General features: G+C 44.9%; 1 protein-coding gene across 2 annotated transcripts; it reads left to right on the top strand.

Moving 5' to 3' along the window:
* The first annotated feature begins 46,580 nt into the window (after window positions 1–46,580).
* On the top strand, window positions 46,581–134,010 carry LOC143774566 (G protein-coupled receptor kinase 5-like). Of its 2 annotated transcripts, none has more exons than XM_077262287.1 (16): window positions 46,581–47,159; window positions 72,864–72,959; window positions 97,369–97,481; window positions 98,298–98,375; window positions 100,055–100,155; window positions 101,402–101,494; window positions 102,146–102,209; window positions 106,787–106,927; window positions 107,581–107,771; window positions 109,097–109,134; window positions 121,184–121,273; window positions 124,509–124,717; window positions 126,704–126,841; window positions 127,037–127,174; window positions 127,827–127,958; window positions 133,262–134,010. In XM_077262287.1, exons 1-16 carry the CDS (start codon window positions 47,108–47,110, stop codon window positions 133,361–133,363), a joined length of 1,776 nt encoding a protein of 591 aa, XP_077118402.1. In that variant the 5' UTR covers window positions 46,581–47,107; the 3' UTR covers window positions 133,364–134,010. The 2 variants fall into 2 exon arrangements, with proteins under 2 accessions (XP_077118402.1, XP_077118403.1); XM_077262288.1 differs by lacking the exon at window positions 46,581–47,159 and adding an exon at window positions 63,821–63,839.
* Window positions 134,011–144,179: the final 10,169 nt, after the last annotated feature.

Raw genomic sequence — 144,179 nt, 5'->3', positions numbered from 1 at the left:
CGCGGATTCTTTACTGTAAGAGCAGTGAGACTATGGAACTCTCTGCCGTATGATGTTGTAATGAGTGATTCATTAATTAAATTTAAGAGGGGACTGGATACCTTTCTGGAAAAGTATAATGTTACAGGGTATATACACTAGATTCCTTGATAAGGCGTTGATCCAGAGAACTAGTCTGATTGCCGTTATGTGGAGTCGGGAAGGAATTTTTTTCCCCAATGTGGAGTTACTCTTTGCCACATGGTTTTTTTTTGCCTTCCTCTGGATCAACATGTTAGGGCATGTTAGGTTAGGCTATGGGTTGAACTAGATGGACTTACAGTCTTCCTTCAACCTTAATAACTATGTAACTATAATGGAGACCATGTCACAAGGCAGAAGTGGCTCAGTGAAGAAAATACTGAAAGTTTGGGTCCATGGTCAAGAAACTCCCCAGATCTCAATCCCATAGAGAACCTGCGGTCGATCCTCAAAAAGTGGGTGGGTAACCAAAACCACAGAAATTGTGATAATCTCCAAGCGCTGATGAGACAAGAATGGGTCATCAGTCAGGATTTGGTCCAGAATCTGATATCAAGCTGGCGGGGAGAAGTGCAGAAGTCGGGTAACATAATGGTCAACCACAACAAATATTGAATCTATAACCTTGATATATTTATCAATAAAAGTAGGAAATGCTGATAATTGTACATCAGTAACCACAGAAACAAAAGATCGAAAAACACTGAAGCTATAAACTGTGAAAACCACCGTTTGTGTCAGTCTCAAAACTTTTGGCCACAACTGTACAATAACATGACACGGATAAGATGATTCTGCAGTTCTTCTAAGGAAATTCTTAGCTGACTTTTTTACGTAAGACTTTTCTTGAGAGCATCTTGGGCCTGGAGCTAAATTTAGAAAAGTATGTCCTCAGTCTTGTCGCATTGACGATATCTTAACAGCTATCAGCTTCCCGGGGTTGGTGGGACCAGTTTGACCATTTTGAGTGCTATGTATAGCAGCGCTGGAAGGTTTGTTGTGTGTGGCATACACGGGGTTTGAGGCTGGAATGCTGATCTATAGTAAGGACTGGCCCGGCGGGTTCGTCAGGGACTTGGCTTGTCCTACTATGGAAATAACCGTGGTCGGTTCTTTATGGCTTTTAGGAGTTTATTTAAGCAAGTCTCTGTTCTGCTGTTTGGAATATGGATTTCTGGTCACATTTATCAATCTAAAAACATACATCTGACACTCAGCTACCACTGAGCAAGACACAGAAGTACAAGGTGTTCAGTGCTCAGAGACATGGCCGAGGTGAGGAGGCTGACACCGACCACCACTGACCAAGACACAGAAGTACAAGGGGTTCAGTGCTCAGAGACATGGCCGAAGTGAGGAGGCTGACACCGACCTCCACTGAGCAAGACACAGCAGTACAAGGTGTTCAGTGCTCAGAGACATGGCCGAGGTGAGGAGGCTGACACCCCATCACCACTGATCAAGACACAGAAGTACAAGGTGTTCAGTGCTCAGAGACATGGCCGAGGTGAGGAGGCTGACACCCAACTACCACTGAGCAAGACACAGAAGTACAAGGTGTTCAGTGCTCAGAGACATGGCCGAGGTGAGGAGGCTGACACCTGACCACCACTGAGCAAGACACGGAAGTACAAGGTGTTCAGTGCTCAGAGACATGGCCGAGGTGAGGAGGCTGACACCCGACCACCACTGAGCAAGACACAGAAGTACAAGGTGCTCAGTGCTCAGAGACATGGCCGAGGTGAGGAGGCTGACACCCGACTACCACTGAGCAAGACACAGCAGTACAAGGAGTTCAGTGCTCAGAGACATGGCCGAGGTGAGGAGGCTGACACCCGACCACCACTGAGCAAGACACAGAAGTACAAGGAGTTCAGTGCTCAGAGACATGGCCGAGGTGAGGAGGCTGACACCTGAACACCACTGAGCAAGACACAGCAGTACAAGGTGTTCAGTGCTCAGAGACATGGCCGAGGTGAGGAGGCTGGCACCCAACCACCACTGAGCAAGGCACACAGGGTCAGACTGGCCTGACGGGGTACCGGGGAAATCTCTGGTGGGAAGGAAATTAACTTGATGCCTCCTGGGAGCTACTGGCTTTCAGTCATAGAGGCGCGGCTTCACTCTCTGCTCAGTACACAGTGAGCTGCAGCGTGTAATTATGCCCTGGTACTTTAATTGACATCCTGCCCTGCAGCGATGCCCTGCAGAATTAGCTATCAAAGTGCCTGGGCGTGGTTACGACAGCTACTGACTGTGTAATGAGTGGTGACCGAAACCACTCCAGCCTCGCCTCTATGACTGAAAGCCGGAGGCTTACAGGAGGAATAAAGTCCACTTCCTCCCAGTAGCTGCACGTTCAGAAATTTGGAATGCTATTAACCTGCAGATTAACACTATATCTGCAGTTTAATATTATTTGGGTACATGACAAACTCCTTGTATATATAATTTTTCTTAGTCGATGTACAAGCCCTGGCAAAAATTAGGGAATCACCGGCCTTGGAGGATGTTCTTTCAGTTGTTTAATTTTGTAGAAAAAAGAGCAGATCACAGACATGGCACAAAACTAAAGTCATTTCAAATGGCAACTTTCTGGCTTTAAGAAACACTAAAAGAAATCAAGAACAAAAAATGTGGTAGTCAGTAATGGTTACTTTTTTAACCAAGCATGGGGAAAAATTATGGAATCACTCAATTCTGAGGCAAAAATTATGGAATTGAAGGAACAAACAAAAAAAAAACACCAAAACATCACTAGTATTTTGAGTAACAAAAAAAAAGATAAAAAAAATTTGCTCAAACAGTAACAAAAAAATTATTAATGGCAGGAATTAAACATTTTTTTTAAACTTTGCTCCAAACTCACGAATCGCGTGTGTAATTTTGATGAATTTGGTGCAATAAACTTTAGCAAATATCTCAAGACAAATGAAAAAAAGTGAGCTTGTCCAAACAAGCAGCATATTAATGCAGAGCTGTTACAAAACCATGTATTACTTCATCTGGTGTTTAGATAAAATCAGGGTCTATAAACTCCAGACAATATGGCAGCCATGGAGACCTTGAGTAGGTGCTTAGCTGCCAAGGCACCCCAAAGTCACCCTGCGATCATGACCCACAAGACTGCATGCCTTAAAGAGAACCTATCAGCTGGATTTATCACTATAAAGTAAAGCATGGCCACAATGGCACTATTACACTGATTAAATTGACACCTTTGTTAAAGGAATCCTATCACTGGTTCTTTTTTTAATCGTGAATTTAGGCTTTCTTCTGATAACGTCTTCTGTGCATCAGGGTGGGCCTGGGGGGGGGGGGCGAGTCTTCTTCTGCTCCGACCCTCCACCTGCCTCCTATGTTTCTAGAGGTCATTGATTATTCAGTGACCTGCCTCCTTTTGAAATTTCACGCCGCCACCATCATTGGGTGGGAGGCTGATATGGAGTGTGACATTTCACATCTGGTCTTTGGGTCCTCAACAAAATGGCACCGGAATCGGCACATGCACAGATCAAGATGCCTTTACTTTATAGTGATAAATCCTGATGACTGTCTCTCTTTAAAGGAAATTGTCTCTTCAGAGAGGAAGAGGACTAGAACTCTAGTGCCACCTATTGGAAGTAGCAATCCTAACAGTCAATGTCGACCCTTTAACGAGCCTTGTAACATGACTTAGGATAACAGCCAAACCAGAATCTCAATTTGCAGACACTGTGTTTCGGGGTACTGCCCCTCGTCAGTGCAAAGTGGAGATCTGGTTTGGCTGATTGAGAGGCGTCTGACCGGGATCCAAGAAGTATCATTTCTCTCTGTAAAGGAGTATTTTTCAAACTATGGGATCTATCCCCTATCCATTGAATAGAGAATAACTTTACAATCGCTGAGGATTCATCTGCTGGGAACCTAGTTTCCGATAATTAGATATCTAAAAAACCCCTCGTGAATGAAACGATTGTTTGTTATGCACATTGCAGCTCATTTCATTCTTGCCTGGTCATTCCCATTGAAGTAGTTTAAACTGTAGTAATATAATCAACTCACTGAAAAGTGGACTAACTGTGAAGAATAATGGAGATATCATTTCATGTCAATCATTTGTATCCGATTTGCCATGTGATTATATATCCTCCCTTTCTTTGTGCAGCAGTAACAGGAAACCTGGTTCAGCAGGTTGTCCAGCATTCTCAAAGCCTCAAGGAGAAAGTTGGCGCCTGGTGGTGGTCAAGCCTCAAAAGGCTATGAGTCACAGATCTCACACCATGAACCAGCTAAGCTCATGACAAAGACTTGCTTTCAATATAGAGTCATACTGAATCAAAGATAAAAAGAAAACCACCTAGAACATTCTAGAAACATACCATAAGGAATTATGGAGATCCTCCTTCTTCACCTCTCACTTCCTAAAACTCAATGTAGACAAAACTGAACTCATGATTTTTCCTCCTTTCCTCCATCTCGCGTATCTCCGCTACCTGACCTATCTATTATGGTAAATGGCATCACGCTCTCTCCTGCACCTAAAATCCACTGCCTTGGAGTAACTCTCGACTCTGCCCTGGCCTTCAAACCGCACGTCCAAACTCTTGCCCCCTCCTGTCGCCTCCAACTCAAAAATATTTCCAGAATCCGTCCCTTCCTCAGCCCTTAATCTACTAAAACTCTTGTGCATACCCTCATCTTCTCCCACCTCGACTACTGCAACATCTTTCTGTGTGGCCTCCCTGCTAACTCTTGCACCACTCCAGTCTGTCCTCAACTCTGCTGCCCGACTAATCCACCTGTCTCCTCGCTACTCGCCTCTGCAAATCCCTCCACTGGCTCCCAATTCCTCAACTAATCCAGTTCAAACTACTAATATTGACCTACAAAACCATCCACAACCTGTCCCCACCTTATATCTCTGAACTAATCTCCCAATATCTTCCCTCACGTAATCTTCGATCCTCCCAAGACCTCCTACTCTCCTCCACACTTATTCGTTCCTCACACAACCGCCTCCAAGATTTCTTCCGAATATCACCCATTCTCTGGAATTGTACGCCTCAACATGTCCGATTATTCACCATCCTCGGATCCTTCAGACGGAACCTGAAAACCCATCTCTTCAGGAAAGCCTACAGCCTGCAATAGCCATTCTGCCGACTCACCACCAGAGCTGCTGCACCCCCGACCTTCTGTCTCTTCCCCATTATCCCGTAGAAAGTAAGTCCGCAAGGACAGGGTCCTCTCCCCTCTGTACCAGTCTATCATCATAAATTTGTTTACTGTAAACCATATCTATAACTTTGTATGTAACCCCTTCTCATGTACAGCACCATGGAATTAATGGTGCTATACAAATCTATATATATAATTGTCTAAGGGTTTTTCTGTCTGTCTGTCCTGGAAATCCCGCGTCTCTGATTGGTCGAGGCCGCCTGGGCCTCGACCAATCAGAGACGGGCACAGTATCGACGTAGATGTCATAATGGTTGCCATGGCGACGATGATGTCATAAAGGTTGCCTCGACCAATCAGCGACGGGCATAGTCTGCCGCGAATTCTGGAATCATCATTGTCCATATACTACGGGGACATGCATATTCTAGAATACCCGATGCGTTAGAATCGGGCCACAATCTAGTAAATAATAATACTATACGTCCTAGCCTTACATCACTTACATTTCCAAGATCCCCAGAACATGGCAAACCTCGTCCAGGGTCTCGATCCATTCTTGCACTGCACAGTGGTGAGATACTATAGAATGGCTAGTAGGGGTGAGGAAGCAAAGCCAGGTTTGGTCTCAACACATAGCAGCAGCCCAGCTGGATCCAATGGCGCTAAAATCGCATCCCTAGAACTGTCCAATAAGGAGTTATGACCCTTCTTAGGTTTTGAAGCTTTTAGCTGCTAGAGGCAAGGGGAGGAAATTTAGGTTAAGCCCAAGGGGGCAAGAGGGGAGTGACTCAAAGGGGTTAAGTGCTCATGCAAAGCATGGCCTATAAATTTTCTCTGGGGTCTCGCAAAGACATATCGTGTGGGAAAAAGTCAAGGAACAGCAGGGACCACCAGCCTCCCATTTGGCAGTCCCTCCACGGCAAGCCAGGCCTTTCATCTGACTGGTAACTGACCCTTACAATCTGCATACTTTTGTACTACCACTATTTTTATTTGCATATCTGACCATTGTATATGTATAACCATTGTGTATATAGTTTTTTGTCTAGTGTGTCCTTAAGGTGATTAAATATATAATTTAACCTTGGGCTGCTCTTTTACCTCGATCCACACGTCCATGTTCTCGGCTGAACTTTCCATGCTACTCGGGCAGGTTTGTGACCCGATATAATGCTGTTAACAGACCAGGCTTATCTAACGAGGAGCGGCTAGTAGTCATTCCAGGGTTGGCAGTGCTCTGTTTCACTGGTGCTAGTTAAAGGGGCCTCTCATCCTGGGTTGGGAGTGAGTGTGGTGCCATTCCCTGGCTGCATGGGCCATGGAATTGGCCACTGCTATGGAGGGTGGGGAGAAGGTAGAACCTGATGTTGCCCAAGCAGAGGGGGAGTCCAGCGCAGGTTCCACAAGGAGTCAGTCGCCGGCCGTCAGTCCCGCAGTCAGACGCCCATCACCTGCCCGTCTCCCCAGCCAGTCAGGTTCGGATACCCTCCTGCCAGCTGCCCTGGCCAGACTCGAGGCAGGAGACAAAGCCTTGTCATGATGCAGCAGCAGAACGTTGCGAGGAATCCAAGTGAGAGCACCAGTGACAAATGCTGAAGCTCCTGCCGCAGAGCCCAGCCAATTGCGAGTCTCCTGAGATCCGGGCCCCAAAGCTATGGGCAGAGGACTTGCCTCTGCTGGACAAAGGAGGGGGCTTGGACACTTTCTTGCATTGTCCTGAGCTTATCTGGCTCAGTGTGTGAGATCTCTCACTCACAGCCTTTTGAGGCTTGACCACCAGATGAGCTAGGAGCCAGCTTTCTCCTTGAGGATTTGAGAATGCTGGATGACCTGCTGAGCCAGGTTTCCTGTCCCTGCTGTACAAAGAAAGGGGGGTTTATAATCCCATGCCAAATAGGATACAAATAATTGACATGAAATTATGTCTCCAATATTCTTCACACTAGTCCTTTAATGACTCTTAACTTTGGTTAATAATGGGGTCCTAAGAAGGTGGACCCTCTTCAGTGATAACCTTATGGACAGGACAAATTGAAGGGGTTTTATAGATAAAAATATGGTGAGCAGCTATTGACTGGTGTTTGCAGGTGCTGTGAGAGCGGCAGGTGCACAAAGCACAATGTAGTATGATCTGTAGAGACCTCCGTTTATTAAACAATTTATAGAATATGAGGACAATTTTGGATGGGACGGTACCAGCTCATAAGAAATAGTGATAATTTATCTCCAGTGGGTTCACTTGCTAAATTTGTCTGCCATCGGATAGAGCAAACAAATGGGCAACCAAGATGTTCGTAACAATAATATCCTCATATTCCAAAATAAAGAGAATTTTAAGACAGAAAAGCGCTGTATAAAGTCAGAGCAAAAAGGAACAGCCGGTCTGACATTATGTGTAGGATGCTGAAGGTTTCCACAGACAGATAATCAGAGGATGTTCTCTACCACTTGGCTGTAAAGAGGAGGATGCGATGTCCGGAGCCAACTAGCTCGAATTATCCTTTGGTGTATAATAAAGCTTTCTCTGTTGTCCATCACCACATTGATATATCGCTAGTGGATGTCATCTGTCACTGGAGGTATGACCATTGCCACCCATACTGGTTTCTAAAAGGGCACTAAGCTCTGTGTAAAATATAAAAGCCTCTTTAAAAAAAAAATTTCTGGACGGCGCAACTCTCGTCACGGCACAAGAACTTCACAGGAATGAGGCCATATTGTAATTCACTGGTGATAAGGGTGCAAGAAAATGTCGGAGGGGCCATTGCATTTGTGCAGGTCTTAAGGGTTGGACTTTTACTGATCAAATTTTTAGACAAGGCCTACTGCTAGACTCCTACTTCCTAAAAAATAAAACAAATCCTAGGCATTAGACATGCTCCTCCAAAGGGATCTTTATTAGTTACTGCATACAATGGATACAAGATACATGCAATGTGCCTTTTTCAAGCATTATAAGATAAGAGCTATACATCTAAGACTCCTACTTCCTGTTCTTCACATGGACATTAGCAGCTATAGACTGATTGAGGCCCTATTTATTTGTATAGGAGAGTTATCTGAGCATGCTCTAATCTGGACAAATGTCATTATAAAGGGAAGGGAGAAGGTGAATGGTGGATCCTATGTTCTCTAATGTGTGGTGTGAGTTCTTATCCATCATTGTAATCTTGTCTGCGATGATAATGAGGCTGCTGAAAAGTCTTCTGTACAGAACAGGAAGTATTAATCTTAGGCTTAGAAGTCATTATGAAAATTGTAAGATTTCTTTTTTTTTTTTCTTATATATAGATAGTTATATGTAAAATTGAAACAAAACATTATCATTTATTTTAAAGGGAGCCTGTGAAAAAATTGTACACCCCAAACTATTTATATGCCTGTGTAACCATTTAACCCTGCTGTTCTGTTTAGATTTCACATACACTTGTACTGTTCCCGGTCATTTTTGACCGTCCTTATAAAATAATCATTTTTAGCTAATCTAAGTGGTTTTTTTAAACAGTTTTTGCACTATTATATTGCTTGTGAAGATGGTTGTTCAAATACCAGAAAAATAAATAAATACAAAGCTTGTTTTATATTTTTTTTATATCCAAAAGGGAACATGGTATTTTTTCGATTTTTGTAAAAATTGATTATTTTTGCAGATAAAAAAAAAATCTTGATCTAAATGTTAACTATAAGTAATAATATCAAACATTATGTAGATATACTTTTTTCAAAGGCAAAAAAAAAAAAAAAAAAAGCTTTTTTCTCTATAAAATGGCAAAAAACGTTGTTTTTTATACACTTATACTGTTCCCGGTCATTTTTGACCGGACCTAACAAAGTTGTGATTTGTACCTAATTCAAGTGTTATTTGATTACCTGTTGCATTGTTTTACTGTATGTGAACATGGTTTTCAATAATCAGATGAAAAATTAAATCAAAAACTTTAATTTTTTGAATCAAATAAATTAACATTTATGTACAGTGTAATACTGTACAACCAGCAAACACATGGAAAATCAGAAAATCATGATTTACAATATGAAATGTTGACAACTGAATGGAACTAGATCTATATGAACAGCAGGGTAAATAAAAACCAGTGAAATAAATTGCGCATAGCTATACTGGAAGCGAATCCGTCGGCTGTATCGCAACTTGAAAATGTTGGTATGTGTAAATCTGTTCTGACCAAAAGTAGTCAGATACATTGATAAATAGTAGTAGATGCAATATATAGTTCAAAATGAGGTGATAGCACCTTTATTTTTGTCAAAAATTGTCTGGAGAGCTGAATAAAGGCCTATCGGTCATTTTTGACCGAACAGTACAAGTGTAAAAAAAATTGTACCAAATAAAGTAAACAAAAATTAAAAAAAATTCCCACAGAGAGTACCCCCCTAATGACGAAAAGTCAGGGAGCCTCAAGTCTCAGAATCACACGCTGAATTTTTATAACATTATAGAATTTCAAAAACGGTCATTTTTGACCTAACAGAACAGCAGGGTTAAAAGATAAGCAAATTGATCCCTACCTGGCCCCAAAGCCATGTCGCAGCAGAGAGAAATCACATTATTCTTTTGAAGAGCTGTATATATGTGTCTGGAACTGCATTGGGGCGTAACGATGCACTTACAGCTCCTCAGCCTCATGGCTGTGTTCCATGCCTTGTGTCAGAGTTAACGACCTTTCAGTCAACCAGAAGAGAGTTGTCACGTAATTGCCAGAGACAATGGGTGTCATGAAATATGACGTAAGCCTCATTGTGCCATGACTCATACAGAGCTCTGCTACATCTTTTAGGTTTGCTGGTCCAAACGCACAGCTGCATAGCCCCCCGGTTTGCCTCTGTAATTCTAAACCACTCATTCCCCCTCCCTTCTGTGCAGCTGTGAAACTGGCTGAAAGCAGTTCTACTAGCCATGTGCTCTCTTTGTTGTAGGATATAGTTATTCAAGATGAAATAACTCGACCCCAAGTAGTGACATAGGTATGAAAGTTACATATTTGGAATGTGCATTAATAGTGCCATCACACAGTGGTTATTCTGAGCTCAGCACCTGGCAGGATCTGAGAAACACATTACTACTTACCCGAGTCACATAGCCAAGTCATGTTTAGACTTGTAATATTTCGATATGTAAGCTAATTTTGTGAGAAGTCATATAATACGTTTGTCGTCCTTCTACGAGGTTCATACCCCGAGATATGTTTAATAAATGGTTTTCCATACTTTTCCAAAGGGGGCATATCCAGCCCCTCAGTGATGTCACTACCAGAGGGTATAAGAGGTTCAACCTCATTTTAGGAATTGTCTTTTGCCGAGGGATTCAGCTATGACAGGCTGTGCAATCTGACTGAATAATTTGGGAAGGTCCTCTCCCCTACACAACCACATGGCATATCACTATCTTGGATGACTGTGTTTTTTCACCTTTAATCTCTTATTTTGAAATTGTCTGTACATACTAGATTGTCTCATTTTGGTAATATATTTTTACATTCTTTTGTAAACACTGCCTAATCTATTTGGAGTAAGTTATAATATTTACTAGTCTCGTCCTCCTTGATCTAAAACGTACCTCCAACGTCCCCTGAAGTAAATTACGCTACTGATTGGGTTGGCTCCAGACCCGCTATTGGTCATAGGAATAGGAGCTGGTGGCAGAAGATTGTACTGAGCTCTTTGGGTAACGCTGGCAGTGACAGAACGGGGTTTATAAGTGTATGGCCTGGCTGCGGCTGGGAATAGTTATATCACCTTCACGGCAGCGTGCCCAATAGCGAGTACATGACTGATCAGCCTTTCTGGTGACTAATTATCCTAGGTTCAGTTCCCTGACTGACCTGAGGGTAAGGGGAGCACCAGAGAGCTGCAAGTTCCAAACCGGAACTGGGAAGTGGGATATAAATTAAACCCTGAAGAAAGAACTGGGGCAACCAAACACCCCCGGTTCATGACATATTGGAGGCAGCGGTGGGATGATAAAAATATCCCTCCTGTGATTCATGACAATGGGCACTTGCCTTGTACTTCAAGAGAGGGGATCCCTAGGCTATCCCTGTCCCCTGGATTACTCCTGATGGTAGAGACGCCGGGGTCTCATAACTTGCTATGCTCCTATACGAACACTGATCTGTTCCCTCCCCCACCCAGGGAGGTTTTTGATGGAAGTGTATAGGATAACACAAACCAGACAGGGGTAAACAGACAGGAATAAAAGAAAATTACAATCACACAAATATATGCACAAAACAACTAAGTGGAAAACAAGAGAGGTGTAGATGGGAAAAACCATATGGGAGAGGATAGGGGGAAAAACGTGCAAAGCAACTCCACTCAGAAATCTCCTGAAAATCCTCTTAAGAGGGTACTCCTGTCCCTCTACCCCCGGTTTGTCAGAAGTTGAGGTGTGAAAGTTCCAAACCAACCTGGTCACATGAACATTAGCCTCTGGTTCCCGCATTCTTTCCTCTGGACCATAACCCTTCCAATGCACGAAATACTGAAGAGATTGACAAACTAAGCAAGAATAAACAATTTTAGCTATCTGGAATTTCAGATTAACAATGACAGGAGAAGGTGGTGGTAAGGATCAATCTGAAGAGGCCACATATTTTTTGAGAAAAGAAAGGTGGAATACATTATGGGTCTTAAAAGTAGATGGTGAAGAAAGGTGAAACGCCACTGGTTTGACGACGGCAACAATCTTATAGGGACCAATGAACCTGGGTCGTAGGTTCCAAGAAGGAACCTTTAATTTAATATTCTTTTAGGACAACCACATGAAATCACCCCCACACAGGTCTGGACCGAGCAAGTATTTCCGATCAGCAATACTCTTGTATCTGGACCCCAGCCTCCATAAATTATTAAGAAAACCTGCCATACCGATGTAATAGATGATTATACCCCAGATGAATGATTGCTAATGAAAGCTCAAAACTGAGAATGAAACATATGCCCCGAAAAACGGGAACTTGCCAGTTGATTCATGACAACGATCATTTACAGCGAACTCTGCAAGGAGTAAAAACAAAACCCACTCCTCCTGATTCTCGGATGCAAAGCACCTAAGATATGTTTCAAGATTTTACTTCACTTGCTCAGTTTGCCCATTAGATTGTGGATGAATGGCGGATAAAAATGAAAGATGAATCCCTAAGCGAACATGAAATGCTTTCTAAAATTTAGATTTAAATTGAACCCCCCTGTCGTAAACAATATACCGTAAGAGGAAATCCAATGCAATTTCAAGATCTCCTAAATAAAAATTAGTGCCAAAGTCTTGGCATTCAGTAATGCAGGTAGCACAGTGAAATGAGCCATCTTGCTGAATCTATAGTGATTTTTGCAATAGGTCTTAACAACTTATAAGGATAAGGCCCTGGGGCTGGATGGACTGGGCATCAACCAGATGAAACCGCGCCCCACTGTCCAAAAAGGCAGAAATAGACACCTTTCTACTTCCCAAAATAATTTTGGCGGATAGAAGGAATTGTTACCTGCCAACGGAGGAAATATGTACACCAAGGTTGCTAATCTCAATGCAGCCTGGGCTTCTTAGTTTTCAGGCAGCTGTTTGCGGTTACGTATTTATAGGCAGGTACAAAGAAAATGACCCATCACAGCACAAAAAAAACTAAAACACTACCCTGCTGGAAGACCGCTGCAACAAGTGCCCCACACCAACTGCATGGGTTCCTCAGTGGACTAAGGCCAGATTCATTAGATACATGATTCCCCGAAGATTGAAGTGTCTTTTTTTGTCTCTCTCTTAGACAGCAGACTATACAGATCACTAAAAACATGGCAACCTCCAAGGACACAGTTGTCTCATACAGAACAAAGGCATCTTTTACCTTCTCTGAAAGCCCCTAAGAAAACTGACTTAGGAGCATGGGATCATTCCACCAAGTGTTTGTGGACCATTTACGAAACTCAGAGAAAAACTCCTCCACTAGTTGGTCTCCTTGCTGAAGTTGACGTAATTTAGATGCAGAAATGGAGACCCGGTTGGGATCATCAAAAAAAGCACTAAAAATTCCTTGACTTTCTGGAGCGACTGGGAACCAGACTCAAGGGAAAATGCCCAGGCTTGGGGGTCCCCATCGAGCAGGGAGATGCCTATCCCCAACTGCTGCTCCTCAGTACCAGAGGAATATGGACATAGCTTAAAGTACAGTTTGAAGGCCTCACTAAACACCAACTTGTTCCAACCTCCAGAGAACTTATTTGGCAAGGCTAGTCTGGGATCAGACAGGTGTTGCCCAGGACCAGCCAAACCTAAACTTGGAGTCAAAGGTGGGAGCTGCAAAGCAACTGAACGGAGGTCTGCCACTTCCAAAGTTTTTGCAACGCTGAGCCAGAGCAGCCACAGGATCCATAGTTGATCCAGATAAGGTGCAGCTAGTGATAATGTTATGTTATTGCCAGAGACAATGGGCACCTACCCTGTCCCCCGAGGTAGGGGAACATAGGCTATCCCTGCTCCCTGCTACCTTGCTATGCTCCCATAATAACACTTATCTATTCCCTCCCCCACCCAGGGAGGTTTTTGACGGAAGAGTATAGGATACCACAAACCAGACAGACAGGGGTAAACAGACAGGGATACAAGAAAACAGGGGAGGTGGAGGTGAGAAAAAAAGAAATGGGAGAGGATGGTTAGGAAGGCGTAAAAACCAACTCCACGCAGAAATCTCCTGAAAATCATTCCAAACACCTGCTACAAACACTAAACTTCTCCTTCAACTCCAGACCAGGTAGTGGAAAACCATCACTGGCAAAGAAGGAAGCCAAGAGGTGAGTTCTTAAATCTGCGGGAGTAACAAACTCAGAACAGCTGATACAACAAAGACAGAGAACCCCAGAAGTCCAAATAAGCAGTTTAACCCTTGCAACAACAGGGCAATGAAAGCCAGAACTACTAATATGATGGTGAAACCATTCTAACTACCGAAGGTGTATGTGTCATCGTATGCGGCGATTGTCTACCCTCACTCTGTTGTGGTATCCCCGTGGTGCCAGGTAGGGAATACAGCATGAGGCTGTGGAGCTGTAAGTGCACCATCACGCTCCAATGCACTTCTAGACACATGCAGTACTGTGTTGAAGTTTTAGGCAGGTACGGTAAAATTGTTGTACAGTAAAAATTCTTTTAAAAATAGAAGTCTTAAAGGGAATCTGTCACCCCAAAATTTGCCTATAAGCTGCGGCCACCGGCATCAGGGGCTTATCTACAGCATTCTGTAATGCCGTAGATAAGCCCCCGATGTAACCTGCAAGATAAGAAAAACTCGTTATATTATACTCACCCAGGGGCGGTCCTGGTCGGTTTGGGTCCGATGGATGTCGCGGTCTGGTCCAGGGCCTCCTATCTTCATAAGATGATGTCCTCTTCTTGTCTTCCTGCCGTGGTTGCTGCGCAGGCGTACTTTATCTGCCCTGTTGAGTGCAAAGTACTGCAGTGTGCAGGCGCCGAGCCTCTCTGACCTTTCCGGCGCCTGCGCACTGCAGTACTTTGCCCTCAACAGGGCAGACAAAGTACACCAGCGCAGGAGCCGCGGCAGGAAGACAAGAACAGGACGTCATCCTATGAAGATGGGAGGCGCCGGACCGGACCGCGACACCCATCGAACCCGAACCGGGACCGCCCCTGGGTGCGTATAATATAACGAGTTTTTCTTATCTTGCAGGTTACATCGGGGGCTTACGAGTCGTATCTACAGCATTACAGAATGCTGTAGATAAGCCCCTGATGCCGTTGGCCGCAGCTTATAGGCGAATTTTGGGGCGACAGATTCCCTTTAATAGTTTATTTTTATCAATACAATGCAAAGTGAATGAACAAAGGAGAAATCTAAATCAAATCAATATTTGGTGTGACCATCCATTGACTTCAAAACAGCAAAAAAGCATTAATTCTTCTAGGTACACTTTTAAAGGAGGTCGGTAGGGAGGTTGTTCCAAATATCTGGGACAGGGGCACAACGATCGCGGTCACAGAGGGATCGTCTGCAACTGGTCCTGCGCAGGAGGGGGTCCCGTCAATGCCAGTATCTATTTCAGCTGGATATGCATCTTCAGACTCACATTCAGTTGAACTGCATAGTAGCGCAGAGAACCACCTGATCCCTGCACTGTAATACACTCTACCGGCCAATCAGAGATTGGCAGCTGATGTCTGTGTGTATGACCATGCTCTGCCGATGGTGAGCACACTGACATCAACTGCTGGCGTCTGAGCTGACTATGGAAAAGGACGCTGTACTTCGTGGAAGTGGGGGAAGGTAAGAAGAATCATTTAATTCTTTTAAAAATATGTTGGAGAAAAGCAGCAGCAATTAGGAGGCCTGTGGTGATGTATTGTGTGGTGCACCAAATTGGTGACAATCCAACAGGCTTGGTAATCGAAAGAGGAGCTGGGGATGCCAACAGGTAGGAGGCCGTTCACCAGGCTCCCGTCCAGTGGCCAGAGACTACTGACCTATGATAAAGAAAAATTCAGTAAGATCGAGGTGCTGGTTGATTTTTGAGTGCGGTCCCCGAACTCAGGTCATGGAATCATCCATCGAACTCTCCAAGCTTAAAGGCAACATAAATTTCTGACGTTTCGATGCCTTCTGGGTCTTAATCATGTAGTCTTTGTCCCGATAGAGAAGGGTAAGCACTCATCAATCAGTCAGTGGAACTTATGGAAACTATTGGACACAATTGTAAGGAGCCAAGGATGGTAGCCATGAGCGAACTGCTGTGTTAAGACGCCATGGTATTTTACACACAAATTATGTCCCAGTCCATAAGTGTTGTGCTATGTGCACTGCATTGTACTCACTGTCAGGCTGGAGGACTTTGCTGTCAACACTGTACATTTCAATCATTTTCTTACGTACAGACTATCCCTACTTTAACAGGTCCTCTTAGCCCTAGGGATTCCCCATCCGACACCACGGTATTCTCGAAATCCTCTACGTTTCCCTCACGCAGTTCCACGTTCATCTTCCTCTGTACGGAAGGGTTGTTTGGTGCTCTCTATAGCCCTGAATTGAGCCTTGGGCTCCGGACGTTGGAGAAATGTCCGCTGAGAGTTTTGTACGACCTCATACCATCAGAACAATTTGCCACCACAGTGCTTTGAGCCCACTGCAACTTGAACTACACCTCGCCTCCAAAGAACTTTCACTAATTCTTACTGACTAATTCAGGAAGTAGTTCCCTTTTCTACTTGATCTAGCCCCTCCCAATCTGGGCTATTCCCAAAATATTAACTGTATCTATCCCCAATGTACCTACTGTAACTATTTATATCCTAAGAACAAAACTACATCCTATACTTTCCCTATACCTGAGCTGAGTGTACCAGAGTTACCTTAGGTGTTACCTTTGCAGTACCCACACAGTAGCATAGTACCTATCACACTTTACATGACACCATAAAACGCAGTAAAAACTCATGACATTATTCACGCTACACAATTGTGGTCTTCAGGAGCAGGAACACAACAGTCTCTGTCACACCCTTACACAATCTCTCAGCGGTTTCCATACTTTTAATATTCGACAGTGATCCCAATGTGCAGCCAGTCCTTTGGGGTGTAAAAGACACTAAATGCTACATGTAGCCCTACTTTCAAAAGTGGGATTCGGGGGGGGGGGAAATGTAATGGGACAGGGTAATACTGTTCAATCTTGTCTTAACTCTAAAAAAAATCCAGCTTGTAAGGAGCGATCTTACTAATCGGCTGCACGCCATGTTCTTCTTACCCCTAGTTTTAGTTGCAGAGTCAACTGTTGTGAAGATCTTCAGGTCATCCAGGAAAGTAGCAACCTCAGGCTTTCTGCCACCGTGACCAATGGGGGACAATTATAATAAGCAGAACTAAAATGTAGCATATCTCTTATCTCCACTTTCTGGAGTGGCACATGATCATGGAGGCCATATGCATAGGAAGTCAGCAGAACCTCCCTATCTTATGTGTATGGCAACCCTACAAGAGCTGGGGGTGGAAGAGGAAATAACATGTGTCACGCATTCGTGGACCATGGACCTACTGTGCCACAATCCGAGCCTACCAGGGAAGCATGTATTAAATACTAGATGCCTCCCAGCTATAGGCGAGGGACATTTCCAAAGAGGGCGCACTGCGCCTTTAAGAATTGGAGAGCACCAAAGCGCGCGCAGTAGGCACATGGCCAGGAAACTAGCAAGCCATGTAGGACAGGGAGGCACCACTGAGCAGCTGGGACAGTATGTTGGCTTCCCTGCCGAGAGGAGGAGAGCAATCATGAAGGGGCGCCGACATAGCATTACAACAGGTTGTTGAAGATCTACGATTGTGCCTTTTCTTCTTAGGGAAGATATAAAATGGTAACCAGAGGTGTCTTGCCGCTACTAATCTCAATATCCCCATGAAGAACTTGTACACACTCGGCTGAGGTCAGGAGGAATACCGACTGGCCAAGTGAGCTTTCGGGTAACGGCTATTGAGGGTGTATGCAGGAGTGTAACTATAGTGGGTGCAGGAGATGCAGTTGCACCAGGGACCTGGAGCCTAAGGGGCCCAAACCGTCCCTTTAGACCATATGTGAAGACCAAAACTATAAGGGGCCTTGTTGAAGATTTTGCATTGGGGCCCACAGACTTCAAGTTGTACCACTGGGTGTGCAGGAACACGTATAGTACAACTGATGAGCACCCCATAGCTTGCTGCAGGCATCTTCTCCTCTTCTTCCTCCACACCAAAGATACCCCTGCTGTGACATTTCACTAATGTCTTGAGCCCTTGTACTATGGAGTGGATCAGTTACCATCACTGCGTAATAATTACATGCGGTGTCACTTTCTGATAGTTTCGGTGCAAATCAACAAATCTTAATGTGAACAAATGTGAACAGGTAGAAGATGCAGTAAATCCAATCTATAGAAACCAAGGAGCCCATCAGCCACTTTGTGGGACAAATATGAAGAAACATGGAATATATTAGTTTTATATGACATAGAGACTTGTCATATTTGTGAAATTGTGGAACTTAGCGCACAAATTGATCTGATCATTTTGGGTTTGGATTTTGGGATCCTTGTGAAACAAAGGGTTACCCCAATACTAGGCCTGGCGGTTATATCTCTACAGACCATAAAAACAATATGGAAACACACAGGGACAATATGGAAAGAAGGGAGGAAGCGTTAGAGGCGACAAATGGGTCTTAAGTATTTACATAATGCAAAGTCCTCCTATGGTGTGTTACAAAAGGAGCTCCGGGAAAACAGATCCTTATTGTTCTCAACTTGTTGGAGGAAAATGAATTGGGCGGCTGGAGAGTCACCGATAGCGTCATAATGAATTGTGGGATGGGAGAAGATGCTAATAATTCATAATGACGCTATAAGGGACTTATACTGAATGATGGGGGGACACAGGACAGGGACTAAGGCTATGTGCACACATTCAGGATTTGCAGCAGAAAATCCTGCTGCAAATCCTGATGTGTTGGCAGGAAAAACGCTGCATAAAATATGCGGTTTTACTGGGCTTTTTAAAGGCGTTTTTGTGGCAGGTTTTTCTCCACTGGTTAGAATGGGTGAAATATGCTGCAAAAACTTCAAGAATTGACATTATACAGATTTGAATTTGCTCCAAATCTGCAAGGGAAACACAGACATTGATTAATTTCCAGCACCCAATAAATAAAAATTAGAGTTAATGGGAGACGTAGAGTTGGGTTATCACTTTATATTTTTAATGGTGCGTGGCTGATTGTATACAAATGGTGGGGTACATATCTGTATTCAGGGGTGCAGTGCGAGGGAGACACATGGATGTATACAATATAAGTAATCATCGTGACAAGACGAGTCATGGCTGGGAGATGTCGATGTAAAGGTCTGACCAGGTGGAGAAGAAACAGCAGAAAACGGCTCTAATCAGACGAGACGTGAGCGGTCACTGGATGTATTTATTGTTTATCTGCACTGTATGACGTGGAGTGATAATGTTATCTGTAACATCCCTTAGGCCACATTCTCACATTAGTGTGAAATGTCCATGACCTGACATATTTTCTTATTGGACGACACATGGACTCAGAGATTCAGAGATCCATTCACACATCTGTGATGATCACGGTTCCGAGAATGAGATCTGCGAGACTCAGAGCCTGTCCTGTCCTGTTCTGATTTTAAGGCCAGACTACGACTTACTCAGTGGGTGTGGGTGCTGTTTGAGAAAATCGAGATGGACACTGATACAGAAATGTAGCCTTACAATACATAGCACCATCCCTTAGTGTATAGTGTACTCACTTAGTATGTATAGCGCAGTTATTAAAGGGGTATTCCCATCTCCAAGTTTCTTTCCCAATATGTAGTAGGTGTAATTAGCAGATACCTCCAATTAGAAATGTAGCATAGTTCTCCTAATTAGCTATGTTGCTTACTCCATGTGCAGGCATTGCAGTAGCACACACAGAGACAGTTAGTCAGCTGTTATTCGTCATAACCATGGATACCTAAGCTACTGCAATACCTGCACATGAGGTAAGCAACTTAGCTAATTAGGAGAAATATACTACATTTCTAATTGGAGGTATTTGCTAATATTATTATTATTACACCTACTACATATTGGGATAGGATCTTGGAGATGGGAATACCCCTTTAATTACGTAGTTTCCTCCTTAATTATATATAACACCCTCCCTTATTACGTAGCATCCTCTCTAGCTATGTATAGCGCCATCCCTTATTACATAGCATCCTCTCTAGCTATGTATGGCGCTGTCCCTTATTACGTAGCATCCTCTAGCTATGTATAGCGCCATCCCTTATTACATAGCATCCTCTCTAGCTATGTATGGCGCTGTCCCTTATTACGTAGCATCCTCTCCAGCTATGTATGGCGCTGTCCCTTATTACGTAGCATCCTCTCTAGCTATGTATAGCGCCATCCACTATTACATAGCATCCTCTCTAGCTATGTATGGCGCTGTCCCTTATTATGTAGCATCCTCTCTAGCTATGTATAGCGCCATCCACTATTACATAGCATCCTCTCTAGCTATGTATGGCGCTGTCCCTTATTACGTAGCATCCTCTAGCTATGTATAGCGCCGTCCCTTATTATGTAACATCCTCTCTAGCTACAAGTGCTTCTCACTAAATTAGAATATCATCAAAAAGTTAATTTACTTCAGTTCCTCAATATAAAAAGTGAGACTCATATATTATATAGAGTCATTGCAAACAGAGTGATCTATTTTAAGTGTTTATTTCTGTTAATGTTGATGATTATGGCTTACAGCCAATGAAAACTCAAAAATCTAATGATCCATGAAGCTGGACCCGTAGAAGTGCTGATTGCACGAAACGGCCGTCGTCCTCCTGCACTCCGCGCACCCTCGCTATTTCTCACTATGTGTTTGAGATAATCTGCATTTTGGATTAAACACATTGAATCTGCAAACTGGTGAGTGCCGCTATCTTTTAATCTCATGTCTTGATAATGGGTATGAATTGCTCCCACGTAGCAGAGCACCAGAAGTCCAGTTGCTTTTGACTTGTCAGCAAGTGTGTGGAGAAACGTGATTGAAGTGTCTCCGGCTGCATATTGTATGAACCCAGTGCCATTCCGTTCTTTGAGATTAACTGGACGTATTTTCAGAATAATTTGTAACACCAGCTTGAAAAATGATTTTAAAATCCGAAATGTTGGCCTACTGAAATGTATGTTCGGTAAATGCACTCAATACTTGGTCAGGGCTCTTTTTGCATCAATTACTGCATCAATGCGGCGTGGCATGGTGGTGATCAACCTGTGGCACTGCTGAGGGGTTATGGAAGCCCAGGTTGCTTTGATAGCAGCCTTCAGCTCGTCTACATTATTTTGCTCCTCACACCATCACTGATTGTGGAAACTTCACACTAGACCTCAAGCAGCTTGGATTGTGGCCTCTCCACTCTTCCTCCAGACTCTGGGACCTTGATTTCCAAATGAAATGCAAAATTTATTTTAATCTGAAAACAACACCTTGGACCACTGAGCAACAGTCCAGTTCTTTTTCTCCTTGGTCCAGGTAAGACGCTTCTGGTGTTGTCTATTGGTCATGAGTGGCTTGACACAAGGAATGTGACACTTGTAGCCCATGTCCTGGATACGTCTGTGTGTGGTGACTCTTGAAGCAATGACCCCAGCAGCAGTCCACTCCTTGTGAATCTCCCCCCAAAATGAATGTCCTTTTCTTAACAATCCTTTCAAGGCTGCGGTTATCCCGGTTGCTTGTGCACCTTTTTCTACCACACTTTTTCCTTTCACTCAACTTTCCATTAATATACTTGGATACAGCACTCTGTGAACAGCTGGCTTCTTTAGCAATGACCTTTTGTGGCTTACCCTCCTTCTGGAGTGTGTCAGTGACTGCCTCCTGGACATCTGTCAAGTCAGCAGTCTTCCCCATGATTGTGGAGCCTAATGAAACAGACTAAGGGACCTTTTTAAATGCTTAGGAAGCCTTTGCATGTGATTTTTGTCACTTATTCCATTTTACTGAGATAATGACTTTTGGATTTTCATTGGCTGTAAGCCATAATCATCAACATTCACAGAAATAAACAATTTAAATAGATCACTCTGTTTGTAATGACTCTATATAATATATGGGTTTCATTTTTTGTATTGAAGAACTAAAATAAATTAACTTTTTGATGATATTCTAATTTAGTGAGAACCACTCGTATGTATGTTGCTGTCCTTTATTGCATAGCTTCCTCTCAAGCTGCCTATAGCGCCATCCCCTTATGTAGCATCCTCTCTAGCTATGGATGGTGCTGTCCGTATTACATAACATCCTCTCTAGCTATGCACAGCCATAACTTATTATATAGCGTCCTCTTTAGCTATGTATGGCGCCTTCCCTTATTAGGTAGCATCCACTCTAGCCATGTATAGTGGTGTCCCTTATTATATAGCATCCTCTCTAGCTATGTATGGCGCCATCCCTATTACATAGCATCCTCTCTAGCTATGTATTGCTATGTCCCTTATTAAGTAGCATCATATCCAGCTATATATGGGGCTGTCCCTTTATTACATAGCATCCTCTCTAGCCATGTATAGCGCTGTCCCTTATTATGTGGCATCCTCTTTAGCTATGTATTGCTCTGTCCCTTATTACGTAGCATCCTCTCTATCTATGTATGGCGCTGTCCCTTATTATGTAGCATCCTCTCTAGCTATGTATGGCTTGGTCCCTTATTATACAGCATCCTCTCTAGCAATGTATAGTGCTGTCCCTTATTATATAGCATCCTGTCTAGCTATGTATTGCTCTGTCCCTTATTATGTAGCATCCTCTCTAGCTATGTATGGCTTGGTCCCTTATTATACAGCATCCTCTTTAGCTATGTATGACGCTGTCCCTTATTATGTAGCATCTTCTCTAGCTATGTATGGTGCTGTCCCTTATTAGGTAGCATCTTCTCTAGCTATATATGGCACCATCCCTTATGACATAACATCGTCTCTAGCTATGTATTGCTCTTTCCTTATTATGTAGCATCCTCTCCAGCTATGTATAGTGCTGACCCTTATTATATAGCATTCTCTCTAGCTATGTATCGTCCTGTCCCTTATTATGTAGCATCCTCTCTAGCTATGTATAGTGCTGTCGCTTATTACATAGCATCCTCTCTAGCTATGTATGGTGCCGTTCCATATTACATAGCATCCTCTGTAGCTATTTATGGTGCTGTCCCTTATTATATAGCATCCATTATAGCTATTTATGGTGCTGTCCCTTATTATATAGCATCCATTCTAGCTATTTATGGTGCTGTCCCTTATTATGTTGCATTGTCTCGAGCTATGTATGGCTCGATCCCTTATTATACAGCATCCTCTCTAGCTATGTATTGCTCTGTCCCTTATTACGTAGCATCGTCTCTAGTTTTGTATTGCTCGGTCCCTTATTATACAGCATCCTCTCTAGCTATGTGTGGTACTGTCCCTTATTATGTAACGTAGCATCCTCTCTAGGTATGTATAGCTTGGTCCCTTATTATATTGCATCCTCTCTAGCTATGTATGGCACTGTCCCTTATTACGTAGCATCCTCTCTAGCTATGTATGGTGCTGTCCCTTATTATGTAGCATCCTCTCTAGCTATATATGGCACTGTTCCTTATTACGTAGTATCCTTTGTAGCTATGTATGGTGCTGTACCCTATTATATAGCTTCTCTGTAGCTATGTATGGCACTGTCCCTTATGACATAGCATTGTCTCTAGTTATGTATTGCTCTGTCCCTTGTTATGTAGCATAGTCTCTAGCTATGTATGGTGCTGTCCCTTATTATGTAGCATCCTCTCTAGCTATGTATGGTGCTGTCCCTTACTATGTAACATCCTCTCTAGCTATATATTGCTCTGTCCCTTATTACATAGCATCCTCTCTAGTGTTGTATGGCGCTGTCCCTTATTATATAGCATCCTCTCTAGCTATGTATGGCACCATCCCTTATGACATAGCATCGTCTCTAGTTATGTATTGCGCTGTCCCTTATTATGTAGCATCCTCTCTAGCTATGTATTTCTCTGTCCCTTATTATGTAGCATCCTCTCTAGCTATCTATTTCTCTGTCCCTTATTATGTAGCATCCTCTCTAGCTATGTATTTCTCTGTCCCTTATTATGTAGCATCCTCTCTAGCTATGTATTTCTCTGTCCCTTATTATGTAGCATCCTCTCTAGCTATCTATTTCTCTGTCCCTTATTATGTAGCATCCTCTCTAGCTATATATGGTGCTGTCCCTTATTATGTATTATATAGCATCCTCTCTAGCTATATATGGAGCTGTCCCTTATTATATAGCATTCCTGCTAGCTATGTATTGCTCTGTTATTACCTAGCATCGTCTCTAGCTATGTATGGCTCGTTTTTTCTCAGACCCAATAAAGGCACATGAAGTGTACACAGAACAATAATAAAGTTTATTTTAAACAAATATCCATAAAATCATGTATATAATGGATGCCTAAAAAAAACGACCAAAGACAGATAGCAAAATGACACACCCATTCACATAAAGGTATATCCCATCAATTGGTATTGTGATCATATAATCACCACAACAGGAAAAGACACATCAATCTAGCCTTTTCTAGCCCCCGGAAGGAGAATAGGGGAAACACGCGTCGGGATGAGATGTAGCAGCACTGGCACAACACACAGGTATTATGAAGTGATCCAATGCACTTTATTTTGGTAAATAGAGTAGTATTATGCACTTAGACACTTTATCATACCATGGTAACCATTATAAATAGATTGGTAAAAGATTGAACCGTCCAATTGCTATAAATGGTACTTTGACCTATATTAGGCTAGATTGATGTGTCTTTTCCTGTTGTTATTATATGATCACAATACCTATTGATGGGATATACCTTTATGTGAATGGGTGTGTCATTTTGCTATCTGTCTTTGGTCGTTTTTTTGAGGCATCCATTATATACTGTTAACATGATTTTATGGATATTTATTTAAAATAAACTTTATTATTGTTCTGTACACACTTCTTGAGCCTTTATTGGTTCTGAGAAAAATCAGTTATGTACGGAGTGTGACTTATGGTATTTAGGTTAATTTTGTGGACTAGGGCTCGGTCCATTATTATGTAGCATCATCTCTAGCTATGTATAGCTAAGTCCTGTGTTATGTAGCATTCTCTCTGGCTATGTATGGCTTGGTTCCTTATTATGTAGCATCTACTCTAGCTACAGTGGGGAAAAAAAAGTATTTAGTCAGCCACCAATTGTGCAAGTTCTCCCACTTAAAAAGATGAGAGAGGCCTGTAATTGACATCATAGGTAGACCACAACTATGAGAGTCAAAATGAGAAAACAAATCCAGAAAATCACCTTGTTTGTTTTGGCAAGATTTATTTTGCAAATTATGGTGGAAAATAAGTATTTGGTCACCTAAAACATGCAAGATTTCTGGCTCTCACAGACCTGTAACTTCTTCTTTAAGAGGCTCCCCTGTCCTCCACTCATTACCTGTAGTAATGGCTCCTGTGACCTTCTTATCAGTATAAAAGACACCTGTCCACAACCTTAGTCACACTCCAAACTCCACTATGGTGAAGACCAAAGTGCTGTCAAAGGACACCAGAAACAAAATTGTAGCCCTGCACCAGGCTGGGAAGACTGAATCTGCAATAGGCAAGCAGCTTGGTGTGATGAAATCAACTGTGGGAGCAATAACAAGAAAATAATATGGAGCGACCCCAGTAGGGCAATGGGGTACTCAGAGCCGCGCCCTTCGGTTCTCGATGGGGAAGTCACGGTGGCTGACCCGGTCCGTGGCCCTAGGGACGTCCGTTGTAAATTAAGGGAAAGGTCTTTAAAGGGTTAATGTTCGTAACGCCACCTGTGGTATTCGGTCAGGGTGACCGACGCTGCTGTAAGGGGTCCGCTGGGGTGATGTTATGGCAGCTAGATGGTATACCTTCCCACAGGTGAAGTGTTTCCCCAGGGCTTCCCAAAGGTGTAGACGGTGGATGGTGGATGATGTAAGGCACAGTGAATAATGAGGACACAAAGGTGCAGTCTCTTTACCTTTACTGAAGGCTTCAGCATCCACAGTCCAGGGTACAGACCACAGGGCAGGCAGAGTCCGGCCGGTCTGAAGGCAAATCCAGAGTCCCCTTATCCAGGTGGAAATCAGTAGCCTTCCTCTAGCGCCTGTGTGTTGTAGTACCTCCCTGCTGAGCTTCTCGGTAAGGTCCTCACAACTGATGTTGGTGTTCTAGATGTTATTTCTCTTTCTCTCTGTCCCCCAGATGGAATGGATAGGACAAACCCGTATGACTGATGGCCTGAGGCTTTTTTACAGGGACTCTATCACGCCCCAGCCCCCACAAGTTGCCACCATGCCTCCTGGGTATATGGTCGGGCAGTCAACGTGGAATTAACTGTCCTGCCGGTCTCTGAAGCAAGTCTTGGAGACGATTGCTCCCTCGGTGTTCCGGCTACCGGATTCTGCGCCTCAGAAGGAGGCAGCCTTTTGTAGGGCAGAACTCCTTCTGTATTACTCTCCTTGTGCTATGACTTCGTTTCTCACCCGCTACAATACAATTCTCTTTCATGTCCTTTCTTAGGATGCTGCCGCACGTGGGGCAGGCGCAACTCCGTGGACTTCTGTCTAGGCCTCTGACAGGATCCCACCCCTGTCAGGGACCTCTGTCTGCAGCTTAGATGTTCCTCCTTCCCCTCTGGCTGCCCGACAGGATGCTGCCTGGGTGAAGCCCAGTCAGCTTCTGCCTCACAGGGTGCTGCCTGGGTGAAGCCCAGCCAGCTTCTGCCTAACTTCCTATCCAGCCCACCAGTTTTACCTAATTGTGAGGAGTGCCCCAAGAGATAGGAGCATAGCTCCCCCTGGTGGACTGGAGTGTGAAGTGTGGTGTATGGTTTTTGATACCTGGCAAAGAGATCTCCTTTATTGCCCTCAGACGTAACATCACTCCCCCTGGTGGAAGAATGACATTACTGCAACGACCAGGACTCTGGGGCGCTGCAAGAAGACATACAAGACTATTGATAATCTCCCTCGATTTGGGGCTCCATGCAAGATCTCACCCAGTGGGGTCAAAATCATCACAAGAACGGTGAGCAAAAATCCCACAACTACATTAGGGGACCTAGTGAACGACCTGCATAGAGCTGGGACCACCATAACAAAGGCTACCATCAGAAACACACTACACCGCCAGTGACTCAGATCCTGCAGTGCCAGACGTGTCCCCCTGTTTAAGCCAGTATATGTCCGGGCCCGTCTGAAGTTTGCTAGAGAGCATTTGGATTATCCAGAAGAGTATTGGGAGAATGTCATATGGTCTGATGAAACCAAAGTAGAACTGTTTAGTAGAAACAGAACTCGTTGTGTTTGGAGGAGACAGAATGCTGAGTTGCATCCAAAGAACACCATACCTACTGTGAAGCATGGGGGTGGCAAATCATGCTTTGGGGCTGTTTCTCTGCAAAGGGACCAGGATGACTGATCCGTGTATATGAAAGAATGAAAGGGGCCATGTATCGTGAGATTTTAAATGCAAACCTCCTTCCATCAGGAATGGCATTGAAGATGAAACGTGGATGGGTCTTTCAGCATAATAATGATCCCAAGCACACCGCCAGGGCAACATAGGACTGGCGTCGTAAGAAGCATATGAAGGTCCTGGAGTGGCCTAGCCAGTCTCCAGATCTCAACCCCATAGAAAACCTTTGGAGGGAGTTTAAATATATATTTGTATATAACAAAATATTGAGATGAACTTTTGTTAATGACCAAATACTTATTTTCCACCATAATTTGCAAAATGAATCTTGCCAAATCAGACAAGGTGATTTTCTGGATTTCTTTTCTCATTTTGACTCTCATAGTTGATGATGTCAATTACAGGCCTCTCTCATCTTTTTAAGTGGATGAACTTGCACAATTGGTGGCTGACTAAATACTTCTTTTCCCCACTCTATGTATAGCGCCGTCCCTTATTATATAGCATCCTCTCTAGCAATGTATAGCACCGATCCTTATTATAGCATGCTCTCTTCCCATGTATTGCTTCGTCCCTTATTACCTAGCGTTCTCTCTAGCTATGTATGGCTCCATCCCATACATTGAGTATTCTCATTATTTTGGTTATTCACAGCTCCTTCTCTCTATCACATAGTCCTCTCTTGTTAGATGTAACATGACTGCTGATGGGGCAGCATCTGACCAGAAGACCAGTCCATCAGAAAAAAAGCTTTACCATACTCCATCAACAGTCAGTTCAGTTTATATCTAACAAGAGCAGACACTATGAAATAAAGGCATAAAGACAGGGTGCTATAAACAACAATTGTAATGAGAATCCGGTATGTAAAGGACAAGATAGAGAACTATGTAAAATTATATTATAGATAGCTTTGTGGCCACAAAAGGACAAAAGGAGTGGGGCCCAGACATATTTCTTGCACAGGGGCCCCAAGCTGTCAGTGTGTGTCCCTGAAGTGTACAACGACCTCTCGAATTGAATGAAAAGACTGAATATAATCAGGAGGTGCTGTACTCCAAGCATAATCTACCACAAAAGGATTACTGCTGCAGTCTGTTGGGGTCTGTCCCTACCAGCTTTGCACATCTAGAGGTGACATTTATGCCCATTCTTTGTACACTCACTCTCACTCAGTGAGATGAGATGGAGGTGTCTGTGATCAGCGATTTACAAGTCATATCACAGATTCCCAACGGGATTTAGGTCTGGACTGTGACTGGGCCGTTCATACACATGAATATGCTTTGAATAAACCAACCATTGTTGCTCTGGCAGTGTGTTTAGGGCCATTGTCCTACTGGAAGCTGAACCTACTCCCCAGTCTCAAGTTTTTTGCAGCTTCTAGCAAGTTTTCCTCCAGCATTGCCCCGTATTTATCTCCATCGGCCTTCCCATCAACTCTGACCAACTTCCCTGCCCCTGCTGAAAAGAAGCATCCTCACAGCATGATGCTGCCACTGCTATGGGATGGTGTTTTTAGGTTGATGTGCAGTGTTAATTTTTCACCAAACATAGCGTTTTGCATTTAGCCCAAAAAGTTCTACTTTTGCCCCATCTAACCAGAGCATTGTCTTCCACATGCTAGGGGTGTCCCCTATATGACATTTTGAACACTGCAAATGGGACGTCTTATGGCTGTAAAAAATGGCTTTCTTCTTGCCACCGTTCCATAAAGGCAAGTTTAATGGAGTACATGATTAATAGTTGTCCTGGGGACAGATTCTCCCACCCGAGCTGTGGATTTCTGCAGTTCCTCCAGAGTGACCGTGGGCCTCTTGGCTGCATCTGTGATTAGTGCTCTCCTTGTTTGGGATGTCAGTTTAGGTGGATTGCCATGTTTTGGTAGGTTTATACTCCTTCCATTTTTGATTGATTGATTGAACAGTGCTCTGTGAGATATTCAGAGCTTGGGCTACTTTTTATAACCTAACCCTGCTTTACTCTTCTTCACAACTTTATGCCAGACCGGTCTGGTGTGTTCCTTGGTTTTCATGATGCTGTTTGATTCCTAATGTTCTCAAACAAACCTCTGTGGCCGTCACAAAACAGCAGTAGTTACATTGAGAATAAATTGCGTTACATTTTTTGTGTTTGTCTAAGGGCTCATTCACACGTAAGTTGATTTCACATACGAGAAAAGCGGACATAGTTTCAGCAGTGATTTTCAGTAGAATGTCATCAGAGTTTCATCAGTTTAGTTTGATTTTCTGCAGTTTTTCTCTTATGGAAAAAAAAGTTTCTCCTCTTTTACCCGACAGTCCATAAAAATCAGACCGCGCTTGGATAGCATCCAATGACGCCCGAAAAAGCCCTAAGGAGGCAGTCAGACGATCTTATAGATCAGACCGAGATCAGAATGCAGTGCATGGACTGGCTGGCGGCTCTCCCGATCCGAGCGTGACAGCTGCATAGAAATGCATGTACTGTAGTTTTCACGCTTGAGTCGGGAGAGCCGCCAGCCAGTCTGTGCACGGTGTTCTGATCTTGGTCTCATCTATAAGGTCGTTTGCCTGCCCCCTTACTCTGTAAAAATACATTTTAACTCTGTGGGTCATTACATTTGTAGAATCTTTCTTTTGTCTTTTTTCTCTAAAGAAAAGGGCCTTTCTTTAACCCCTGGCCACCATTATGTCTCCGGTGGCCTCTCCCTTATTTAGGCGTAACATCGTTCAGACCACTTAGATTCTGCCGGCCCTATTAACTGTGGCATATAAAGGATTTGTTAGCCAAGATCAGAGTTACCGCTTATCTTGGTCGTTGCAACGTGAAGGCAGCTGTTCTTGGCTACTGTAGCCCCCATGGGTGATGATTTTGTGAGATCCTGATGCTCACATTTACTTCGCAATTCCAGCACTGTGATTGTATGTCGAGGGCCGATTCTGCAAGTTTGCCTCTAAAACAGAATGGAGAGGTCTGTAATTTTTATCGTAGGTACACTTCATCTGTGAGAGACGGAATCTAAAAATGAAAAAAAAAAAAAATCAGAAAATCACATTGTATGATTTTTACATAATTAAATAGCATTTTATTGCATGAAATAAGTATTTGATACAATGGAAAATTAAAACTTAATATTTGGTACAGAAACCTTTGTTTGCAATTACAGAGGTCAGATGTTTCCTGTAGTTCTTGACCAAGTTTGCACACACTGCAGCAGGGATTTTGGCCCACATAGAGATCATTTAGGTTTCAGGGCTGTCACTGGGCAACACTGAGTTTCAGCTCCCTCCAAAGATTTTCTCTTGGGTTCAGGTGTGGAGACTGACTAGGCCACTCCAGGACCTTGGAATGCTTCTTACGGAGACACTCCTTAGTTGCCCTGGCTGTGTGCTTCAGGTCATTGGAAGACCCAGCCACGACCCATCTCCAGTGCTCTTGCTGAGGGAAGGAGGTTGTTGAACAAAATCTCACAATCCCTTCAATACGGTCCAGTTGTCCTGTACACTTTGCAGAAAGGCACCCCCAAAGTATAATGTTTCCCCCACCATGCTTCATGGTTGGGACGGTGTTCTTGGGAGTTGTACTCATCCTTCTTCTTCCTCCTAACACGACAAGTGGAGTTGATACCAAAAACTTCTATTTTGGTCTCATCTGACCACATGACCTCCCATGCCTCCTCTGGATCATCAAGATGGTCATTAGTGTACTTCAAACGGGCCTGGACATGTTCTGGTGTGAGCAGGAGACCTTGTGTGCCCTGCAGAATTTTAATCCATGACGGCGTAGTGTGTTACTAACGGTAATGTTTGAGACTGTGATCCCAGCTCTCTTCAGGTCATTGACCAGATCCTCTAATGTAGTTTTGGGCTGACTCCTGACCTTTCTCAGAATCCTCCTTACCCCACGAGGCGAGATCTTGCATGGAAGCCCCAGACCGAAGAAGATTGACAGTCATCTTGTATTTCTTCTAATAATTTTGCCAACAGTTGTTGCCTTCTCACAGAGTTGCTTGCCTTATTGTCCTGTAGCCCATCTCAGCCTTGTGCAGGTCTAAGATTCTGTCCCTGGTGTCCTTAGCTCTTTGGTCTTGGCCATGGTGGAGTGGTTGGAGTGTGATTGATTGAGCGTGTGGACAGGTGCAATTTATAAAGGTAATGAGTGCAGAGTAGGAGGGATTCTTAAAGAAAAAACTAACAGGTCTGTGAGAGTCAGAATTCGTGCTGGGTGGTACAGTTATATGAAAAAGTTTGGGCACCCCTATTATTCTTAAGCTTAATGTTTTATAAAAATTGTTTTTTTTTTGCAACAGCTATTTCAGTTTCATGTATCTAATAACTATTAAACACAGTAATGTTTCTGCCTTGAAATGAGGTTTATTGTACTAACAGAAAATGTGCAATCTGCATTCAAACAAAATTTGACAGGTGCATAAGTATGGGCACCTCGCCAGAAAAGTGACATTAATATTTAGTAGATCCCCCTTTTGCAAAAATAACAGCCTCTAGTCGCTTCCTGTAGCTTTTAATGAGTTCCTGGATCCTGGATGAAGGTATTTTTGACCATTCCTCTTTACAAACCAATTCCAGTTCAGTTAAGTTTGATTGTCGCCGAGTATGGACAGCCCTCTTCAAATGATCCCACAGATGTTCAATGATATTCAGGTCTGGGGACTGGGATGGCCATTCCAGAACAGTGTAATTGTTCATCTGCATGAATGCCTGAGTAGATTTGGAGCGGTGTTTTGGATCATTGTCTTGCTGAAAGATCCATCCCCTGTGTAACTTCACCTTTGTCACTGATTCATGAACATTATTGTCAAGAATCTGCTGATACTGAGAGGAATCCATGTGTCCCTCAACTTTAACAAGATTCCCGGTGCCGGCATTGGCCACACAGCCCCAAAGCATGATGGAACCTCCACCAAATTTTACAGTGGGTAGCAAGTGTTTTTCTTGGAATGCGGCGTTTTTTTTTCCGCCATGCATAACGCCTTTTTGTATGACCAAACAACTCAATCTTGGTTTCATCAGTCCACAGGACTTTCTTCCAAAAAGAAATTGGCTTCTCCAAATGTTCTTTTGCATACCTCAGCCGACTCTGTTTGTGGTGTGCTTGCAGAAACGGCTTCTTTGGCATCACTCTCCCATACAACTTCTCCTTGTGCAAAGTGTGTTGTATAGTTGACCGATGCACAGTGACACCATCTGCAGCAAGTTGATGCTGCAGCTCTCTGGAGATGGTCTGAGGATTGTCCTTGACTGATCTCACAATTCTTCTTCTCTGCCTTTCTGATGTTTTTCTTGACCTGCCACTTCTGGCCTTAACAAGAACTGTACCTGTGTTCTTCCATTTCCTTACTATGTTCCTCACAGTGGAAATTGACATGTTAAATCTCTTAGGCCGGTTTCACGCGTCAGTGGCTCCGGTACGTGAGGTGACAGTTTCCTCATGTACCGGAGACACTGACACACGTAGACCCATTAAAATCAATGCATCTGTGCAGATGTCATTGATTTTTTGCGGACCGTGTCTCCGTCTGCAGTCCGTGTGGCGTGCAGGAGACAGCGCTACAGTAAGCGCTGTCCCCCCCACATGGTGCTGAAGCCGCGATTCATATCTTCTGTGCAGCAGCGTTTGCTGCATAGAAGATATGAATAATAGTGTTTAAAAGAAAGATCTATGTGTCCGCCGCCCTCCCACCCCCTGTGCGCCCCCCCCGCTGTTCTGAAAATACTCACCCGCTTCCCTCGTTGGCTGTCGATGCTTCCTGTGCTGGCCGCCCCTTCTACTCTATGCGGTCACGTGGGGCCGCCGATTAGAGTCATGAATAGGCGGCTCCGCCTCCCACAGGGGTGGAGCCGCCTATTCATTATTATTATTATTATTATTCATTTTTATAGCACCATTTATTCCATGGCGCTTTACATGTGAAATACGGGGCAAATATAGACAAATACATTAAACATGAGCAAAAACAAGGCACACGGGTACATAAGGAGGGAGGACCCTGCCCGCGAGGGCTCACAGTCTACAGGGGATGGGTGAGGATACACTAGGAGAGGGTAGAGCTGGTTGTGCGGCGGTTCAGTAGGTTCAGGATCACTGCAGGCTGTAGGCTTGTCGGAAGAGGTGAGTCTTCAGGTTCTTTTTGAAAGTTTCTATGGTAGGCGAGAGTCTGATGTGATGGGGTAGAGAGTTCCAGAGTATGGGGGAAGCACGGGAGAAGTCTTGGATGCGGTTGTGGGAAGAAGAGATGAGAGGGGAGTAGAGAAGGAGGTCTTGAGAGGATCGGAGGTTGCGTGTTGGTAGGTACCGGGAGATCATGTCACAGATGTATGGAGGAGATAGGTTGTGGATGGCTTTGTAGGTCATTCTGAGGGTTTTGAACTAGAGTCTCTGGGCGATAGGAAGCCAGTGAAGGGCTTGGCATAGGGGAGAGGCTGGGGAATAGCGGGGAGACAGGTAGATTAGTCGAGCAGCAGAGTGTAGGATGGATTGGAGTGGTGCCAGAGTGCTAGAGGGGAGGCCAGAGAGTAGGAGGTTGCAGTAGTCGAGGCGGGAGATGATAAGGGCATGCACTAGTGTTTTTGCGGTGTCGCGGTCAAGGAATGCGCGGATCCGGGAAATGTTTTTGAGTTTGAGGCGGCAGGAGGAGGCAAGGGCTTGGATATGTGGCTTGAAAGAGAGGGCAGAGTCGAGGATCACCCCGAGGCACCAGGCGTGTGGGACTGGGGAAAGTGAGCAGCCATTGACATTGATGGATAGGTCTGGTGGAGGGGTAGAGTGAGATGGGGGAAAGACAATGAATTCTGTTTTGTCCATGTTCAGTTGTAGAAAGCGAGCAGAAAAGAAGGCTGAAATAGCAGACAGACATTGCGGGATTTTGGCAAGTAAGGAGGTGAGGTCAGGTCCGGATAGGTAAATCTGCGTGTCATCAGCATAGAGATGGTACTGCATACCGTGGGATTCTATGAGCTGTCCCAGACCGAAGGTATAGATGGAGAAGAGTAGGGGTCCTAGAACAGAGCCTTGAGGAACACCGACTGACAAGGGGCGAGGTGAGGAGGTGGTGTGGCAGAGGCAGACACTGAATGTCCGATCTGTCAGATATGATGAGATCCAAGAAAGGGCCAAGTCTGTGACGCCAAGAGATGAGAGGATTTGTAGCAGAAGGGAGTGGTCCACAGTGTCAAAGGCAGAAGACAGGTCCAGGAGAAGGAGGACAGAGTAGTGTCGCTTGCTCCTGGCAGTTAGTAGGTCATTGGTGACTTTAGTTAGGGCAGTTTCAGTTGAGTGATGGGAACGGAAGCCAGATTGTAATCGATCAAAGAGGGAGCAGGAGGAGAGGTGAGAGGACAGTTCAAGATGGATGTGTTGCTCCAGCAATTTGGAGGCATAAGGAAGAAGAGATATCGGGCGATAGCTAGACACAGAGGATGGGTCGAGGGAGGGCTTTTTGAGGATGGGTGTGATCTTGGCATGCTTGAAATATGAGGGGAAGACACCTGTTGTGAGAGGTTGAAAAGGTGCGTTAGGGTTGGGATGAAGACCATGGAAAGGTTAGGGATGAGGTGGGATGGGAGCGGGTCGAGCGAGCAGGTGGTGAGGTGTGATCTTGACAGGAGGGTGGAGAGCTGATCTTCGGTCATGGTGGAGAAGCTGGAGAGCTGATCTTCGGTCATGGTGGAGAAGCTGGTTTTGGAGGAGCAGGGGTGAGCAGCTAAGAGGGGCAGTGGGCGCTGTGGGCCAAAGCTTTCTCTGATCGTATCGATCTTCTGTTTAACCCCTTCATGACCCAGCCTATTTTGGCCTTAATGACCTTGCCGTTTTTTGCAATTCTGGCCAGTGTCCCTTTATGAGGTAATAACTCAGGAACGCTTCAACGGATCCTAGCGATTCTGAGATTGTTTTTTCGTGACATATTGGGCTTCATGTTAGTGGTAAATTTAGGTCGATAATTTCTGAGTTTATTTGTGAAAAAAACGGAAATTTGGCAAAAAATTTGAAAATGTCGCAATTTTCACATTTTGAATTTTTATTCTGTTAAACCAGAGAGTTATGTGACACAAAATAGTTAATAAATAACGTTTCCCACATGTCTACTTTACATCAGCACAATTTTGGAAACAATTTTTTTTTTTGCTAGGAAGTTATAAGGGTTAAAATTTGACCAGTGATTTCTCATTTTTACAACAAAATTTACAAAACCATTTTTTTTAGGGACCACCTCACATTTGAAGTCATTTTGAGGGTTCTATATGGCTGAAAATACCCAAAAGTGACACCATTCTAAAAACTGCACCCCTCAAGGTGCTCAAAACCACATTCAAGAAGTTTATTAACCCTTCAGGTGTTTCACAGCAGCAGAAGCAACATGGAAGTAAAAAATGAACATTTAACTTTGTAGTCACAAAAATGATCTTTTAGCAACAATTTTTTTATTTTCCCAGCGGTAAAAGGAGAAACTGGACCACGGACGTTGTTGTCCAATTTGTCCTGAGTACGCTGATACCTCATATGTGGGGGTAAACCACTGTTTGGGCGCACGGCAGGGCTCGGAAGGGAAGGAGCGCCATTTGACTTTTTGAATGAAAAATTGGCTCCAATCTTTAGCGGACACCATGTCACGTTTGGAGAGCCCCCGTGTGCCTAAACATTGGAGCTCCCCCACAAGTGACCCCATTTTGGAAACTAGACCCCCCAAGGAACTTATCTAGAAGCATAGTGAGCACTTTAAACCCCCAGGTGCTTCACAAATTGATCCGTAAAAATGAAAAAGTACTTTTTTTTCACAAAAAAATTATTTTAGTCTCAATTTTTTCATTTTCACATGGGCAACAGGATAAAATGGATCCTAAATTTTGTTGGGCAATTTCTCCTGAGTACACCAATACCTCACATGTGGGGGTAAACCACTGTTTGGGCACATGGTAAGGCTCGGAAGGGAAGGAGCGCCATTTGACTTTTTGAATGAAAAATTATCTCCATCGTTAGCGGACACCATGTCGCGTTTGGAAAGCCCCTGTGTGCCTAAACATTGGAGCTCCTCCACAAGTGACCCCATTTTGGAAACTAGACCCCCCAAGGAACTCATCTAGAGGCATAGTGAGCACTTTAAACCCACAGGTGCTTCACAAATTGATCCGCAAAAATGAAAAAGTACTTTTTTTTCACACAAAATTTCTTTTAGCCTCAATTCTTTCATTTTCACATGGGCAACAGGATAAAATGGATCCTAAAATTTGTTAAGCAATTTCTCCTGAGTATGCCGATACCTCATATGTGGGGGTAAACCACTTTTTGGGTGCACGGCAAGGCTCGGAAGGGGAGGCGTGCCATTTGACTTTTTGAATGGAAAATTAGCTCCAATCGTTAGCGGACACCATGTCGCGTTTGGAGAGCCCCTGTGTGCCTAAACATTGGAGCTCCCCTACAATTGACCCCATTTTGGAAACTAGACCCCCCAAGGAACTAATCTAGATGCATAGTGAGCACTTATAACCCCCAGGTGCTTCACAGAAGTTTATAACGCAGAGCCGTGAAAATAAAAAAATAATTTTTCTTTCCTCAAAAATGATTTTTAGCCCAGAATTTTTTATTTTCCCAAGGGTAATAGGAGAAATTGGACCCCAAATTTTGTTGTCCAGTTTGTCCTGAGTACGGTGATACCCCATATGTGGGGGTAAACCACTGTTTGGGCGCACGGCAGGGCTCGGAAGGGAAGGCACGCCATTTGGCTTTTTGAATGGAAAATTAGCTCCAATCATTAGCGGACACCATGTCGCGTTTGGAGAGCCCCTGTGTGCCTAAACATTGGAGCTCCCGCACAAGTGACCCCATTTTGGAAACTAGACCTCCCAAGGAACTAATCTAGATGTGTGGTGAGCACTTTGAACCCCCAAGTGCTTTACAGAAGTTTATAACGCAGAGCCGTGAAAATAAAAAATGTGTTTCCTTTCCTCAAAAATATTTTTTAGCCCAGAATTTTTTTATTTTTGCAAGAGTAACAGGAGAAATTGGACCCCAAAAGTTGTTGTCCAGTTTCTGCTGAGTACGCTGATACCCCATATGTGGGGGTAAACCACTGTTTGGGCACATGCCGGGGCTCGGAAGGGAAGTAGTGACGTTTTGGAATGCAGACTTTGATGGAATGGTCTGCGGGCATCATGTTACGTTTGCAGAGCCCCTGATATGCCTAAACAGTAGAAACCCCCCACAAGTGACCCCATTTTGGAAACTAGACCCCCCAAGGAACTTATCTAGATGTGTGGTGAGCACGTTCAACCCCCAAGTGCTTCACAGAAGTTTACAACGCAGAGCCGTGAAAATAAAAAATCATTTTTCTTTCCTCAAAAAAGATGTTTTAGCAAGCAATTTTTTATTTTCACAAGGGTAACAGGAGAATTTGGACCCCAATATTTGTTGCCCAGTTTGTTGTGAGTATGCTGATACCCCATATGTGGGGGTAAACCACTGTTTGGGCGCACGTCAGGGCTCGGAAGGGAAGTAGTGACATTTGAAATGCAGACTTTGATGGAATGGTCTGCGGGCGTCACATTGCATTTGCAGAGCCCCTGATGTGCCTAAACAGTAGAAACACCCCACAAGTGACCCCATTTTGGAAACTAGACCCCCGAAGGAACTTATCTAGATGTGTGGTGAGCACTTTCAAAGCCCAAGTGCTTCACAGAAGTTTATAACGCAGAGCCGTGAAAATACAAAATAATTGTTCTTTCCTCAAAAATTATGTTTTAGCAAGTAATTTTTTATTTTTGCAAGGGTAACAGGAGAAATTGGACCCCAACAGTTGTTGCCCAGTTTGTCCTCAGTACGCTGGTACCCCAAATGTGGGGGTAAACCACTGTTTGGGCGCACGTCAGGGCTTGGAAGGGAGGGAGCACCATTTGACTTTTTGAATGCAAGATTGGCTGGAATCAATGGTGGCGCCATGTTGCGTTTGGAGACCCCTGATGTGCCTAAACAGTGGAAACCCCTCAATTCTAACTTCAACACTAACCCCAACACACCCCTAATCCTAATCCCAACTGTAGCCATAACCCTAATCACAACCCTAACCACAACACACCCCTAACCACAACCCTAACCGCAACACACCCGTAACCCTAATTCCAACCCTAATCCTAACCCTAATCCCAACCGTAGCCCTAATCCCAACCCTAACCACAACTATAACCCCAACACACCCCTAACCCTATCCGTAACCCTAACCACAAGCCTAATCTTAACTCTATTTCAAACCCTAGCCCTAATTCCAACTCTAACTCTAATTCCAACCCTAACCCTAAGGCTATGTGCCCACGTTGCGGATTCGTGTGAGATTTTTCCGCACGATTTTTGAAAAATCTGCAGGTAAAAGGCACTGCGTTTTACCTGCGGATTTACAGCAGATTTCCAGTGTTTTTTTGTGCGGATTTCACCTGCGGATTCCTATTGAGGAACAGGTGTAAAACGCTGCGGAATCCGCACAAAGAATTGACATGCTGCGGAAAATACAACGCAGCGTTTCTGCACGGAATTTTCCGTACCATGGGCACAGCGGATTTGGTTTTCCTTAGGTGTACATGGTACTGTAAACCTGATGGAAAACTGCTTCGAATTCGCAGCGGCCAATCCGCTGCGGATCCGCGGCCAATCCGCTGCGGATCCGCGGCCAATCCGCTGCGGATCCGCGGCCAATCCGCTGTCGATCCGCTGCGGATCCGCGGCCCATCCGCTGCGGATCCGCTGCGGATCCGCTGCAAATCCGCGGCCGATCCGCTGCGGATCCGCTGCGGATCCGCTGCCAATCCGCGGCCAATCCGCTGCCAATCCGCTGCGGATCCGCTGCCGATCCGCGGCCGATCCGCTGCGGATCCGCGGCCGATCCGCTGCGGATCCGCGGCCGATCCGCGGCGGATCCGCGGCCGATCCGCTCTGTGTGCACATGCCATAACCCTACCCCTAACCCTACCCGTAACCCTAACCCTAACCCTACCCCTAGTTCTAACCCTAATTCTAACCCTAACCCTAGTGGAAAAAAAAAAAAAAAAAAATTCTTTATTTTATTATTGTCCCTATGGGGGTGATAAAGGGGGGGGGGTTATTTATTTTTTTTTTTATTTTGATCGCTGTGATAGAACCTACCACAGCGATCAAAATGTACCTGTAAGGAATCTGCCGACTGGCAGATTCGGCGGGCGCACTGAGCATGCGCCCGCCATTTTCCAAGATGGCGGCGCCCAGCGAGGAGACGGCCGGACACCGGGAGGATCGGTAAGTATGAAGGGGTGGTGGGGGGGTGGATCGGAGCACGGGGGGGGGGGGGAACGGAGCACAGGGGGGGTGGGTCTGAGCAAGGAGGGAGCGGACAGGAGGACGGGGGAGCCGGCAGGCGGACGGAGGGGACCGGACCCCATAACGGAGGACGGGGGGGGCGATCGGTGGGCGTGGGGGGGGGGCACTTCAGTATTTCCAGCCATGGCCGATGATATTGCAGCATCGGCCATGGCTGGATTGTAATATTTCACCAGTTTTTTAGGTGAAATATTACAAATCGCTCTGATTGGCAGTTTCACTTTCAACAGCCAATCAGAGCGATCGTAGCCACGGGGGGGTGAAGCCACCCCCCCTGGGCTGAAGTACCACTCCCCCTCTCCCTGCAGATCGGGTAAAATAGGAGTTAACCCCTTCACCCGATCTGCAGGGACGCGATCATTCCATGACGCCACATAGGCGTCATGGGTCGGATTGGCACGGATTTTCATGACGCCTACGTGGCGTCATGGGTCGGGAAGGGGTTAAAGAAAGAGGCGAAGTCTTCAGCAGAAATGAGAGGTGAGGGAGGGGGTGCAGGGGGACGGAGTAGAGAATTGAAAGTGTTGAAAAGCTGTTTAGGGTTGTGGGACAGGGAGGATATGAGAGATGAGAAGTAAGTTTGTTTTGCGGCAGTGAGCGCGGACTTAAAGCTGGCGAGGGACTGCTTGTATGCGGTGAAGTGGTCAGCAGAGCGGGATCGCTTCCATCTCCGCTCAGCGATCCTGGAAGCCCGTCTCAGTTCTTTAGTCAGGCTGGTCAGCCAGGGCTGCCTGTTGATTGTACGAGTTTTGCTATGCATGAGCGGGGCGGCCGAATCGAGTGTTGCTATTATTGTAGCGTTATAAAAAGCAGCAGCAGCATCTGTGTCATGAAGGGAGGCTATATCGGTAAGAGGGAGAAGGGACTCAGAGAGTGATTGTAAGTTGAGATGTTTGAGATTTCTGCGAGGGAGTTCGTGGAGTGGGGATTGCACACTAGGAGAGGAGAGGGAAGAGAATGTCAGTAGGTTGTGGTCAGACAGGGGGAGGGGTGAGTTAGTGAGATTAGTAAGGGAGCAGAGGCGGGTGAATACGAGGTCCAGCGTGTGGCCATCTTTGTGAGTGGCCTCAGAGGACCATTGAGTGAGGCCAAAGGAGGCAGTCAGTGATATTCATGACTGTAAATGAGCGGCCCCACGTGACTGCATACAGTAGAAGGCGGGAAGGCAGGACAGGAAGCAGCGACGGCCAACGAGGGAAGCGGGTGAGTATTTTCAGGACAGCGGGGGGGGGGGGGGGGCGCACAGGGGGTGGGAGGGCGGCGGACACATAGATCTTTCTTTTAAACACTATTATTCATATCTTCTATGCAGCAAACGCTGCTGCACAGAAGATATGAATCGCGGCTTCAGCACGATGCAGTGTACCACACGCTCCGTGTGGTACCCACTCGGCACACGGGCGGCACACGTGTGCCGCTCGTATGGCCTACGTGAGCTCACGGGCACATGGACACGGATAACTCCGGTACCGGAATTATCTGGACGTGTGGGACAGCCCTAAGACAGCTTTTTGTATCCTTCCCCTGAACAACTATGTTGAATAATCTTTGTTTTCAGATCATTTGACAGTTGTTTTGAGGAGCCCATGATGGCACTCTTCAGAGGAGATTCAAACAGGAGAACTTGCAAGTGGCCACTTTAAGTAGCTTTTCTCATGATTGCATACACCTAGCTATGAAGTTCAAAGCTCAATGAGGTTACAAAACCAAAAAAAGTGCTTTAGTAAGTCAGTAAAAAGTAGGTAGGAGTATTTAAAACAAGAACACGATAAGGGTGCCCATACTTAAGCCCCTGTCAAATTTAGTTTGAATGCAGATTGCACATTTTCTGTTAGTACAATAAACCTCATTTCAAGGCAGAAACATTACTGTGTCCACCAGTTATTATATATATGAAACTGAAATAGCTGTTGGAAAAAAAACAATTTTTATAAAACATTAAACTTAAGATTAATAGGGGTGCCCAAACTCTTTCATTTTTTCATATAACTGTAGGTGATCAAATACTTATTTCATGCAATAAAATGCAATTTCATTATTTAAAAATCATACAATGTCATTTTTTTTATTTTATTTTTAGTTTCTGTCTCTCACAGGTGAAGTGCACCTACGATAAAAATTACAGACCTCTCCATTCTTTGTATGTGGGAAAACTTGTGAAATCGGCAGTGTATCAAATACTTATTTTCCTGGCTGTATTACACACACAGCTCTGCACCGCACACATTACACACAGCTCTGCACCGTACACATTACACACAGCTCTGCACCGTACACATTACACACACAGCTCTGCACCGTACACATTACACACAGCTCTGCACCGCACACATTACACACAGCTCTGCACCGCACACATTACACACACAGCTCTGCACCGCACACATTACACACAGCTCTGCACCGTACACATTACACACAGCTCTGCACCGTACACATTACACACAGCTCTGCACCGTACACATTACACACACAGCTCTGCACCGTACACATTACACACAGCTCTGCACCGCACACATTACACACAGCTCTGCACCGCACACATTACACACACAGCTCTGCACCGTACACATTACACACAGCTCTGCACCGTACACATTACACACACAGCTCTGCACCGCACACATTACACACACAGCTCTGCACCGCACACATTACACACAGCTCTGCACCGTACACATTACACACAGCTCTGCACCGTACACATTACACACAGCTCTGCACCGTACACATTACACACACAGCTCTGCACCGTACACATTACACACAGCTCTGCACCGCACACATTACACACAGCTCTGCACCGTACACATTACACACACAGCTCTGCACCGCACACATTACACACAGCTCTGCACCGCACACATTACACACAGCTCTGCACCGTACACATTACACACACAGCTCTGCACCGCACACATTACACACACAGCTCTGCACCGCACACATTACACACAGCTCTGCACCGCACACATTATACACAGCTCTGCACCGCACACATTACACACACAGCTCTGCACCGCACACATTACACACACAGCTCTGCACCGTACACATTACACACAGCTCTGCACCGCACACATTACACACACAGCTCTGCACCGCACACATTACACACACAGCTCTGCACCGCACACATTACACACAGCTCTGCACCGCACACATTACACACACAGCTCTGCACCGCACACATTACACACACAGCTCTGCACCGTACACATTACACACAGCTCTGCACCGTACACATTACACACAGCTCTGCACCGCACACATTACACACACAGCTCTGCACCGTACACATTACACACAGCTCTGCACCGTACACATTACACACAGCTCTGCACCGCACACATTACACACACAGCTCTGCACCGCACACATTACACACACAGCTCTGCACCGTACACATTACACACAGCTCTGCACCGCACACATTACACACACAGCTCTGCACCGCACACATTACACACACAGCTCTGCACCGCACACATTACACACACAGCTCTGCACCGTACACATTACACACACAGCTCTGCACCGCACACATTACACACACAGCTCTGCACCGTACACATTACACACAGCTCTGCACCGTACACATTACACACAGCTCTGCACCGTACACATTACACACACAGCTCTGCACCGCACACATTACACACACAGCTCTGCACCGTACACATTACACACACAGCTCTGCACCGTACACATTACACACAGTCTGCACCGTACACATTACACACAGCTCTGCACCGTACACATTACACACACAGCTCTGCACCGTACACATTACACACACAGCTCTGCACCGTACACATTACACACAGCTCTGCACCGTACACATTACACACAGCTCTGCACCGTACACATTACACACAGCTCTGCACCGTACACATTACACACACAGCTCTGCACCGCACACATTACACACACAGCTCTGCACCGTACACATTACACACACAGCTCTGCACCGTACACATTACACACAGCTCTGCACCGTACACATTACACACACAGCTCTGCACCGCACACATTACACACACAGCTCTGCACCGTACACATTACACACAGCTCTGCACCGCACACATTACACACAGCTCTGCACCGTACACATTACACACACAGCTCTGCACCGTACACATTACACACAGCTCTGCACCGCACACATTACACACACAGCTCTGCACCGTACACATTACACACAGCTCTGCACCGTACACATTACACACACAGCTCTGCACCGCACACATTACACACAGCTCTGCACCGTACACATTACACACACAGCTCTGCACCGCACACATTACACACACAGCTCTGCACCGTACACATTACACACACAGCTCTGCACCGTACACATTACACACAGCTCTGCACCGCACACATTACACACACAGCTCTGCACCGCACACATTACACACACAGCTCTGCACCGCACACATTACACACACAGCTCTGCACCGCACACATTACACACACAGCTCTGCACCGTACACATTACACACACAGCTCTGCACCGCACACATTACACACACAGCTCTGCACCGCACACATTACACACACAGCTCTGCACCGCACACATTACACACACAGCTCTGCACCGTACACATTACACACACAGCTCTGCACCGCACACATTACACACAGCTCTGCACCGCACACATTACACACAGCTCTGCACCGTACACATTACACACAGCTCTGCACCGTACACATTACACACACAGCTCTGCACCGTACACATTACACACACAGCTCTGCACCGTACACATTACACACAGCTCTGCACCGTACACATTACACACAGCTCTGCACCGTACACATTACACACACAGCTCTGCACCGCACACATTACACACACAGCTCTGCACCGTACACATTACACACACAGCTCTGCACCGCACACATTACACACACAGCTCTGCACCGTACACATTACACACACAGCTCTGCACCGCACACATTACACACACAGCTCTGCACCGCACACATTACACACACAGCTCTGCACCGCACACATTACACACACAGCTCTGCACCGCACACATTACACACAGCTCTGCACCGTACACATTACACACACAGCTCTGCACCGCACACATTACACACACAGCTCTGCACCGTACACATTACACACACAGCTCTGCACCGCACACATTACACACACAGCTCTGCACCGCACACATTACACACACAGCTCTGCACCGTACACATTACACACAGCTCTGCACCGTACACATTACACACACAGCTCTGCACCGTACACATTACACACACAGCTCTGCACCGCACACATTACACACAGTCTGCACCGTACACATTACACACAGCTCTGCACCGCACACATTACACACACAGCTCTGCACCGCACACATTACACACACAGCTCTGCACCGCACACATTACACACACAGCTCTGCACCGCACACATTACACACACAGCTCTGCACCGCACACATTACACACACAGCTCTGCACCGTACACATTACACACAGTCTGCACCGTACACATTACACACAGCTCTGCACCGCACACATTACACACACAGCTCTGCACCGCACACATTACACACACAGCTCTGCACCGCACACATTACACACACAGCTCTGCACCGCACACATTACACACACAGCTCTGCACCGCACACATTACACACAGCTCTGCACCGTACACATTACACACAGCTCTGCACCGCACACATTACACACACAGCTCTGCACCGTACACATTACACACAGCTCTGCACCGTACACATTACACACAGCTCTGCACCGCACACATTACACACACAGCTCTGCACCGCACACATTACACACACAGCTCTGCACCGTACACATTACACACAGCTCTGCACCGCACACATTACACACAGCTCTGCACCGTACACATTACACACACAGCTCTGCACCGCACACATTACACACACAGCTCTGCACCGTACACATTACACACACAGCTCTGCACCGTACACATTACACACACAGCTCTGCACCGTACACATTACACACACAGCTCTGCACCGTACACATTACACACACAGCTCTGCACCGCACACATTACACACACAGCTCTGCACCGTACACATTACACACACAGCTCTGCACCGTACACATTACACACACAGCTCTGCACCGTACACATTACACACAGCTCTGCACCGTACACATTACACACAGCTCTGCACCGCACACATTACACACACAGCTCTGCACCGCACACATTACACACACAGCTCTGCACCGTACACATTACACACAGCTCTGCACCGCACACATTACACACAGCTCTGCACCGTACACATTACACACACAGCTCTGCACCGCACACATTACACACACAGCTCTGCACCGTACACATTACACACAGCTCTGCACCGCACACATTACACACAGCTCTGCACCGTACACATTACACACACAGCTCTGCACCGCACACATTACACACACAGCTCTGCACCGTACACATTACACACACAGCTCTGCACCGTACACATTACACACACAGCTCTGCACCGTACACATTACACACACAGCTCTGCACCGTACACATTACACACACAGCTCTGCACCGTACACATTACACACACAGCTCTGCACCGCACACATTACACACACAGCTCTGCACCGTACACATTACACACACAGCTCTGCACCGTACACATTACACACACAGCTCTGCACCGTACACATTACACACACAGCTCTGCACCGTACACATTACACACACAGCTCTGCACCGTACACATTACACACAGCTCTGCACCGCACACATTACACACACAGCTCTGCACCGCACACATTACACACACAGCTCTGCACCGCACACATTACACACACAGCTCTGCACCGTACACATTACACACACAGCTCTGCACCGTACACATTACACACACAGCTCTGCACCGCACACATTACACACACAGCTCTGCACCGCACACATTACACACGACTCTTCAGCCTCTCAGCCCGCAGCCTGGCTCCTCCCACACACACGTGGGTGGTCACATGGTGATGACGTCTTCACAGGTCCTTTCGCCACTAGGATGTAGCATCTACCTTCTCCATTCGCCGCCTCCAGTTCCCTGTTACTTCCTGCTGCCCCGGGATCTTCACCCCCCGGCCAAGGACCAGCACTGGGGAGGATCCCCGATCTCCTGCCCCGAGGATCGCGGTGATCAGCCGGAGAGATCTAGGAGCGGATCCCCTCCTCTGCCCACAGCTGCTGGCTCGGGGGCGCCTGCTCCCCTCCAAGTAATTATCCCCGGCTCCCCCAACCTGAGCCCCCTGCTGCCCCCGTCCTGCCTGTGTGCCCCTGCCTGCCCCCATCACAGGGACCCCATCCTGTATAGTGTCTGCTGTACATGGTGGCACCTCAGGACCCTCCACACACAAATAGGAGGACCCCCATATATTAGAGGAAAAATCCTCCTCCCAGGGGGGCTACTGGACCTATAGGACCCCACATGCCCGCACCCCTGCTCGCCCCCCCATGATAATCGCTCCGTCCGTTTAATGACTGCTCCTCCGTAACCTGGATACAATGGAACTGGAAAATATTGTGGCCAATACGGTGTTACTGAAAGCGCGAGAAGGTAAGAAAATGCTCCGCCAGCGCACATATTAGTCTTATTATTATTGTTATTTTTGTTTACTTTAAAATTACCGTATTACATTTTTTATTATTTATTTTATTGATATTATTTGTATACTATGTATTAATATATATTTGTTTATAATGCAGTAATATATATATATAATTAAAGAAAAATGTTTCTATATTTTATTTGTTACAGTGTGTGTGTTTGTGTATATGTATATTTATGTGTGTGTGTATATAAATATATATTCTGTTTGTGTTTTGCATTAGCTATACATATTACTATTTTTTTTTTTTTTGTCAGTGCTTCTAATAATGTACCAATTACCCTGGAATCATGATGGGTGTCTTGTTAATATTTACATTATTATTAATTATATCTGTATAAAAAGTAGTGACTAGTTATTGTTGGAAGTATTCTGAATGATGACGTTCCCATGTGCCTCATCTACGGCCTGACAAATCCACAACATGAAATCGGCACCGAAATCTGTTGCAGAAAAGGTGCTGAATTACTTGAATTTTCATTTCCTTTGATTTAATAACAATAATAATAATTTTATTTATATAGCGCCAACATATTCCGCAGCGCTTTACAACTTATAGAGGGGACTTGTACAGACAATAGACATTACAGCATAACAGAAATCACAGTTCAAAACAGATACCAGGAGGAATGAGGGCCCTGCTCGCAAGCTTACAATCTATGAGGAAGAGGGGAGACACGAGAGGTGGATGGTAACAAAACATGATGCGAGGAACCTGATTATGGTTTAAGTTTTTGAATGGGCCACACAGGGATAGTTGGGTTAATGTGTTGAGGCGGTAGGCCAGTCTGAACAAATGCGTTTTTAGGGCACGCTTAAAACTGTGGGGATTGATTTAATTACAATGGGAGAAAACCGCACTGCCATCCGCAGTATAAATGGATTTGTCGCCGTTCAGTTTGCGCTTTTTGTTCACAACTTGTAAGGCCACGTTCACACGCTCAGTACTTGATCAGTATTTTACATCTGGTGACTGTGTACAGCTGGTGGCATCACATCTACAGCGCTGCAGCCAATCAGTGGCTCGTGCTGTCTGGATTGGCTGCAGCGCTGTGGATGTAATATCCCCTCTATGGCCTGTACACAATCCCCAGCGCAGCTGTCGTGACTCCTTGTATTATGGGTTTGTCGGTACCATGGGCAGGAATGTCGTACAATAATATGTCTGCACTACATGCCCAATGACTGAAGATTGGGTGAAAGGTATTTTTGGCATAAAATATTATAGAAAGTCACTAGGATTTTGGCCGGGCGGTTTAATTTTTGGTACCTTTCCTTATGGTTTAACATATTGCTGCAGGGAGCACCACCATGCATGAAAATACTCCTACAAATTACCATGATAGTCCCTATGAGCAGGGCTGTGGAGTCGGTAAGCCAAACCTCCGACTCCTCAATTTCCATGACTCCGACTCCACAGCCCCTCCCTATGAGTACTGGTGGGGGTGATAGTCTGTCCTGGTGATTGTGTGTCCCACTAACGATCCATCTGGGGGTCTGTCAGGAAAAGCCCATTACCATCTACTGAATCACAACCAGTTTCCTCTGTCCGATCCATCAATAACCAAAACCTCCGACACCCCTTGGACCCCGTATAGTGGCGTCCATTGGATTCAACATGGTATCTGTTGGGTATGAGCAGTGCAATACCCTGATCCGGCTTCCAGTCTGGTCCTCCTTGGCATCTGGTCTTCAGTTCTGCGCCCGGCATCTAGGACCTCTTTGTGCTCACTAGGCCCCACAATATACATCATTCTGCAATTTATTTCCCATAAGGTTTTAAAATCCACCCTAGGGGAAAAAAAAAGAAGCAACGTGCCACTTCTTTGACCCTAAACTCAAAGTGTTGCAAAAAAAAAAAAAAAACATGAAAAGGAACCTAGCTGAAAAAAACCACTAAGGGCTTGTTCACACTTTGCAGATTCCACTGCGGATTTGCAAAAACCGCAGTGCAAAACCGCGGTGATTTTCACTGCGGTTTTTTGTGCGGTTTCCACTGCGGTTTTCCAACTGCACTTTCCTATTGGTGCAGGTGGAAAACCGCTGCGGAATCCGCAGAAAGAATTGACATGGTACTTCTTTTTTTCCGCAGAAAATCCGCGCGGAGTTTCCTGCGGAAAAACGCAAAGCGGGCACAGCGGTTTTTGTTTTCCATAGGGTAACATTGTACTGTACCCTGCATGGAAAACTGATGCGGATCCGCAGCGCCAAATCCGCTGCGGATCCGCAGCAAAAACCGCAAAGTGTGAACATAGCCTAAAACTGTGTCAAAAAACATCATCAGAACTGAACACCACAGCAGATATTTAGATGTAAAAAAAAAAAACTTGTGTGAACATATCCCAGGGAAATATTCAAACAATAAACTTTTTTTTTTCTGGATTTTTAAGCGGATCTGTTCTAAAATCCATATCAGACAGTATTTAAAGACTGGTTGTAAGCATGTTTGACATGAATTTTAGATCAAATTCTGCTTCAAAAACCACATTAAAAGCCACTTCAAATACTATCGGTATGAGCTTCCTATTGATTTCCGAGAAAATACAACTATAGTGCATATGTTGGTGTTTTTTTGCCATGTGTTTTTTTCCACATGTGAAAAGAATTAACATGTCACTTCTTATAATGCCTGTAAAGCGCTGTGGAATTAATCGTGCTATATAAGTGAGTAAAATAAATAAAATAAAAATAAATTCTTGATGCAAAACCCCTCCAAATTTAATTTCTGAAACAATTGAAGCAGAAAAACCCATACACAAAAAACACCTAAAAGAAAACATGCACTAAAGTCCCAAAAATCTTAGTTGTTTTTTCAGCCCCCAAATTCTGTTCTCTATGAGCAGGCTATAAGGGTATGTGCACACGACGTCTTTTTCACACCACGGCTACACCTAGGAAAACCTGGACGTCTTAAAGATATTGTGAACACGAACCCTTATAAACTGTTCACATAGTGTTTTTCAGAGTGAATTTTGTTCTAAAATCAACATTAAAATCTTCAAGAATTTTCCTATTGACTTCATTGGAAAAACAAGTAAGGTGCACAGGATGCAAATTTTTTTTTTTCTTTGCCTGTTTTTTGCTTTTTTTTTTCTCCCAGTGTGAAAAAAGTAACATGTCAGTAATTGAGGGGAAAAAAAGACTCGAAATTTGACCACTGAATCAATAAAAACAGATAAAAACGCCCCCATTACATAAAACTTGTTTTGTTTTTTTTGTGTGGATTTTTCAGCCTGAAAAAAATCACATACAAAGACTGTGTGAACCCGCAGTAAGGCTTCTGTATGTGCATATGGTGTCTTTAATCTGATGACATGACGGAGCCACCAGTTTTCTTTTACAAAGCCGCTTCAGGAAAAAGCTGGAGACTTTTTTTTTTTTTTTGTGCTCATTTTCGCAGTGATTTTTCCCTATATCCTCATTAAAGCCATGTTCACACTATCAGTATTTGGTCAGTATTTTACCTCAGTATTTGTAGCTAAAACCAGGAGTGGAACAATCAGAGGAAAAGTATAATAGAAACACATCACCACTTCTGTATTTATCACCCACTCCTGGTTTTCGCTTATAAATACTGAGGTAAAATACTGACCAAATACTGTATATGTGAACAGGGCCTAAGAGAGCGGGTGGCTTCCAAGTGGAGAATGAACATGTAGCTATATATTAATAATTTGGCATTATTTTTCTCCATGAAATGTCCTATTTTTGTGGAATGTCAGGCAGCTGGCACGAGGAGACCTACGTCTTGTGTAGTCTCCTTACAGGTGGAAATTATAGGTTACCTCTCGGAGATGGGATAATTGTATATCACAGCTATAATAATATGGGTGTTTGAGGATGTAGAAGATTTGCTTGAGGAAAAGACCTAAAAACTAAGATATTACCGGGTATTTTATGAGATTAGAGACAAACATAAGGCTAATATTGGGGCATTATGAAGGCTTTGAGGCCTAGTTTCTGAAAAAGGCCTTTGTTGCTCATAGCAACCAATCACAGCTCATCTTTTATTTTACTATAGCTATTTATGAAATGAAAGCTGAGTTCTGATTGGTTGCTACCACTGCTATGGGCAACAAAGATAGTTTCTCTTTCTAGGTATTCTAAACTGAATAAATGAACATTCCCTTTAAGGAGTCGACCAATGAGAACTCGAGGCCTAGAAGATATTTCCGAAGTCATGGAGAAATTCTCTGCAATGTATGAACAGAGTACACATACTTCACCAGTACATCACAACATGAGGGGAAGGCTGAGATGGGGTTATAGGCCACGTTCTCACGGTCAGTATTTGGCCAGTTTTTACCTCAGTATTTGTTAGCCAAAAGCAGGAGAGGAACAATCAGAGGAAAAGTATAATAGAAATGTCACCACTTCTGCATTTATCACCCACTCCTGGTTTTGGCTTACAAATACTGAGGTAAAATACTGACCAAATACTGATAGTGTGAATGTGGTCTAATAGTAATTACAAGAGGAGTCTGGGAACGTCATGGCCGGACTGGTGGTGTTACCACCTGACCAGCTTGAAGAGCTGTTATTTTCTTCCTAATGAGGTTCCACAGCAGCTGCAGTGTCTTTTTATTTCTTCTTCATTTTTGGGTTTTTATTTTTTTTCTCTTTTACTTCCAAGAGTCATAACAATTTTTTTTTTCATTGTTCCATCGATGGAGTTGTATGACGGCTTGTGGGGTTTTTTTTTGTTGTTTTTGTTTTTTTGTGCGGAGATGACTTTTTTTTATACCATTTTGGGGTACATACAACATTTTCGTTGCAATTTTTGCAAAAGTATTGCACTCCCGTTTCTTTTTTTTCTTCCTATTTATTTTAGGGATTCATTTTATATGTTCCTGTATCAGACTTTTATGGACCTTGCAATAATGTATTTATTTTTTAGATGAGGAAGAGAGAGTGATTTATTATTTTTCTTTTTTTTTGTCTTCAGCATTTTAACTAATGGCACTTTTTTTTTTATTACAGCTGACGTTTTTTTTTTTTTATAGTCCCCCATAGGGGACTTTGAGATTGTACTATATACTACAATGCTTTTGGTTTTGAAGCCAGCCGGTGGCTGCTGAGATTGACACCAGCCATTACAAGTAGCACGCAGCAGTGATCGGGGTTAGCTCCGATCACTTCTGTTAGAGGTAGTTGTGTACGACATCCCAATCCATACACCTGCACTCACCCCCTTAATGTGCTATTGCCCCCAATTACATTGCGGGTAGGGAAGATGTTAAAGAGAGTTTGTCACCAGGCTAATCCACCTAAAATAATTGTTCAGGATTTGTAAAAAAAATAAATAAATAATAATAATAAAAAAAAGTCTTCTTTCTTCCCAAAACAGCGCCACAACTGTCAACTGGCTCTGTGTGATATTGCAGCTCATCTACTTGCAATGCCAGACATCTGTTTTGGACGAACTCCATTCGTGTCATTCTGTGGCCCCCTTGGGTGGGCACTGTGGATCACATATTTAGGGGGGGGTTCAGGTGGAACCGCAGAACACACTGCAGAAATGCAGTGTGAACAGGACCCGACGAATACTCATCAGTCAAGCAAGATGCCTTTAAGATGCACCAGTGGAGCAAGACTCCAGTTGCTGCAGAACCTCTTTTTTTAATTAATCACTGACTTGCAGCTGTTGGAATAAACTTTACACAAAGCCTGAAACACTTTAAGTAATAGAACAAGTCAGACGGTGGTCGGAGCTCCGCGTAAGTCCAGAACTGGAGTTTCCTAGTCCTCCATCCCCATCCCTGCCCGTTTCTCCAGCCGCATCTGATAATCTGGTTATCGCAGCTGGAGGTGGATTTTTCATATGTTTATTCTTCTTGTTTCGTCAACACCAGAGAAGACAAGTGGCCGCAAGATACATCCGGCGCTGCTCATCTCTGAGCAAGGCTAATAAAATCTGATAACCATTGTGGATTAGTAGGGGTCTTACACGGACCTCTTATGTCTCAGGGGAAATCCAGACAAAATGGTCATCAGATATGTCATGGATACACAGTCTGTGACCTCTGATCACAATGATGGAAGCATGAAAGGGATCTGTAGAGTTTAAAGGGGTTGTCCAGGACTACAGTACTGATGACTTATCCTGAGGCTAGGGTCTCACGAGCGTGTATTCTCTCATCCAAGAGAATCGGGTCAATTATGCAAATGCGACTCAGATTAATCTGTGATCCGATTCTCTTAGATGAGAAGATGGAGAAAGAAAAATGCTTCCATTTCCTCCATTCTGTCAGCCTGTGGAAATCAGACTGCACTCAGATGTCATCCAAGTGCCGTCTGACGGTTTCCACGGACTCATTGGCTTGCATAACCGAGTGAGATCGGAATGTCAGATAAAAATCCGTCATGCTGCAAAGAAATCGGACATGTCCATGGTCCCATAAAATAACATTGGTCTGAATGCGGTATGTTGTTTTGTCGGAATGCACTTGGACCGAAAATACAGTTATGTGCACAAGCCCGTAGGATCGGTCATCCATATCAGAATGTGGGGGTCTGTCATCCGGTGGTCCCACTGGTCAGCTGTTAGCAGGTCCTATTCGCGCAGGGTGTGCTGATCGGTGGTGGTGCCAAGTGTCGGACCCTCGCTACCCAATATCGATGACCTGTCCCCTCGGTGTAGTCTGCTAATTAGGAAATGTTAGGTTCACATTGCGTTAATGTGTGCACGCTAACGGACAGCGTTGCACGGCGAAAATGTCGCAATTAACGCCGTGCAACGGGTCCGTTAGCGCACCCATTGACAGCAATGTAAATTTCGCCTGTAGCGCATCGCTAGCGCGTGCCTTTTTTGGCTCGCGATAGTGATGTGCCGTTCTTTTGTGACGCGCCGCGGACGCTGCTTGCAGCGTCCGCGGCGCGCCCGAAGTCCGTTCCCCGCTCTCGCAGATCGGGGATCTGCTAGAGCGGGGACGTTAACGCGACCCCAAAACGCGGCCCCGAAAAAAACATTGCGTTAGTGCAATCCGCTAGCGCTAAACGGATTGCCCTAACGCAATGTGAACCTAGCCTTTAACTTTGCCAAGAGCAAAAATCATGAGGAATGTCCATTATCTAAAGTTTATACACATTAGATGAAGATTGACGGAAGCCACCGGGACTGGACAATCATCAACTGAGTGAGTGTCTCAAGTCTCCACTGCGGCCGATATTGGGGAGAAGGAGCGCGCATGGTGGACTTCAACAAGACTGATCCATAATTTCTTAGGGAAAATAAACATCCGGCAGAGGTGTCAGGCATCCACCTTTTTCCGCTTCTACCAAATAAGAGCACATGTACGCTGGCTGTCAGGAGGAATTGCTGTCTTCTGACAACTGTGTAAGGTGTATGACCACGTTATTTTTTTTTTTTTTTGAGCCTGGAACATAAAATTTCGAGTTCCGGATGACTTGGCGTCTTTGCATGCTGATTAGCCCCATCATAATTACAGAGACCCGGGCAGTGTTGGATGAAGAGCGGCAGGGCATTCGATCGGTCCTTACACCTTTTTAGATCCAGTGGGGAGAGGGGAGAAAGCCTCTTCTGGCTAAACATCTCCCCTGAAAAGGATGGAACATTAGAATCCAAGTTGCCCGATCCCAACCTCACCCAACATCATTTGTCGAGATGGAGTCAGGAGGCCCTCAACAAATCAGATGGTCATCTGGTCTCCTGCCGAAGTCACTGGCTTAGCTGACTTTCAATGTGTATGGGATCCTTTTAAAACATGGTTTCCATAGTAGTTAATAAAAAATAAAAACAATAAAAAAAGACAAAGAATTAAGTTTAGACTTTATGTCGGAACTGTTTGGATTCTAGAATAACTTCAATTAAATATGGTAAAGAAACTCCGCAATTCAGACGTGAACTTCTGGAAAAGTAAATACTAATCTAAAGTCAGCGATTAACTTCCCGAAAGTGGCTGATGTCATTGTGTATGTAAAAGGGGGTCTGTTTCTGAAAACTCGTTAGTAAGAGAGACTCCTTCTTAAAGAAATTAGACTATGCTGCTCGGGAGATTCCTCCTCGATGCTCTGAAGTAAAGCACACTTTAGAAACCTGCCGGATGAACGATTGGCCGGTAGTTATCTCACCCGATTGTCCCATGCACAGGATGGCTTGCTCTGTCTAGTATTCCTGGGTACTATGAAAGAGCTGCTGCCAGATATCTCTGGCGGCTTCTTTAGAAAACAAATGAATTTTGAACCCAAAATGGGACATGACTATCCTTATCTCCCCCCATCATTTGTCAGGGGCCCCCATACACAATAGACAGCTGTGAATATTGGCGGGGTAGGATGTCTCTAGTCTAATGTATATGGTCGCGTGGGCTGTGGTATATACTGCGTGGGCTGTGGTATATACTGCGTGGGCTGTGGTATATACTGCGTGGGCTGTGTTATATACTGCGTGGGCTGTGTTATATACTGCGTGGGCTGTGTTATATACTGCGTGGGCTGTGTTATATACTGCGTGGGCTGTGTTATATACTATCGGCGATTGACTTGTGTATATACCGTAGTCATACGTTGCTCATTTATGGCCTTAAATTAGCCCATTAAGTCTTAGGCTATGTTCACACGTTGCGGTTTTTGCTGCGGATCCGCAGCGGTTTATTTTCCACATCATGTCAATTCTTTGTGCGGAATCCGCAGCGGTTTTACATCTGCCCATTATAGAAACCCGCAGATGTCTAAAACCGCAGTGGAAACCGCACAAAAAACTGCAATAAAATCCGCAGTACTTTTGGCACTGCGGATTTATCAAATCCGCTGCGGAAAATTCCGCAGCGGAATCCGCAACGTGTGAACATAGCCTTAGGGGCTGTTCACATGTATGCAAATTTTTGGAGACTGAGTGGTCTGCACAAAATCATAGAGATATGGACGATCTAGATCCGATTCTCTGATCAGTCTGGCCAATCTAAAGTCTGTGGGTCCGTGAAAAAAAATCAAACAGCAAGCAATTGGATGCTGCCATCCATGGGTTTTCAATTTTTCATGGACTGTTTGATATGAAAAGGTTGAGTTTTTTTTTTTTTTTCCCCCTGAGAAAAACTGATGAAACTTTGACCAAATGTTGGAAAAAAGTGACACTTGACCAGACTGATGAAACTCTGGTAAAAAAAAATTGAAGCTCAGACCGTGTTTTTGAGTGTGAGGTAAATCGCTGTCATCTGAATGAGCTCTTAAAGGGAATCTTTCAGCAGGGTTTTTCTATTTGCTCTTCGATTACAGAGCACGGTGTCACTTGTTCTGCAGCTTGCTTTTTTTTTTTTTTTTAAATAGTGTTTTATCAACAGGAGATTATCACTGCAGGACTAGGTGTCCCATGCCAGGCAGTCCAGCTAATTTGTGTAGACCCGCCCCTACTCCTGATTGGCAGCTTTCTGACAGTGTACTCGGGAAGCTGCCAATCAGGGCTGTGGGCGGGGTGTTACACAGCTCAGCATTGATAGTGCTGCTAAATATACAGCAGAAAAAACAGGGATTTTATCAAAACTGCATTAAGTAGCCCAGTAAGTGACACATCACTGGAATGAGGGTCTCTGCCCCTACATCATGCTGCTGACTATAGAGGCATCTTCATTTGTACAGTTGTATGCCTGCAGTCCTCGTTCCTTAGATAGGTATAGATATGGCGGTTATATATATGGCGCTTTATAGAAACACTTTAAGGTTATGCTAATTTGTCTCACTGCCCTTTCAAGTAAAAAAAAAAAAACATCTCCCCCGTGAATAGCGAGCGGATTCCTTTTGATGTCAGTAGCACATAAAATTAGTCGGCTTCTTATTTGTGTCATTGTTTTTAGACTCATTTTTTCCCTCGATAATTGATCTGGAATCCCAGTACGGAAAAAAACAACAATTTATTTTATTTTTTTTGTAAAATGCAGGATTTTCATTTTAAATTAATTTCAAAATCCTTTGTTTTGTTTTTTTATGCAGTTCCATTCATATATAATAAATACATTACATATTTTTCTTAGCAAGAAAAAAAAATACATTTATAAAATGGTCTCTTAGGGGTCTTTGTATAATAAAGTGTCATTTTTCTACATGGATCCTGTTGTAAATCCATGGTAAACTTTGCTCGGAACACATTTTTATTGTGCTGTGTATTCTTTGTAAAATTGTAAAATCTGTAATTTATAATATTCATAGTACATTCTCAATGTAGGGAGCATGCTGCGGGTTTTGTTCATTGTGGGCCCTTTCTTCCACATTGTATTGTTTTTTGTTTTTTCCCCTCTCCTTTTAAACATTGCTGTAGCACCTATGCTGGCATCCCTGCATGGTTTTCCTTCCCACTCCATGCAGGGACGCCAACATACTTGACGCTCCAGGCGTGCGTCGTGCTTCCTGTGTTTGTGTCCCGGTGGCGCCCGCTCATTCCCTTGCTCTTAGAGGGGCAGCGCCCACATGCTAAGTTGCCCCAAGCCAATAGCTGGGAGACATCTTGTATAAAAGGCACCCTCCCCATTAGGTATGTGCCTAAAGAACCTCTGGTACTTGTGTGGCCAGTGCCTGAACCTGAACCCCTGGTACTTGTGCGGCCAGTGCCTGAATCTGGACCCCTGGTACTTGTGCGGCCAGTGCCTGAATCCGAACCTCTGGTACTTGTGTGGCCAGTACCTGAATTCGAACCCCTGGTACTTGTGTGGCCAGTGCCTGAACCCGAACCCCTGGTACTTGTGTGGCCAGTGCCTGAACCCGAACCCCTGGTACTTGTGTGGCCAGTGCCTGAACCCGAACCCCTGGTACTTGTGTGGCCAGTGCCTGAACCCGAACCCCTGGTCCTTGTGTGGCCAGTGCCTGAACCCAAACCCCTAGTACTTGTGCGGCCAGTGCCTGAACCCAAACCCCTGGTACTTGTGTGGCCAGTGCCTGACCCCGAACCCCTGGTACTTGTGTGGCCAGTGCCTGAACCCGAACCCCTGGTACTTGTGCGGCCAGTGCCTGAACCCGAACCCCTGGTACTTGTGTGGCCAGTGCCTGAACCCGAACCCCTGGTACTTGTGTGGCCAGTGCCTGAACCCGAACCCCTGGTACTTGTGCGGCCAGTGCCTGAACCCGAACCCCTGGTACTTGTGCGGCCAGTGCCTGAACCCGAACCCCTGGTACTTGTGCGGCCAGTGCCTGAACCCGAACCCCTGGTACTTGTGCGGCCAGTGCCTGAACCCGATCCCCTGGTACATGTGCGGCCAGTGCCTGAACCAGAACCCCTGGTACTTGTGCGGCCAGTGCCTGAACCCGAACCCCTGGTACTTGTGTGGCCAGTGCCTGAACCGAACCCCCTGGTACTTGTGCGGCCAGTGCCTGAACCCGAACCCCTGGTACTTGTGCGGCCAGTGCCTGAACCCGATCCCCTGGTACATGTGTGGCCAGTGCCTGAACCAGAACCCCTGGTACTTGTGCGGCCAGTGCCTGAACCCGAACCCCTAGTACTTGTGCGGCCAGTGCCTGAACCCAAACCCCTGGTACTTGTGTGGCCAGTGCCTGACCCCGAACCCCTGGTACTTGTGTGGCCAGTGCCTGAACCCGAACCCCTGGTACTTGTGTGGCCAGTGCCTGACCCCGAACCCCTGGTACTTGTGTGGCCAGTGCCTGAACCCGAACCCCTGGTACTTGTGCGGCCAGTGCCTGAACCCGAACCCCTAGTACTTGTGCGGCCAGTGCCTGAACCCGATCCCCTGGTACATGTGTGGCCAGTGCCTGAACCCAAACCCCTGGTACTTGTGTGGCCAGTGCCTGACCCCGAACCCCTGGTACTTGTGTGGCCAGTGCCTGAACCCGAACCCCTGGTACTTGTGTGGCCAGTGCCTGACCCCGAACCCCTGGTACTTGTGTGGCCAGTGCCTGAACCCGAACCCCTGGTACTTGTGCGGCCAGTGCCTGAACCCGAACCCCTAGTACTTGTGCGGCCAGTGCCTGAACCCGATCCCCTGGTACATGTGTGGCCAGTGCCTGACCCCGAACCCCTGGTACTTGTGTGGCCAGTGCCTGAACCCGAACCCCTGGTACTTGTGCGGCCAGTGCCTGAACCCGAACCCCTAGTACTTGTGCGGCCAGTGCCTGAACCCGATCCCCTGGTACATGTGTGGCCAGTGCCTGAACCCGAACCCCTGGTACTTGTGCGGCCAGTGCCTGAACCCGATCCCCTGGTACATGTGTGGCCAGTGCCTGAACCCAAACCCCTGGTACTTGTGCAGCCAGTGCCTGACCCCGAACCCCTGGTACTTGTGCGGCCAGTGCCTGAACCCGAACCCCTGGTACTTGTGTGGCCAGTGCCTGAACCCGAACCCCTGGTACTTGTGCGGCCAGTGCCTGAACCCGAACCCCTGGTACTTGTGTGGCCAGTGCCTGAACCCGAACCCCTGGTACTTGTGCGGCCAGTGCCTGAACCCGAACCCCTGGTCCTTGTGCGGCCAGAGCCTGAACCCGAACCCCTGGTACTTGTGCGGCCAGAGCCTGAACCCGAACCCCTGGTACTTGTGTGGCCAGTGCCTGAACCCGAACCCCTGGTACTTGTGCGGCCAGTGCCTGAACCCGAACCCCTGGTCCTTGTGCGGCCAGAGCCTGAACCCGAACCCCTGGTACTTGTGTGGCCAGTGCCTGAACCCGAACCCCTGGTACTTGTGCGGCCAGTGCCTGAACCCGATCCCCTGGTACATGTGTGGCCAGTGCCTGAACCAGTTGCTTTTCATGTTTAAGTTCTACATTGTTAAAAGAAAGATCTTGGAGTCCTGGATCACTGTCTTGTTTTTCTTCCATACCTCATATCCACCATGTGTGAACACTGCTTTATAGTCTTCGGTCGGGGAGAGGGGTGTTAGTAGATCGCCCTATGCCCCCTTTATGTACAGATATACCCCAAAATGTACAGAGAGGAGATCAAGCTATAAAATAAAATCCCGTTAGTGTCCCCTCTTGGATCAGTCCTTTCTCTGTAGCTTTTGCCCTGTGTGATTGTGCTCTTCAGACCGTGGGTTGCACACAGTGGGTTCTGCACCATCTGGCATCACGTCTTCCTGCCAAGTGAAATCTGATTTCGCCCAGCCGTTTATCCCTCTAAAATCACTTGTCCCATCTCCATCTAATCTCATCTGTTATTTTCAGCATGGAAAAAGCTGATTATTTCTCTATTATTTCTGTTAGGTTGTTAGGAGTTTTGTCTTCAAGGTCCACGTGTAAAAAGATTACCGTATATGCATTTTAGGTTGTAAACCTGTCTGTGATGATCAGTATACTGGCTCTGAATCATTGCCGTAGGCAGGAGAGCTTTCTGGACATGCTCTGGACTCCTCAAAGATAATTGTGCAGGAGGTGACCTGTGATATCACTGTGGTAAATGGTGGATCCTGGGTTGTCTACTTTTATGGAGATGTTATTTGTCATTGTAATCCTGTCTGTGGTGGTAATGAAACTGCTGAAAACTCTATTCTAGTCTATGGCCTAGTGTAAAAATTGCAAGATTTCTGATTTATTTTTCTTTTTATGTGGAAAATTTAAAAAAAAAAATCAACATAAAAAAAATATATATCATAAAACCCTGATTCGTTATTCTCAGTAAAGAAAAGGCCATACTGCGCTGGAGCGTGATGTCCTGGAAGGACACAGCTGGATTATGATACCTGGACGCAGTAGAAAACAGTCGTCTTATCACTTCGGGAACGCGAGCACTGATTTTTTTTTTACTCCGGGGCTGATATAAGTGAAATCTCTGCTTCTTAATCCATTCTTGGGGCATCTTACGTTTATCTTACTGGTTTTATATGAAGCTTCTTTATTTCCTGTAACATCTCTCACTTCATCTGGCGTCTTCTACTCAAGGAGACAAGACGAGCGGTTCTGATTGGACGTAGGATAATAAGCGGATTAGGTCACTTCATTTTATGAGCGCTTAATGAGGGGTCAATATGTAATCAAGGCGTTTCGGATCACTTTGGAGTAGGGCAATGCCTAGTGATTGGATTATCGTTCAGTGACAGTTTTCACTCTGTGACTTTTGGAAAGATGAAGATTTGGGTCCACACTGGTCATCTTGTCAATGTGCATGTACTAACTAATGTTGGCTGCATCAGCTCAATTATCTGTGTTCACCACGTTAAACTATTACGTGAAAAAACGGTATTTAGAGTTGATTTTTATAGAAGCTTTGTACTTTTTCAACTACGGTAGTTTTAGTAAAAGTCCACTTCCTTGGGTCTGTGGTCATGTTATGGTCTGATCTAAACCAGATAACAAAATTTATTTCCACCTAGACCCCAAGATCATTTCAGCCCAAACCAGATACCTTAACTTATTCAGGCCCCTGACCAGTCCCCTAAAATTCCTTGATTGGTACCAGATCTGGCATTAGTTTGATTTCTCCTGGCAGACCTACCATCAGACCTCCAGTAAAAATCGGTGGAGTCCCCTGGTCTTCTATATTGTCTGCTTACAGGGATTTTCTTAAATGTTACATTAATGGCCTCTCTGTCTACACCTGAGATCATCGACTGATCTTGGTAACTTTTGGGCAGCTTTAAATACTAATTTTTATTTCTTAACTCAATAGTACATATGGAAATAAGCGAGTTTGTCACACAAGCCCAATTCCAAGAAAGTTGGACGTTGTGTAAAATATAAAGAAAACAAGAATTCAATGATCTGGAAACCTCTTCTATGTTATTCACAACAGATCACAGATCAGGAGGTGGACATCGGACGTTTTTCCATTTCATTCGGAAAAGTTAACTCCTTTAGAAATTGATGGCAGCAACAAATCTAAAAAAAAAAAAAAAGTCAGGCCCGGGCCACGTCTATTATTGTGGAGCATCCCCTCTTTGTTTTACAAGTGTGTGAAGTGAGGAGACAATTGCCGGAGTTTTGGGAGAAGAACGTTGGCCAATTCTTGTCTGATGTAGGGTTCTCGCTAATTCACAATCGGGGTGGGGTGGAGGTTCTTCTTTCCGTAGTTTTTGTTTCATAATGTGTCAAGTGTTTTCTATTGAAGAATAATAATTTTTATTTCTGTAGCGCCAACATATTCCGCAGCACTCGAGAAGTCTTGGAGACGGGAGTGGGAGGTTTGGATTATTGACCTAAGGATGTTAACCTTAGGTCATTAGCAGAACGGAGGGCACAGGTAGGGTGGTAGACAGAGACGAGGGAGGAGATGTAGGGTGGTGCTGAGCCATGGAGTGCTTTGTGGGTGAGAGTGATAAGTTTATATTGAACTCTGGAGTGGATGGGTAACCAGTGCAATTACTGGAACAGGGTAGAGGCATCGGTGTAGTGGTTGGTGAGGAATATGATCCTGGCTACAGCATTCAAGACAGATTGGTTTGAACTCCAGGCCATCACCCGAACTCTTCTGGGAAGCGATGTTGTTGTGTTGGATAAAGTACATGGTTTAGCATTGTCTTGCTGAAATATGCAAGGCCTTCCATGAAATGGGCATTGTCTGGATGGAGCATATGTTGCTCAATCACCGCTATATAATGCTCAGCATTGATGGTGCTTTTCAGGATATGTAAGCCGCCCCTGCCATAGGCACAAATGTAACCCCATACCATCAGAGATGCAGGAACTGTGCGTTTATAACAAGCTTGGATGGTCCTTCTCCTCTGAGTCAGCTTGGTTTCCATGAAGAATATCACATTTTGATTCATCCAACCACAGAACTGTTTTCTAATTTGCCTCAGTCCATTATATATGAGACTTGGCCTTGGCATTTCTGGATTGTGCTGATATTTGGCTGCTTCTTTTCACGAACTTACCGTACATTTGTAGATTACACGGAGAACTGTGATCAATGATTTCTGGAAGCATTCCTGAGCTCAGGCAGTGATTTGCACCACCATATCATGCCCGTTTTTATTGAAGTGCCGCCTGAGGGCCCAGAGATCATGAGCATCCAATATTGACTGTTGGCCTTGTCCCTTGTGCACATGGATTTCTCCAGATTCAGTGAATCTTTTCATGATATATGTACATGGTGGGATATTCAAAGTCTTTACAATTTTACGCTGAGGAACATTTGCCTGAAATTGCTCCACAATTTTTAGACACAGTTGGTCACTGGTGAACCTCTGACTATGTTTGCTTCTGAGAGACTCTGCCTCTCTAACATGCTCTTTTTATACACTTAGTTGAAAATTGAAATTCCAGCTGTTTTCTCATTACCACCATTTACTTTTCCAAATTTTTCAAGATGCGTTGCCACCATCAATTTCTCAAGGAGTTAATTCTTTCAAATGAAATAAAAAAATGTCCGACGTTCACCTTCCAATCTTCTGCGTTCTGCTGTGACTAAAATACGGCTATAAGAGACTTCTAAATCGTTGCCGTCTTTAAATTTTATGTAGCATCTTAACTTTTTTGGAATTGAGGATGTATATTTTATCAGAGAAGTTTGTTTTTTCTTCTCCTGGACTGATCTTTCATTCTTAATTCATGGGTAAAATATACGGTATATTCCGTGAAGACAGATTTTCCCATTAATGAGATGGGAAACGACAGTTGGTGCTTTTAAAATTCTATGGAGGGGGAGGAGCTAGCGGAACACAGATATTCCGCAGCAAGTTACAGTTCTCCATAGAACTTTATGAACACCAACTGTCGTCCCCTATCACAGTAATGGGAAGGTCTGTACTCGCTGAATACAGATTTTTACCTGTTAATTGACAATTTTGAGAATGAAAGATCGGTCCTGGAAGAGAATGAGGCAAATTTCTCTGATAAGATATATTACAAAGTTAAATATTTTCACATGCACTATTGATTTATGGGGAAAAAAAATATATATAAAAAATTAAACGACGGATAACCTTTTAAGATGGGATCTGTATGGTATCTCCATTCTATTGTCGTTCCCATTGATCCCACATAATATAATAAATTCCTGACGCTAGGGCTGCAGGCTATTTGGTTAATGTGACTTGTAAGGCGAGGAGCCGGTGTCCCCATGCCGAGTGTGTAGGAGCCGCACGCCTCCATCATTTGAATGCTTTCGTCAGGAATGGATGGAGGAAGCTGCGCCGTATGCAAAAGCCCTGAGCAATATTTACTGACGATGTAAATCTATTCAAATGTCCAAATGTGAGAATTGTCGGAGCGAAGCGGACTTGCTGCGGAAATATCTGATTGTTGTTTCTCCCGTCCACAGTGTGGTAAATGCTTTCCATGTTGTGGGGCTGTATTACACATGGCGGTGTGCCCCCCGGCCTCTGTCGGCCATGTCCTGACCTCTGTTCCACACTGCGGTGTCGCCCCACCCGGTGCCGTGTTATGATGTGTTGTGGTGTACTCCCGCGCCCGGCTGTGTTACGTCCTGCTCCTCGCAGCCGTCGCTGACTTTGGCATCTGACCAGCTCTGTGTCGTGAGCGCTGACTTCATTCCAGAAGGAAACATTTGTGTTACGATAACACAATCAGACATTTTACTCGCTGTTCAGTTTGATTTCGTTATTTAATATTTACTTTTGGTAGGGCAATTACATAAAAGCAAACAGTGTCACCGCGAGCCGTGCCAAGGTTACCACAAAAGGTGCCATGAGCACACAATGCCCTGGACTCCAGCCCTTTCCATAGCGTCGGCTCTGGCATACTTTAGAAGGTAAACTTTGACTCTGTCCGGTTTTATGATGGAATGTAGGTCACCAGGCGATTGACGTAGGTTTATGTAATGAATGTAAAGGGCAACTAAACTTTTTAACACGATTTGATAGATTATTGTCCCTGCTAAGCACTTAGTGCAACTCTAGGCCGTAGAACAAACTCGAAACGCATCAGAAACATGTTTGTTTTATTGTTAATGGAACTTTATTAAAGGATTTTTATATTTTTAAAACCAAAATCTGGATCCTAAACCCACTCGTCACCACCCTGCTGAATGTTTTCATCCGGAGCTGAAGACCACTACCAGTTGCTCGGAGGAGAGGACATGAGGGCTCATCTTGACCTCCAAAGTCGAGTGGTGTTTTTGGCACCTATTCATCAAAGCAATTTCACCAGAATTCTCTTTGAAAAGTCATAACATGAAATTTTGCGACTTTTGACATTTTAACGCCAGTTTCTCTGAGCTTAAATTGGCGGACCTCGGACAGGATTGTGGCGTGGCACAGGCGTGACGTCACAGCTCTTCTAATTCATGATGAGCTGGTGGCGATCCTTATGCCAAAAAGCTTAGTCCAGTCACAGACTGGAGTAAGATTTATGGCAAGGTGCACGCCACACGTCAGACACTCCGGATTCATTAAGAGGTGGGAATTAGGAGCGTCTGACTCCCAACATGCCCCCTCATCAAGACTGGTGAGAAAATCGATGAATAGGGTCCTTTATATACAACACTAGGATTGAAAGCAAATATTTGAAAGACCCAAAACAATGCAAAACCCTACTTGCGGCATCTCCGGCTCCTCTTATTACTAGGCCCCAGCGATAGTCGCACCACGTTGCCTGGTATACTAATCGGAGGAGTCGCATGCAGTAGGAGGTTTGCATCAGATGCTTTTCTAGTCCTGATGAAGAAGTCTGTGGTACTTCGAAACGCGTTGATTGAATAAAGAGTAACCACGTGTCCTTTCGGTCTAGATTTGGTTTTATTATATGGGATACCAACAGCACAGATTATCCGTAAATCCTCCGGATCTGTAAATCGCTACCAGACACTTCTGGCATTGGCTTATCTCCCTGCGGATTGAGCATTTAAAATTCAATATGTCCAATTTAATATACGGTAAGTCAAGACCTCCAATAAAATCCCACCAGATGTGGTATCCCCTTCAGCCCGAACTCTAGCAACTTCCAGCGCCAAACAGAAGTGTTCAGCTCTGGGCATAGTACAGGCTGCAGCTTCCACACGGCTCTCTGTGGCTCCAACACACAGACTGCTCTGCTTTCCTAGCTGACCCGTGCAGTGTCCATACAGAGAGAGACCCTGACATCTCTCTCTCTTCTCTCCCTTCTCCTAGAGCTCACATTTTGGCTGTTCCCTCACCAGCAGCACACTGCACTTTGCTTCTTTCAGCAGACTGACGCCCACCTAATGAACACAGGCCTTAGTTCTCAGTCAAAACAAGTCAAGTGCATCTAATCCAGACCTGCAGTGCTAGGTTTTAACCCTGTCTTACCTGACTTTGCTACAATATATATTTTTAATTATTAGAATTTTTTTTCGCGCCTGATCTGTTCGTGCTTCGTGTCACTGAAGCCTTAATTCACAGGCACTGTGTAAACAGAAGACATTCCTACATTGTATACAACCTTTTACATCCACACTGTGTACGGTATATCCTTCCTGCCCTGCACCCCAGTTGATTGACAGCTAACCCGATTTTGATCTCTTACAAGACATGAAAGTGAAATTGTTGTTTTAAAAATAGAAAACTCTGCTCGACCGGTCCGACGAGTGCACGAATCCTGTCTTACGGCTCCATCGTATTCATTCTTAACATTGAGTCCAGGGAGACGTCGTTCTTAGTATTCGGGTTCGGCTGACAGTTCTCCGTTTTGCAGTCGCAATCTAGTAAAAGTCAATATAAAGTTTTACATGTAGTTTACATCAACCCGTGTTTGGATGTGAATGTCATGCAGAAGTCTTACTCCATGTCAGGCGGCTTCATGATTTGCATGTACTGTAGAGAATAGAGTTAGGGAAGAATTTTTATTTTTATTTTTTATATCCCCTAAATACATGTATTTTTGGATAGGAATCATTTTTCCAATGGGGTTTTATTTAAAAAAAAAAAAGTTGGACCATTTGGCTTCTACAGCCTCTATGAAGTACTGTACATAGCAGACTGCAGAATTAATTATATGCTATGTACTGTGATGCATAAGGGCTGTAGAAGCCAAAAAGCCCAAACTTTACAATGAAAACATATTGCAAAAATACTTTGTGTACAACAAAATGCATTCATATAAGTAAAAAAACAGATGCTCCATGTCCATTTTAAAAGGAACTGTTCTTTAAAAGAAAAAATAAAGGTATTTAAATGCAGCCATAGTGCTAATCTGCTGCTAAATATCGTTGTAGAGTAATTGTTCTGCATTCACTCTATGGCTATAGAAGGCAAACAGTGCTAAAGCCTTAATGAAACCCAATTTATTAAATTATTTTTAGCTTTAGATATATGCATGTAAGAAAAGGAAAAAATAAAAAAATAGACACTTATTGTTGTATATGGTGTCTTGATAAATGCATGTCACATTTGTCCTTTCATTAATGTTTTTTTTTTTTTTTAATGAACCACATTTGCAAGTTTTAGTTCTTTTATATTGTAATTTTTCTTAGTGTACTCTTTAAAAGGAGTCTGTTGAATCGATAGGCAGATAAGCTGCAGGTCTGAAGCCTCCGTCACTCCAGCTCTATTCCCCACCAAGCACCATCTCCTCCTGCTTCACAGCTTCTATTCTGTTTGGCTTCTGGCAAACCAGTCGTCGGTCAAGCAGGAAGAGGTAGAGCTGGAGCGACAGAGATCTCAGAGCTACAAGTTTCTCCAGTCTCACTTGCATATCAATTAAAACGCCGATTTCTCAGCAATGGAGGAATGGATTGGACATGTAAAGGTATTGCTGTTTGGCTTCTGGCAAAGCAGTCGTCGGTCAAGCAGGTGAAGGCGGTGCTGGGCGAGGAATAGAGCTGGAGTGACAGAGGTCTCAGATCTACAACTAGCTCTTCAGTCTCATTTGCATATCAATTAAAACCCTGATTTCTCAGCAACAGAGGAATAAACTGGCCATGTAAAGCTATTGCTGGACTTGACTTTGAAAGAGCGACATGCACATATAAATAGTGTGGGGGTGGGGGGGAAATCCTGCTGACAGTCCTTTTCAGACAGAGGAGGCAGACATTTATGACTAAAGTCAGATCTGGCCTTATTCTAGGAGCCTTGTAGAAAATGAGGCTGCAGTTTAGTACCAGCTCAGTAATGCCGATCTATGGTGGTGTTACTCTTTGAGAGCAAAGAAAAGCTCAGTCACTGGGAATGGTAATCACAGGGTGTACCGCACAGGTAGTATGTCGAAACCAGGTTATTCACTTTCACAGTATCAAATCCTCCTGTTTATCAGGAGGTGGAGGTGATGATTCAGGTGTGGGTTTAGACATGTTCTCATTGAGATCATTGACTTCTATGAAGAGGAAGGCAAACAACTGAGTCATCCTTGTGGCTAAAGGAAATCATTCCCTGCTGAGAGATCTGAGATAGTGGACAATGCTTTCACAGCGCACTAGACATTTCCTTCTATAGAGATTCTTCTCATGAAGATCCAACCGAGGTTTGGATTCTTAAAGCCCCCGTCACACATAGCGATTTACCAACGATCACGACCAGCGATACGACCTGGCCGTGATCGTTGGTAAGTCGCTGTGTGGTCGCTGGGGAGCTGTCACACAGACCGCTCTCTCCAGCGACCAACGATCAGGGGAACGACTTCGGCATCGTTGAAACTGTCTTCAACGATGCCGAAGTCCCCCTGCAGCACCCGGGTAACCAGGGTAAACATCGGGTTACTAAGCGCAGGGCCGCGCTTAGTAACCCGATGTTTACCCTGGTTACCAAAAAAAACAAACAGTACATACTCGCCTTTCGGTGTCCCTTGCCGTCTGCTTCCTGCTCTGACTGAACCGCCGTACAGTGAGAGCAGAGCGCAGCGGTGACGTCACTGCTGTGATCTGCTCTCACTTTCCGGCCGGCAGTCAGTCAGAGCAGGAAGCAGACGCCGGGGGACCTGACGGACACCAGATGGTGAGTATGTACTGTTTGTTTTTTTTTGTCACACACACCGATTCAGCGATGTCAGCGGGACCTCAACGACCAAAAAAAGGTCCAGGCCATTCCGACACGACCAGCGATCTCACAGCAGGGGCCTGATCGCTGGTACGTGTCACACATAGCGAGATCGCTACTGAGGTCGCTGTTGCGTCACAAAACTAGTGACTCAGCAGCGATCTCGCTAGCGATCTCGCTATGTGAGACGGGGCCTTAAGAGGCAAATGCTCCTTGGGACAGAGTATGCCTATTAGCTCCCGTCTGGGTCAAAGAAAACTCTACTTATAGGTCTCTACACTGTAGACCATTGTCCAACCCATTAAAGAGCTCTGTAGGATTTTATCCAAACCACCTGAGGACAACTGATTAAATTTTTTTTTTTTTTTTTTTTTGGGGGGGGGGGGGGGGGGAGGCTACTCATCAATGCAGACCATTTTGTGCCACAAAATTGCACTTGGATGTGGTCAGCTGTAGCTCTCTCCAACAGGAGAAAAGAACACCAATAGACGATCCTCATCCCTCCAAGCCAAACGGTCACAACGAAGGTCAGGGAGACTAGTGGTCCACCGTTTGCTAAAGCCATTGATTGGAGACCCAACATTGCTCCCAGCATCCTCCCAAGGAGAACTAGGAGCCATCTAGGTTGGCTTCCCTCACAAGAAAAGAGAGCCATGGGTTTTTATGGGGGGGAACGGAACCTGATGGTTAAACTCCCCTGAACCCTTCCTAGACCCATCATGAAGGTATCAGTAAGGGAACCGCATCCTGACAAGTCCTATTGACTAGGACACATGTGCAAAGGGTGACACACAAGTGAAAACAATTAAATAATGAAGGTGTTTCTAGTGTAATACTAGACAGACCGTCAACCAAGAATTTAAAAAATTCTCCATCCTAGCCAGAGGACCGGAAAAGGGTGTGTGCTCAAAGCCACTGAAAAGCTGAAGTGCAGTACATGGTTACATAGGTTGAAAAAAAGACCTAGGTCTATCAACCTTTTAAAGCGCTGCAATGGCCGGGAATCAAACACAGGTCTCCCACTTTTCGGGCAAGAATTCTGCCACGGAACCATCAATGTTTGGAACAAATCTGCACAAAACTCAAGTGGGTTTCCCACACCCAGTGAGTTAGGACAATCCAAGATCACCACTCCTGGGGCACTTCAAGCTTACTCGACCTAATGACCTAATTTCTGAAGGAACAGGGTCTCCAGCGGACGATTGTTAACCACCCAGCATACTGCCCAGCCCACCGTACCCAGTGTGCATAATGTACCGATCTTCTAGGGTGGCTCAGGTCAAAGCTGCCTTTTTGAGCGATTCTACACTTGATTTTAGCCAAAAAAATGAGAATTGATGTGCCATTGGTCCACCAGAACCTTGCCAGAAATGATGGCTGTCAACATTGGCATTAAAGAAATGTTGGATTAAAGTTCTCAAGAGATTCTGGTTCTTCTTCTCTAGGAAATCCAGCTGGAAAAAAGTGTGCAAATTAGTGCTAAATAAAATTGTCTAATGCCACGATAAATTGCTACCATGTAAGTCAGTGTCTGACCCATTAAAGTGCCTCGAAACATGACAATGGATTTTAGCCAAAGTCAGTCACCCATCTGTAGACAGCTGTTTCGATTTCTTGCTACTTATTGATGCAGAGCAGGATGATGTTCCATTGATGGACCAGAACCTTGGCAGGATTGATGGATGTCCACACCGGCATTGACGGAACATTGGATTGGGCTACTGGTTCTCCTCATTGAAGTCCAGCTGTGATTAGGATTCTAAAAGGTAATGCTCCCTGGAAAAAAAAAATGGTGAAAAATACTCTCCGCCAGGCTGAAGAAGACTTTTTGATGCCTCCTATAGGTCATTACTGGGTAAGTCAATGTGTGACCCATGAAAGAGCTAAAGGACTTTAGCTGAACCAGAAAAGCCCATCTCTAGACAGCTGTTTCATGTTCTTGCTCCACATTGATGCAGACCAGGTTGCCAGTTGGCTGGATGAGGTGCCATTGATGGACCAGAACTTTACCAGGATTGATGATCGTGAACACTGCCATTGAAGGAACATTGGATTGGGGTACTGGTTCTTCTCCTGGAGAACCAGCTATTATACAAATTGGCTCTCTTCCAGACTTGCTTGTTATAGATCTGAACTCTATAAGTCAATATCTGACCCGTTAAAGAAAATCTGTTAGCAGGTTTCTGCTGTGTAATCCAATAGCAGCACTATGTAGGTGCAGAGACCCTGTTGTAGTTGCCTCAAAAAATCAGTGTTTTATCAGCAGGAGATTATCATTAGAGGACTAGATGTCTCGTGCCATAAAGTCCTCCTGATGTGTGTAACCCAACCCCAACACTGATTGGTAGCTTTCTGACTATGCACAGTGTACACATGCTCAAAAAGTATGTTTGAGACCCCTAACAAACAGACAATCCCTGCATGTGTTACAGCTGTCGAACATCCACGAGACATTAAACCACGGGGATTCGAACATATTATTCGAGCATGCCAAAGACCCTCGGTTAGCACCTGAGCATGCTGAGATAACACCTTATCCGAGCTTCGCTCATCAGTAATGACAACAATCACAACACCTCTTCAACATTAAAATGTTTTTGTTTTTTATTTTCTATGGAATCTAGTAAGATTACTATAATGTTTGGCATTCCACTGAAAGGTTAGATGTTTCCTTCTGACTAAGGAATGCTTCTCTGCGGATTATTATTCCTAATTTCAGACTGCGAATTCCAGTCTACTTTCGTCACCAGTCTATATTCAGCATGTTTCCTCAAGATAACTTTGATCAGTGCTGGGCTTTGCCAAATCTTCATGGTCATAATTTCCCGGGATGTGCTCATTAGGGAGCGCACTGCGAGGTCTGTTGTAGGCAGCGGGGCAGGAAACCATTGGCAGTCTCTACAGAGTTCTAACAGTTTGAGGTAGAAATGAAGGATATTTGCTTCGTCGGTACATCGCCGACGCTGTTATTAAAGGGTTACTCATAGCTTTATAAATGGGTATGGTCAGGTAGCGCTTGTAAATACAAGCAATTTTTCAATTTGCTCGTTATTAAAATTTGAAGACATTCTTGAGATATTAACATGTTGTTTTTGTTTATTTATTACAGGTGCCATCAAATGGTTAAAAAAAAGTGCAATTCTACCATAATTTTTTTTTGTGGGTTGTTTTTTTGCAGTGTTCAGTGTGCAGGTAAAATGACCCGGCAATATGATTTGTCAAGTCAGTACGATTACGACAGTACCAAACTTGTATAGTTTCTTTTTATTACTATTATTTTATTTTTTATTTATTTTTTTCATTTTTTAATACATTCTTTATTTCAGTTATTATTATTACTGTTTGTTTGCTTTTGTAAAAAAATATAAATACAGCATTTTTTTTTTTTTTTAAAGACCCATACATTTGGAGAGGATGATGTTATTGATACTATTTAGCGTTACTTATTATTTTATGATCATTGTTTTTTTTCTCCCGCAGTTTTAGGGGTATATATGTGTGTGGGCTTTTTTTTTGTTTGTTTGTTTGTTTGTTTTTTTTACTTGCTGGACTTTTTACCTGATTATTTCATATAAATCGAGTGGCTCCTCCCAATTGCTGCTGCTTCGCTGACGGTAGACCAGTGTTCCCAAAGTAATGCTCCTTATCCCCCTTGGTAATAAATGGGCCAGGTGCGACGTCATGCGGCCCAATAATCATAAGAGGCACCTAGGATGCTGGGCGCAGAAATGAAGACTGTCCTGGTCTGACTGTCGCTGGGCAGCACAAATCTTTTTGCTCAACCCTAATTACTATTTTTATTATTTTCTACTTTTGTTTGTTACTGTATGCTGTTACTATTCTATTTACAAGTCTCCTAACTTTTTCCTTTTGCAGGTGGTGGTGGTAAAAGAAAAGGGAGGAGTAAAAAATGGAAGGAAATTCTAAAGTTTCCACATATCAGCCAGTGTGAAGAATTACGTAAACAGCTGGGTGAGTAGATGCACTCCTCCTCTATTTGTAGGGATGTATTAAGAAGGGCACGTGCGCCTCTCCAGTCTGGGGTGGAGGCAATGATTATGGTAATATTGGGCTGGGTTGCTGCTGCTGGATCCCTTGGGCCTAGATTGCAATAAAGGCCGTATTTGGGTCCAGGCCTTGATCTATCAGACGAGATGAGTAGGTACCAAATTGTACCATTGAAGGTTAAAAGGAAATCACCTGCACATGAAATGCCATCATGGACATTTAGAATGGCCATTGCTGTCCTGGCCAATAAGGCTTAAAGGAAATCTGGTCTCCGGACTAGTCCTGATGACAGGTTCCCTTTAAAGTGTAGGCTTCCCTCATTTTACAGCTTGTACACACACCATACAACATTTCTAAGGAACTTTGTAAATAAATTTAAAAAAAATACTAACCTTGTACATCCTGCGTAATAGTCCGCATAGACATTTACAGTTCACGTGGTGGTGCTTGGAAACTGTCAGTAAGCTTGTTGTGCGAAAAAGGCCAAGCTTGGCACCTAGAATTGTGTTTTATTTTTTTCTACATTACTGTCTAACTACACTAAGGTCCCGATTCATCATTTGCACTGTATTTGTCCCTTTTTTATTTTTCCCGATTCATCATTTGCACTGTATTTGTCCCTTTTTTTTATTTTTTGGCTTATTTGCTGAATCTTTATTCTCCAAATTTTTCGAAACGGCTCACTCTGTTTATGAATTTGGAGTAAATTTAAAAAATAAAATAAAAAATAAGCTGTTTATTTTTGCCTTTTTAACCAGTTTTTGTTATTTTTTACCATTAAAAGTCCCAAATAAAAAATGTCTAATGAATGTGCCAAATTTGAAAACTTTGCCAGGACTGGAGTGAAATGCTCCAAAAAAAAATGTGACATTTGGTAAAAGTGGAATTTTATGAATCTGCCTAAAAAAAAAATCTAGGAAAGTGAAGCTGCTGAGAAAAAAAAAGACTCAAAATACAAAACCCAATAAAAAAAAGGAGCAAATTAGAAGATTAGAGAAACGAAGGTGATGAATCCGAGGCCTTTATGTTTACAGTACAGTTTATCAGTCAATGATCAGCTTCACACATCTGCGGCCGGCCGCCGGTGTGAGTACAGACCGGTGGACGCGGGTCTCTGTGCAGACACTGAATCAGCAGAGAATGCCGGGAGATTTCAGCTCCGTGGTCTGTAGACGTCATCTTTAACGGGAAGGCATTTGGCTGCTTCTTCGCACAGAATAGGATAAAGAAGTCTTGAAGGACCAGCAAGAAATAAAAAGATGGATATTAGTCTAATGGGACTGTGACTCATCCTGTAGAAAACATTGTGTTTGCTTAGAGCGAACTCACGAGATCATGGAGCGACTGTGTTGTTGTCCATGTCGCCATCATCTGCCTAGATCAGAGGTGGACAATTCATTTTCCTGAGGGGCCACATGAGAGACCATGACTGGAGGCCGAACCAATAGGCCGAAATTAATTCTGCTCAATATTAATATTAGCATATTAATTACAATTACCGTAATATTTATATAAAATAATTATATCACTTAATATTGATAAGAATTATGTATGCTGACATCACCTTAAATACCTGTGAAGATCTCAGGTTGTGGGTTGTAATCATCACCTTGCCATGTTAACAATGCTACTATTTTATATTCTTTACATCCATGGTCTTACAGTAATTCCCAGGTAGATGGTCACAATGCAGTGTCCCCCAGTCCACAAGATGCCATCCTGGGGCCAATAGTTCACTGCCCCCAAACCAACTTTTGGTTGGCCCACAGGTTTTGTATCCCCCGCCAGTGTAGTCTGTAGTCACAGTCCATGCTCCATACCACGACCGTAGCGCATGTCTCCTGCTCCAGCTGGCACCAACAATCCTTAAGATAGTTCCTCACTTCCAGATGATAGGTATCATGAACATGTATTAAGCTCCAGCCTGCAACAGATCTCCATAGGCCATCCATATAGGCGCACCAGGACCTCCGCGACAGATCCTCGGCATCACTGCACTAACTCCCTCACTAAATATGTGGTGGCTTATCCTTCTCCCACCCTGTAGTCAGCCCCCTGAAAGGCAGAAGTGTTCTCCCCCTCCAAAGCTAACTGTGCATTGTGGAGTCCCTTATATACCATTGGAGCCCCTCACCTGGGACTGCATGTGAGACCCCCTGTGGTGACTGCTCCACTGGGTATACTAACCCCATCCACACAATGGGACTAGTAGCTGGGAGAACAATGGCCTGGGGCCCCTGAGACACTAACGAGAGTAATGGAATAATTGTGTCATCTGATTACCAATGTTGGATCTGGCTCACTTCCTGTGCTTACTGTCATTGACTGGAAACAGTGATTCCTGAGGCTGAACTGACGAGCAACCAATCTGTAATAAAACATAACGATAAGATTGACATAATCGGTGCTCTGTGGAGGAAAAAGTCTGCAGCACTTAGAGCCGCGGATTCCACTCTGTGCATTGGTCTAATACTCTTTAGAACAAGGCCAGCTCCTCACAATATCGTTTCAGCCCACACACAGCCCCTTCCATAAATCGTATGAGCTCACACACAGTCCCTTATATATTGTTAGAGCCCCCACATAGCCTCCCTATATACAGCATGAACCCCACACAGCCTCCCTATATACAGCATGAGCCCCACACAGCCTCCCTATATACAGCATGAGCCCCACACAGCCTCCCTATATACAGCATGAGCCCCACACAGCCTCCCTATATACAGCACGAACACCACATAGCCTCCCTATATACAGCATGAGCCCCACAGACCCTCCCTATATACAGCATGAGCCCTACATAGCCTCCCTATATACAGCATGAGCCCCACACAGCCTCCCTATATACAGCATGAGCCTCACAAAGCCTCCCTATATACAGCATGAACCCCACACAGCCTCCCTATATACAGCATGAACCCCACACAGCCTCCCTATAGAGCATGAACCCCACACACCCTCCCTATATACAGCATGAGCCCCACACAGCCTCCCTATATGCAGCATGAACCCCACATAGCCTCCCTATATACAGCATGAACCCCACACAGCCTCCCTATATACAGCATGAACCCCACATAGCCTTCCTAAATACAGCACGATCCCCCCCCATAGCCTCCTCATGCCCAGCAAGAGAACCCCATAACCTCCCCATGTGCAGCACAAGACCCCGATAGCCTCCCTATGTCCAGCCAAATATTCTAAACACATGAAAAAAAAACACTACACTCGCCTTGCTCCTTTCCCCTGGCGCTCTGCCTCTGCTCCTTTCTCCTGGCGCTCTGCCTCTGCTCCTTTCCCCCGGCGCTCTGCCTCTGCTCCTTTCCCCCGGCGCTCTGCCTCTGCTCCTTTCCCCCAGCGCTCTGCTCTGCCTCTGCTCCTTTCCCCCGGCGCTCTGCCTCTGCTCCTTTCCCCCAGCGCTCTGCCTCTGCTCCTTTCCCCCGGCGCTCTGCCTCTGCTCCTTTCCCCCGGCGCTCTGCCTCTGCTCCTTTCCCCCGGCGCTCTGCCTCTGCTCCTTTCCCCCGGCGCTCTGCCTCTGCTCCTTTCCCCCGGCGCTCTGCCTCTGCTCCTTTCCCCCGCCGCTCTGCCTCTGCTCCTTTCCCCCGCCGCTCTCTGCCTCTGCTCCTTTCCCCCGGCGCGCTGCCTCTGCTCCTTTCCCCCGGCGCGCTGCCTCTGCTCCTTTCCCCCGGCGCGCTGCCTCTGCTCCTTTCCCCCGCCGCTCTGCCTCTGCTCCTTTCCCCCGCCGCTCTGCCTCTGCTCCTTTCCCCCGGCGCTCTGCCTCTGCTCCTTTCCCCCGGCGCTCTGCCTCTGCTCCTTTCCCCCGCTGCTCTGCCTCTGCTCCTTTCCCCCGCCGCTCTGCCTCTGCTCCTTTCCCCCGCCGCTCTGCCTCTGCTCCTTTCCCCCGCCGCTCTGCCTCTGCTCCTTTCCCCCGCCGCTCTGCCTCTGCTCCTTTCCCCCGCCGCTCTGCCTCTGCTCCTGTCTCCGCTGTGCTGACTCTTCGCAGTGCACAGCTAACGTGATGAAGTGACGTCATCGCATCAGCTGTTTCTCACGCTGATTGGTGGAAAAGGGGGCTGATGGTCCCTCCTCCACCAATGCATTCACTGCTGTCTGGCACCCTGAGGATGCTGACAGCGATGACAGCGGGGAAGGGCGCTGTTGCGGCCTGTGGGCCTAGTGTTTTCAGCCCCTCGGCTGTATTGGTCCGCGGGCGGAACTCTGCTCAGTTATGTCCCAGATTAATGATGAACAAATGAGAAAAATACCGAACGCAAGGTCCAAACAGAATTGAAGAAAAGACTTCTTAGAAAAGTAAAAAAACGTTATTAGGCAAATCTGGTAAAACTAGATGGAGACCCGATGCTATCGCATTGGGAGGGCGGTAATGTCACGATGGGGGCAGACTTTGCAGCGTCGAGAATCTCTCCCCCCATGTGCTCACCCACCTATCCACTCTCTCTTTCCCCATGTGCTGACTTCTCCCGTCTGTGCTCTGTTCTTTGACCTGTCTATCCCATGTGCTATCCCCCTTGTCTGCTGTCTCTCTCCTTCCTGTGCCGTGTTCTCCCCTCATGTGCTGTCCCGTTTGAGCTGTCCCCCCCCCCCCGTGCTCTTTCTCTTTCCCCCATGTTCTGTCTTCTCTCATGTCATCTCTTCTCTGACCTGTCTATCCCATGTGCTATCCCCCTTGTCTGCTGTCTCTCTCCTTCCTGTGCCGTGTTCTCCCCTCATGTGCTGTCCCGTTTGAGCTGTCCCCCCCCCCCCCCGTGCTCTTTCTCTCTCCCCCATGTTCTGTCTTCTCTCATGTCATCTCTTCTTTGACCTGTGTACCCCATGTGCTCTCCCTCTTTTCTGCTCTCTCTCTCTCTCCACCACTGTGCTGTCTTCTTCCCTCATGTGTTCTCTCCTTTGAGCTGTCTCCCCCTGTGTGTCCTCTTTCCTATGTGCACTCACCTCTCCCCCTGTGTTAAAACGAAAGCAAAGTAGATAATAAAGGTAACATTTTATTAACATGGAAAAAAAATTAAATTGTCTGTGTATTGCAGAGGATACATTTTGTGAGGTAAAATATTTTGTAAAAACAGTCAGTGAAATATTTTACCTCACAAAATGTATCCTTTGTGATCCCCTGCTGTAATGTCAGTATTGTCTTTTGCTTCCTCCCCTGCCCAGGAGATGTGCTATGCTCCGTACACGGTCAGACACAGACAATTTTTAAAATGAACTTTCCTTAGTGGGAAAACCCCTTTAATGTGACCAGCTTCCTCCCTCCCTGTACACACGTCACGCATCTGCCGCTGGGATCAGCCGAATGCTTCACTGCACCTGCGTGTAATTCGCACAGACGCAGTAAATCAGACTGGAGCCATCTTTGTGCAGACAGATAGCGGCGGTCACATTAAAACTGCGCATGCGCTCCTCCTGTACAAAGATTGCGGCAGTCAGTGAATCATTCGGCTGATCCCGGCCCAGGCGTGTTTGCAACAGTGTTCCGCTTGTGGTACCGCGCAAGAGGCTGCGTACGGCATATACAGTGTGTGTGGTGCGTACGGCATATACAGTGTGTGTGGTGCGTACGGCGTTTAGTGTGTGTGTCTGTGTGGTGCCTACGGCTTATACAGTGGGTTTCTGTGTGTGTGGTGTGTATGGTATATACAGAGTGTGTGTGTGTGTGTGTGTGTGTGTGTGTGTGTTTGTGTGTAGTGCGTACGGCATATACAGTGTGTGTGGTGCGTATAGTGTGTGTGTGTGTGTAGTGCGTACGGCATATACAGTGTGTGTGGTGCGTACGGCGTATAGTGTGTGTGTGGTGCCTACGGCGTATACAGTGTGTGTGTGTGTGTGTGTGTGGTGCGTACGGCGTATACAGTGTGTGTGTGTGTGTGTGTAGTGCGTACGGCATATACAGTGTGTGTGGTGCGTATGGCGTATAGTGTGTGTGTGGTGCGTACGGCGTATACAGTGTGTGTGTGTGTAGTGCGTACGGCATATACAGTGTGTGTGGTGCGTATAGTGTGTGTGTGTGTTGTGCATACGGCTTATACAGTGTGTGTGTGTGTGTAGTGCGTACGGCATATACAGTGTGTGTGGTGCGTACGGCGTATAGTGTGTGTGTGGTGCCTACGGCGTATACAGTGTGTGTGTGTGTGTGTGTGGTGCGTACGGCGTATACAGTGTGTGTGTGTGTGTGTAGTGCGTACGGCATATACAGTGTGTGTGGTGCGTACGGCGTATAGTGTGTGTGTGGTGCCTACGGCGTATACAGTGTGTGTGTGTGTGTGTGTGTGTGTGTGTGTGTGTGTGGTGCGTACGGCGTATACAGTGTGTGTGTGTGTGTAGTGCGTACGGCATATACAGTGTGTGTGGTGCGTATGGCGTATAGTGTGTGTGTGGTGCGTACGGCGTATACAGTGTGTGTGTGTGTAGTGCGTACGGCATATACAGTGTGTGTGGTGCGTATAGTGTGTGTGTGTGTGTTGTGCATACGGCTTATACAGTGTGTGTGTGTGTGTAGTGCGTACGGCATATACATGACCTTGGCAAGGTTGACTTTCCGTGACCTTCTCCCTTTTCTCCCCTTGAATAAACACGCCACACCAGTACTTATGGATAATAACGGCCACAGCAGCCAATTTATTATTATTAATCATAATAATAATATTAATATTAATTATAACACTTGGTGGGGCCCTCGAAGCTAACCCGATCCTGGTCTGGTTATTAAACCGTCGGCATTGCCTCTTCCCCAGCCTTACTTCCCGCCGCGTTTTCCTCCCGGCTCGGGAGCACCATGACTTGAGGGAAGAGGTTGCCTCCACACCGTTAAACCTGTACCCGACTTCCATCGTCGGGTACCCACCCATCGGTACCGCGCACCCGACCTCCAACATCGGGTGGCCCTCCGGGTCCCATGATAATGTGACCCCGACTTGCCTCGTCAGGTATCACCCAAGTCTCACCAGACCAGTAACCATCCACTGTAGGGGGGGCCCGCAATGCAAGACCCCCCCATACCGAACTTTTTTGCCTGCTTCGAGGACCCACCAGCGCTCAAATCACTTTTCGTTGATTCTAACAGAACCTCAGGCTCACGAAGAGCCATCCGCCACCAGTCAGGAGAGGAAAAACCCCCTGTGGGGGAAACCTCCAGGGAACCATGGCGTTGGATTGCCCTTCCCCTGGGCTTAGAGGTAACTGCCAAATTAAACACGTTTGCATAATTATCCTTCATATCATTATTCGAATAGTTGGTCCGGCTACTGCGACTCAGCTGTTCTTCTCCTCCTCTGGGATGGGTGGGTGGGGCTTCGTTGTCCTGCCGTCCTGGGAGTGAAAAGAGGGTTATGGCTAATCCCTGCGTCCTTTTATCCCCTTGACCCCCCTTCCCCCCCCCATGCCTAGGTCACTTCCCCTATGTCATTTCCCCCTTTGTCAATCCTTTTACTTCCTCCCCTCCTCCTTCTTTGTCATTCTCCCTGCCTTTTCCCAAAAACCCAATCACCTGGTCACTGGCAACCTGCTCGGTCATGCCCCCCTCCTTCCGACCCTCCGTGCCTCATCCGGGGGTTACTTGACCTTGGCAAGGTTGACTTTCCGTGACCTTCTCCCTTTTCTCCCCTTGAATAAACACGCCACACCAGTACTTATGGATAATAACGGCCACAGCAGCCAATTTATTATTATTAATCATAATAATAATATTAATATTAATTATAACACTTGGTGGGGCCCTCGAAGCTAACCCGATCCTGGTCTGGTTATTAAACCGTCGGCATTGCCTCTTCCCCAGCCTTACTTCCCGCCGCGTTTTCCTCCCGGCTCGGGAGCACCATGACTTGAGGGAAGAGGTTGCCTCCACACCGTTAAACCTGTACCCGACTTCCATCGTCGGGTACCCACCCATCGGTACCGCGCACCCGACCTCCAACATCGGGTGGCCCTCCGGGTCCCATGATAATGTGACCCCGACTTGCCTCGTCAGGTATCACCCAAGTCTCACCAGACCAGTAACCATCCACTGTAGGGGGGGCCCGCAATGCAAGACCCCCCCATACCGAACTTTTTTGCCTGCTTCGAGGACCCACCAGCGCCACACCGAGAGCACCTGACCCCCCTTTCAGTGCTCGAGACCCCACCAGACCGCCCTGCTGTGGCCCTCCGTATCCCCTCTCACAAGCCGTCAATCCACAAATCCATCCCTATAGTGTTCAAATGCACTCTATCCCCTAACCAGCAATCTCTTTCCGTAGAATCTAAGCCTGCGTGACATATTGCCAGCCCCTCTTCCCATTTCCTTCTAGGTACCATGTCAGACCACACTAGCCTCATACTTGGATACGCTAATTCCAGCTGACGTACATCCCTTCTAATGTTGGAACTCAGTCATTTTTTCAAGCTGGGTCCCAGGTCATTACCCCCTGCACGTACTACTAATATATATCTGTGGTCCCTTAAAGGTACACCGCCCGAGCTACTTGTATAGTACCCGGCCCCATGTTAAACCCTTGTTGCCCAGCCACCTAATCACTGCCCTTACTCTTGCAAAAACCAACTGTCTCCCACCCGTCCGTCTGTCAGCCCACTGTGCTCCTCAGAAAACGTATGAATGTCCTAAAATCCAAATCACGATCGGGCCTTGTCCTGTAACAAACCAAAAAGAAATTATTGCGGGGCACCATATCCAGGACAGATTGCTGCCTCATAACCTGATGTCGTACGTAAGACTCCGTTGGCACTCCCCTGGCCATTAAACATAGTTGGTCACGGGCTCAGTCCCCCACCACGGCCTCTGTTGCCGCCCCCAATCCAAAAGGATTTCCCGTGTATTTGCCAGGATCCGTGCCTGTCCCCACCAGGCATTTCCAGAATACTTTAATAAATTGCTACTTGGACAAGAAGGACCTCTCCTCGTGACATAGCAGCGGTTCATCCCGTTGAGGCTTGGCGGCCAAGACTATCATAAAACACTTCCAAGGACACCTGATAGAACCGCTGACCTTTTCCAATAGCACCCTTTTCCTTTTTTTTTTTTTTTTCTGATATATAACTGTAATAATTTCTGCCTAGCCATGATGTCTTTAGCTAGATTGCCCCCACCTCTTCGCTCCGTCTGGTGCTTCTAGTTCCCCTATCCTCATTGCTCCGAAAAATGCTGATGTGAATGCCAGGCTAAACAGGCCCACCTCAAAACGTGACATGCACCCCGCTTCTAAATGTAATCCAGGTTCTCCAATAAACCAAACGGCACAGGCCGCCTGTTATCCTTCCTGGCTTTCTCCTTTCCGGACACCCTTAATGGCCTGTCTTACTAAACAATTCTTTTTTAAGTCCGATCTGTTCCCCAGTTGAAGCCCGAACACTAACCGTGAAATTAATTGATTTTTTCTACGCTGTAGACCACTTACCAACCGTGGCCTGCCTAATTCCCATCAATAAAAATCCCTGTCTGTTAAGTCCTCCCTCCCTTGTCCCAACCAGTATTACCCCAGCTGCCATGTGCAAAGATAAGCCGTTCACGCGCTACTTGCTAAGGATGAATTGATCAGTGGCTTGGCAGCCCTGATGCCCCCCTCCAGAGTCCGGGAGGGCAGGGTAGGCCCGTTTTTTCTGCTTCCGGGGCCCAATGTCTGAAACCGCCCTCATCCTAGCTGCTTCCCGTGGCTGGAGGGCACTGGGAATAGGCCTATTGTCCTTTGTGTTAATGCACATGATCCCTTTTTCTTTTTGCCACTCCTCCGGACTGAAGGTCCCCCGATTAGGTATACCGCTCTTCAGTTTATTGCACTGGATTACTACTTGTGCAGAAGACAGCCTTAAAGAAACAAGACTTGGTCAGTATAACAGTCCATAACATCAGACTATACGCATTAGACCCCTGCGTCCTGCGTTGACTAATTCCTCATCCACTATATTACCTACTTTACGTTAATTCATCTATATTACGGTCAACCATATAGGATAAAGGCACCGCTCATGACTTTTCCTGTCCTAGCAATTGAAGCAATTGCCTAATTTCCCAGGGTGTTAAATAAAACTTGTTGTTTGTCTGCTAGCCCTTAGTAATGGCCAGCAGTGTTATGTCCTTAAATTTTTGCACTTCCATTTGCTACTTCCCGTGGTGGGACTAGAACCGTGATCTCCCATGCTGCAAGCAGCAGTCTTAACCACTGGGCTACCATGCTGCTTAGGTTTCTGCCTGCCCTCGGTAATGCTGGCATGTGTGTTTTTTGGCCCTGCTTCTTGGTTGCAGCAGAGGCTATACCCATTAAACACGGACCCTTTTGGCTCTGCCTCTTGGCCATATATACTGGGCTTCTGGAGTATGGATATATAATGTACATCCCCGGGTAGCACTATACTTTCAGGGTCCAATTATACCTATAGAGGAAGTGCCATATAAACTATTTAGATTGTGCGCCCCAATGTGGACAGCAATGACAATGTGTCCCCACTGCAACGCGCCGCGGACATGCCAGCGTGACACAAAGACCATTTTTCATTATTATTATTATTATTATTATTATTATTATTATTATTAAGTCCACCCATATCCTGTGGGCCAGCCATAAGTCTGGGGTAAAAGTATACATATATAGAGCCAAACGTACCGGGGGACACCTGCATATATTATAGCTCAGGAGGTACAACAGATAGGGAGACTGCTATATTTATCTATATAATGTAGGAATATTTCCAGTATGTAAGTCCGCAAGGACAGGGTCCTATCCCTTCTGTATCAGTCTGCCATTGTAAATTTGTTTACTGTATCTATAATCCTGTATGTAACCCCTTCTCATGTACAGCACCCTGGAATTAATGGTGCTATATAAACCAATAATAATAATAATATATGCCGAGGTCCAGCCGTATACATACATATATAGATATATATACATACATACATTCACACCCACACTGATGTGCAGCTATTCTCAGGGGTACAACATATAAAGGTGAAGCGAATATATTCCCAGCAGAACTGGCATGGATAGATAGCCTCCATATAGACCATACGTCAAGCATATAGCACAGGGCCGGCTTCCCCCTTCCCTTGGGAGTGTGTGTGCAATTCCCCTCAGGGCCTCACCCCTCCCCAGCATACAGCCTGGTGTAATGGGGATCATAAAACTGGAAGTACCGGTTGGGACACAAGGTAATAGCGTCTCTTCAGTAATGGTGCTAAGATGGTTGTAGTATATACATGGCTTTATGCCCTACACTATACTGAATTATCTGATATATTAGCAATGAATCATGCAAAATATCTGTAGATCCGCCCCACGTATATATACATATACATACCCGCATAAACCCACACTCATATATTTATATGTATATACGCCCACGTATATATACCCATACATCCCGTGTCCCACAATAGGCCTTGTACGCTCCAGAAATATCTGGATAATGTAATATCGATATATCCGCCATGAGTCCCACAGCAATATGTATATACCATCATGTATTAACCCAGTGTCTATGATATATAATAACACTAATGCATGCAGCTATTAATAGAGAGTGATATTGATGTAACCCCTTTGCCCATAAAATTAATGGCGGCATATATATCATCTAATATCGAAATATATAATCCAGAACCCATATTTCGGATATTTTTCCTATTAGCACTTGTGATACGCCTGCTATCACCCTTACCAGTAAAAGTATGCATACAAGCGCCACCTTACCAGTAACAGTATGCATACAAGCGCCATGCACTGTACTGTGGTATCAATATATACCCCTGGCCTCAATTGCAGCATATACATACATGCCATGCACTATATTGAAGCATCCCATATATTCGCCATGCACTCATTTTCCATATGTATATCTCATCGGCATACACCAACATGCTACCGTATCTATAAATAACCCCAGTCCCATGCATACCCTATGGCAGTATGTGTATATATATCCTGCTTTGAATAATTAGGTAGTAATCCAAGGCATAACAGCCATGCAGTACATAATATAACATCATTGTCTATATATATTACTATACATGTACCTGTGTCTACAGCCCTGCCACGGGGACGCATGAGGCAGGTAACATATAGAGATCCCTGAGGACACAGATCTCCCAGGATATAATGATCCTATATATATATACCCTGTACATATATATATAACAAATCCCCAGTGTGATCATTTATGTTGTGTATACTCCTCTGGACCTCTCATGGTGAGAGTAGTATGGCCTGTGCCATCTTCTGGCTGCCAGAACACAGACACTGGGGAACCAGGCCACCATTACCACCGGAGTGCCAGGCGAGGCAAATAAAAGCACAAATCTGCCCCAAAATCCACCAGAGTTGGTACAGATTGGCAGTCATGGATTATCTTACAGTTACAAGCTATGCCGCTATTTGTGAACACACCCCAAGCAGGAAAACTCCATGTTGTTTCTGCCTGAAGACACTATATTGTATATTGTGTACTGTATATATGTACCCGCATCCCCCATACTTATATCCCCCATACTTATATCCCCCATATTATACTCCCTGAAGCAGCAGACATGCTTCTTTGTCTTCTTTGTTTGTTTGAAGGAATGTGCATGTGAAATGATGAGGGGAGTAGTTGTTCTGAGGATTTCTGTAATGTCCTTCCACTGGAATCTCCAGGAGGTGTGGTATCTTGCTTGCTGTCCATTGTCTTTCCAGAAGTCTTCTTGCTTGCTTCAAAGGCTTCTGTTGGCTTCGTTGTCCTGCCGTCCTGGGAGTGAAAAGAGGGTTATGGCTAATCCCTGCGTCCTTTTATCCCCTTGACCCCCCTTCCCCCCCCCATGCCTAGGTCACTTCCCCTATGTCATTTCCCCCTTTGTCAATCCTTTTACTTCCTCCCCTCCTCCTTCTTTGTCATTCTCCCTGCCTTTTCCCAAAAACCCAATCACCTGGTCACTGGCAACCTGCTCGGTCATGCCCCCCTCCTTCCGACCCTCCGTGCCTCATCCGGGGGTTACTGTGTGTGTGGTGCGTACGGCGTATAGTGTGTGTGTGGTGCCTACGGCGTATACAGTGTGTGTGTGTGTGTGGTGCGTACGGCGTATACAGTGTGTGTGTGTAGTGCGTACGGCATATACAGTGTGTGTGGTGCGTACGGCGTATAGTGTGTGTGTGGTGCGTACGGCGTATACAGTGTGTGTGTGTGTGTAGTGTGTACGGCATATACAGTGTGTGTGGTGCGTATAGTGTGTGTGTGTGTGGTGCATACGGCGTATACAGTGTGTGTGTGTGTAGTGCGTACGGCATATACAGTGTGTGTGGTGCGTACGGCGTATAGTGTGTGTGTGGTGCGTACGGCGTATACAGTGTGTGTGTGTGTGTGTGTGTGGTGCGTACGGCGTATACAGTGTGTGTGGTGCGTATAGTGTGTGTGTGTGTTGTGCATACGGCTTATACAGTGTGTGTGTGTGTGTGTGTAGTGCGTACGGCATATACAGTGTGTGTGGTGCGTACGGCGTATAGTGTGTGTGTGGTGCCTACGGCGTATACAGTGTGTGTGTGTGTGGTGCGTACGGCGTATACAGTGTGTGTGTGTGTGTAGTGCGTACGGCATATACAGTGTGTGTGGTGCGTACGGCGTATAGTGTGTGTGTGTGGTGCCTACGGCGTATACAGTGTGTGTGTGGTGCGTACGGCGTATACAGTGTGTGTGTGTGTGTGTAGTGCGTACGGCATATACAGTGTGTGTGGTGCGTACGGCGTATAGTGTGTGTGTGTGGTGCCTACGGCGTATACAGTGTGTGTGTGTGTGTGGTGCGTACGGCGTATACAGTGTGTGTGGTGCAACGGTGTTCCGCTTGTGGTACCGCACAAGAGGCTGGTACAACCATCAGTTTCCATATTGAGACCCCCATCACTTGGGTGTCCCAATATGGCGGTCTGTGATCTTCCGCCTCTTGGAATTCTGGGATCTGGACACATCTAGATGGAACAGGATGTGAAGACATTACAAGGCAAGTATATAGTAAGAACTGCCACTAAAAGCAAAAGAGTACCTGCACTCATGTATACAACGATTAGCAATACATTATATTATTGTAAGATAATAATCAATAAAAGACCATCGCACTCACCTCTCTGATCATCCAGGTAACCTTTCATGTATTGTACCTGTTTGTCTCTCTATGGTTATCTAAACATGGCAATTATCATTATTATTTATTTCTATAGCACCATTGATTCCAGGTGCTGTACATGAGAAGGGGTTACAAACAAATTACAGATATCACTTACAGTAGACAGACTAACAATGACAGACTGGTACAGAGGGGCGAGGACCCTGCCCTTGCGGGCTTACATTCTACAGGATGGTGGGGAAGGAGACAGTAGGTCGAGGGTTGCAGGAGCAATGTGGGACTATTTCTTCTTCTATTCCAGTGCTGCAGCTATTTCTCTGTAGTGATATTTTTTTCCGGTCAGTTTGCCTCTATTACATATTCTTATAAATTACAGCTTATACGGTCACATGGTGCCAGGGTCCACTCTACCACGCTCTACCTTGCCGTTGCTGGCACTCTCACTTAGCTGCTGACTACTTATTCATATGTGTCCATGCTACCTAGAGACATACGATACTACATACTATTACTCTGTGTATCTCCATTTCTTCATCCACTATACCTTAATATTTTTGGCTGTGGATACTTTTTCCATACCACAGGCGATATATAGGATTGTCCTTCTGTGTAGTAATTATCCCTTTCACGGTCTTTTATTGATTTTCTTTTGAATAATACAAATTGTCAATTGTATCCATGAGTGCGGGTTCCAGGGCTGCGGAGTCTGTAAGCCAAAACTCCAACTCCGACTCCTCAATTTCCATGACACAGACAACGAATCTACGACTCCAACTCCCTCATGAATGGCTCATGTTTAAGTGATAAATTTACTGTAGTAAAATGGTAACATCAGGCTTTTAATCATTATTATGATACAATACTCAAGCCATTTAGATAGAACATAAAATATATTTATTGGAATACAACTTTAGAACAAAAAAACTTTTGCATATTTCCAAAATTCTTATGAAAAAAATATTTCCCACAAACTGCATTTAACTACTGTACCCAATTTATTATAGGAGTCGGTCCATTTTATACCGACTCCACCAAAATGGACTCCACAGCCCTGGCGTTTATTTTTGCTTGTAGTGACACTTTTTACCATAGTAAAGTCTTTCTACTTTTTTAAGAACCGTCTTTTCTTCTATTCTGTTTGGACCTTGCATTCGTTATTTTTCTCCTTTGTTCACTTGTCCTGATCCGAATGGTCTGCCATTTATATGGCTTAGTCCACATAGATTGCTCTATCACCGACAGTCAGCTGATGCATCAGGTGACTATTTAAAGGAGTGGTCACCACCCACATCAGCTGACCGAGCAATTCTACAATTGCAGTACACAGCCAACTAAGGAAACTGACATTAACCCCTCATGGCCTGAAAGAAGAAAATCTACATTTAAATTAAAGTGGAAACTGAGCTGCCACACATCCAAAAATGGATTGTGACAGATGGCAACACACTGGACCTCATCTTCACCCGCCTCTGCTCCCTATCTAACCTCTGTAGCTCACCTCTCCCTCTTTCTGACCTCAACCTACTCACATTCTCTTCCCTCTCCTCTCCAGGTCCACAATCCCCACCCCACAAACTTGCACATCCTCGCAGAAATCGTAAACGCCTCGATCCACACTCACTCTCTGAATCCCTTCTCCCTCTTACAGACACAGTTATTAGTCCTTCTCTACATAGGTGCCACTTAAGGACACACATTTCTCTCATCTCTTTAACCCCTTACTAACATCGGACGGAATAGTACGTGCCGACGTCTGTACCCCCCGCTTTGAGGTGGGCTTCAGCGGTGAGCCCAACTCAAAGCCACGACATGTCAGCTGTTTTCAACAGCTGACATGTGCCCGCAATAGGCGTGGGCAGAATCATGATCCACCCGCGCCTATTAACTAGTTAAATGCCCCTGTCGAAACTGACCGGCATTTAACAAGCGCTTCTGGCCAGAAATACGTGCACTGCTGACCCCTGTCACGTGACGGGGGTCAGCAGTGCGTCGGCATGACAACCAGAGGTCTCCTGAAGACCTCTATGGTTACTGATGCCGGCCTGCTGTGAGCGTCACCCTGTGGTCGGTGCTCATAGCAATGCAGTAATTCTACTACATAGGAGCGACCTCAGCATCGCCTCTATGTAGCAGAGCCGATCTAGTTGTGCCAGCTTCTAGCCTCCCATGGAGATTATTAAGGCATGCCAAAAGTAAAAAAAAAAAAAAAGTGTTTAAAAAATGTAAATGCAATTAAAATGCAATAACGGGCGATCAAAGTAACGTGTCTGCACCGAAATGGTATCACTAAAAACGTCAGCTCGGCATGCAAAAAGTAAGCCCTCACCCCACCCGAAAAATAGAGACGCTACTGGTATCGGAAAATTGTGCTTTTTTTTTTTTTTTTCTTAGCAAAGTTTGGAATTTTTTTCACCACTTAGATAAAAAATAACCTAGACATCTTTGGTGTCTATGAACTTGTAATGATGTGGAGAATCATAATGGCAGGTCAGTTTTAGCATTTAGTAAACCTAGCAAAAAAGTCAAACAAAAAACAAGTGTGAGATTTCAAATTTTTTTGCAATTTCACTGCATTTGGAATTTTTTTCCCATTTTCTAGTACACAACATGGTAAAACCAATGGTGTCGTTCAAAAGTACAACTTGTCCCGCAAAAAATAAGCCCTCACATGGCCATATTGATGGAAAAATAAAAAAGTTATGGCTCTGGGAAGGAGGGGAGCGAAAAACGAAAACGCAAAACCGAAATAAGCTCCGGGGGTTAAGCAACTGTAAACACCTCACTTGTAGAAGTCGACAGGTTGCTCCAAAAGCCACGTTGTGACTTCGGTAACCGGAGTCTCATCATCTGGAAAAGGCTTGCCCTTCAGAAATAACTGGATTGTTTGAAAGAGGTGGAAGTCCGATGGTGTGAGGTCGGGTGAATAAGGGGAATGCAGTAGAATTTCAGAGCCACAGGAGCATTCTTCCATTTGTGCAACATGTGAGTTGTGAACTGGTGCATTGTCTTGCAGAAGGCGGACATCTTTGGTTAGCATGCCATGTCTCTTGGTTTTGATGGCCTCCCGCAATTTGTGCAGTAGTGAAGCATTGTATGCCCCAGTGATCATCGTTCCCTTTGCTAGGAAATCCATCAATACTACTCCTTGCTAGTCCCAAAATACTGTGAGCATGAACGAGGGTTGGACACGTGCCTTCTTTGAGGCGGTGAGTCATGATGCTTCCATTGCATCGACTGGACTTTAGTCTCAGGATCACAGTAATGGACCCAGCTTTCATCCTGTGTGATCAGTCTGTTGAAAAAGTTCTCCTGGTTCCATGGCACATCATCAATAGAGTCTGAGAGCATTCGACTTGTTCCTGCTTCTGGAAAGGTGTGAGCAGCCGGGGAACCCAGCGAGCGGATACCTTATGCATGTGAAGATGGTCTTGGATGATTTTTCCACGGACCCCACACTAATCTTGACATTTTGTGGTAGGTGGCGAATGGTTATACGGTGATTTTCCAAAATGGCGACCTCCACTTGCTGGATGGTGTGTTCATCACTAGCAGAGTGGGGTCGCCCTGGAATTAGAGCTGTTTGCACTGAAGTCTGACCACATTTGAATTGACGATGCCAGTTCTTGACTACATCATATGATGGCGAATCATCATAATAAACATCTTTCATCTCATCGGTCGTCTCCTTTGGTGTGCGGCCTTTCAAGTAAAGGAACTTGAGTTTCTCTGTATTCCACTGGGTCCATTATCAAACCTCACACAACTTCAGCACTTGTAAAATCAAGACCGTGATCAGCTCTGAGATGCAAATTGGCACATAACATATAGAGACTTATATCATTACACATGTGCAGTTTCAGCCTCCTGTGATAAATAGCAGTAGTTCTAGCACAACATCCCCAGTCAGTAAAAACACCACAGGATAAAGGAGTGAAGCTAAATTATATTTTTATTGAATCAAATATTGATAAGATACAGAAGTAAAACCAAGAAAGGTGCAGGATCCAGGTAATATCTTCATGACCTTTTGTCCTAGATGCTATGCCATTGTGCTTTTTCGTTTTTAAGCAAGTCTTCAGGTGGTTTTTTGTTTAAACCCATAAGTATAACTATATTTGTAATAGGTAGACTTGTAGAGAGTTAGCATTGTCTAGCATTAACTAGGTTGCGCATGTTATTGGTTTAAGATACCAATTATGGTACTAGGATTGTAATACTTGATGTGTGTTCCTATTTTTTCAAAAACCATTGTGTATATGCTATAATTTATATACTATTTATATACTATTTATTTATTAAAGGTTTATAAAGAAGTTGTTTTATTGGCTATAGCATATAGCACACTATCCCTCATAGTCTAAGTGAATGGATCTCCCTTTGCTCACTTTATCATGTGGTGTTTTACTGACCTGGGATGTTGTGTTAGAACTGTCTAGAAATTTGGGAGTGGGCACCTGTTTTCATAGGATTGCTACTTTAAATAGGACTAAGTTGTGTATTAATAAATAGAAGTAGGTCAGGGGATATCTTTAATGAACACCGATCGTACCAAAGCTCGCAAAATAAACCCTGGCACACCAACCTGACCAAAGAACTGAGAGAGGCTACCAGGGTTGCTGAGCGGAGATAGAAAAGATCCCACTCCAACGAGGACTTCATCACATTCAAACAGTCCCTCACTACTTTCAAGGCCACACTCGCCACAGCTAAACAAACCTACTTCTCTTATCCTCCCTGTCTCACAACCCTAAATGGCTATTCAACACTTTCAATTCTCTCCTTTGTCCCCCAACACCTCCTCCCTCTCCACTCACCTCAGCTGAAGACTTTGCCTTAGGGCCCCTTCACACTGTGCAATCAAAGTCTGAACGAGCGTTCGATTTGTGACGTTTATCCGTCCTCGTTCCGAGGTTGCAAAGTGTGACATGGCGTTACGATTTGCGACGCAGCCCAGCATCGTACGATGTGAAAGAAAGAGCAGAACTTTCTTTCGTCGTAAATGTCTCGCTGTGGCGGTCGAAATCGTAGTATGTGACGGCGGTCATACGAGCTCGTAATGCGACTACGTGGGTTGGGCTTCCGCATACCTGTCTCCTGATTGGGCGTGACGTTTTAGCACGCCCATGCTGGTAATACGTCACGCTCGGAGTCGTAGGACTATGGCGGTGTGAAGGGTAGCGTACGATTGCGACGCGTGACGTTCACATCGCAACTACGTCAGAAAAAGCGTTAACATCGTAGAGTGTGACCGCTGGCTACGAGCTCGTACTGCGATGTCGAATATGACGCAAATGCGTCGTAATCGTAGCAGAATCGACCAGTGTGAAGGGGCCCTTATTCTTCAAGCAGAAGATTGATAACTTCAGAGAAAGCTTTGGCCTACTACCCCTGTTCCTAACTACTCAGCCCTCCTCCTCCAAAACAACTTCTCCACAATTATAGAAGATCAACTTTTCGCCCTACTCTCAAGATAACGTCTCACCACATGTGCACTTGACCTCATCATAGTCTTCATCTCAACCCTGACCCATCTCTTCAACCTATCACTAACAACTGGTGTTTTCCCGTCATGTTTCAAATATGCCTCAATCACACTCATCCCTAAAATGCCCTCGCTTGACTCATCCTTTGTATCTAGCTAGCACCCGATATCACTTGTCCCCTTTGCCTCAAAACTACTGGAACAACACGTCCATTTCGAACTGTCCTCCCACCTCTCTTCCTGCTCCCTCTTCGACCGCTTACAATCAGGCTTCCGGTCACACCACTCCACTGAAACTGCCCTAACTAAAGTCACCAATGACCTACTAACTACCAAAGCCAAGCGACACTACTCTGCCCTTCTCCTCCTGGACCTGTCCTCTGCCTTTGACATAGTAGGGTGCAGCACGGTGGCTCAGTGGTTAGCACTGCAGCATTGCAACGCTGGAGTCCTAGGTTCAAATCCCACCAAGGACAACATCTGCAAGGAGTTTGTATGTTCTCCCCGTGTTTGCGTGGGTTTCCTCTGGGTACTCCGTTTTCCTCCCAAATTCCAAAGACATCGCTGACAGCGATGATGATGTGTGCAGACTGTAAAGCGCTGCGGAATATATTAGCGCTATATAAAAATAAAGATTATTGTTATAGTGAACATTCCCTATCATTCCCTATTACTACAGACAATCTCATTTCTTGACATCACAGACTCTGCCCTATTTTGGATCTCGTCATACCTAACAGACCGGACATTCAGCGTCTCCCACTCACACACCACCTCCTCACCTCGCCCCCTATCTGTCGAAGTCCCACAAGGTTCAGTCCTTGGGCCCCTGCTCTTCTCCATTTACACCTTCGGCCTAAGACAGCTTATAGAATCTCACGGCTTTCAGTATCACCTCTATGCTGATGACACACAGATCTACATCTCTGGACCAGATATCACCTCCTACTAACCAGAATCCCTCAATGTCTGTCCACTATTTCATCCTTCTTCTCCGCTAGATTTCTAAAACTTAATATGGACAAAACAGAATTCATCATCTTTCCCCCATCTCACTCGTCTTCCCCAACAAATCTATCCTTTAAATTAAATGGGTGCTCACTCTGCCCAGTCCCACAAGCTCGCTGCCTCGGGGTAATTCTTGACGCTGATCTCTCTTTCAAACCACATTTCCAAGCCCTTTCCACTTCCTGCCGGCTTAAACTCAAAAATATTTCCTGGATCAGTACATTCCTCAACTAAGAATCTGCAAAAACCTTAGTCCATGACCTCATCATCTCCCGCCTTGACTACTTTAACCTCCTGCTCTGTGGCCTCCTTTCTAATTCTCTTGCACCCCTCTAATCTATTCTAAACTCTGCTGCCCGACTAATCCACTTATACCCCCACTATTCCCTGGCCTCTCCCCTCTGTCAATCCCTTCACTGGCTCCCCATTGCCCAGAGACTCCAGTACAAAACCCTAACCATGATGTACAAAGCCATCCACAACCTGTCTCCTCCATACATCTGTGACCTCGTCTCCCGGTACTTACCTACACGTAACCTCCGATCCTCACAAGATCTCCTTCTCTACTCCCCTCTTGTCTCCTCTTCCCACAATCGTATACAAGATTTCTTCCGTGCATCCCCCGTACTCTGGAACTCTCTACCACAACACATCAGACTCTTGCGTACCGTGGAAACCTTAAAAAGAACCTGAAGACCTACCTCTTCCGACCTACTACTTTTCACATGTAAAGCGCCATGGAATAAATGCTGCTATAATAAATAATAATAATAATTTGTTTCGCGATGGAAAAAGGTCAAGCAGATCATCCCTGTAGGCTGCGGAGACTCTTGCGTCCTCTTGCTCCCAAGAGACTTGGAAATATTTCTGTGTTCCTGGGAATCTGAAGCCCAAATGTTTTTTATTATGTTTTTTCCCCTCTCGCACTTATTAAACATTCCCTTGTTGTCCTTTGTACTGGCGTGTAGCCCAGGATCTATACATAGACTTTTTTTTTTTCACCCAAAAGTACTATTTCTAGACTTGAAAACTAATTGTGTGCTGCTTGGAAACAAAGAAGATGGACGGCAGATGAAGACCATCTGGTCGTCTAGTCTCCGCTCATATCTATTCTGATATACAGATATAAACGAAATATACGTGGTACATCACTTAATATTGATTTTCCATCAACTTTTTTCAAAGCGTCTACTACTCGTGCAGAAGTAGATTCAGATTATGCCCCTTTGCTTTGTGCTTCGTTCCTTTATTATATTCATTTATTTAAGATCTCCATTAAAATTTTCAAGTTGCCTAACCCCATGCTGATGGTTTAGTTCCCCCCAAGCCTAGTGACCAGTTCCCTTTCATTTTTTTAGCTGAACTCTTATGGCTAAGGAGGTGGAATAGGGTCAAGTAGGTGGGGCTTAGCAGTATTCCTTAGTATTTTACTGCAAAACATAGCATAGGGGAGAGGCTCCTTCTGAAGTCGGTTGTCTTAAAGTCAGACATAGGACAATGAGGACGAGAAGGGAGGGACATGGCTCCTCTCCAGGGACACAAGGGAGATTTCTTTTTAGACTTATCCACTTTAATTGTAATCCTATGCTTACTTAAAAACATTCTGTTTCTCTTTTTATTAGGAAAAAAAACTCCCCACTCATGCCCTGCCAAAGGACATAGTCTCAGGATTTAGATCAGTCTTATTAAATGGGTTAGTAGAGAACTGTTATATTGATGGCCCATCTTTAGGAGTCTTAAGATTAGAATAGGAGTTCTGGGGCCCCTAAGAGAATGGAGGCCCAGAGAAATTTCCCAGTCTCCCCCAACCCCTTCCCCTAACGCCAGCCCTGTCTTCTCTTTTTACTCTACTGCAGTTAAAGGACCTTTGATGACATTGTGGTCTCATACCAACCTGGCTCCTCTTCCGTTCCTCTAGACTCCCGTTGTTTAAAGGACCTTTGGTGCTATTATGGTCACATGACTGTGATGTCACCAAAGGTCCTTATACAGTTTTAACCTCAGAACATAAATGTCTGCGGGCCCCAAGAGAGTGGGGCACCTGGGCAATTGACCCCCTCCCCCCCCCCCCCATCTCTCCTATAGGGCTCATGTTTCAAGCATACTCAAAAAATCCTGTAAAATCATTCTAGGGCTTATTTTCTGGGTAGGTCTTATTTTCAGGGATACACTGTAGTTCTGAGCATTTCCAACTCAACCGTGGCGGGGGGTATCAGGTGTTGGACCCTCATCAATCTCCTAATGATGACCTATATTATGGGTAGGCCATCTTTAGGCCTGGACAACCTTATGAGACTAGCGACACTGGCAGCAGATGACCAGAATTGTTCTTTGTATAGTATATATTGAGTGCTGACAATAAATGAGGATAATGTATTTCTGATATCCAGGAGTATTGGCAGATATTTTAATTACCATTAAGATGGTCTTACACATTACCGTAGATGAATATTGGCCAAACCCACCAGATTACAACAGGGTTGACCAGCTTTGTATTAAGAGTTCAACATGTCCGATCTTTTGTCCCGGCTGGAGATAAGCGTCTACCTGGGGGATGTCTTATTCTTCTCTCTTCATTGAATTAACTTTTATGGCTGGATCGGCAAACTGTCTATTTTGTATGGTGGTCTCCCAACTCCTCGGTAAACTCTCTGATGTGTATGGTGGTCTCCCAACTCCTCGGTAAACTGTCTAATGTGTAAGGTGGTCGTCCAACTCCTCCCTACGGCAGATATTGAGAGAAATCCTTTGTTGAATTTTAACACGCTCAATCATTTGGTCCCATATGAGATGAGCTGCCCAAGAAGTTGGGAAGTCACTTATTCTCTCCTCCTCATTGACAAAACATGCATGCCTAGCCGAGTCCAGCATGCATGTTTATGGTGATGTCTGGAAGAATAGCTGCCAGCTGTCCATTAATAAAAATATTTTATAAAAGCCTCAGACAAAAAAGCGCCCATGTCATTCACTGATCACTGGCAGCACTATTCCATCGTTTGGCTGGTCGGTTGGTCCCTCAAAATACTTCTGTCCTACCCAAACCAGATCTGAGTAGCTGGGACTTTTTTGGTGCAATGGCAGAGGGCAAGATAACAGTATGCTGTTGGTTCGGCCATGTAGGATCTAACATAAGCACCATTTCCATGAGGCCACGTTCACACGGTCAGTATTTTACATCCGTATTTGTAAGCCAAAATCAGGAGTGGAAAAATCACAGAAAAAGTATAATAGAAACCCGTCACCACTTTATTTTTCACCCACTCCTCATTTTGGCTTACAAACACTGATGTAAATTACTGAATGTGGCCTAAGATCAGTTTATGCGACTGCGTTAAAAGTTCTCGACACCGGGACAAACTCTCAGCCCAAACGCCTCCCTCTTCATACAGCACAGCCGAAACATTCGTGACTGTTCACACAGCCCAAAGACTCAAGAACGGACATTGACGAAAATACACATTAATCACACATTTATATTCCACACACATACATGTTACATACACACAAACACGCACATTGTTCACATTATAAAACTGACACTTGCCCACCCATAGTGTTATCTCTCTGATCTCCACAGGGGCCTTGTAGTTCCTTACATCCGGAAGCGTCCCAGTTGGGGGGGGCATCCAATAACACAATCTTTACCTCCCAAAATACTTCATATGTTAAATTGATTTGTTTTTGCATTGAGTGTTTTTGTTTTGTTTTGTTTTTGTTTTTTTTGTCTCGACCACATTTCTGATCTCACTTCGAACCCAAAATTTTGAACTCTTTTTTTTTCTATTCCTCTATAGACCGGGATTACACCAGCATTTGTGAAAAGCAGCCCATTGGATGCCTACTTTTTCGCCAATTCTGTGAAACAAGGAGACACCTTTTCAAAATCATCCTCTTCCTCGATGCAGTGGTAAGAAGGCGCTATACGGGGCTCACTTCTCGATTGGCACCCGCTACATTTACATTGTGGGGCTTTCATTATAGATTCCCCTTAAAATGTTTCAGACACTACAAGTAGTCGTAACAAAAAAGTGGAAAATCCAGCAACCTCAAAATTCATTAAAACATGACAATTATTTGTAGATTAAAACATGAAAAACTAAAGTTTAAATAACATGTTAGCTCAACGGTCGATGCGCTTCGAGCTACACTAGCTACTGTAGCTCGAAACACGTCGACCGTTGCGGTAACATGTTTTTTAAACTTTCGTGTTTTAATTATTAAACAATAGTTACTCTTTACACAGCAAAAACCTGCTGACAGATATCTGAGGACAACATGAAGTAGAGGTTAAAACACGGAATTCAAAGATATATCACATGTCAAGCTGTGTGCAGTTGTTTTCTTACACTAAAGGTTTTATCACCTGATTGTCATTGCTTTGACTAGCTGGTGCTTGCTTTCAATTCCGACTCCGCCCCGTCTGTGATAAGCAGCTCACTGTCCATAGACTATGTACACAGAAATACTGTTGTGGGCAGGGCCGGCTTGCTCATCTCTGCTGCATTGCTAAATCTAAAAATTCATCGATGCTGAGAACGATGATTTTTAAGCAAGCTAAAATATCATTTCACCCGACTGACAAGCATTTTGCTAATTAGTCAGGTGATCAGCAGCCAACAAGCGATGTTAAATGCACATCAAAAGTCACCAAAGAGTCCTAGCCTGGAAAATATATTAATTCGGCATGGGATCACCAATATATTTTTTTTCTTTTCTTCAATAGTCAAATTATGAGTTGTCCTCAGATGAGAAGAGGAAAGAGACAGGAGAGGAAATCATAAATAGGTTCTTTACCTCAAAGGTAAGCCATCGCGTCCTAGATTACCTAACTCTGCATAGTATGTTTTTTTTATTCCTTTTTTAGTTTTTTTTTTTTTATTAAATATTGTTGAATTTTATTTTTGTCATTTTCCATATAGAAATATTAAAAATTGCACTAGTCCAGAAGCCAGTTTAGGTAGTGGATTTTAGAGTACTTCCACTAACGTTGGGGGTATGTGAGACACTTGCGTTCTACCCTCTGCTCTGGAATAAGATGCACCATTTATTAAAATGCCCACGCGTTTTTGTCTGTGCATCAGAACACCAGAAATGAAATTTTTGGCAGCGATGAGCTCCGTCAGACCCATAAATGGTGAGGGGGGATCATCACATCAATCCTGACCTCAGAGAGGAACAATAGGGAATTGGGACCCTTCTTTTAGTTGTTTTTGGGGGTCCGCTCTGAGGGCCCTACAGCCGTTAGATGGTGTGCGGTGTCACAATGGCCAGTCAGCTTCCGTAATGAAAGCCAGATTGGCAAAAAGAAATAAAGCTTGTAGGTTACTGCAGAAAGAGGCGGTGGGATCGCTCCCCATGTGAGAGATTAGTGTGGGGTCAGCCGCTTGGTAAACGTGAAGGCCTCCAATTTATGCTAATATTCTGCCGTAAAAAGCTTGGAAAAGTTGCAACTTTTTTAGGCCATGCGAGGATGCATAAAAATGTTGAGATTTTTGCCCAGCTCTAACAAAGTGGGCAGAGCTGAGGTGGGATGAGCGGAAGTGTTCCTTACACCACAAATCTTACTCCAGATCCTAGATTTTGTGCATAGTTGAGTCACTTGGCTACAACGCCTAAGGTATGTTTGTTGGCCACATTTCTTCCATGAAGACCATGACTTCTTCGTATGGTAGATGGGTTTAGCTTTGTCCCACTGGTTCCTGTCAGTTCTGAGCTGATGGCACTGCTGGAAATCTTGAGATTTCGAGAAGAAATAAACATGAAGTGTCTTTTCATCTGCTGCACTAAGTCCTCTTGGCCGACCACTACATTGACGTTTCTCAATGTTGCTCATATCTTCTTCCAAAGAGCTTGGACAGCACATTTAGAAACGCCAGCGTGCTTTGTGATCTTTGCAGATGCAGTATAACTACCTTGTGTCTTGTCACTGTGCTCCGTTTTGCCATGTGTATGGCTATGTTCTCATGTTGCATTTTTTTCCTAAGGCAAAATCTACTCTCTTGGTAGTAAGAAACTATATATATTTAGGGAAAAAAGTAACATGTGAACATAGCCTAATGATGATAATGAAAAAAATATATATTTTTTTTTACAATATTGTATAATCAGCAGCACTCAGGAGGTGTAGTGGGGCTGTTGGTGGTTCCTGAGGTTTCGGGTAAATTCTCTGTGGCCCGTATACTCTGTCTTCGAAGTCATATGGCTAATGGTAATTGTATACATGGGCCGCACGGTTCACGACCTGCACCATTTCCTCCGCACCATGTTTGGGTTCACTTCTCGGCTACCTCGGGTATCATTAACCGTCTCGAGAGCAGTCATTGTCCTGTAATGATCCCTCGGCGGTGTACGGGCTCAGCGGACTGACACAGGGACGCTTGTTCCAGGCTGTAATGTGGGCTGTCTGTTTGGGACGGGTCACTAATCCTTCTAATATCCTCTTCCGTTCTTCCCTCCTTTATGACGTCGTTCCCCCTCCAGTCTCGCGATTATGTGCCAGAAATCCCCGATTCACAAATGGAAGAATGTATAATAAACTTCGAGAAGAGCCCCAGCAAGGACATCTTCAGCAGTTGTATCAAGTGAGTGCTTTCATAGAAAATAACTACTTTTTTTTAGTAGGGAAGCAAAACTCAAGAGCCGTGTGTAACTCTTTAGTATTGCCACTTATTAGAGAAGACATCAGTTTAAAGGGCTCTTCCCATCTCCAAGATCCTATCCCCATATGTAGTAGGTGTATTAATAAAAATATTAGCAAGTACCTCCAGTATAGTTCTTCTGATTTCCTGTGTCACTTACTCCCATGTGCAGAGCATTGCAGTAGCTTGGGTATCCATGGTTAAGACCAGTAACAACTAACTGGCACTGTGTTAGTGGTCATAACCATGGATACCTATGCCCTGCACATGAGGTAAGCAACATAGCGAATCAGAAGAACTATACTAGTCTAATTGGAGGTATTTGCTAGTATTATTACACATTCTACATATTGAGCTAGGATCTTGCAGATGGGAATACTCCTTTAACCCTTTCCCACTGAAGTCAATTTCAGTTTTCAGCCATATCTTTCAGTAGACTTTTTCTTTTAACAACATAGACCTATAAAGGCTGCTTTTTTTTTCTTTTTTTTTTTGCGGGATGAGTTGTAGTTTTGGAATACCGCCATTCACTTAACCGTATAATGTACTATAAAACGACAAAAAAAATTCCAACGTCAGTGAAATGGTGAAAAAAAATAAAATGCAATTTCATTATTACATTTTTTTTTCTGGGGTGGCTTAGTATTTTTGGTGTTCAGCGTTTACTAAAAATTACCTGCCGGCATGATTCTTTTTTAATTTTATTGATTGTGGACCTGTGAGGGCGCTAGTTTTTTGAGTGGCGAACTGTCATATCTATCGGTCCCATTTTAGGTTTCTTACAAAGTTTTGATCGCTTTTCATTACTTGGAAGAGATGAGCGAGTCTTTAGAGTTGGTGCGGAGCGATTCTTACAACCCAGTCCCTCGGCCATGACACTGGTCTGTGGCGGAAGGATGGAAACCCTCAAGAACTGCCTCTTACCTGATGGCGTCCGCGGCTCTTCTTTTGATTAGCCGGCTTGGCGCAACATCATTTATGGGTCACACTGCAACTGTTGTGTCAGGCCGGCTAATCAAACAAAGAGCTGAGGATGCCGTCCGGGAAGAGGCAGTTCTTGGGGTTTTCATCCTTCCGTCAAACACCAGTGTCATGGCCGAGGGACTGGGTTGTACAAATCGATCCGCGCCAACGCTGAGGGTCTTGTATATGGGATCGCGTCTAATGCTAGGGGTTTCCTCTCCTTCAGCCTGCTCCATGAGTACCTGCGGGGGTCTCCTTTCAGAGAGTACCAGGAGAGTATGTACTTTGACCGCTTCCTCCAATGGAAAAGCCTTGAAAGGTAAGAGATTGGGAAGGGACAGTCGGGACAAGGATCGGATAATTTTGTGAGATACGGAGGACCCCCTAGTGTCACTAGTGACCTAAGTAATAAAGGTGGGGAATAGGTTCTGGTTAAAAATAAATAAAATTAAAATTGGGCAAGGTCTTTCTAAACCTGGACAACCCCTTTAATTGAAGTTGAATGATATGTTCAGGTTATAAAGGGGTATTCCGATCTCCAAGATCCTATCCCTATATCAGAAGAACTATCCTACATCTCTGACTGGATGTTTTTGTTGTTATTACATATTGGGATAGGATCTTGGAGATGGGAGTACCCTTTGGATTTGAACATTTTTTGTGTAAGTGAGAGACGGACATATTTTAGGTCTCCATATTCCCGCGAGCCGCGTCACTCAGGATGCAGAAGGATGGGCGGTAGGTGCTTCACAGGAGCAAGATGGCGACGGCTATCCATTGGTGGAAGAGGAGAGTAGTGGGGCGACTTCTACCCCACTTGCTTTTTTTTTTTTTTTTTTTCTTTTTAATTTTTTTTTTGCTCCAGATACTTTTGAGGTAGAAGCATTCGAGTCCTCTGGATCCCGGCAGAGCCTGTAATAAGATGGTGTCGATCAGCGATAATGATTTGTTTCCATTTCCCTTTTTTCAGACTAGCCGTTACAAAGGACACTTTCAGGCAGTACCGGGTGCTCGGAAAAGGGGGATTCGGGGAGGTAAATTAACGCTTTATCTGATGATGATGGTCTTTCTGACACTACGTTAAATGGTCATTCCCACACATGAAAGTTATACCCCATCGATATGATAGGGGAAAACTCAGTGATGATGAGAATGGAGCCAAGGAGGTTAAAGCCCCTCCATCCTCCACCCCAGTCATGGAGATAGCCGAGGATGGCGCTCCAGATGTGGGAGGTGGGGTGTTCTTGGCATTGCTGAGGATGCCTGCAGTTGGACCTCCAGCAATCGGTCAATTATCCCCTATCTTATTGCTGGGGGAAGACTCCGAACTGTAATGTCGCAGTCCTATACCGCCATATAAATGTCTTCTATACTATTTATCTCTGTACTCTCTATTCCAGTGCTCTCCATATAGTACTTCCTATTGTGTTTTTATGGCTTTTTTTTCTTCCTCTAGATTAATGTTTCCCAAATTCCAGTCCTCATGGCCTCCAGCAGATCATGTTTTCAGGATTTTCTTAGTATTTCACAATTTCTGGTGTCTTGATGATAAGTCCATCACCTGTGCAATACTGAGGGAATCCTGAAAACATCGTGTTGGGGGCCGAGACGACTGGAGTTTGGGAATCCCTGTTCTAGAGTAATATGTTAGGTTGTAGGTTTAACTTCATGGTCTTGTGTCTTCATTCAACCTTTAAAATTATAGAACTATTCTTCTGTTTTATATAGTATTTTTTATACTGTCTCCGTCCCACAATGTTTCATATAGTGCTGTCTTTACCTTATACAGTCTATATAGGATTTCTGTACTCTCTCTGCCCTGTACAGTCCTTATAGTATTTCTCTACTCTATGCCCCTTACAGTCCTTACAGTATATCTCTACTCTCCCCCCCATACAGTCCTTATAGTATTTCTCTACTCTCTCCACCCCATACCGTCCTTATAATATTTCTCTTCTCTCTCTGCCCCATACAGTCCTTATAGTATTTATCTACTCTCTGGCCATTATTATTATTATTATTTATTTATATAGCACCATTAATTCCATGGAGCTGTACATGAGAAAGGGGTTACATACAGAGTTATAGATATTGTTTACAAATTTACGATGACAGACTGGTACAGAAGGGAGAGGACCCTGTCGTTGCGGACTTACATTCTACGGGATAATGGGGAAGAGACAGAAGTTCGGGGGTGCGGCAGCTCTGGTGGTGGTGAGGCGGCAGCTCTGGTGGTGGTGAGGCGGCAGCTCTGGTGGTGGTGAGGCAGCAGCTCTGGTGGTTGGTGAGGCGGCAGAATGGTTATTGCAGTCTGTAGGCTTTCCTGAAGAAATGGGTTTTCAGGTTCCGTCTGAAGGATCTGAGGGTGGTGGATAATCGGACATGTTGAGGCGTGGAATACCAGAGGATGGGGGATATTCGGGAGAAATCTTGGAGGCGGTTGTGTGAGGAACGAATAAGTGTAGAGGAGAGTAGGAGGTCTTGGGAGGATCGAAGATTATGTGAGGGAAAATATTTGGGGATTAGTTCAGAGATATAGGGAGGGGACAGGTTGTGGATGGCTTTGTAGATCAGTGTTAGTAGTTTGAACTGGATTCGTTGGGGAATTGGGAGCCAGTGGAGGGATTTGCAGAGGAGAGAGGTGGATTAGCCGGGCAGCAGAGTTGAGGACAGACTGGAGTGGTGCAAGAGAGTTAGCGGGGAGGCCACAGAGGAGGGTGTTGCAGTAATCGAGGCGGGAGATGATGAGGGCATGCACAAGAGTTTTAGTAAATTGAGGGCTGAGGAAGGGACGTATTCTGGCAATATTTTTGAGTTGGAGGCGACAGGAGGTGGCAAGAGTTTGAATGTGCGGTTTGAAGGACAAGGCAGAGTCGAGAGTTACCCCGAGGCAGCGGATTTCAGGTGCGGGAGAGAGCGTGATGCTTTTTACCATAATAGATAGATCAGGTAGGGGAGATACGTGAGATGGAGGAAAGCTGATGAGTTCGGTTTTGTCTGCATTGAGTTTTAGGAAGTGAAAGGTGAAGAAGGAGGATATGGCTGACAGACACTCCGGGATTCTGGACAGAGAGGTGACATCTGGGCCAGAGAGGTAGATCTGAGTGTCGTCCGCATACAGGTGGTACTGGAAGCCATGGGACTTTTAGTTGTCATAGGCCAAGGGTATAAATGGAAAAAAGTAGGGGCCCTAGGACAGAGCCTTGAGGGACTCCAACAGAGAGGGGGCGGGGTGAGGAGGTAGTGTGGGAGTGGGAGACGCTGAATGTGCGGTCGGAAAGGTATGAAGCAATCCAGGACAGGGCAAGGCCTTTGATGCCAAGGGAAGAAAGAATCTGTAGCAGTAGGCAGTGGTCGACTGTGTCAAAGGCAGAGGACAGGTCGAGAAGGAGGAGGATGGAGAACTGTCTGTTAGCTTTGGCTGTAAGTCATTAGTAATTTTGGTCAGGGCAGTTGCGGTGGAGTTTTGGAGGCGAAACCCAGATTGGAGGTTGTCAAGGAGAAAGTTAGATGAAAGGTGGGAGGAAAGTTGAGCGTGGACATGCTGCTCAAGAAGTTTTGAAGCAAACGGGAGCAGTGATATGGGGCGGTAGCTGGGCATAGCGGTTGGGTCAAGGTTAGCTTATTTGAGGATGGGTGTGATGATGGCATGTTTGAAGGCAGAGGGGAAGGTACCAGAAAATAGCGATAGGTTGAAGAGATGGGTTAGGGCTGGAATGAGCATGTTAGTAAGGTTGGGGAGCAGGTGGGAAGGGATGGGGTCAAGTGCACAGGTGGTGAGGTGTGATTTGGAAAGGAGGTGAGTAAGTTCTCCTTCAGTGATGTTGGCGAGGGAGGTTATTAGGGAAGGGCAGAGGTTTGCTATATGGAATGGTTGGGGTGATGGAACAGTAAAGGTTTGCCTGTTTGGTTGATCTTATTTTTGAAGTAGGTGGCAAACTCCTCAAGAGAGATGAGGGGAGTTGGAGGAAGGAGGAGAGAGTTAAATGTGCTGAACAGTTGTTTTGGGTTGTAGGATAATGAAGATACAAGGTTTGTGAAATAGGTCTGTTTAGCAGAGGTGAGGGCTGATTTGAAGGCAAGTGTAGCTTGTTTGAAAGCAGTGAAGTCTTCTGCCCCATACAGTCCTTATAGTATTTCTCTACTCTCTCCGCCCCATACAGTCCTTATAGTATTTCTCTACTCTCTCCACCCCATACAGTCCTTATAGTATTTCTCTACTCTCCGCCCCATACAGTCCTTATAGTATTTCTCTACTCTCCCCCCCATACAGTCCTTATAGTATTTCTCTTCTCTCTCCGCACCATACCGTCCTTATAGTATTTCTCTACTCTCCCCCCCATACAGTCCTTATAGTATTTCTCTTCTCTCTCCGCCCCATACAGTCCTTATAGTATTTCTCTACTCTCCGCCCCATACAGTCCTTATAGTATTTCTCTACTCTCCGCCCCATACAGTCCTTATAGTATTTCTCTACTCTCTCCGCCCCATACAGTCCTTATAGTATTTCTCTACTCTCTCCGCCCCATACAGTCCTTATAGTATTTCTCTACTCTCCCCCCCATACAGTCCTTATAGTATTTCTCTACTCTCTCCGCCCCATACAGTCCTTATAGTATTTCTCTACTCTCTCCGCCCCATACAGTCCTTATAGTAGTTCTCTACTCTCCGCCTCATACAGTCCTTATAGTATTTCTCTACTCTCCCCCCCATACAGTCCTTATAGTATTTCTCTTCTCTCTCCGCCCCATACAGTCCTTATAGTATTTCTCTACTCTCCGCCCCATACAGTCCTTATAGTATTTCTCTACTCTCCCCCCCATACAGTCCTTATAGTATTTCTCTACTCTCTCCGCCCCATACAGTCCTTATAGTATTTCTCTACTCTCTCCGCCCCATACAGTCCTTATAGTAGTTCTCTACTCTCCGCCTCATACAGTCCTTATAGTATTTCTCTACTCTCCCCCCCCATACAGTCCTTATAATATTTCTCTACTCTCTCCGCCCCATACAGTCTTTATAGTATTTCTCTACTCTCTCCGCCCCATACAGTCCTTATAGTAGTTCTCTACTCTCCGCCTCATACAGTCCTTATAGTATTTCTCTACTCTCCGCCTCATACAGTCCTTATAGTATTTCTCTACTCTCCGCCCCATACAGTCCTTATAGTATTTCTCTACTCTCTCCGCCCCATACAGTCCTTATAGTATTTCTCTACTCTCTCCGCCCCATACAGTCCTTATAGTAGTTCTCTACTCTCCGCCTCATACAGTCCTTATAGTATTTCTCTACTCTCCGCCCCATACAGTCCTTATAGTATTTCTCTACTCTCCCCCCCATACAGTCCTTATAGTATTTCTCTACTCTCCCCCCCATACAGTCCTTATAGTATTTCTCTACTCTCCCCCCCATACAGTCCTTATAGTATTTCTCTACTCTCTCTGCCAAATACAGTCCTTATAGTATCTCACAGTGGGCTTCCTATACTGCCCCTATTTCATGTGGGGCATCCTATATATGTGTTTTGTACACCATCTGCGCTGTCCGTGTGATGGTCGCTGTACCTGATGGTTCCTCCGGCTGCACCCTCATACGTCCCCTCTGCCCCCAGGTGTGCGCCTGCCAGGTCCGTGCCACAGGGAAGATGTATGCATGCAAAAAGCTAGAGAAGAAGAGGATCAAGAAAAGAAAAGGCGAATCCATGGCGCTAAATGAGAAGCAGATCCTGGAAAAAGTGAACAGCCGCTTCGTGGTACGGAGCTGCAGGGCTATGGTGGTTATACATGGGGGGGATGAGCAGCTGGTTATTTAGGCTCAAAAACTCTCATTGGCTTTTAGGTTAGGGCTGTATAATCTCGTTAAAGAAAACTGCAGAATTGCAGCATGTATTAATCTTCAGCGATCTACAATGTCTGACGCTTCCATCCCTCACAGCAGGAGGATAGAAGAAAAGCCAAATATGTGATTTAAAGTTCCTATGTCCAATATCCAGTGGCCTTGTCCATTAGCTGGAATGGAAAGCAGCTGCAAAAATCCTCTCTTGCTCTGGAGGACCCAGCCATTTCCATTTATTACATAGACATCTCATTGGTTTAATTACACTCTGTGTAATACTTAATTTGTCCTGTAGGAGTGCTGCAGAGAAACCAAACTCGTGTTTCCGAGATGCTTCACTGATTAAAAATGGTCATAGGGTGTCAGAACACCCTGAAAATATGGCAAAACTCTTGTTCTTGGCTTATGCCCAATATTGCAGCTGTGCCGCATTCATTGAATAGTAGTGAACTGCAATACCGAGCATAACCAAGGGGCAAAAGTGGCGCTGTATCTGGGGATGTTTTGTACATGCTCTTATGTTGTTGTCCGGACCTGAACCCTTTTTTTCCGGTTGTTCTCTGTGGGCAGGTAAACTTGGCGTATGCGTATGAAACTAAAGATGCTTTATGTTTGGTCCTCACCATCATGAATGGAGGAGACCTCAAATTCCACATCTACAACATGGGCAACCCCGGCTTCGAGGAAGAGCGTGTGGTCTTCTATGCTGCTGAAATCTGTTGTGGGCTAGAACACCTGCACCAGGAAGGCATAGTGTACAGGTAAGAGGGCCTAATTTACTGATGGGTGCAGGTCCGCACCCCTCCAACTCTCCTATCACCGCTCCCATAGACTTCAATTGTGAATGCTGTTTGCAGCCGCGCACATCTCATTGATTTCAGTGGTGAACGCCATCACTGTGAAATGACAAGCCCTGATCCCTGTTTTTTTTGAAGGTCCTAGTGATGAGGCCTCATGTGGACATGCCACAAATGTAGGAGTTATCTTTTTTCACTTGCGTGCGGAAAAAAAATTCAGATATGTGTTTAAATAAAAAATTTGTTTTCGTCGGCATTTTTTTGGAACCTGCTGTGTTTTCATTCATTTTTTTTTTGTCCATGCCGTTGTGTGAGGGCATTTATATATATATATATATATATATATATATATATATATATATATATATATATATATATATATATATATATATATATATATATATATATACCATTTTGGGGCGCAGACAACATTTTTTTAATCTCCTTTTTTATTAAATTTTTTTTGGAGTAGTAGCGTCCAAAATTGCAGTTCTTGATTATTAAATTTTAATTATTATTTTTTGCTTGATGGCATCCACCATGCTGGTGTAATAATTTTATATTTTTATAGATTAGACTGGTGTTTTATGGATACAAGAATTCCAAATATTCTTTTTATTATTATTATTATTATTATTATTTTTTTTTTTATTATTATTTATTATTTCTTTACTTTTTATTGTTGGTAAATGATGTGATTCAAACTTTTTTTTTATTTCTTTTTATTACTGTTGAGTTTTATACTTTGCTGAACATGCAAGCATTTGATGACTTGTTCTATATTTTGTAATGCCCCTGCATTGTAGTATATAGCAAAGATCACGGCGTGCTATGAAGTCCAACCTGTGGGCTTTACAAGAGTACCAAGATGGCCACCATGGGAGGTCCTTCCGCAGGCCGTTCATTCATTGATTCCACAGATTCAGAGCCCCGTTGTTGGGATTGCTGGTGGGGGTCTCAGCCATAGGGCCCCTAGTGATCAGGATGCTATCCTCTATAACTTATGATGATGAGAAGAAAACTTTTTAAAGGCAACCTGTTAAGAAACTAGCAGTATGGCTGTATAGGTCCTAGTACATCAATAAAACTAATCCCTGCCTTGTAGTAATCCGATGTGCTGATGCTGAGAAATCGAGCTTTGAAGCCGCATGCAAATTATCCTGCAAGTGCTTTGGGGGCGTGTCGAAGCACTGAGAATACATGACCACACACCCCAGACATTTTGCTGACTCTTCTATATTATTTACAATTTCAAATTTATTTTCTTTTCCTATTGCTTTTTTTTTTAGGGATTTGAAACCAGAAAACATTCTCTTAGATGACGACGGTAAGTAACGCTCGGTCAGACAAGTCTGTTCAACTTGATTGCTCCGCGCTCAGATACAATTTGCAGAAGACCGATTGTCGCTACGTTTTATTAATTCTTCATTCCTTTAGTCCCGGACTGAATTCCAGATTATCGGTTTGTGGATTCATGCTTTTTTTTTTCTTTCTTGCTCAGTAACTTTTCTTTTCGGGGTCATGTGTTTAGGTTTATTGTACCCTTAGGGTACCGTCACATTAAGCGACGCTGCAGCGATATAGACAACGATGCCGATCGCTGCAGCGTCGCTGTGTGGTCGCTGGAGAGCTGTCACACAGACCGCTCTCCAGCGACCAACGATGCCGAAGTCCCCGGGTAACCAGGGTAAACATTGGGTTACTAAGCGCAGGGCCGCGCTTAGTAACCTGATGTTTACCCTGGTTACCAGTGTAAATGTAAAAAAAAAAAAACACTACATACTTACATTCCGGTGTCTGTCGCGTCCCCCGGCGTCCCCTTCCCTGCACTGTGTAAGCACCGGCCCTAAAGCAGAGCGGTGACGTCACCGCTGTGCTCTGCTTTACGGCCGGCGCTGACACAGTGCAGGGAAGCGGACGCCGGGGGACGCGACAGACATCAGAAGGTGAGTATGTAGTGTTTCCAGGTCGTCCCTTATGACAGCACCACAAGGAGGTTGCTCTTCATATCCTTGATAGGGACAGGAACACAGAAGAGGTTAAATAGCCCCTCCCCACCTCCACCCTTCAGTGTTTTTCCTGTCCCTATCAGGGACAGACGCAGGAGAGAGTTCTCCAGAAGATTTACCTGATACCGGAGTCAGGTCTTGGAGCAGACGCTCCTGACTGCGGTCCCATCCTCCTGTTAGGGGGCTCTGGCCACGAGGGTCTTGCGGAGAAGACTCCTCAGAAGTTGCTGGAGACCGACGGAGGTACCTCCGCAACAAGGTTGAGCTGTGTGCTCCCAGGGCCTGTCTCATCCCCTCACAAAGGGGCTCTGAGACAGCGGCTGCGGTGTCCGGCGCTCCCTCAGGCTCCATGTGCGGCCGGTGCTGGCGTCGTTCCCCGGACTTCCGGTCCGGCGCCCGGTCAGTGACGACTTCCGGGGGCGTGGCGGATTCCTGGGGTCGGCGGCGCCGAAGCATTTCCGGATACGCCGGAAAGCCTGTGGGGGAAAGCAGTGACCGGAACAGAATGGCGGCCGGATGGTGCGCCAGAATCCAGGTCCCGGGCTGGTCGGCGTGCGTTCCGGAGGACGCATGCGCAGTACAGCTGGGCACCTGCAATTACCGTGGAAGCCGGCATCTGAGCTCGGAAGGAGGATGAATCAGATGTCTTGAAGCAGGGTAAGACTGACTACTTAATGACAGACAACTGACAGCACACTTGACTCAGTAAAATGGAAGGTGCTAGTCGTCCAGTCGTCCAAACCTTAGAGCTGCCCACGGACCATGTGAGTAGTACGTGGTATGGGAGACATTACATTACCTTAGATCCGTAGCTACAGGGGTCTCCCTTACATTTACAGGATAAGGACATCCCTGAAAGGCCGGCGGTAAAGAAAAGGACCATCAGATGTCCGTTATGCACCGTCAAGCTCCCAGATGGCTATAAAAAGAAGTTATGCGAAAGTTATGCTACGGTGTCTACAATGGTGCCACCCCAGTCTCCACGGTCTCCAGGACCTAAAAGGCCCAGATGGGACATGGACCTCCTAAGTTCCGAGGAAGGAGAGGTCTCGGGGTATTCCGATCCAGGCTCAGAGGAACAGGGTCCGTCGGCGGTATCACCAGAAGAACGGAAGAGATACCGGTTTTCATCCGAAAATACGGACATACTGCTCAAAGCAGTTAGAAGCACCATGAAGATAGAGGACTCGTCTGAACCACTATCGGTTCAAGACGAGATGTTCGGAGGCCTAAGAACTCGCAGAAATAGAGTTTTTCCGGTCAATAACCACATTACAGCAATGATAATGGAAGAGTGGGAAGACGTGGGGAAAAAAACTAGTAGTCCCGAGAGACTTCAAGTACCGTCTTCCCTTCGATCCAGAAGAAACTAAGATCTGGGAATCAGTTCCAAAGATTGATATTCTTGTGGCTAAGGTCACAAAGAAAACGGCTATCCCCTTTGAGGACTCATCAGGATTAAAGGATCCGATGGATAAGAGGTCAGAAGATCTTCTCAAAAAAGCCTGGGAGTCATCGGCCGCCATTATGAAAACGAACATAGCGGCTACCTCTGTTGCAAGATCTATAAGTCTTTGGGTAGACGAGTTGGAGAGTCATATTACAGACAGAACCCCAAGAGAAGAGATCCTAAAATCTCTTTCAGTTCTGAAAATGGCGACTGATTTTATGGCGGATGCTTCCGCGGAATCGGTGCATTTTGCTGCCAGGAACAATGCACTGTCAAACGCAGCAAGAAGAGCCTTATGGCTGAGATCATGGTCGGGAGATACCCAATCCAAAAACAAGCTGTGTTCGATTCCATTTTCAGGATCTCACGTGTTCGGTCCAGTTCTTGACGAGCTACTCGAGAAGGCGTCCGATAAGAAAAAAGGCTTCCCTGAAGAGAAGCCAAAGAAGACACAATTTTTTCGTAGAACTCGCTCTCACCCAAGACAGGACTACAGAGGAAAAGGGAAGTCCGGCAGATGGAGCTACCTTAAAGGGGGCAGAGGAAGAGGTTCCTTTCGAGACCAGTCATCAGGACCCAGCAAACAATGACGCCAACAATATAGGAGGAAGACTACAATACTTCCTGGAGGGATGGCAGAACATTACTCAGAATCAGTGGATTCTGCAGACAGTGGCACAGGGGTACAAGATAGAGTTTACTCATCTACCCCCCAAGAGATTCTGTTTGACACAGACGGAGTCATCAGCAGTACATCAAAGACTGCTAACGGACATACAGGAACTCTTAGAGTTACACGTCATAATACCGGTACCCCATCATCAGCACTTCCAGGGGCATTACTCCAGTCTGTTCTCCATAAAAAAACCGAGCGGAGAATACCGCACAATAATAAACCTAAAACCATTAAACAAATGGGTGGCGTACAAACGCTTCAAGATGGAATCTCTCAAGTCAATCGTACCGTTATTAAAAAAGAATTCGGTAATGTGCACGCTAGACCACAAACATGCGTACTATCATGTTCCCATCCACCCATCACATCAAAAATTCCTCAGATTTGCAATAAGAAGTCGCAAGGGGATTCTGCATTTCCAGTTTCAATGTCTACCTTTCGGTCTCTCCTCTGCCCCAAGAATATTCACAAAGCTCATGACAGAGATCATGGCCCACTTGAGGGAAAAAGAAATTCTCATTACACCTTACCTGGACGATCTGTTGCTGGTAGCAAATTCATCCCAACAGATTGAAGAATCCTTAAGAGTTACCATGTCACTCCTGAGACATCTGGGGTGGGTAATAAATTTAAAAAAGTCGAGTCTCGAACCAGAGACATAAAAAATATTTCTGGGTGTACTTCTAAATTCCGAGCTGGAATACTCCTTCCTACCAGACCAAAAACAATGGTCAATCAAAAAACAATTTCAAACGATAAAAAAACGGAAATACATTTCCATCAGGAAAGCCATGAGGATCCTAGGACTGATGACCTCGTGCATTCCCAGCGTACAGTGGAGTCAGTTTCGCTCCAAAAGGAAATTCTTTCGGTATGGAATGGAAAGGAAGACTCCTTAGACAACAGGATGCGGTTATCCAGCGAAGTAAAACAGTCCCTTTCATGGTGGATCGATATAAAAAACCTCAAAAGAGGAAAACCATGGAATATATCTCCATGCGTAAACATAACGACCGATGCAAGCTCAAAGGGCTGGGAAGCCCACATAGAAGGACGATAACTTCAGGGGACATGGTCACCATCGGTACGCGATAGTTCCTCCAATTACAGGGAACTCAGAGCGGTCTGGGAAGCACTAAAGAGGTGCCAACACGAAGTGCAGGGACACCATATCCGAGTCTTCTCAGACAACTCGACCACGGTAGCCTTTCTCCTACATCAAGGAGGACCGAGGCACCGTCCACTTCAAGCGCTAGCAGAGACAATATTCTCCTGGGCAGAGGATACTGTGAAGTCCATCACAGCAGTTCATCTAAAAGGCTCACAAAACCAAATAGCGGATTTTCTCAGCAGAGAGAAATTGCAACCGACAGAGTGGTCTCTAAACGGAGAAGTCTTTGCTCAGCTAATCCAACAATGGGGCACTCCGCAGGTAGATTTATTTGCCACAAAGGACAATACAAAAACAAAATAATTTTTCTCATTAAATCCAGGAGACAATCCAACTGGCATAGATGCCTTGGCTCAACATTGGGACATGGAACTTGCATACGCGTTCCCTCCCCTAGCTCTAATTCCCAGAGTTCTGAGAAAAATTCAGGAAAGTCCAGCGGTAGTGATCCTAATAGTGCCATATTGGCCCAAGAGGAGCTGGTTTCCTCTGCTGAAGTGGATGGCGATAGAAGACCCAGTGCTACTACCGCTGAGGCGGGATCTTCTGACGCAGGGACCGCTGGTCCATCAAAATCTAAAGATGCTACAACTCTCAGCATGGATCTTGAGAGGGAAATCTTGAGATCAAAAGGACTGTCGGACTCTGTTATCTCAACCATGAAGAAAAGCAGAAAGCCGGTAACCTCGGCTATATACCAAAAAGTTTGGAAGAAATTTTGTACTCATACCAATACCTCAATATCCGTTCTACAAGAACCAGATATCTCTCAAATCTTAAATTTCCTCCAAACAGGTTTTGATATGGGCTTGAGGCCTAGTACGCTAAAAGTACAAATCTCAGCGTTAAGTGCCTTTTATGACTATCCATTAGCAAACCATCCCTGGATAATGAGATACATCAAAGCTACGCAACGTATCAGACCGACAATAAGAAGTTCAGTACCCTCATGGAACCTCACATTGGTACTTAATGAATTACGGAAGGCTCCATACAAGCCGCTTGATCAGTCAGACCTAAAATCCGTAACATTCAAGACTGTCTTTCTGGTCGCAATAACGACAGCAAGGCGAATAGGCGAAATTCAAGCCTTGTCCATAACAGATCCATATTTAAAGATACAGGAAGACTGCATCATTCTAAGGTTGGATCCTTCGTTTCTTCCAAAAGTTGTGACGGACTTTCACAGAAGCCAGGAAATAATTTTGCCTACGTTCTGTCAGAACTTTAACAATGAAAAAGAACGTTCTCTCCATTCCCTGGATGTTAAGAGAACAGTTTTGCAGTATTTGAAACTTACAGACGGCTGGAGAATTGATCCAAATCTCTTTATACAGATGTCGGGGAAAAATAGAGGCAAAAAAGCCTCAAAAGCGACTCTAGCTAGATGGATTAAATCTACTATTTGCGCTGCGTATACTTCAGCCGGTGAATACCCTCCAGAACATCTAAAAGCCCACTCTCTGAGAGCAATATCTGCTTCATGGGCAGAGAGTGCGGGTGCATCCATGGACCAAATTTGCCGAGCGGCAACTTGGTCTAGTTCAAATACCTTTTGTACACATTACAAACTAGACGTTCTGTCAAAACAGACCGGCTTTGGGAGGAAGGTCCTCCAAGCTGTAATCCCGCCCTAAGTAGGAGTTATTTGGTATTTCTCCTTGTGGTGCTGTCATGAGGGACGACCTGGAAACTAGGAGTTAGACATACCGGTAACGGTATTTCCAGGAGTCCATTATGACAGCACCCATTATTTACCCTCCCTTGAACTCCTGTCTGATGTGTGATATAAACATGTATGGAGAGGAAGTTCAATAAAATTGCGTTGTATCTATCCTGGTGTGGTACTTTGTAAAATCACTGAAGGGTGGAGGTGGGGAGGGGCTATTTAACCTCTTCTGTGTTCCTGTCCCTATCAAGGATATGAAGAGCAACCTCCTTGTGGTGCTGTCATAATGGACTCCTGGAAATACCGTTACCGGTATGTCTAACTCCTAGTTTGTTTGTTATTTTTTACATTTACACTGGTAACCAGGGTAAACATCAGGTTACTAAGCGCGGCCCTGCACTTAGTAACCCGATGTTTACCCTGGTTACCAGTGAAGACATCGCTGGATCGGTGTCACACACGCCGACTCAGCGATGTCAGCGGGAGATCCAGCCACAAAATAAGGTGCTGGCCTTCTAGCTCCGACCAGCGATATCACAGCAGGATCCAGATCGCTGCTGCGTGTCAAACACAACGATATCGCTATCCAGGACGCTGCAACGTCACGGATCGCTAGCGATATCGTTGTTAAGTCGCTCAGTGTGAAGGTACCTTTAAGCTGTGACTAATGCCTTCTCATCAGTCGGGTCCAGCCAAAGTCAGCGGTGAATACTTCTGTCCACAGTAGATATGACTAAGTATCCGGTGATGGCGCTGATTTTAACCTTGATAGTCGAGATCTGTGACTGCATTAAGTACAGCCGGAGATGCGTGCACTCTATAATTCCATTGCCGAGAATTAAAGGACATCTGTAGGGGCTGCGGCCACTTAATTCTTGCATTTGGTTGGTGTGACAAGGCCGGGATTTAATATGGCGTTTGCGGGCCGGTAGTTTGCCATGCAGCCAAGAACCACAAGGCCACAGTTTTGACACAGGCACAAAAAAAAATAATTTGGTCACCGGCACTTGACATGTTAATTGCTTTACAGTGTCCTACTGCACTAAAAACAAATTTGTGCTAATTGCTTCTGTTTTAGAGAAGCCTCCTGGTCTAAGAGGCGCCTCCAATCTCAAGTGTTGTTTAAAGGCTCATTCCCATTTTCATAAATAGGACATTTCTGTCTAGGTCTTGTAAAAACAAGCACTTTTGCAATTTACTGCTTGTGAAAATTTTCAGCCGTTCTTGAGATATTAACACTTTTATATTGTTTACAGCTAGTTGCCTAGGAGACCGACCACTGCTGCTGTCCAACGTGTACCAAAGCTCTGAAGCTGGCCAGGATTAGGAGGCAACAAAGTGTTCTAGCGATCATGGCCAGCTTCACAACAGAGCTTTCCAGCTCAGTAGATAAATTCTTATAAAGCACTACTCATGTTCTGCTGTTTTATCAGTGGTGGTCGGTCTCCAAGGCAACGAGCTGTAAATAAAAGAAAAGTTAATATCTCAAGAACGGCTGAAAATTTTAATTAGCAGTAAATTGCAAAATTGCTTGTTTCTACAAGTACTATCCCATAATACTCATTTATGAAGATGAGAAACCATTTAAGCCAGGGATGTCAAACTCAAATACAGAGGGCCAAAATTAAAACCTTGGATAAAGTCGCGGGCCCAGCTTGATATTTATTAGAAAAAAAGTCAACAATTGAGAGAGTTTTTCGTTATTATTAAATATAATGATGAACTTTTTTCATATGGAAATACATTTAAATTGGTTGTCCCACCAACAAAGTACATTTTAATTAATAGATCTTAGAATAAAATATTGGAATATGATATGTTATGCAAGAGCAGTAAAAAGCACATGGTCTAATTAAAATCTGTAATAACAAAGGATGAAAGACCTTGCTTAATACAGATAATAAAGTAAGATGCAAACAAAAGTGCCCCAAAGCACAGTATGCCCCCCACAGTGAATTCTTACACACGGTATGATGACCCCACTGTATCCTTCTTCCTCAGTGTCCCCCGAGAAAAAATGATGATCCCATCATAGTGTGATTCTCCAACTGTAATCCCCACACAGTCCTCCTTACAGTGTAATGGGCCCCACATAGTCCTCCATGCGGTATAATGGCCCCTTAGGGCAGCACGGTGGCTCAGTGGTTAGCACTGCAGCCTTGCAGCGCTGGAGTCCTGAGTTCAAATCCCACCAAGGACAACATCTGCAAGGAGTTAGTATGTTCTACCCGTGTTTGCGTGGGTTTCCTCCGGGTTCTCCGGTTTCCTCCCACACTCAAAATACTGATAGGGGATTTAGGTTGTGAGCCCCATTGGGGGCAGTGATGATAATGTCTGTAAAGTGCTGCAGAATATGTTGGCACTATATAAATAGAGAGATTATTATTATATCGTGTTCCATACAGTGTAATGTGCTCCATACAGTATAATGGCCACAAAAATGTGCTCCATAGAAAATAATGGCCCCGCTTAGTGCTTTACACAGTATAATGACTCCACATAGTGCTCCATACTGTACAATGGGCCCCAAATTGTTCTCCATTCAGTTATAATGGGCATCCCATAGTTCTCCATACAGTATAGTGGGCCCCACGTAGTGCTCCATATAGTATAATTGCCCCATACAGTATAAATGAACACATTAAAAATTATTACTCACCTCTGCCCTTCCCTCCACTGCTCCGATCTCTTTATGGTGTCTTTATATCCTCTGCACCCCTCGATACAGCGACGAGTTGTAATGATGTCATCGTGCCCGCTGCGCTGAGACATCAGATGCAGAGGGGGAATATTGGGAGAGGAAGCGTCAGCTGACGCTCACTCCTCCATCATTGCTTTCAACTGTATCTACATCCAGAATGCCGATATAGTTGAAAGTGCTATATCTGGTGGAAGAACTAGCCCAGCGTTGTGGGTCAAATATACTCTGCAGACCCACCCAGCGTCGTGGATCAGATATACTCAGGGCCAGAGTTTGGCATAAGTGCTTTTTAAGCCTTTGATTGCTGCTCTCTGATTCACTCAGGCCTCTGGGTGTCTTTGTGATCTGATCAGAGACTAGGGGACCCCTCTGCAGTCAGAGGACCCCATTCTGTGAGTCTACAGTTAAGTCATCTAAGTGTGACGCAGAGAATAAAGTGTTAGCAAACAGGAATAACAGAAAGATGTAAAGTGATAATCCCTTAACAGGATTAAAAAAAGAATGAACGTAATAAGAAAATAATCAGCAAATAGAAAAGTCCATAAATTAAAAAAACAAAAAAAAAAACAAAACCCTCTATGTATTTGGCACATACTTTTTTTTTTCTATATATTTGCAGTATAAGCCATAGACTTTCTCTGAGGCCGCAGACCCCTCGGCCTATCTGGCCCTGTGAGCGGTCTGACCTCTGTGTCTACGGCAGTATGCACAATGGCAGTTCAGAACGTGGGAGGTGCCCTTTAAGGTTATATAGAGCACGCTGTAGAGGACATTTATGCCTCCTTGTGGCGAAATGTTGAAAGTGTTTTGTCTTGTATTCTTAGAAAGTCCAAATGGGGGGGTCTGAAAAATGAGGGATCTAGGAAGCTTGGATATGAGGGTTCCGATGCTAGCTGTCTCTGTCCCTACCTTTAACATTGAGGGAACATGGGGCACACCAGTGTTTTTTTTAATTTTTTTATTTATATTTGCCATGTACTTTATTAAAATATACCAGTCATTTGACCCAAAACATTAGAGACACCCAAAAGAAGATATTACAGCTTGTCTTGCATATCCAGGAACTGTCTTACTTCTCATGCTCTGGAAATTGCCATCCACGCTTTGAGTGTGTGTTTCATAATTGGCAGTATTCTGCCAGCGCTACAGATCCTGAAACTTTCTTTCTCCTCATTTCTTATCTTTCATTGCTTCTAGTATTGCCCGGCAGCCTGCATGTCCTTAACTGAAAGTCTGCTTCTCTGTTATGCCTGTTTGCAGTAGTGAAAGACGGGCGAGCAGGAGCAAGTAGTGAAAGACAGGCGAGCAGGAGCAAGTAGTGAAAGACAGGAGAGCAGGAGCAAGTAGTGAAAGACAGGAGAGCAGGTAGTGAAAGACAGGAGAGCAGGAGCAAGTAGTGAAAGACGGGAGAGCAGGAGCAAGTAGTGAAAGACGGGAGAGCAGGAGCAAGTAGAGAAAGACAGGAGAGCAGGAGCAAGTAGTGAAAGACAGGAGAGCAGGAGCAAGTAGTGAAAGACAGGAGAGCAGGAGCAAGTAGTGAAAGACAGGAGAGCAGGAGCAAGTAGTGAAAGACAGGAGAGCAGGAGCAAGTAGTGAAAGACAGGAGAGCAGGAGCAAGTAGTGAAAGACAGGAGAGCAGGAGCAAGTAGTGAAAGACAGGAGAGCAGGAGCAAGTAGTGAAAGACAGGAGAGCAGGAGCAAGTAGTGAAAGACAGGAGAGCAGGAGCAAGTAGTGAAAGACAGGAGAGCAGGAGCAAGTAGTGAAAGACAGGAGAGCAGGAGCAAGTAGTGAAAGACGGGAGAGCAGGAGCAAGTAGTGAAAGACAGGAGAGTAGGAGCAAGTAGTGAAAGACAGGAGAGCAAGAGCAAGTAGTGAAAGACAGGAGAGCAAGTAGTGAAAGACAGAAGAGCAAGTAGTGAAAGACAGGAGAGCAGGAGCAAGTAGTAAAAGACGGGAGAACAGGAGCAAGTAGTGAAAGACGGGAGAGCAGGAGCAAGTAGTGAAAGACAGGAGAGCAAGAGCAAGTAGTGAAAGACAGGAGAGCAAGTAGTGAAAGACAGAAGAGCAAGTAATGAAAGACAGGAGAGCAGGAGCAAGTAGTGAAAGACGGGAGAACAGGAGCAAGTAGTGAAAGACAGGAGAGAAAGAGCAAGTAGTGAAAGACAGGAGAGCAAGTAATGAAAGACAGGAGAGCAAGTAGTGAAAGACGGGGGAGCAGGAGCAAGTAGTGAAAGACGGGAGAGCAGGAGCAAGTAGTGAAAGATGGGAGAGCAGGAGCAAGTAGTGAAAGACAGGAGAGCAAGAGCAAGTAGAGGAGAGCAGGAGCAGAGAGAAAAGACCCACCAATAGTCTCAGATCTCAATGAGGGGAAAAAATGCAGTGAAACAGTGACATTTTTTTATTTTTTAGAAACGCTTATTCATTTTGCTATTGCAGTAAAACGCTGCTTTTTTTTCTGCATGAATAAAAATGCAAAGTGTGAAAAAGTTCGGAATTAACAAATTAGAATTTCAAATCCGGAGCGTTTTAGGATATGGAAGGTTTGGAGAAGGTGGCAATTTGTCAACATAACAACTATTCCCGTAAGGGTGAATTGAGAGTAGTCATCATCTGTAAGTGCAGCCAACATTTAATTGGTCTTGCCTCTGTATAGCTTTTAGGGGGCGGATGCTGCTGACGCTGCTCTTCTTAAGGTCAGCTCGCTGGTCTGTAATTTTACAGTGAAAACCCATCATCAGCTCAGTGGTGCAGACAGGAATCTCATTCATACTCCTGCTTTATGACATCAGGTTTTATAGGGCGACAGGTCACTGGAAGTAAATAAGCCAGTGTGTTCCCGGAAAAAAATAAATAAAAATCTATATTATTATTGCTTAATAGGAAACAAGATGCATCTGCTGGGAAAGTGCTACTTCTCTAAAGGTTTTTAGATCTGTTAAAAAAAAAAAATCATTTTTTTTTCTCCAAAAAATAAAATTTTCCCCTGATGTCATAAAGCAGGAGTATGAAGGAGATTCCTGTCTCCACTAAAAAATAAAAATCCCCCTGAAGATATAAGAAATTAGGACCAGCGGAGAGAGCATTTCTTTAAAGAGAATCTTTTCACCAGGTTTTTGGTGTGTCATCTGAGAGCAGCATGATATAGGGCTGAGACCCTGATTCCAGTGATGCTTGCTGTAATTTTCATGCTATCCCTGTTTATTCTGCTGCAGATCTGAAAGCTGAGCTGTGTATAACTCCACCCCTGCAGCTGATTGGATGCTTTCTGTGTACACTTTGCATAAGCAGAAAAGTGCCAATCAGTGGTGGAGGTGGAGTTATTCTGAGCAGTTGACTAGGAGGCACGAGACTCCTAGTCCTGGAGTGATGATCTCCTGCTGATAAAACACTGCTGTTGTTGATACTACAAGCAGCAGCCCAGTAAGTGACACGTTGCTGGAATCAGGGTCTCGGCCTCTACATCATGCAGCTCTCAGATTACATAGCAAAAACCTGCTGACAGATTCTCTTTAAGGAAGTACTTACATAGTATATATGCACATACACTTCCATAGAAATACACTTGCTTCCTCTAGTGGGAGGCTGAGCACAGCAGCACAGCAGAGACGTGTAGATACTGGAGCGCTGCTGTTTATCACGTCTTCCATTGTAATAATCAACTTTAAAACCTGTTCTCCTTTTCTTTGTTTTCCTGCACAGGTCACATCCGAATCTCAGATTTGGGATTGGCTATCAAAATTCCAGATGGTGAGAGTATCCGCGGAAGAGTGGGAACTGTGGGCTACATGGGTAAGTGAAAACAGCAATAAATAATCTTATGTGATAAATCACATGATCCTACCTGAATTTGGGGAACATAGCTAAAGCAGGAATTAAAACATAACTTTTAATAAATATAAATAAGAAATGTGTGAAACAATTGTCACCAAAAACGTGTGAATAAAAAGTACCACTAGGTATGTTCAATTTGTGTACTATATATAGATAAACACTAATGGATAAACTTCAAGACACTGGCAGTAGTCCAGTGTTCAAATGTTTAGACCAAGGAACCTGGTTTAGTGACAAAAAGACAACATAAACCAATGGTTCTTGTCAAGTACCCAAACCAATAATAAGATACCCTGGTTGCATTAATATTAGCAGTCAATCGTATGCTGAAAAAAGAGGGGTACAAATAATGGGAGATTAAATAATTATGGAACAATCTCACCAATTCTTGTCGAGGATGAGAAAACCGGAACCCCAGTAGTGCTTCTATAACAAGTCCGTTTTGTCGCACAACTTCAGGAGACAATTCCCTGTCAATCCCTATGGGGCTATTATTGATCTCAATCCCCGAACTCCTGCCCTTACAAGGACAGTCCACAGCTACCCCTACAAAATAACAAGCCCTGCACTCTCCCTAGAAGGTCCCAACGCGTTTCTTTGCAAGCAGGATCATCAGGGGACTAGCTTGCTGGGAGATAAAGTGCTTCAGTGCTAAAGATAGAGCTGCCACCCTCTATGCTGGACTGCAGAGAGTGGAGGGAACCATTGCTTTCAAATTTATATAGTGTGCTATAGGGCTGAAAATAACCAATCTCCTATTAGATAGGAGTCATGTGACCGATATAGCCGGTCTAATGGGTCAGAGGTGATATGACATGTTGCTTAACAAACGCTAAAAATCATTTCATAAAGCGAGCAATTGCGGGATATATCCCATCATAGACATAAAATGCCCCCCCGATGCCCCTTTACTTACTTAAAAGCACCGTAAAGATCCATGATTGCACTCAGAAGGTATTTCCTGCAGTCACCGGAAGTGACTGTTACCATGGCCACGGTACGCTGACGAGAAAGCATATTTAATATAGAGATCGGTAAACAATAACAGCGTTTACCACTAAGCGAATATCGCTGGCGTATACCCGATGTAAAAGTTCATATAGTAAACATACCAAATAAATTAACGGTGTATACAAGGAAAAGTGACTTCCGGTAGGGGCGGATAACATGGTTGCCAAGGTGACAAACAAACCGCCACACCGGAAGAAACCCAAACAGCAATACATCCGCGAAATACAATGATATAGTACATTTAGGCAAGGATCATTATAGCTAGCTTACATTGCCAGTGGGCAATCGTTACTAGTCTGTCCTCGGATATAGAAAATACACGTACTTCAAAGATGCTGCCGATCAGCGGTAAAAAATAACATCCGCTAATAACCGGATGTTATTGTGGCCATGGAAACCGGACACCTAATAGTGGATGATTAGCGGTGAAGAAACAGGTAAAGACCATATACAATTACCACCGCAGAAACAAGAAACGATTACATAATGGTGGCCAGATAAGGAAGAGTGCCATAAATTATATGAAGAACATTATACGGTAGAGACAATATAGATACTAAGTTGTGGGGACATTTTAAATGGAGACAATCCATATGTCCCCCTTAAGAAATGATATATGTGTTACATGGACCAAGTTTATAAGCAAAAAACAGGCAAGCTAATGGGACATATGCCCTCATAGGGAGTAACTCCCCAAAAAGGTTTTAGCATGGCACAAGTAGCTAAAATATATCATTTCAATATCAGGTGTTATATGGGAATGCTCAATATGAATAGATAACATTCAAACCATACAACTAGCTAGATAACATCAATTATGCTGCGAAGTGTTATATAGGAATCCTCTATATAATTAGATAATATTAACAGCATACAGATAGCTAAATAAAGCTACTCGAGCTGCAAGGTGTTATATAGGGATACTATCTATGAATAAATAGCGTTGGAAACACCCGTTTGGTTGAAACACGTCAATTCAGCAAAAAGTGTTATATAGGAATGCTCTATATGAATGAAAAGCATAAAACCATCTGTACCCAATAATATAAATTGTGGAAAAATAAAGACCCCCTAAAAGTAATGACGCATGCAAGGGGCACAATTAGATATCGGTTAACAAAAATGCAAAAAACCCAAAAGGTGACAAAAGGAAATACCTTCTGAGTGCAATTATGGATTTTTACGGTGCTTTTAAGTAAGTAAAGGGGCATCGGGGGGGCATTTTATGTCTATGATGGGATATATCCCGCAATTGCTCGCTTTATGAAATGATTTTTAGCGTTTGTTAAGCAACATGTCATATCACCTCTGACCCATTAGACCGGCTATATCGGTCACATGACTCCTATCTAATAGGAGATTGGTTATTTTCAGCCCTATAGCACACTATATAAATTTGAAAGCAATGGTTCCCTCCACTCTCTGCAGTCCAGCATAGAGGGTGGCAGCTCTATCTTTAGCACTGAAGCACTTTATCTCCCAGCAAGCTAGTCCCCTGATGATCCTGCTTGCAAAGAAACGCGTTGGGACCTTCTAGGGAGAGTGCAGGGCTTGTTATTTTGTAGGGGTAGCTGTGGACTGTCCTTGTAAGGGCAGGAGTTCGGGGATTGAGATCAATAATAGCCCCATAGGGATTGACAGGGAATTGTCTCCTGAAGTTGTGCGACAAAACGGACTTGTTATAGAAGCACTACTGGGGTTCCGGTTTTCTCATCCTCGACAAGAATTGGTGAGATTGTTCCATAATTATTTAATCTCCCATTATTTGTACCCCTCTTTTTTCAGCATACGATTGACTGCTAATATTAATGCAACCAGGGTATCTTATTATTGGTTTGGGTACTTGACAAGAACCATTGGTTTATGTTGTCTTTTTGTCACTAAACCAGGTTCCTTGGTCTAAACATTTGAACACTGGACTACTGCCAGTGTCTTGAAGTTTATCCATTAGTGTTTATCTATATATAGTACACAAATTGAACATACCTAGTGGTACTTTTTATTCACACGTTTTTGGTGACAATTGTTTCACACATTTCTTATTTATATTTATTAAAAGTTATGTTTTAATTCCTGCTTTAGCTATATCCCCTACATGGGTAAGTGGCTCCACAAGTAGTGTCACCTATGGCAGATAAGACTGCGGCCGGCCCGATCACCCACTATCCTCCTCTTGTTACAGCTCCAGAAGTCATTAAGAATGAGAGATACACATTTAGCCCTGATTGGTGGGGGATGGGCTGCATCATATACGAAATGATCGAGGGACAGTCTCCGTTCCGTGCCAGGAAGGAACGGGTGAAAAGGGAAGAGGTGGAAAAACGAGTTCAAGACGAACAAGAGTCGTATTCTGATAAGTTCACAGAAGATGCAAAGTCTATATGTAAGATGGTAAGTGCCCCTATAGGCTCGTACGTGGTACTACACCACTGTTATAATGCTAGGTTTTTATCAAGTGAAAAAAAGTCATACCAAGAGGATTCATTCCAGAACTTATTCCACCTTTAATGTCACCCATAATCTTATACAAGTTCATTAAAAAATAAACTGATTTAGCATGAGCAGTCTCTGCCCACTCTTCCTTGCAGTCGTGCTCCATATCTGTAAGATTGTGAAGGCATCTCTTGTTTACAGCGCCCTCTTCAGGTCACCCACAGATAGTCCATTGGATTCAGGTTTGGGCCATTCCAAAACTTTCATCTTCTCCTGGCAAAACCATTTTTTTTTCTGATTTGGAGGTTTTGTTAGTGTAGCTGTTGTACTGAAAGGTGAAATTCATCTTCAGCTCTTTAGCAGAGGCCTTACGGTTTAGATTCAAAATTGACTGATTTTTGGAACTGCTTATAATTCCCTCCACTTTGACAAAAGTTCCTGTTCCAGCTACTAAAAAGCAGATCCGAAGCATTATGCTTCCTTCACCATGCCTCACTGTGGTTATGGTGTTTTTTTTATTATGTGCAGTGTTGGTTTTGCACCAAACATGCCTTTTGGAATTATGGGTAAAAAAATTCACACTTAGTCTCATCAGACCCTAACGCGTTTTCCCATATGCTTTTGTCAGACTTGACGTAGGTTTTGGCAAAACATACCCTGGCTTTTATATATTTTTATTTATAAGAAAAGGCTTTGGTCTTGCCACCCTACCCCACAGGCCTGACATATGAAGAATATGGGAGATTACAGTACCCAACCAGTACGTGCCAGAAATACCTGCTGCTCCTTTAATCTTGCTGTAGGCCTCTTGGCAGCCTCCCTGACCAATTTTCTACTTGTCTTTTCATCAATTTTTGAGGGACGACCAGTTACAGGTAATGTCACTGTTGTGCCAAATTTAATCTACTTGATGATATCTTCACAGCTTTCCAAGATATATCTAATACCTTAGAAAATGTTTTTATTTTTTATCCTTCTCTGGTCTGATAACTGTCAACATTGAGATCCCTTTGCTGTGTTCTAAGCTGTTTATGGCTTTTGATGTAAATTACAACTAACTAAAATGTCAGGAAAATCCTCCTAGAACCACAAAACTTTATATGGGGTTAATCATAGTCAGTGTAAGTACTGTTCTACAGCCCACACTTATGCAACCTCATTATTTAAGTTTTGTTATTTTTATTTCCCCCTTCCAAAATAATTATTATTTGTCACTGGATTTGTACAGATTGGTGACATTAAAAATGGAAACAATTATTCCTCTTGGTATGATTTTTATTACATGCTAAAAATCTGGCATTTTAACAGGGGTGTAGACTATATTATATAAGCAAAGCATAACAAAAAAAATATATACGCAGTATGTATGTGTGTATGTACCTATGTGTGTATATATATATATATATATATACATACACACACACACACACACACACACACACACACACACACACACACACACACACACACACACACACACACACACACACACACATATATATATATATATATATATATATATATATATATATATATATAATATATATATATGTATATGTGTGTATATATGTATATATATATATATATATATATATATATATATATATATTCTCATTTATTCCCTTTTTATTAACGCATTTTCACTGTTTACCATGTTGGAAAATATCAGGTTTACTTTATTCCATGTATCGTTCTGTTTGCAGTGGTACCAAATATGTCTTTTTAAATTAATGAATTGTTTTTTCCTAAATAGAACTTAATTACTTTTTTTTTTTTTTTTTTATCCCTCAAAGGAAATTAATACTTGATCACTTCTAGAATGGTTTTAAAAAAACTTAGTTTGGGACTTAATTTATATTAAGGAGCAAAAAAAGGAAAAAAATAGGAAGTTTATAAAGCCAAAGTGAATGGAGAAGTTATAATTGTCCTTTCTGTTCTTCGCAGCTATTAGCCAAAGACCCAAAGCAGCGGCTGGGGTGCAATGAGCAGGGTGCCAGCCAAGTGAAGCAGCATCCTTTTCTCAGGAACATCAATTTCAAGAGGCTGGAAGCTGGAGTGATGAAGCCGTCCTTTGTGCCAGACGTATGTATCTTGTAGGACGTGTAGATACTAGACCTGGGTCCTGTGGCCACGTCGGTGGTCCATAGGTGCCAGACCAGAGTTCTGCGGACCTCCTCCTAGCTGCCACCTCCCTGGCACCACTTCTGATTACTATATTATTCTATTGTAATATTTCACTGTATATTTGCTTACGTCTGTGTTTTCCTCACTCCTTAGCCTCGGGCGGTGTATTGTAAGGATGTGCTGGATATTGAGCAGTTTTCGACAGTTAAAGGGGTCAACTTGGATAAAACAGACAATGATTTCTATGTCAAGTTTGCCACAGGCTGTGTGCCAATTCCCTGGCAGAATGAGGTGAGTATTTTTTTACGTATAACTCCAACTTTGCTTCTTATGTTCAGGTTCCTAATCTATCTTTAATGGGGTTAACGCTCTGTGTTCTGGTATAGGGATAAAATTGAAATGATATAATTGTAGTTGCTTGCGGCCACCAGTAGGGGAGCTTACTGTATACACATTTACCATTGAGCACAGTGAGCGCCCTCTAGTGGCAGCTGCAGACTGGTATCATTTTATCATTCATATATTGCTCCATTCATTACCCATGGGGCTGACGAGCTGTCTTTGGTTTTTTTCAGTCTCACCATAAAGAATAAATAGACTTGACACTCCATACTAACAGTGATAAAAGTGCCCCGTCAGGGATAAAAATTACCACTGCGGTCCCACCAGTTGGACCCATCAAATATCAGAAAGTGATCACCTATTCCATGGATATATTGTTTTCACCATACAGCCCCCTTTAAATACCTTGTTAGGTTGTTATTACAAGAGGATCCCCTGTTTAGGCAGAGACGGCTTCCTACGGATTTCAATGAGACAGGTGTAATGCCTTACTTCCCCAGCGGGGGCACTGCAGGTGGAGTAAGCACTTCTTGCTTGGTTCCGCCACAGATCACATGCACATTTATTACAATCCCACTGATTTTTGTGTTTGCCTCTTTAGATGATTGAGACTGAATGCTTCAAGGACCTCAACATCTTCGGACCAAACGGGACACGCTGCCCGGATCTTGACTGGAGGCAGCTTCCCGAACCGCCAAAACGTAGCCTGCTCCAAAGGATCTTCCGAAGACATGTAAGTATTGCTTATTCATCCGAATAACTCTGCTGAAAAAAAATCATGTGGACACTTAAATCACACATTTCCTCTTCGATGGATGCAAGCTTCAAGTTGAAATTCTTCACTGATATAAATTGTGACTCGTGTGTATGACTCCCATGTTTCTGGAGTCATACATGGTCCTGATGAGAATGCAGATGGGATCTTCAGGGATCTCCTACCAGACCTGGATCCCTGGGTCCTGGACAGTCTGTGGCGCTAGCTGGCGGCATCGGATGCCCTGACACATGATATCATGGTGGTTTTCGGTGTGATTCAGGTCTGAGGAACATGAGGACCAGTCAATGATGTCAATACCTTCATCATCCAGGGACTGCCTACACTCTCTGGCCACGTAAGGCCAGGCATTCTCCTGCACCAGAAGGAACCCAGGGCTCATTGCACCAGTGTAAGGTCTGACATAGACTCTGAGGACGTTGATAGCTATTGGGCTATTTTGTGGAGGCCTCCAAGGACTTGACTCCCCAGGCTTTCACTGACTCTCCACCAACATGGCCATGCTAAATGACACCACAGCATCTCCAGACTCTTTCATGTGTCCCATGTGCTTAATATGACCTGACCATTCTGCCGTTCTCTGGTTATTTCGACTGGAGCTGTAAGTACAGATCCCACTACAGGACACCAGGCCTCATGCCACCCTTATGGAGTCTGCTTCTGACACTTCGGTTAGAAACATGGACGCCAGTAGTCGTTGGAGGTCATTTTGTAGGGCTCTGCCAGCGTTCCTCTTGAAGGAGCAGATAGCGGTCCTGGCTAATGTCCTTCTTCTGTCCTTCTGGAAAGGCTCTCATCATGGCATTTGCTCCATGCTCTTGACATTGTGCTGGGAGACACAGCAAACCTGTGCCATCCTGGAGGATCTGGACTACCTGTGCCACCTGAATGCATCGCAGGTACAGCCTTGTGCGATAAGGGCACTAGAAAAAAACTAAAGGTAGAGAAGAATAAGGAGAGAGAAATAGTCTATGGCCACAACCGGTAACGCCATTGCCTTGTCTTGCTGTTGTCACTTTCATTTGCACAAAAGCAGGTGAACTAGATTACAATCACGTATAACTGCACAGGTTGATATCCCTGAGGTTCAATGGAATCATGGTTATACTGGGATTTGTGTGTTCCCATTATAAACCCCCTCAATGCTTGGTGTGACCATCCTTTGCCTTCAGAACAGCATCACTTTTCTAGGTAAACTTGCACAAAGTCAGAGATTTTGTAGGATTATAGTCAAGTGCATGAGTAACCAATTATACCGAACAGGTGATGGTGATCATCATTTTATAGGTTGTTTGAAACACAGTCATTAACTAAAACAGAAAGAGCTGTATAGGAGGCTTAAAATCGGATGAGGGACAGCCTAAGTCCGGAGACACACTAGAGATCTTAAAATCGGTCCGATTTTGTTCCTGAAAAGTTAGACGAGTGTCATGCTTTTTTCATGCGAGTACAATCCGATTTTTAACACCTAGCATCCGATTTACATACGATTGCAATGCAACTCTAGCATGATCTTTTACACAGAGCAATTCTCTGTAATTTACACACAGTTTTCCAATGAAATACGCTACAAGATAGATACAAAAATATATATATGAATATGTGAGTGAGATATGTAATCAGTGCTTTGTGAGTGTAACTCACTGTACATGTATTTAATTAATAAATTATTATTTTTCTGAAGAAAATGGGCATGGGCTTCCGCTTAATTTTCCAAACCATCAGAGGGAAACCAGACAGCTGGGGTCAGAGGTTTATAGCCTGGGAAGGGGATAATGCCCTTGGAGCTTCCCAGGCTATTAATATCAGCTCACAGCTGTCTACCTAACCTTTACTGGTTATTAAAATAGTGGACCCCTGACAAAAAATGACAGTGTCCCCCTATAATTAATAACCTGCAAAGGCTATGCAGACAGCTGTGGGCTTATATTAATAGCCTAGGAAGGGGCCATGGATATTGGCCCTCTGAGTCATTATTTCAATTAAAGGAATTTATTCTGGCTGTGTGGTTTTATATAATATGACAATGGGGTAGTTTTATAGACACCTCTCCATTACTAACCTCTGGGCTTGATGTCACCTGAAAATAAAAGGTGACATCAACCTCCCCAACTGTCACCTCATTTGCTACTGCACCAGGGCAAGGTGGGAAGAGTGAGGTTAAAGTGCCAGATTTGGCTTCACTTCTGGGGCGACTGAGATCTGATGTTTTTAGTCTCGGAGGGGGCCAGTATCCATTGCCCCTTCTTAGGCTATTAATATCAGCCTGCAGCTGTCTGCCAAGCCTTTGCTGGTTAATAAATATAGGGGGGACCCTACGTCTGTTTTTTTGGGAGGTCCCCCATTTTAATAACCAGTAAAGGCTAAGTATACAGATGTGAGCTGATATTAATAGCCTTTTAAGCTCCATGAGTATTACCCCCTTACCAGACTATAAACATCTGCCCCCAGCTGTCCGCTTTCCCTCTGCTGGTAATGAAAATTACTCTGGAGCCCACCTCATTTTTTTCAGAAAATAATTTATTTAGTAATAAAATACATGTACATTAACTGCACACACACTGTACTAATTGTATATGTCACTGACATCTTTATATGTAGTGATTCTATGTGTATATATCTATTCTATCCTGTCGGGTCACGCTGTGATATTACTCTACACGTCTGCTGAATTGCTAGTTTTTCAAAGGACATCGGTGTGTAAAAATTGGAAAGCACTCACATGGTCCGAGAGCCATGTGATTTTTTTTTTTTCTCACACCCATTGATTTCATTGCTGTGATTTTTTTTTTTCCAGTCCGATCGTGATCCGATCCGAGCTGGAAAAAAAATTGTGGATGAACACACAATGATAAAACAACATTGGTCCGAATGCAATCAGATTTTTTTTCTTATAATCCCAATCTCTGCTATAAAGGTGAAACCAGTTCCATGTTGCAGGTCACACACCATAAAGACGTTGGAGCAAAGCAAAAAGACTCCAGCAGTTACAGTGGGTACGTAAAGTATTCAGAACCCTTTAAATTTTTCACTCTATTTCATTGCAGCCATTTGGTAAGTTCAAAATGGTTCATATTTATTTCACATTAATGTGCACTCTGCAGCCCATCTTGACTGAAAAAAGAAAACAGAAATGTAGATTTTTTTTTTTGCAAATTTATTAAAAAACAAAAACTGAAATATCTCATGGTCATAAGTATTCAGACCCTCATATTTAAGTCCCATGCTGTCCATTTCCTTGTGATCCTCCTTGAGATGGTTCTACTCCTTCATTGGAGTCCAGCTGTGTTTATATAAACTGATAGGAATGATTTGGAAAGGCACACACCTGTCTATATAAGATCTCACAGCTCACAGTGCATGTCAGACCAAATGAGAATCATGAGGTCAAAGGAACTGGCCAAGGAGCTCAGAGACAGAATTGTGGCAAGGCACAGATCTGGCCAAGGGTACAACAGAATTTCTGCAGTACTCAAGGTTCCTAAGAGCACAGTGGTCTCCATAATCCTTAAATGGAAGGAGTTTGGGACCACCAGAAGCCTTCCTAGACCTGGCCATCCAGCCAAACTGAGCAATCGTGGGAGAAGAGCCTTGGTGAGAGAGGTAAAGAAGAACCCCAAGATCACTGTGGCTGAGCTCCAGAGATGCAGTAGGGAGATGGGAGAATGTTCCACATAGTCAACTATCACTACAGCCCTCCACCAGTAGGGCCTTTATGGCAGAGTGGCCCGACGGAAGCCTCTCCTCAGTGCAAAACATATGAAAGCCTGCATAGAGTGTGCTAAAAAACACATGATGGACTCCCAGACTATGAGAAATAAGATTCTCTGGTTTGATGAGACTAAGATAGACCTTTTTGATGATAATTCTATGGGGTATGTGTGGAGAAAACCAGGCACTGCTCATCATCTGCCCAATACAATCCCAACAGTGAAACATGGTGGTGGCAGCATTATGCTATGGGGGTGTTTTTCAGCTGCAGGGACAGGACGACTGGTTGCCATTGAAGGAAGCATGAATGCAGCCAAGTGCAGAGATATCCTGGATGAAAACCCCTTCCAGAGTGCTCTGGACCTCAGACTTGGCCGAAGGTTCACCTTCCAACAAGACAATGACCATAAGCACACAGCTAAAATAACAAAGGAGTGGCGTCAGAACAACTCTGTGACCATTCTTGACTGGCCCAGCCAGAGCCCTGATCTAAACCCAATTGAGCATCTCTGGAGAGACCTGAAAATGGCTGTCCACCAACGTTCACCATCCAACCTGACGGAACTGGAGAGGATCTGCAAGGAAGAATGGAAGAGGATCCCCAAATCCAGGTGTGAAAAACTTGTTGCATCATTCCCAAGAAGACTCATGGCTGTACTAGCTCAAAAGGGTGCATCTACTCAATACTGAGCAAAGGGTCTGAAGACTTATGACCATGTGATGTTTCAGTTTTTCTTTTTTAATACATTTGTTGTTTTTTTTCAGTCAAGATGGGGTGCAGAGTGTACATTAATGAGAATAAAAATTAACTTTTTTGAATTTACCAAATGGCTGCAATTAAACAGAGTGAAAAATGTAAAGGGGTCTGAATACTTTCTGTACCCATCAGTAAGGTCTCTCCTAGCCAAGGATTACAAAGTAGACTAGGGGTTTCCAAGATGTGCGGTTCTCAAGATCTTTTGAAGAAGAAATGAGCAAATGCCAAGAAATGAGCAATTTTGGAGACACTAAACCCAGAGATCGTCCAAGGAAACTTAGTGCAGAAGATGTAATACACACCTTGCTTACTTCCCTTCCAAATCAGAAAATGTCCAGCAGTTCCATCAGCTCAGAACTTTCAGCAACCAGCTACACCTACAGTATATACTGATAAGAGAAGTCTGACCAGAAGTGGTCTTCATGGAAGAATTGTGGGGAAAAAATCCATACCTCCGACATGGAAACAACGCCAAGTGACTCAGCTGTGCATGAAAATATAGGAACTGGGGTGCAGAAGAATGGCAGCAGGTTGAGTGAAAATGTGAATTATTTGGCCTTAATAGAAGACACCATATATTGATTGGATTTAATTTCACCTTGCATTTTGTTAATTGAGAACAGTATAATAATATAATATATAATACCTTAGTTTTACAATCTATCCTCCCGCCTCAGGCAGGTGTAGCAGCTGCCGCACTTTGGAACCCGCTTTATTTTATTTTTTTTTACAACCGATGGCCAATGTTTTTTTTTATTTTTTACTAATAACTTTATGCCCTTTTCCTTCCCAGCCGGCCGACTATGGTATCACCCCAAACGACTCCTCCCTTTCAAACGTGAACGCCACAAACCACAACTTCCAAAGCAGGACGGCAACGGACTTGTCATCTTGACGGAATATCTTCGAACCATCCCGCACTGGTTTTCTCAAGAAGCCATCCAACAAGCCTCTTTCCTCCGTCCCACCCGTTTTCTCAGGTTTACCCTTGGACTCTGTGCAAAACTTTTTACAGGAAAAAATATAAATATATATTTTAGGTCTTTGATGACCAAACAGACTGATGGGAAAATTTCAATTACTGCTTCCAGCAGTGGTGAGATCTCGGAGTTTTAATTTTTTTTTTTTTTTCTCTTTTTGCATTTTAAGCAAATAATTTCTGATAAACTGTTTTATGCGACGTCCATGGAAATATACAAGCTGTGTTTGTTCGTTATTTTTTTTTTTATTATTATTATCGTTCTGTATTTTTTATTTTTTTTTTGACTTGGTAATGCATTGTAAAGGAAAACGGGATGAGTGGGAAATCCCATTTTGTGTCATCCTGCCATATTTTCCCAACGGGAAGAAACGTTCATCAATCAAATGTGCTAAAATTATGACAATTTTTCCTATTACTATGTAACATGTATTCTTTTCAGTTGCCTTTTTGCCAGTGTTTATTATCGGTCATTATTACAAAAGTCGTATTGTCATCCTATCTCCTACCCGCAGTGGAGGTGGCTTTTTTGTTTTTGGCGCTAAAGAGGTAAAAAATGAGGCAAAAACAATTACCGAGTTTACTACTTCTTCTCTTCTCCCCACCTCCAGTGCTAGTGCATGTGAAGCAACAACTTTGTGAGAATGAGGAGTGGTTTTGGTTGATGAGATTTAACTACAGCCGTCTGCCATAACCTCACCCATCCCCAATAAAATAAAAAAAATATATATATTTATATATAATATGGGAGAGGAAAAGCTGATTGTTAATCTTTTCTGCCATTTTCCTAGTATCTTGAGGCCATCAAATAGGTAAGTTTTTAATTTTGTTTTTATTGCACCTCCCACAACCATTTCTAACTTACCGTCACTTTTTAAGTCATAGTTTTTGGGGATTGTTCTGGCAGAAAGTAGTGTTAACAAAAACAAAAATATTGAAATGACAAATGTTATTATATAACTTCTGTATCTATTTTTTTTGTGTCCACTTTGCCCGTTTTTATCACAAAGTTATATCTGCTTAGAACGAGTTGCATGGTTCCATCATCAGTCCCTGTTGGGTCGGCGTATGTCCTGCTGAAAAAAAAAAAAATTTCAATCGAGGGAAGCAAGAAAACCAGAAACTTATCTTTATGAAAATGATGTGGATACTGACCAATATAGATGAACTTTTGGCTAGGAAGAAAACTAACCAGATTTTCATGAGTGTAAATTCACGGCTAGATGATTTTTTTTGCATGGAGTTTAGTGCAAAAAATGCCCTTTTTCTGCGTTGAAATCTGTGCAAAAAAACCAAGCCCCATTGTTTTCACGTTTTCGGCGTTGCACTCACGATGGCATAATGTCGGCACATCGCTTCTTTGATTAGAATTTTCTGTAGAACTAGCAATGAGCAAAAAGATTTTGCCAAATCCTGGTCCACTAGCCAAGTCGTGGCCACTGTGAACGATGCTGGCATCCCCGGCTCTTCTCTTGATTGGTAGGCCCGGCAGAACGTTGCATGTGTCACGGCACAATGATGCTGTTGAAAAATGCCTAATAATAATTCCAAGAAGTGCAGGAGATGCCGCTGGTAAGAAGCGGTTTGCAGACTCTGCTCTGGCAGCCACCACGGGCAACCGTCCGGGATCCTGAAAATCTTCTTGCTCACCTCTACGTAGATCCCAAGCCAACTTTTCATTGAAGTCAAAAGGCTGAAAAAATAAAACTTGAGTCAAAAACCTCATTAAAAAATGCATGAATTTCTGACTTGGATTTTTCTTGAAAATCATTTTGGGTTTTTCCACCAAATTGTGCATAATTTGGTATAGATCTGCTTAAAAAACCCATTATACTCTCCTTCGCTGGGACTTCAGAGGACACCTTGCTGGTATTTGTACTGTGATGATGTAACAGCAGTCACATAGGACGTGACGACTTTATAGGAGGCCGGAATTGTATGGTGATCGGTCCGGTACTAGACCAGGAGGCCTGTGAATCGCAACCACTCTGAAATAAATTGACGTGCTGCAGTTTTAATATCTGACTTTACAGATGGTTTTTTGTTGAGCCAGGATAAGTTTTGTATATGGGTCATCTGCTCGCAAAATCTCACTTCATGTCCTCCTGTGTGCATGCATGTATCCTTAAAGGGAATCTTTCAGTAGGATTCACCCTCTTAACACAACTACACTGTGTTCCAAATTATTATGCAAATAATATTTCCTCCTATTTTCTCTAAATTACCTATCTGAATTGCAGTCATTGTTATTTTCCAGTCATCTACTATTCTAGTATAATTGCAATGTTTTGGAACAAACTGCCTATGAAAACAGTATCTTTAAAAAAAATAAACACTCAAAATGCATGTTCCAAATTATTATGCACAGCAGAGTTTTCAACCTTTTTTTTTATTTTGAATGAAAAAATGGTCAATTGTGAAGTTATAAGCATTATCAGCTTATTACAGAATGAAATCAAACAGTTTTCAAGTGAAAACTTTATTCTAGGTGATGTTACATTTGCACATAGGACCCCTTGTTCGAAAGAAGCTTCTGAACTCTCTTGTCCATTGAATTTGTCAGTTTTTGGATGGTTTCTGCTTCAATTGTTTTGCATGTGGACAGAATACCCTCCCAGAGCTGTTGCTTAGATGTGAACTGCCTCCCGCCATCATAGACACTCCTTTTGATGAAGCTCCAGAGGTTCTCAATGGGGTTGAGGTCAGGGGAAGATGGTGGCCACACCATAAGTTTGTCCTCTTTTATGCCCATAGCAGCCAGAGATGCAGATGTGTTTTTCTCCTTCGCCACATTGGGGGACACAGGACCATGGGTGTATGCTGCTGTCTCTAGGAGGCTGACACTAAGTTGAGACAAAAAAGAGTTAGCTCCTCCGCTGCAGTATACACCCTCGTGCTGGCTTCCAGAGACCCAGTTCAAGCTTAGTGTCCGTAGGAGGCACACTGGATTTAAACCTTTCTATCCCGGATGAAGGGGGCGACGGATTCTTTCATGTTCCGATCTCCCCCGAACCAACAACAGGCGAGCACGGGAGTTTCACCTCTCCGTATCCTCTCCTGCGACGTGGGAAGCCACTGCCTGAGCTGATTTTTAGGGGCGACGGGCCCCTTCAAGGGCACCGATCTCCCCCCTCCCTTATCGGACGAGCACTGGAGTCTCACCTTCAGTATCCTCTTCTGCAGCCAGGCCTATTGCCGGACATTCAGCCCTGACCACCAGGTTTTACCCTCGGCTGTTCAGAGGCACCTTACATTGTGGCGTCCGTGCAGCCCCCACTGCATCACCACTGAGAAAGCGGATGATGGAAGGAGGCGGACGGTTCCTCTCCACCCCCCTTTCATGGGGATGGTGGATAGAGGCTTCCCCCAACCCTGCACCGTCCTAATCCCCCAGGCACAGCTCACCAGATCCATGGAAAAACATCTCTGACCGCTGGTGCAGCAGGCTTCTCTGTTTTTTTCTCCCCTTCTGTCGGGGTAAGTGCCATACCATTTGGGGGAGGGTCGGTCGCCCCAGCGGTTCCGGAGGGCTCCCTCTCCTTTTCAGGGTCTCCCCTAGGGTCCGGCGCTCCTCGGCTGCGCGCCGGGCCGAAGCCGCAAATTAAGTCCCCGGTTTCGGCCTAGCAGGCCGGTTCCCGCTAGGCTCCGCCCCCTTTTTAGCGTCATTCGGCAGCTCCGCCCCCTGGTCCTGGCGCTTCTCGCTCTCTGCGAGATTCCCCTCACCAACCCCCGGCGGCCATCTTTCTTCTCTGCACGCCACAGCTCCAGCTCCACGTGCAGAGCTCTGACTGCCGGCTGCGCTCCTCCAAGTGCAACGCCCTGTCCGCTGGCTGTCTCTCCACCAGCACCGCCGCTCTTCCTCTCTCAGCGGGACACAGGACCACGGGTAAGGAGACGACGTTAGTTCTCCCTTGCAGCATCGCCCTCGCTTCCACAGCTTACAGGCCCTGTGCACTGTCTTTTACTTTAGCGTACACCATGTCCCAGTCAAGGACCAGAAAGATCACTAAGGTGCATACTACCTTTTTTACTACGTGTACCACCTCTTCCTCGGCCTCAGAGTTCCTCCCTCTGCTCAGCCTGCGATGCCCCAGATGCCCAGGAGCCCTCCGCCGCTACCGACCCCAGTGTATCTAGTCCCCCGGAGTGGGTGGCGTCCCTGTCACAGTCTGTGGATTCGCTGGCCAAAGCGATTAAATCCCTTCAGGACCCCTCTGGGGAGCGGGGCCCTCTTTTTCCTGGGTTAAGAGATCCCTCCGTAACAGGGGAATCGTCGGCCAGCAGGGGCCGCTCTCACCGGAAGGAGGCACGGTCATCCAGAAAACGGATCCGCACTACCTCCCCTGAGCACTCGTCACACCAGTCAGCCTCTGGTAGCTCCACTTCTCGCTCACCCTCCCTAGAGGCCCGTAGCGATCACGACTCTGAGTATGAGTCTGATGCATCCTTAGACCCGGATGCTCCGGAGTTTAGGTCTACTGTCGACTCCCTCATTGAGGCAGTCAATCATACACTAAAGGTGGACGATGATTCTAATTCTGCCCCGGATCATTCTGTTTCCTTTACGAGAAACAAGCGTTTCCATAAGACGTTCGCCTCTCACCCAGATTTCCTGGATATAGTCAGGCGACACAGGGAGCGTCCGGATAAGCGTTTTACAGGCAAAAAGACTCTGGAGTCGAAGTATCCCTTTTCCGCAGATCTTGTTAAAGATTGGACGGAATCTCCACAAGTAGATCCTCCGGTTTCGCGCTTGGCAACCAAAACTCTCCTATTCGTTCCTGACAGTGCTTCTATTAAGAGTCCCACAGAACGCCAGCTAGATTCCCTAGCTCGCTCAGTGTACGAAGCCTCTGGTTCTTCTCTATCTCCCTCCTTCGCTGCGGCGTGGGTTGCCAAGGCAATGGTTTACTGGGCGGATGCCCTCGCTAAATCCATTCAGGAACAGGAACTTCCGACTGAGGTGGCAGACCTGGCCAAACAAATTGCCATGGCTGGAGATTATGTGATGTATGCGTCCCTCGACGCGGCGGACTGTGCAGCAACTGCAGCTTCCAACGCCATCACCATTAGGAGAGCTATCTGGCTCAGAGAGTGGCGCGCAGATTCCTCCTCAAAAAAGTCTCTGATTTCCCTTCCCTTTCAGAGCGGGCGTCTTTTCGGAGAAAAATTAGACCAGCTTATTTCCGATGCTACAGGAGGAAAGAGCAAGTTCCTCCCTCAACATAGGCCCAAAGCCGCTTTTCAGCGTCAACAATATTTTTGCTTTCAGCCCTTTCGCAGTAGCCCATTCTGGTCCAATTCTGCCCCCTCATCCAGATCAGAACGATCCGCTCGCCCAGATAGGGACTCTCGACCTTCCTTCAGGCCGAATCAGTCCTGGCGAGGAAAGCCTAGGCAACCCAGAACCAGAGGGTCCAGGCCTGCCAGATTCGCCTCGCAATGACTCGGGGTCTTTTCCAGTCGACACCTCCAAAGTTGGCGGACGTCTGCTTCTTTTTCAGCACCTCTGGCTCTCCGTCGTCCACGACGAATGGGTCGGGGATCTGGTGTCGTCTGGTTACAAACTAGAATTCTCCGCCTCCCCTCCAGCACGGTTTTTTCCCTCTCGTCTCCCAAGTTCGGGAGCTCATTCCGGCGCCCTTCGCTGCTCCATCGAATCCCTCCGCCAAAGCGGGGTCATTGTTCCAGTTCCGGAACACGAGAGTTTCAGGGGTTTCTACTCAAACCTCTTCGTCGTGCCGAAAAAGGACGGGACGGTACGCCCCATTTTGGACCTGAAGCTCCTAAACAAGTACGTAAAGGTACGGCACTTCAGGATGGAATCTTTCCGATCAGTCATCTCCTCTATGGAAAGAGGGGAGTTCCTAGCATCAATAGATATCAAGGATGCTTACCTTCACATCCCTATCTTCCCGCCACATCAAAAGTTTCTCCGTTTCGCCATCCTGGACGACCATTTTCAGTTCACAGCCTTACCCTTCCGTCTCGCCACGGCGCCCAAGGTATTTACAAAAGTCATGGCGGTTGTCATGGCTATTCTTCACTCTTGAGGAGTGGTCGTGTTGCCATACTTAAGACGGACCTTTTATGAGGAGGTCGTCTATCAGGCCTGCGAAGCAAGTGTCCGCATTACCTTGGATTCTCTTTCGCGCCTGGGCTGGCTAATCAACTCAGACAAGTCCTCTCCCATTCCTGCCCGACGGATTTCATTCCTAGGCATGATCCTGGACACATCGAGGGGACTGATCTTACTTCCTCGGTCCAAGGCCCAAGAGCTTCAGCAGGGAGCTCGGACGCTCTGTCACCCTCGTACCCGGTCCATCCGTTTTGCCATGAGGATTCTCGGAAAGATGGTGGCCGCAATAGAAGCTGTTCCCTTCGCTCAACTCCATCTCCGCCCCTTACAACAGGCTCTGGTGGACATCTAGGACAGGAATCCCTTATCCCTCGACCGCCCATGCCCTCTGTCACCACGGATCAGGCAAGCCCTCACATGGTGGACTCTGGGATCCTCTCTCCTCCAGGGGAAGTCTTTTCTCCCGATCCGCTGGCTGGTGGTAACCACCGATGCCAGTCTCCTCGGCTGGGGAGCGGTTTTCCTACACCACTCTGCCCAGGGGCGTTGGACAATTCGGGAGTCGAGGCTCCCTATAAACATCCTGGAAATTCGTGCGATCAGACTCGCCCTGAGACGCTTTCATCCCCTGCTTGCGGGTCACCCAGTTCGAGTTCAATCGGACAACGTCACAGCCGTGGCGTATATAAACCATCAAGGGGGTACCCGCAGCAGGGCGGCGATGCAGGAAGTCTCCCACATTCTTCGTTGGGCCGAGGCCAACCACTCTATCATTTTCGCGGTGCACATTCCGGGCGTGGAGAACTGGGCGGCGGATTTTCTCAGCCGTCAGGGCCTCGCCTCGGGGGAGTGGGAACTTCATCCAGAGGTTTTCCGGCAAATCTGCCTTCGATGGGGAACCCCAGACGTGGATCTGATGGCGTCCAGACAACGCCAAAGTTCACAACTTCATAGCACGTTCTCGGGATCCCCAGGCCATCGGGGTGGACGCTCTGATATACCCGTGGCATCGTTTCCAACTTCCGTACGTGTTCCCTCCGCTTCCCTTACTACCAAAGGTGATCCGAAAAATCAAGACGGAGGGGGTTCAGGTCATCCTTGTTGCCCCGGATTGGCCACGTCGCGCATGGTACGCGGAGCTCATTCATCTCGTGTCCGACGTTCCCTGGCGGTTACCAGACCGCCCAGATCTGCTTCGTCAAGGGCCGATCTTCCACCAGAGCTCAGGGGCCCTACGTTTAACGGCGTGGCTGTTGAAACCTGGATTCTAACCCAAGCCGGTTTCTCTCAGCAGGTCATTCCCACCATGATCAAAGCTCGCAAGACGTCCTCCGCTCGCATCTACCACCGTACCTGGAAGACCTACTTCTCGTGGTGCAGGCTCCGAAGTCGCCCTCCGCTTGCTTTCTCTATTCCTTCCATTTTGGATTTCTTGCAGTCCGGTTTAGATTCCGGCCTGGCACTGAGTTCCCTCAAGGGTCAGATCTCGGCTCTCTCCGTGTTGTTTCAACGTAGGATCGCTGCCAACTTGCAAGTCAGGACCTTCATTCAGGGGGTCTCCCATGTGGTACCCCCCTACAGAATTCCGTTAGAGACCTGGGATCTCAATTTGGTCTTGAGCGTTCTTCAGGAACCTCCGTTTGAACCTCTTCAGGACGTGCCGCTACCTGTCCTCTCCTGGAAGGTTGCCTTTCTCGTGGCAGTGACATCTATCAGACGGGTCTCAGAATTGAATTGCTTTATCCTGCCGGGCGCCTTTCCTTGCCTTCCACCAGGACAAGGTAGTTCTACGCCCATCTCTGGACTTTCTCCCTAAGGTGGTCTCATCTTTCCACCTTAACGAGGACATCATTCTTCCCTCTTTCTGCCCACAGCCAAAACACAGGGCCGAAAAGGCCCTTCATACCCTGGATGTGGTACGGGCCCTCAGGAGATACATTTCCAGAACTGCTCCTTCCCGCAAATCGGACTCCCTCTTTGTTCTCCCGGAGGGTCACAGAAAGGGTTTAGCGGCGTCTAAGGCCACGATAGCCAGATGGATTCGGTCTGCTATCGAAGAATCCTATCGGGTTAGGGCCAGACCTGTCCCGGCGGGGATTAGAGCACACTCTACTCGGTCATTGGGTGCTTCCTGGGCCATCCGGCACCAGGCGACAGCGGAGCAGGTTTGCAAGGCCGCAACGTGGTCCAGCCTGCATACTTTTTCAAAGCACTACAATGTCCATATTCAATCTTCTGCCGATGCGGCCCTTGGCAGACGTATTCTGCAAGCGGCCGTAGCGCATTTATAGTCAGTTGGTACACGGAGTTTATTTGGTTGGTTTGTTTCCCACCCAGGGACTGCTTTGGGACGTCCCATGGTCCTGTGTCCCCCAATGTGGCAAAGGAGAAATAGGGATTTTTGTGTGTACTCACCGTAAAATCCTTTTCTCCGAGCCACTCATTGGGGGACACAGCACCCACCCTTTTAGCTTTATAGCTTGTTACCTTTTTGGTTCCTGACTGTCTTCGACATGTTATACTCTAATGTTAGGTATTGTACTGTTATTAATCTCCTACTGCTTTTGCACTGAACTGGGTCTCTGGAAGCCAGCATGAGGGTGTATACTGCAGGGGAGGAGCTAACTCTTTTTTGTCTCAACTTAGTGTCAGCCTCCTAGAGACAGCAGCATAACACCCATGGTCCTGTGTCCCCCAATGAGTGGCTCGGAGAAAAGGATTTTACGGTGAGTACACACAAAAATCCCTATTTTTCAGCATGAGATGGTGCATTATCATGCATGAAAATGATCTTGCTGCGGAAAGCACGGTTCTTCCTCTTGAACCATGGCAGAAAGTGTTTTTTTAGAAACTCCACATAGATTATGGAGTTCATCTTTACCCCTTCAGGGATCATAAATGGGCTGACAATCTCTCTCCCCATGATTCCAGCCCAAAACATTACTCCACCTCCTCCTTGTTGGCGCCTTAGCCGTGTTTTCATGGGGTGTCCATCAACCAGCCATCCTCCACTCCATCCATCTGGACAATCGAGCGTTGCACGGCACTCATCGGTGAACGAAACAGTTTGGAAGTCAGTCTTCATGTATCATTTGGCCCTCTGGAGCAGTTTCTGCTTGTGTGCAGTGGATAGAGGTGGTCGACAGGATGGCTTATGCACAGCTGCAAACCTCTGAAGGACCCTGCATCTTGTTGTTCTGGGGACGTTGGAGGCACCAGCAGCTTCAAAAAGTTGTCTGCTGCTATGACAAGGCATTTTTGCAGCTGCTCTTTTAACCTTACGCAATTGCATGTTGGAAAGAGTCCTCAATTTTTCCTTATCAGCACGCACACGTGTGTGCTGGGAATCAGCTACATACTTCTTGATTGTGCGATGATCACGATGAAGTGTCTTGGCAATGTTGATTGTAGTCATGCCTTGACCTAAATACTCCACAATTTGTTGCTTCTCAGCAGCCGACACATCCTTTTTCTTTCCCATTCTGGAAAAAATGTAGGCTGCTTAATAATGTGGAACAGCCATCTTAAGTAGTCTTGCCTTTATTTGGACACACCTGCCAAACTGATGTGCACAGGTATCTGCAATTGCTTTCAGTGATATAAAGAGCCCTGACACATATCACCATCAATGAGTTTAAGTGACAAACAAAAAAATTCTAACCTTATCACTCCTAAACTCTATGTGCATAATAATTTGGAACACAGTGTATATGGACATGTAGGTCATAGGAAGCTTAATAAAATGATACCTTTATATCTGCGATCCGATGTCTTGTTCTCGAAAAATCCACGTTTTTCTTAATATGTAAATGAGCTGTCAAGATCTATGGGCCGGACATAGATCTCCCTGAGAGTTTGCCTCCAGAGCTTATTGTAAATGAAAGTGGAGTTTCCAGTGTGAGACACGTAGCCAAGGAGAGTAGACTGTCAGTCATTACATGTCTCCTAATGCCTCTTTCATTTATAATAAGCTGTGGAGATAGATTCTTGGGGAGATCTATGTCCGGCCCATAGATCCTAACAGCTCATTTACATATTAAGAAAAACGTGGATTTCTCTGGAATAAGACATCGGTTTGCAGATATGAAGGTATCATTTTACTCAGCTTCCTATGACCTGCATACTCATATAGACGGCTGAGGAGGGTTGATCCTACTGAATGATTCCCTTTAAGGTTATTATCCACTAGTGAACTCATTTATTTTACAATCTGAATAAATCCAAAACGTGCAGGTTAATTTCCTAATTAATTTTAATAATTAATGTGCTCATAGTTACACATCCCTTACATTGCCAATTGATAATTTTTCAGCTCTCTGCAAGTCCAAGACAGTAACATTGCTATGAATTTGCCGTGCGATTCTGCCTCATGTGAACGCGCTTTGAGGCTACGTTAACGTGACTGTATTTTCGGTCTGAGTGCTGTCCGGACTGCATTCAGACCAATGTTCTTCAATAAGGCTGTTAAAATGCCCGTTCTTTTTTTTTTTTTTTTCATCGTCCAAATCTCGACATAAAAAAATAAACAAAAATTTAAAAAAAAAATGTAGTGTGCGCTAGTCTTCTCCGTATTCAAGATGGTGTGTAAAAAAAAAAAAAACAAAGTTGGGATCCTGTATGGATCAACTTTATAGCATCCGATTGTTACGGATA

The sequence above is a fragment of the Ranitomeya variabilis genome, chromosome 5 (genome assembly GCF_051348905.1).
Source record: "Ranitomeya variabilis isolate aRanVar5 chromosome 5, aRanVar5.hap1, whole genome shotgun sequence".
Lineage (NCBI taxonomy): Eukaryota > Metazoa > Chordata > Amphibia > Anura > Dendrobatidae > Ranitomeya > Ranitomeya variabilis.
Note: the sequence above shows the minus strand (reverse complement) of the source record. Positions and strands in the feature narration are given on the sequence as shown.

Coding starts and splice junctions, on each gene's coding strand:
- LOC143774566 (XM_077262287.1), top strand. CDS start 47,108: ATGGAACTGGAAAATATTGTGGCCAATACGGTGTTACTGAAAGCGCGA. Junction 100,156..101,401: donor ATCTTCAGCAGTTGTATCAA/GTGAGTGCTTTC, acceptor CCTCTCCTTCAG/CCTGCTCCATGAGTACCTGC. Junction 127,175..127,826: donor CAATTCCCTGGCAGAATGAG/GTGAGTATTTTT, acceptor TTGCCTCTTTAG/ATGATTGAGACTGAATGCTT.